The sequence below is a fragment of the Quercus robur genome, chromosome 11, assembly GCF_932294415.1.
Source record: "Quercus robur chromosome 11, dhQueRobu3.1, whole genome shotgun sequence".
In the NCBI taxonomy this organism is placed as follows: domain Eukaryota; kingdom Viridiplantae; phylum Streptophyta; class Magnoliopsida; order Fagales; family Fagaceae; genus Quercus; species Quercus robur.
Window position 1 is genome coordinate 26,767,684 of NC_065544.1, and position 137,681 is coordinate 26,905,364.

The 137,681-nt window shown below is 36.5% G+C and overlaps 5 protein-coding genes, 2 long non-coding RNA genes and 1 pseudogene across 15 annotated transcripts; 6 read left to right on the forward strand and 2 right to left on the reverse strand.

Annotated features, from left to right (window-relative positions):
- Positions 1–35,486: 35,486 nt before the first annotated feature.
- LOC126706457 (uncharacterized) lies at positions 35,487–39,888 on the forward strand. The gene is made up of 5 exons (XR_007648595.1): positions 35,487–36,035; positions 36,763–36,882; positions 38,132–38,180; positions 38,785–38,945; positions 39,268–39,888. It is a non-coding gene; the product is annotated as an uncharacterized LOC126706457 (long non-coding RNA).
- Positions 39,889–40,191: 303 nt separating this feature from the next.
- LOC126704889 (uncharacterized) lies at positions 40,192–61,703 on the forward strand. The gene is made up of 5 exons (XM_050403880.1): positions 40,192–40,346; positions 41,107–41,156; positions 42,163–42,326; positions 56,749–56,871; positions 60,669–61,703. The coding sequence occupies exons 1-5, from the start codon at positions 40,192–40,194 to the stop codon at positions 61,608–61,610; spliced, it is 1,434 nt and encodes a 477-aa protein (XP_050259837.1). The 3' UTR covers positions 61,611–61,703.
- A 6,557-nt stretch (positions 61,704–68,260) lies between these two features.
- LOC126706012 (oligopeptide transporter 4-like) lies at positions 68,261–74,723 on the forward strand. Its single transcript, XM_050405265.1, has 6 exons — positions 68,261–68,838; positions 69,518–69,615; positions 71,675–72,238; positions 72,559–72,811; positions 73,225–73,407; positions 73,934–74,723. Exons 1-6 carry the CDS (start codon positions 68,317–68,319, stop codon positions 74,546–74,548), a joined length of 2,235 nt encoding a protein of 744 aa, XP_050261222.1. The 5' UTR covers positions 68,261–68,316; the 3' UTR covers positions 74,549–74,723.
- A 7,298-nt stretch (positions 74,724–82,021) lies between these two features.
- Positions 82,022–85,731, forward strand: LOC126706858 (uncharacterized). The gene is made up of 2 exons (XM_050406429.1): positions 82,022–83,504; positions 83,646–85,731. Exons 1-2 carry the CDS (start codon positions 83,192–83,194, stop codon positions 84,332–84,334), a joined length of 1,002 nt encoding a protein of 333 aa, XP_050262386.1. The 5' UTR covers positions 82,022–83,191; the 3' UTR covers positions 84,335–85,731.
- A 463-nt stretch (positions 85,732–86,194) lies between these two features.
- On the forward strand, positions 86,195–96,856 carry LOC126706377 (uncharacterized). Of its 8 annotated transcripts, none has more exons than XR_007648566.1 (10): positions 86,195–86,571; positions 86,667–86,826; positions 87,418–87,597; positions 88,534–88,668; positions 88,926–89,008; positions 90,366–90,459; positions 90,579–90,678; positions 94,351–94,878; positions 94,989–95,141; positions 96,421–96,856. XR_007648566.1 is itself a non-coding variant. In XM_050405800.1 (8 exons), exons 1-7 carry the CDS (start codon positions 86,219–86,221, stop codon positions 90,666–90,668), a joined length of 1,095 nt encoding a protein of 364 aa, XP_050261757.1. In that variant the 5' UTR covers positions 86,195–86,218; the 3' UTR covers positions 90,669–90,678; positions 90,870–92,101. The 8 variants fall into 8 exon arrangements, 1 of the variants encoding a protein (XP_050261757.1); XR_007648567.1 differs by having other exon boundaries at positions 94,813–94,878; XR_007648571.1 differs by lacking the exons at positions 94,351–94,878; positions 94,989–95,141; positions 96,421–96,856 and adding exons at positions 90,870–91,017; positions 91,137–91,174; positions 91,288–92,101.
- Positions 93,148–99,416, reverse strand: LOC126706376 (oligopeptide transporter 4-like). Its single transcript, XM_050405799.1, has 6 exons — positions 98,717–99,416; positions 97,974–98,071; positions 95,629–96,192; positions 94,972–95,224; positions 94,373–94,555; positions 93,148–93,910 (listed from the first exon to the last, which is right to left on the reverse strand). The coding sequence occupies exons 1-6, from the start codon at positions 99,251–99,253 to the stop codon at positions 93,296–93,298; spliced, it is 2,250 nt and encodes a 749-aa protein (XP_050261756.1). The 5' UTR covers positions 99,254–99,416; the 3' UTR covers positions 93,148–93,295.
- A 7,022-nt stretch (positions 99,417–106,438) lies between these two features.
- LOC126706380 (uncharacterized) lies at positions 106,439–108,959 on the forward strand. 2 transcript variants are annotated; one of them, XR_007648573.1, is made up of 4 exons: positions 106,439–106,924; positions 107,039–107,144; positions 108,510–108,587; positions 108,699–108,959. It is a non-coding gene; the product is annotated as an uncharacterized LOC126706380 (long non-coding RNA). The 2 variants fall into 2 exon arrangements; XR_007648572.1 differs by having other exon boundaries at positions 108,510–108,959.
- Positions 108,960–114,929: 5,970 nt separating this feature from the next.
- LOC126706379 (oligopeptide transporter 4-like) lies at positions 114,930–126,485 on the reverse strand (annotated as a pseudogene).
- Positions 126,486–137,681: the final 11,196 nt, after the last annotated feature.

Consider the following 137,681-nt stretch of genomic DNA (forward strand, 5'->3'; position numbering starts at 1 on the left):
CCAGAGAATAAGAGTAAACTCCGGAAGGAATCTAAGGGTTTCAAATTTTGGTGGGAGTAAAGGGACTCATTTGTGAGAGAAACCACTCCTGTTTCTTCTCTATATATAGGAGACGAAGAAAAGAGTGCTTAATGAGTTCAGATCTCCAAGGAAATCTGCAAACATAAATACGTCCGTTTCATTCCCCCACGCCATCAAAAACCGTTGAACCTGGGAGGTCTCGTAAAGGGAAGATATTAAATACGCGCTTTAGATAACCAAACGGCATAAACGCATCGTACGCAAATCAAGGGGAATATCTTGTAGACCGGTACATTCCCTGGGCAGGTGAAGAGTCGCCAGCGTCAGTCAAGGGCTGAATTAAATGAGCTATAATAAAGGCTCGGTATTATCAAAACCCCCCTCTCCAACTAGGAAGTCGGACAGCAGGGTTTTGAGGGGCTATTATGGGGCCCAACGATTTATGGGCCGAGCCCATTTATTCATGGGGAGCCCTAAGGCCCAAGCTGAAGAGGGCTACAATCCAAACTCAATAGCATAAAGCCCAAAATGGCCCAGAGATGTTGCCGAGGACAGTTCAGTCCTCGGCAGACCCAAAATTCCACTAAGAAGAAGGGCAAAAACGGTATAGGAACAAGCCTGAAAGAAAATCCAAAATATCTAGGAAAAGCTGCCCTTCCCATGCAAGGCTCTGACCTAACAGAGTCGTATTCGTCAGTTTTATCAACCATCCCCAACGACTTTGGGTTTGGATTGACGGGACAAGTATCAGTCTTGGAAATGTCGACCCTACATGTGGACGAAGGAAAGTGAATGCAGACTAATATAAAAGAAAAAATAAGTAATCTAGAAAAGGGGGGCTGGGAAGACTGGCCAGAAAGGAAGGGCTTTCAGTCCACCTCCAAGAGAAAGACTCCAAGGGTGAAGGCACTTTAATCACATATGACACCACAAAAATCCACCGCTGGGTAACTAGGGCCTAGCCTTGCGAATCCACTCTCTACAAATGATATTGTTTGGGCCCATTCACGTGCGAACCCAACACTACTGCGGTTCATCGCGGAACGTGACCCTACAAGGTGCATGGAGCCATAAATTCACATGCTATAATTTAGTAATAAAATCATAATTGGTGCATAAATCAATTGTTATTTCTTAATTTTTTTTTGTAATATAACTAGATATTCGGCCAAAATTATTCATAATTCAAAACGAGTTTGAATTCAAAACAGATATAGGGGCCACACGGAAAAAAAAAAAAAATTACACGCATAGGCATTAATTGCCTTCATTTATGCCCCAAATTAAATAATTGTTATTAAATGCAAAACCCTTCCAAACGTATACTTGTGACAGTATTGAATAAATAAATAAATAATTTCAAAATGAGAAAATCGCTCATTACGCCACAAGGTAATTGTTATTAAATGCATAATGACTATTTTTTTTTTTTTTTCATTTTTTCAAAACAAGCTTTCCAAAAATATACCTTTGACAGTATGGAATAAAATCAATAAATAATACAAAAAAATTCGAAAATGAGAAAATCACTCATTAACCAATTAATTTTTTCAAAAATCTCTCTCTCTCTCTCTCTCTCTCTCTCTATATATATATATATATATATATATATTAACCCATTAATTTGGCCATTGTTTGCTATTCGTTTGGGAGATCATAAGGGAATGGAATGGATAGAATGATCATAAGGGAATGGAAATGAATGGAATGGAATAAAATGGAAAAGAATGGAATGGAATGGAATTAAGTAATCTTGATTGGATGTTTTAAAATAAAGGAATGAAAATGAATGGAATGTAAGTAATCTTGTTTGAGAGTAATATGGAGGGAATGGAATAGAATCATTTTATGACAATATTACTATTAGACCCTTATTTTAAAATAAATTGTTGAATATATAGGGGTATTTTGGGAGTTTTAGTAAAAATTTCATTAAATCTAATTTCATTCCCTCATATTCCTTCCAATTTCGAGAGGAATGAAAATTTGAGGTTTTAAGGGAATAGAGAGGAATGAGTGTTCCATTCTACCAGTTCTATTCTCTCCCACTTAAACTCTCAAACAAGGGAATGAATTTTTCATTCCCTCCATTAAAACTCTCAAACAAGGGAAGGGAAGAATATTCTAAAATTATTTTTTTCATTTCATTCCATTCCATTCTCTTCTCCCAAACGAGGCCTAAAATTATTATTTTCATTCATTTCATTCCCTCCTTCCAAACGGGGCCTAAGGCTCAGGTCCAATGTTTAGTGCATGTTTGAACATTGGTTTTTAGATTCTAAAATCGAATACGGTGAAAGCCCAAGTTTAATTCTTATGTGCAGACTTGAAAAATATCTTTGGACCCAAAACCAATTGGGGAAATAGCCAAAGTCCAACTCTTGAGGCCCGTGTAATCAAAGAATTCAAAAGAGTCAAAATGGCGTATGAAGTCTAACTATTTTTTTGAGAATCCGCCCCGAAAGATGGGGGGAGGAGAGTTCATTACACTAATTCAGAAGTGTACACAGAGAGGATGTCTGGAGGAACATCCTCCATCCAGACAATAAAAGGAGAAAAGTTACATGCACTTCTAGCTATCGCGTGAGCTACTTTGTTGCCTTGTCTGCGGGTGTGGCAAAAATTGATCTCACTGAAAGCAGCAGCAGCACACTTGATGTCACGGATTATATGCCCAAAGCTGGTGGAAGAGGCGCAAGACCTGTTAAGAGTTTTAATCACCACTTCCGAATCACCTTCGATAATTATCTTGTTGAACTGAAGCTCCCTAGCAAGACATATGGCATTGCGGGCTGCCAGCACTTCCACCGTCTCTACCGAAGTAGGCAGTGGAATGGTTTGTGCCGAGGCAGCCATAACTTGACCAAGGTCGTTTCTTATAATCACCCCCAACCCAGCAGAATCGGACTCCTTAAATAACGCCCCATCAAAGTTGACTTTCACCCAACTTACAGGAGGCAGAGACCATTTGACTGAACAGGGGGGAAGAGAAGGACCACACCGAGACAGAGATGCCTCCTGGAATTCTTGGAGCGAATCAAAAGCCACGGAATTGATCTTCTGCAACGGTAGGGGAGTTTCACCCACTCTTAATCTGTTCCGACGAGTCCAAATAAGAGAGGTTATGATTGCAAACATATCAAAGGACTCACTTCTTAAGCAGCACACTTGAACAATATCCAGAAAATTAGAACACCTCCTCGTTTGCCTGATTAGCCAAGCAAAGCGAAGAGACCAAACCTCCACTAAGGCCGGACAAGACCAAAGGGCATGAAAGGTTGATTCATCCTCCTGACCACAACTTGGACAGATCGGATCACATTTCACCATTCTTTTAACCAAATTTGTCCGAGAAGGCAAAGTATCCAGCCCCGCCCTCCACAGAAGGATTTTAACTCTGTTTGGCACTTTCAAATTCCAGATTGCTTTCCATATTTTCTTGGATTGGGAATTATCCGAAGAGCTTGGGTTTTTGCTAGCGCTCAAACTTGATAGAAGTCTATAACCAGACTTCACCGAGTACTCACCATCAGTAGACAAAGGCCAAAATATTTTATCATCGCACTCAACCAAGCTGATAGGAATAGACTTGATTAGTTTTGCTTCGTGAGGTAAGAAGAGGTTATCAACTGTCTCCTGTAACCAGCTCCTGCTAACATCATCCAACAAGACAGACACTCTAGCATCAATGCTAAGAAAATCAGGGGGAGATAAAACTCTACTAAGGTAAGGATCCGGGAGCCAATTGTCCTGGAAGATTCTGATCTCCGAGCCACTGCCCACCCTCCAGCGCATCCCTTTGCTGATAACTTCACGCCCTTTTAGGATGCTTTTCCAAGCAAAAGAGCCATTCCCAGCCTTTGCATCAAGTATGCTCCCATTCGGGAAGAATTTTGCTTTGAAGAATCTATGGAAAAGAGTATCTTCGCTGCCCATGAGACGCCATACTTGCTTAGCCAACATAGAGTCATTAAATTTTTGGAGGTCCTTGAAACCCAAACCACCCATACACTTGGGTTTACACAGGGACTGCCAACTTGTCCAGTGGATTTTCCGTTGATTACCACGCTGCCCCCACCAGAACTTCCTAATCAGAGATTCGATGTCGTTGCATAAAGAAATGGGGAGCTTGAAGCAGCTCATGGCATAAGCCGGAATGGCTTGGACAACGGCTTTTAGAAGGATTTCCCGGCCCGCTTGAGAGAGGAGCTGCTCTTTCCATCCTTGGAGCTTTGCCCAGACCCGCTCCTTAATAAAATTCAAGCTGGCTTTCTTAGTCTTGCCAACTAGAGCAGGGAGCCCGAGATACTTTTCACATAACTTGATGTCTTGAACCCCCAGGGAGTCTTTTATTTGAATTTGGATCTCATTTGGCGTGGATTTACTGAAGAACAATCCGGTTTTGCACCTATTAATATATATGATCATGCTTTGTCAAATTCACATAAAGTTTACAGTCATTTTTCCTTCAACTTTACGTATAGTTCATAGGTACACATATCCCCATCAAAAAATCAAAATTCAAACCTAGTAGTCAGAGGAATAGCCCAAGAATCCAGTCCACACCTTAGCCCTAACTCTACAAACCCACAAACCCAACATCTAAGTCCATTCCCTTTGTTTCTCCTAGCTTAGTCTAACCCCAACTAACCTACAAAATGTTAAGCCCATAACCCACTCCGTAAGCCCATCGTCCACCTTTAAACAATCAGCTTTGCTAGTCAGCCTGGATAATCAGACAATGATCTCTACCATTTTTTTTTTTAAGAGTTTCAACTCGATGATAGCTCTTTATCATTAGACTAAGACACCAATCAATTTTTTGGTATAGGCGGGGATTGAACCCCAGATCTTTTATTCAACTATTAGAGATTTTACCAGTTGAGCTAACTGGAACCCACATAATCTCTACCATCTAAAAGACTGCCTGATTCACCTAGATCTCAAGAAATGCCTCAGCATTAGTATATGAACCTAAATGAGAAAGAAGAAACCTCGATACCCAACAGTTACAGTTCTTCAAAGCCAATACGGTTCATTCGATCACGTTTATCTGCACAGCAGTCCTAAGCCATGAAGGAAGTTTGATGAGCTATATATGCCTTTGGACAAGGTTTTTAAACAACTCAAAGTCAAAAGGATATTGAGCCTATTAAAATCAAGACCCACACCAAACCCTTTGCCAAGAAACGTTAATCAATTTAGATGAATGGTCACAACACTGATAGATGCATCCACTTAAGATATGCCGTTTAAAATCTCGTGGACAAAAGCACTATCACTTCACCATTACTATGTCAATCTAGCTAATTCTACAAATACAAACTTTCTATTAATATGACAAATTTTTATTGGTTTTTAATTAGGCTTATCACTATCATCACTTTTTTATTTACCAAGAAACACCTATCATATCAGCTGTTTGTAAAATAGTTCGTAAGTTTAGTATTTTTCTTTAAGAAAATTAAGGATAAAGTGTTTGAATCATATTAGAAATTTGTATCTTCCTTTCTCTTATTTGCTTCCATTTTTCACAATTGATCAATAAAAGCTTTCTTAAGTTTTTATATGTATTGATGTTCTCAAATATAATACTCTAATTTCAGTAATTTGTGGAAACTTGTCCAATGAACAAACCGCTTTCTTTAAAATACAAACTTTTTATCAACAATTTTACAAAACTATTAATATGACAAATTTTTATTAGTTTTTAATTAGGCTTATCACTATCATCACTTTTTTATTTACCAAGAAACACCTATCATATCAGCTGTTTGTAAAATAGTTCGTAAGTTTAGTATTTTTCTTTAAGAAAATTAAGGATAAAGTGTTTGAATCATATTAGAAATTTGTATCTTCCTTTCTCTTATTTGCTTCCATTTTTCACAATTGATCAATAAAAGCTTTCTTAAGTTTTTATATGTATTGATGTTCTCAAATATAATACTCTAATTTTAGTAATTTGTGGAAACTTGCCCAATGAACAAACCGCTTTCTTTAAAATATGACCTCTTATCATAAAAATTGAAAATTAAAAGATTAAAAAAAAAAAAAAAAAGGCCGAATTCTGTTTTTTAATATATAGAACATATATATTTTTTAAAGAATAGAGAACACATATATAAATATATATATATATATATATATATATATATATATATATATATATATATGTAGGGACACGATTGTTTAACGGCCCAAGAACGACGTTGGGCTCGCACATGAAAGATCCCTCACAATATGATTTGTAGAGAGTGGGCTTAAAAGGCTGGCCTTTGATCACGGGGCGATGATCCGGACCTGATGTTAGGGGAAACTCATGTAAAAAAGGGGTTCAGCCTGGACCTCCAAGCCCTACAGCTTCGTAGCCTAAGGGATTGGACTCCTCAGACTTGTTCCGAGGAGCATTAAGGTCTTCCCCCGGTTACCCGGCGGTGGGTTTTTTGTGGTGTGCATATATCATTAAGGTGTTTTCACCCCTGGAGTCTTTCTCCTGGAGGTGGGATGGGAGGCTCCACTTTTTGGCCCTCCTTCCCCCTTTTTCTGATTACTTTACCTTTTCTTTTATACTAGCCTACGTTCGCTGTCTTTCGTCCACGTGTAGGGTCAACCTTTCCAAGATTGATATTTGTCCCGTCAGTCTAATCCTAGAATCGTTGGGGGTGGTTGATAAAGCCAAAGAATCCGGTTCTATTAGGTGCAGAGTCTTATTTGGGAGGGGTAGTAAGGGCAGCTTTCCCGAGATATTTTAGATCTTCTTTCAAGTTTGTTCCTATACCTTGTTTACCCCTCTTCTCAATGGAACTTTAGGTCTGCCGAGGACTGAACTGTCCTCGGCTGCATTTTCGGGCCATTTTGTGCTTTATATTTTTGAGCTTGGGCCATAGCCTTCTTCGGCTTGGGCCTTTGGACTCCTCTTGAGCAAGTGGGTCTGGCCCATAAATTATTGGGCCCCACAATAGCCCCTCAAAACCCTGCTGTCCGATCTCCTGGTTGGAGAGGGGGGTTTTGGTAATACCGAGCCTTTATTATGGCTCATTTAATTCAGCCTTTGATTGACGTTGGCGATTCTTCACCTGCCCAGGAAATGTACCGGTCTACGAGATGTTCCTCTTAATTTGTTCACGATGCACTCATGCCGTTTGGTTATCCGAAGCGTGTCTTTAATAGTTTCCCTTCACAAGACCTCTCAGATTTAATGGTTACTAATGGCGTGGGGGAGCGGAACGGGTATATTCTTATTGGCGGATTTCCTTGGAGATCTGAACACATTAAGTACCTTCCTCTTCGTCCCTCATATAAAGAGAAAAGATAAGAGTTGGTTCTCTCATACCTGAATCCCTTAGATTCCTCCCAGAGTTTACTTTTACCCTCTGGTTATACCTTAACCGGTAATAAGCAATGAAGATATAAGCAATGAAGAAGCCATTCCCCTCCCAAAAACACCATGTTCTAATAAAGCTCGAAATGGCTCGGTCAGGGCAAGGATGGCGGAGACTCAAGATTTGTCTCACCTTCCTTTCAGCCAAAATCCGAAGCAGGGACTCGTCACGTCTCACTTTCAGCGTGACTGAGTCGAGGACACCCATTATCAGTACCACCCGCTCTCTCATGAGCATATCTAACATGGCACCAGTGTGTTAGGAGTCAGGACTGGGGCAGGGACTAAATGCCCCTGCTTCTTCTTCTCTTCTTTCACTGGCGCCTCCTTTTGCCTCTCTTTCTTCTTCTTTCCACCACCAGATCCATCCTGGTGCTTTTCCTTCTCCCTCTTTTACTCCTTTTTCTTCCTTTTCATCTCTTCCCTCTTCTTCTCCTCTTCTTTTCATTCATCTCCTTCATCTTCCTCATTCATCTCCTCCATCTTCTTCTTCCATCTCCTCCATCTTTTTCTTCCATCTCCTTCATCTTTTTCTAAAGAAGGTTCTTCTCTCAATATGGGCGATACTGAGGCAGAGATTGGAGAGACTTTGAAGACGAGTTTAAAAGACACCTGACTGTTTACTTATCTGTATTGCTGATGTTATCGTTGCTTCAGCAGTTCACCTTTTGTATAGGCTTGTTTAAGCCCCTCTTTGTACGTTGTAATACATCTTTATATTAATGAAAATTGTTACCATTTTACTTCGCATGTTATATCTCTATGTTTCCAAAATGACAACGCAATGCATAGACATACAGTCTTGTAAATTCTTTTTATTTTTAAACCGTGACCGACGTCTAGGACCAAAGTTCCAGTTAATAAAAAGATCTTGCCCTGTGTTTATAAAAATAATCCTGCTCAATAATACTGAATCGAACAAATGATACTTAGGGCTAAAACTCCCATGAGGCAGAAACAGAAAGGATATTATGATGAGCTTACTGAATCGGCCGAGCACAATACTGCCGACCTTAGAGTACAATACTTGGGTCCTTAACCCCTTATCAAAGAGAAAGGCGTTTTTACGAATTTGTAAGTGCTGTTCGGCACAAAAATATAGCATTTGAATCAATGACAACTAGGGCCAAAATACTTGCTAAGAAATAGGTGTAACCATAACTTTAATAGAGTTGTTTGGCACAACAATGCCGACCTGTGAAGAACGATACTTACCCCAAAACTAGCCGAGATGAGAACTGAGTGCTCGATGCAGTGTAGGAAGTAACCATCCGAAGACATATCACCCGCAAAATGAACAGCCCCCTTAGGCTACTAAACAGTGGGGCGTTTCGCCATCTTCTTAACACTCTTACTAGCCTTAACCTTTTACAGTATCTAAGCCGAGAACTTTCCCCATCCACGTAGTTGGTTTCCCCATAGGCTTGAATCCGAGGACCATGCAAGGCCTTGGTTCTGTCCAAAACTTTTTTTTTTTTAAGTATTTGGTTTCCCCATAGGCTTGAGTCCGAGGACCATGCAAGGCCTTGGTTCTGTCCAGAATTTGTGTTTTTCTTTTGAGTACTTGGTTTCCCCATAGGCTTGAGTCCGAGGACCATGCAAGGCCTTGGTTCTGTCCAAAACTTGTGTTTTTTCTTTTGTGTACTTGGTTTCCCCATAGGCTTGAGTCCGAGGACCATGCAAGGCCTTGGTTCTGTCCAAAACTTGTGTTTTTTCTTTTGTGTACTTGGTTTCCCCATAGGCTTGAGTCTGAGGACCATGCAAGGCATTGGTTCTGTCCAAAACTTTTTTGAGTATTTGGTTTCCCCATAGGCTTGAGTCCGAGGACCATGCAAGGCCTTGGTTCTATCAAAAACTTTTTTGAGTACTTGGTTTCCTCATAGGCTTGAGTCCGAGGACCATGCAAGGCCTTGGTTCTGTCCAAAACTTTTTTGAGTACTTGGTTTCCCCATAGGCTTGAGTCCGAGGACCATGCAAGGCCTTGGTTCTGTCCAAAACTTGTGTTTTGTCTTGTGAGTACTTGGTTTCCCCATAGGCTTGAGTCCGAGGACCATGCATGGCCTTGGTTCTGTCCAAAACTTTTTTGAGTACTTGGTTTCCCCATAGGCTTGAATTCGAGGACCATGCAAGGCCTTAGTTCTGTCCAAAACTTGTGTTTTGTCTTGTGAGTACTTGGTTTCCCCATAGGCTTGAGTCCGAGGACCATGCAAGGCCTTGGTTCTGTCCAAAACTTTTTTGAGTACTTGGTTTCCCCATAGGCTTGAGTCCGAGGACCATGCAAGGCCTTGGTTCTGTCCAGAATTTGTGTTTTTCTTTTGAGTACTTGGTTTCCCCATAGGCTTGAGTCCGAGGACCATGCAAGGCCTTGATTCTGTCCAAAACTTGTGTTTTGTCTTGTGAGTACTTGGTTTCCCCATAGGCTTGAGTCCGAGGACCATGCAAGGCCTTGGTTTTGTCCAAAACTTTTTTGAGTACTTGGTTTCCCCATAGGCTTGAGTCCGAGGACCATGCAAGGCCTTGGTTCTGTCCAAAACTTGTGTTTTGTCTTGTGAGTACTTGGTTTCCCCATAGGCTTGAGTCCGAGGACCATGCAAGGTCTTGGTTCTGTCTAACACTTTTTTGAGTACTTGGTTTCCCCATAGGCTTGAGTCAGAGGACCATGCAAAGCCTTGGTTCTGTCCAAAACTTGTATTTGAGTACTTGGTTTCCCCATAGGCTTGAGTCCGAGGACCATGCAAGGCCTTGGTTCTGTCCAAAACTTTTTTGAGTACTTGGTTTCCCCATAGGCTTGAGTCCGAGGACCATGCAAAGCCTTGGTTCTGTCCAAAACTTTTTTGAGTACTTGGTTTCCCCATAGGCTTGAGTCCGAGGACCATGCAAGGCCTTGGTTTTGTCCAAAACTTTTTTGAGTACTTGGTTTCCCCATAGGCTTGAGTCCGAGGACCATGCAAGGCCTTGGTTCTATCCAAAACTTGTGTTTGAGTACTTGGTTTCCCCATAGACTTGAGTCCGAGGACCATGCAAGGCCTTGGTTCTGTCCAAAACTTTTTTGAGTACTTGGTTTCCCCATAGGCTTGAGTCCGAGGACCATGCAAAGCCTTGGTTCTGTCCAAAACTTTTTTGAGTACTTGGTTTCCCCATAGGCTTGAGTCCGAGGACCATGCAAGGTCTTGGTTCTGTCCAAAACTTGTGTTTTGTCTTGTGAGTACTTGGTTTCCCCATAGGCTTGAGTCTGAGGACCATGCAAGGCCTTGGTTCTGTCCAAAACTTGTGTTTTGTCTTGTGAGTACTTGGTTTCCCCATAGGCTTGAGTCCGAGGACCATGCAAGGCCTTGGTTCTGTCCAAAACTTTTTTGAGTACTTATTTGTTTTTTTCGCAGGTCAGCCCATTGACCATGGCGGGGGGAGTTGGCTTGAGGCCGGAAGCCCCTAGAGCTGCCCGTGCCATTGGCGCTGCAGGACGTAGCCCCTGGCAGAAGTTTATGTCGGAACAACAACTGCATGTCACCGGAGATGGGGGAAAACCCGCAAATCTCTGCTTGCTAGAGAGTTGACTCAAACGCCACCTGTGCCAACGCGGAAGCCTCCCCACAGACGGCGCCAATTGTAGGGACACGATTGTTTAACGGCCCAAGAACGACGTTGGGCTCGCACATGAAAGATCCCTCACAATATGATTTGTAGAGAGTGGGCTTAAAAGGCTAGCCTTTGATCACGGGGCGATGATCCGGACCTGATGTTAGGGGAAACTCATGTAAAAAAGGGGTTCAGCCTGGACCTCCAAGCCCTACAGCTTCGTAGCTTGAGGGATTGGACTCCTCGGACTTGTTCCGAGGAGCATTAAGGTCTTCCCCCGGTTACCTGGCGGTGGGTTTTTTGTGGTGTGCATATATCATTAAGGTGTTTTCACCCCTGGAGTCTTTCTCCTGGAGGTGGGATGGGAGGCTCCACTTTTTGGCCCTCCTTCCCCCTTTTTCTGATTACTTTACCTTTTCTTTTATACTAGCCTACGTTCGCTATCCTTCGTCCACGTGTAGGGTCAACCTTTCCAAGACTGATATTTATCCCGTCAGTCTAATCCCAGAATCGTTGGGGGTGGTTGATAAAGCTGAAGAATCCGGTTCTGTTAGGTGCAGAGTCTTATCTGGGAGGGGTAGTAAGGGCAGCTTTCTCGAGATATTTTAGATCTTCTTTCAAGTTTGTTCCTATACTTTTTTTACCCCTCTTCTCAATGGAACTTTGGGTCTGCCGAGGACTGAACTGTCCTCGGCTACATCTCCGGGCCATTTTGTGTTTTATATTTTTGAGCTTGGGCCATAGCCTTCTTCGGCTTGGGTCTTTGGACTCCCCTTGAGCAAGTGGGCCTGGCTCATAAATTATTAGGCCCCACAATATATATATATATATATATATATATATTAAAATAAAAAAAAAAGTGGGAAACAACTACCACATTACCTCATAATAATACAAACTAAATAAACATCTTATTATTCTCAGTCACTTTCTTTCCTTCCTTTTTTTTTTTTATCGTTAATGGGGTTGAAAGTTGACACTTTGCAATTTCCGATGAAATATAGAGAAACAGAAAGATCATGAGATGGTCATTCTTTACATTAGGATTTGTGTGTCTATTTCTTAATTAGCAAGTTCCGAAAACATCATTGAAACCATATATTAAATAAATAAATAAAGACTTTGATTTCATATTAGTCTTATTCGTACTCCAATTGCCATCATAAAACTTTTTTTAAATATCAAGGAGACAAGGACTTGGTATGAGATTGATTAAAGTCTTTATTTATACCTTCCATTCCTCCAAATTTAATTAAAAATTCTTCGTACTTAGCTTTACTCATTTAGTCATTTATACATACTAGCTTGTAACCTTATGCATATACATGTATACACTTTAAAATATACAATAAGATGCATAATATAATTTCTATATATATAATTTAAATAATATTGATAGTCATTTTTATATTTTATTAACTCTTTAAAAAAATTTGTAAGAATATTATTAGGTATAAAATGTAAATTGTCCATTTTTTATTATTATTATTGTGAAGTACTTTTTTTTTTTACAATTCATTTATTCTAAACTCTTTGATTTTTGTACTTAATAACTCATTTCGATGAATATTTATAATGTGGTCCCACATTTGATTCTAAAAATTAAGAAATAAAACTCTTTAAGAATAAATAATTTATGACACATAGCGCAAAATTAGAACTCTAATTTGGAATTCCAATTTGAATTTCTCTCAGTTTCACCTATTATATATATATATATATATATATATTGCAACAATATTTGATTAAAATGTAAATATATATATATATATATATATATTGTATAGATATCTATACTAGAGTTAATAATTTATGTTTATAAATTTTGAGTTTTGTTAGTATTAGAAATTAAAATTTTTATATATATATATATATATATATATATATTTACACAAAAATATATGTGGTTTAAGTTTTTCTTGACTAGAAATATATGAATAAACATATAATTATTATAGTTATTATGGATAAAACTTAGATAAAGTACCTTAGGTGTTGTTTCTTAGGTTTCCCTTTTAAGATTTAGCCATATGACTACTTAACTAAAAAATACATTTCTTTCCCATGAGAAAAAATCCACATGGCAGAATCTTAAGAGGGGAACCTAAGAAATAGCATCTAAGTACTGTACCTAAGTCTTACTCTATTATTATTATAAGGAGAATTCTAATCGAAAAACATTTAAAAGAAGAATTGAAAAAAGGGGGAAAAATTAATATTCTATTTTAAATGTTTTGAAGGAGAGATGAAAATTGGATATAAAAAAGTATTTGATATTATATTTCTAGTATATCCTTATATTGAATTATTTCAATAAATTTTGAAATGATAAAAAACTTAAAATCATTGGATTAAAATGATACGCCCAAATAAAAATAATAATCAACTCTCTCTTAGTCTTTTTTTTTTTTTTTTTCAATTCCTTCTATAGGGATAAGGGGCTCAAAAATATATGTTAGGCCTTAGGCCTTGTTCGAGGAGGCTCAGTGGTTCGAGGACAGATCAACAGTATGGAAGATTACGACTTAGAGTTTCACGAGCAAGTTATGACTGTGAAGGCTGGGGGAGGTAGGTCGAGGAGGATTATCTCCTCAACTAAACGAAGTAGAGGTCATAAAGTGTGTTCTGTCATCTAGAGTAATGTGCTAAGAAGTTCTATTGATAAGGATATACATTGTGAACATACAAGACAAATGGGAGCTAGAAAATATCTAGAATATGAGCTAGAAATTATTCTAATTAGAAGGTCAAATATTTTTTGGTCAAAGATGAGTTGACCAATGGGTTTTATCATTGGGGTGAAATTAGGACTTAATTTAGCCGTCAATCAACGAGTGCATTTTGACCTTAAACATGAAAAATTAGGTAATTTAATGTTGACTTGTACATCGCACAATAATTACATTAATATATATATATATATATATATGTTTTTTTTTTGGTGGGTCACCACATTTAAAACATGCATACAATAAGCAATAAACAATAAGCATATAGTACATGTTATAAGCTACATGGTTACTATTATTTTGGCAGAAACACTACGGATGTGTACTTTAAATTCAGACATCTAAGATTTTGTCCGCACGTCTTGATCTTGGTACGATGATAATTAAGTATCATAAAAATGTCCGCACTATACAAGACAAGACAAATGCTCCACGGCCTTTTTTTTTTTTTTTTTTTTTCCTCTGTACTTTAACGCACAGAGAGAAAGAGAAGATCATCATCTTCTTCTTCTTCTTCTTCACCAGTTGATATCTTGCTGAGAGTATGATCACACTCTTTCTCTTTATTTGAAGTGGTTGTTTGAGTTTTAAACTTTACTCTATATACTCTATTTGCTTGCTTTACAGTTTATATAAGAATGTGATTTGTGACAAAGTTTTCAATTTTACATATATTTGGCATTTCTACGCTTGGAATTTTCTGGATTGTTCTATATCAAAGGACAATAATAATGCCTTTTTCTTTTTTCCTATATGCTCTCACTAAATCGTTTTACTTTTTTGGTTTTTCAACAACTTTTACTGTTTTAAAGAGTTACGGTTAATCTAAAACTAATCTGCTTGGAAGCTTGCTATAATTAGTGGTTAGAGAATTCCTTTCTTTCTTGGGGCTTTGAATCCTCCAATTAACTATACATTACTGCACGGACTGTAATTGATCAAACATATATAGTGTGATTCTGAAATTTTTTTGTTTTACTCTTTTTCTTAGCTGATGCTCAATGCCCTAAATAATAAATTCACTTTCAGGTTAATTTTTGAAGTGGTCTTCTATTTGCTTACATGCTTTTAATAATGTGAACTGTAATTATTAAGACCCATGTTTTCAATTTTACTTGTTGCAAATGCTATTAGGATGTTAGCTATTTTTGCTTCTCATATATAACTCTGCTAAAATTTTCTTTAAATTGTTATTCTAGATCAGAATTACCAATGTTAGGTATTTAGTTTTTCTTTTTTGCTTGCTGTAATCTTTATTTAAAATGGTCTCACTGTAAAATCCTTATGCCATATTTGATACTCTTGTAGTACTGTTTGTGCAGGTATAGTTCTTTGTCTTGGTTTTTTATTTTTATGTAATCACTGTGATTGCATGCTGGATCAAAGGTGTCAAAATTTTTTCCTTACAACTATTAATCTACTTGGATGCCCCCTTCTGTATATGCTGTGGTACTGGCCTCTCAATCATGCTATGGCCTATGAGGTTAGTATTTCTTAATGTAGAGAAACAGAAGGATTTCTTGTAGGCTGTCTAAGTTGTAGAGAAAGAAGGATTTCAGTTCTTTCTTCATTGTTGGGGACGGAGATGCCATTTATTCTAAGGATTAGTGGCAATATTGCTTTGTCTTGATGCTGTTGTTTTTAATTTGATTTTCATTTAGTACAAAGTTCATCATTATCAACGTTTTCCATCTCTGTGAGTTCCTGTGTGCATCTCAGAGTTTTTGTGCACATGTGCCTTTGTATGTTTATGTATATTGCATATCTAGTGGTTTGAGCTGGGAACCATTTGTCATGTGGCGTGCAGTCTGTCAATTGAAGCATCTCAAAAATGATAGATTGTTGGAAGTTAAGGCCATTGATTGCTTGGATTGGTGTGAGGCAAGGTTTTTTTTTTTGTGTGATAACCAGTCTTTCCTTTTGGCATTTAATTGTATAGCAATAATGTATTGATGTTTGTGTTTAGTTTATTGTAATTTATCATTTTTAGTGAAGATTATCTTTGAAATTTCTTGAAATAAGAGGTTTTGTTTCTAGGAATTTTCAAATTATTTTATTATCAGGAAGATTCCTTTTAGTTCTGTAAACAGTAATTCAATTTCCAACGTATTGGTGTCTACTGATAATACTGTTTTGATTGTGGAAGAAATAGGATAGAGTAGTTTGGTTATCTTACTCAATCCAAGTAAGGAAAAAAAGGGAGATATTGTCTTGCAACTTGTCCATTAGTGTTCCAGGCCTTTTACAGAAAATAGGTGCTTTAAATACTCCTTACTTGATATTTTGGTAATTTTTTAGGTTTAGGGAGTATTTTGGTAATTTTTTAGATTTAGGGCATATTTTGGTAATTGTTAGGTTTTGGGGGTATTTTGGTCATTTTTTTTTGTTTTTGGGGTATTTTGGTCATTGTTTTAGGTCTTGGGGTATTTTAATCATTTTACAGGTTTCAGAGATATTTTGGTCATTTTTTAGGTTTCGGGGGTATTTTTGGTAATTTTAAGGTTTCAAAGGTATTTCGGTCATTTTTAAGGTTTAGGGGGTATTTTGGTCATTTTTAAGGTTTAGGAAGCATTTTGGTCATTTTTTGGGTTTTTAGGGTATTTTGGCAATTTTTGGGTTTTGGGGATATTTTGGACATTTTAGAGGTTTGGGGGGGGGGGGGGGTGTATTTTGCTCATGTTAGAGGTTTTGGAGGTATTTTTCTCATTTTGTGGGTTTTGGAGGTATTTTGGTCATTTTTTCGGTTTTGAGGGTATTTTGGTCAGTTTTTGGGTTTTGGGGATATTTTGGACATTTGAGAGGTTTTGGGGGGTATTTTGCTCATTTTAGAGATTTTGGAGGTATTTTGGTCATTTTGTGGGTTTTTAGGGTATTTTGGTCATTTTTTGGGTTTTGGAGGAATTTTGGTCATTTTTTGGGTTTCGAGGGTATTTTTGTCATTTTTTGGGTTTTGGAGGTATTTTGGTCATTTTTAGGTTTTAGGGGTATTTTGGTCATTTTTTAGGTTTTAGAGGTATTTTGGTCATTTTTTGGTTTCGGAGGTATTTTGGTCATTTTTTGGGTTTTGGTGGTATTTTAGTAATTTTTAGGTTTTAGGGGTATTTTAGTCATTTTTTTGGGTTTCAGAGGTATTTTGGTCATTTTTTGGATTTTGGGGGTATTTTGGTAATTTTTAGGTTTCGGGGGGTATTTTGGTCATTTGCTGGGTTTTGGGGGTATTTGGTCATTTTTTGGGTTTAGGGATTGTAGAGAGGGAAAATTCCCGACCTATCGCAAGCTGACACGTCACATTACCAAGTCCACAAAATACAGCCAATTACAGAGCACCATGTATTGTTGCTAGGTTTTGCTATCACTATTCAGAAGCCAACAGAAATTTGCCAAGTGTCATGCAAGAACCAATCACGCATCAGCGCACGTGTAAGCGATGACTCAAGCAGCCTCGCACGTGTAAGCGATGACTCAAGCAGCCTCGCACGTGTAAGCGATGACTCAAGCAGTCCAGCACGTGTAAGCGATGACACAAGCGGACCAATCAGGCTGTGACATGTGTCACCAATCAAGTTCCGCCATGTATCGCTCACCCACCCCAAAATTCCTATAAATGGAAGCCTTCCTGAGACATTTAGGGGGACCAGAATTCAGAAGTGAAAAAGCTCTGTGAAGATCAAGCCTCAAAGCCTTCAAGAACTTCAAGAACTTCAAACCCCAAAAATCGAAGAACATTCGAAGCAGAATCATCCAGATCATCTGCCTAGATCTTAAAGTTCACGGTAATCAAGCCAAAAGTGTCCGAAAACATCAACAAATCACAAATCATTGAAGCTCAACGGATTCAAGCCTCTAAAGCTCCGAAGAACTTCTACCACAAACTTTCGAAGACGAAGAACGCACGAAGAACACAAAGAACGCAAAGAACAAAGAATTTCTAAACAAGCTCATAGCCAGAGATTCATTGTAATTCCGTTTCAGTAATCTTCAATCCATCCCTCAACCAAATTGAAGGATATTTTGTGTTCAAGTCAAATCCACATTACCATAAATCTAATCAATAAGTTTTGCAAGGAGATCGAATCAGAGGATCACTCTTTTGTAATTCCAGAGAATTGTACCACACAATCATCAATACAAATTCGCATTTGTGAAACTATTTTACTTGTTTGATTTATTTCAAACGAGAAATTTAGTCGCTTACAAATTCTGGCACGCCCAGTGGGACCTCTCTGCCTCTCATCTCTTCCTCCTTCAAAAGAAAAGAAATTCGACATCGTTTTGTTACTAGCTTCAATGGCCTCTAGCAAGAATGTCCGAAAGTCAGTGGTTGATGATTCCAGTGCTGATGAGTATGTCGGCCCAATCACTCGCAGTCGGTCCAAAGCTCTTGATCGACTCCAACCTCAACCAACCCAAGAAAGCCAACCTCCTGTTGTCACCTCTCTGGACTTTCTTGCAAATAGGAAAGCTACCACTAAAGATTCATCTGCCTCAAAAGATTTGGAGACCAGTAATGAATCATCCCCAACAAAGACCTTTTCTATCAACTCTTCACCCGTGATGAGAAACTTAAGGAGTGAAGTACCATTGACTCATCCTGTTTCATCATTTTCCCCGTCATCTATAGAGGTCATGCCAGTAATGATGACTAATACCTCTACCATGGAAGAAAAGATGGCTGAAATGGAACAAAGGGTCATCCTTCTCACAAAGGCACTTGAAGAAAAGGATGTCAAAATTGCAACCCTAATGAATAAGCTAGAGGTACAAGATTCGGGTGAATCAAGTCTTGGCCCTGAGCAGCCACCTGGCTTTACCTTCAAAGGAGAAAACGCCAAGGATGATAAAGTAAAAGGAGGTGAAGGCACTTCTCAACATGGACATTCCACCTCAATGGCCTCAATATCTGTCCAGCAACTGCAGGATATGATTACAAATATCATTCGAGCACAATATGGAGGTTCTTCCACAAGTTCTCTCATATATTCCAAACCCTATACAAAGCGCATTGATAACATGAGAATGCCAAATGGGTATCAACCTCCCAAGTTCTTGCAATTTGATGGCAAAGGAAACCCTAAGCAACACATTGCTCACTTTGTGGAAACTTGAGAGAATGCAGGGACTCAAGGAGGCCTCTTTGTAAAGCAGTTTGTCCGTTCACTAAAAGGGAATGCCTTTGATTGGTATACAGACTTAGAGCCTGAATCAATCAATAGCTGGGAACAACTTGAAAGGGAGTTTCTCAACCGATTCTACAGCACACGACGCACAGTAAGCATGATGGAGCTTACCAATACTAAACAGTGGAAGGATGAGCCCGTCGTTGATTATATCAATCGGTGGCGTTCTTTAAGTCTAGACTGCAAGGATAGACTTACTGAAATATCTGCTATAGAGATGTGCATCCAAGGCATGCATTGGGGACTTCTTTACATCCTTCAAGGAGTAAAGCCTCGAACATTTGAAGAGTTGGCAACTCGTGCGCATGACATGGAATTAAGTATTTCCAGCCATGGAAATACGAAACCTCCCGTACCTGAAGAAAGGAAAGAAAGACGGGAAATAAGGAAAAATGACAGGAATGCAAAAAGTAATATCAAAGACTCAATGAATGTCAATCCTGCCCCAATCAAAATTTCAACAAAAAATGTGAAGGCCAATGAAAAGAGACCTGAAGGAGGTCAACAACGTGAGACACGTCGCTCATCACTTAAGGAATGGGAACAAAAGGTCTATCCTTTCCTAGACGCCGATATGCCTGAAATGCTAGAACAACTGCTCAAGTTGAAATTAATTGAATTGCCAGAATGCAAACGACCGAAAGAGATGAGAAAAGTTGATGACCCGAACTATTGTAGGTATCATCGCATCATAAGTCATCCAATCCAAAAATGCTTTGTTCTTAAAGAACTCATCATGAAGCTAGCCAAGGAAAGGAAAATCGACTTGGATTTTAATGATGTTGCTCAGTCAAACCTGGTCACGTTTTCTTGTAAGTTACCTAGTTCCCTGTCTCCAAATACTAAGCAAGGGACAAATACCACGCTCATCCATTTTGGTTCTTTAGAACCGGTTCAAGTTCAGCTCTCACAAAAAGCACCTCATTATAATTCAAACGATGATAAAAGGTCAACGACGGACGAGGAAGAGGGTTGGACAATGGTTGTTCGCAAGAGATGGAAGAAGAAACGAGCATTCCCTCTTCATTTGATCACCCAAGAGTCCAAAAGAGCACAAAACCAGATTCAGCCTTGGTCAAAAAGAATGAGTGATAAGAGGCAAAGGAGACTGGGAACAAAAGTATATGAAGATTCAGCACAAACCCAAAAATCTCGAAATCTCATCACATTGGAAGAATTCTTCCCCAGAAAATTCTTTCAAAATAACTCAGCCGAGGCCGTCCACACAGTTTCTCGTTGCGAAATCCAGGTCGAAAAGGAGGACGTTGACCATGATGATCCAAAAGAGACCTTATCATCTTTGGAGGAACTCCAATCTCAGGTCGATGAAGTTGAACCCTTGCAATCCTCCACATCACCAAAAGAAGTGCTCACCCGAGCTCTTGAGGAGCCAGAGATATACGCCCCTCATACCAATACGCTTCAACAAACACAGGGATGTTACGCATGCTCTCCAGATTTGACTTTCACTGATGAGGATCTATTGTTAGGCTCTAAGCCCCACAATCGCCCACTCTATGTCTCTGGTTATGCTCGTAAACAAAGGATCGAGCGTATCCTTGTTGATGGAGGTTCAGCAGTTAACATACTTCCAAAAATGACCATGAAACGACTGGATTTTACTATGGAAGAATTATCACACAGTCGTTTGGTCATCCAAGGTTTTAATCAAGAAGGACAACGTGCAATCGGACTAATCCACCTAGAATTATCCATTGGAGAATTGAAAAGCAACGTCTTGTTCCACGTCATTGACGCTAAGACGACCTACAACATGTTGTTAGGACGTCCTTGGATCCATGAAAATGGAATAGTGCCATCAACCTTTCATCAATGCTTCAAGTTTTTTCAAAATGGAATAAAAAAGGTCGATGCCGATTTAAAGCCTTTTGCAGAAACCGAAGCTCATTTTGCTGATGCAAAATTTTATGCAAAAGAAGACATTTCTAGCGAGGTTCTTCCAGTTGAGATCTCGTCTATGAAAGGTAAACAAGATGAAAAGGAGCATGTTAAATTCATCACCAAAAAGGACATCTCTTCCCCAAAGAAAGGTTCAGAACCATTCCTCCGATATATACCATTATCACATTGCAAGAATGGACAATCACCATTCGCGGAATGCATTCAACCTACAAAAGACATGTCGAGACCTGCAAAGCTCACGATGAAGGATGTAGCCATATTGAAAGAAAATCATGTCATGCCTTTAACTTCATCCACAAATCCTTTGCCCTCGAAGCCGTTAAATGGATTCGTGAGGTCTTCGCAAAGTCCGATAGAGCATGGTATTCTACCAAGTGAGCGGACGAAAGAATGGTTCGACCCAAAGGCATATAGGCTGTTAGCCAAAGCAGGCTACGATTTCTCAAAACAAGAAGACTTAGGGAAGCTAATTCCAGAAGCCACCGGAGAAAAGATGCATGGTCTTAGCAGAACACAAAGGAAAATGCGGCTTGAAGGGCATAAAATTCCTATCCCAAAGACCGGACTAGGTTATATTCCCGAACAACCAGCTCAGATATGGACCAAAAAAAGAAGCGATCCTTCGAGTTCTCAATACATAACGGTGGAGGTCGGCGAAAGTTCAAATCAAAGAAAAGACCATTCTTCACCCCATGTCTCAGTGTTTGATCGCATCGAGGCCTCGTCATCACGAATCACAGTGTTCGACAGGTTAAACACAGCTTGTTTGACACCAAATCGGGACACTCTTGCTTGTAAATCAGTCTTTGATCGACTGGGGGCAACGAAAAGGCCTATTGATAGTCATTCTCAGAGTTCAATAAACTTTGACGTTCAAGGGGAGAAGAAAGCCAATGATGAGATCCGCAGTAGCATTCCTTCACGCATGAAACGTAACTTTACCTTGGAGATCAACACTGAAGGATCGCTCAAAGTCAAAAGACGAACGATTGTACATACAAGCCAGTCACCCGTCCATGATGAGGAAATTGAAGAGGTATCATCCTCGTTTCATATTACAATAGAAGAGGGTACACTGTCAGATGCTGAAGCAACCAATGAAGAGGTCGATGAAGCTCCTCCAGCCTTGGAAGATGGAGGACAAGCTACAGTTGATGAACTTAAAGAGATCAATTTAGGAACTGTTGAAGAACCCCGGCCAACTTTCATCAGTGCGCTTCTTACCCCTGAAGAAGAAGAAGGATACCTCAAGCTCCTAGTAGAGTACAAAGATGTGTTCGCTTGGACTTACAAGGAAATGCCTGGCTCAATCCGAGTATTGCTCTACACCATTTGGCAGTAAAGAAAGGCGTGCGCCCAGTCAAACAAGCTCAAAGACGCTTTCGGCTAGAGCTTATCCCTCAGATAGAAACCGAGGTCAATAAGCTCATTGAAGCAGGCTTCATTCGTGAAGTGCAGTACCCGGAATGGATTGCTAACATCGTCCCTGTCAAGAAGAAGAATGGACAAATCCGAGTGTGCGTTGACTTCCGTGATTTGAACAATGCATGTCCCAAAGATGATTTTCCATTACCCATCACTGAGGTCATGGTCGATGCCACTACCAGTCATGAAGCTTTATCTTTCATGGATGGATCTTCGGGTTACAACCAAATTCGAATGAATCCTAAGGATGAGCAGCTTACAGCTTTCCGTACCCCTAAGGGAATTTACTGTTACAAAGTGATGCCTTTTGGACTAAAGAATGCTGGTGCTACTTATCAACGGGCCATGCAGAAGATCTTTGATAATGTACTTCATAAATACGTGGAGTGTTATGTCGATGATTTGGTGGTTAAAACAAAAAGGAGGGAAGACCATCTGGCAGATCTACGATCCGTGTTCACCCGCTTGAGAAAGTATCAGCTTAAGATGAACCCCCGCAAATGCGCTTTTGGCGTAACATCTGAAAAATTTCTTGGTTTCATTGTGAGGCACCGCGGTATTGAAATTGACCAGTCCAAAATTGAAGCAATCCAGAAAATGCCAGAGCCCAAGAATCTACGAGAACTTAGAGGCTTGCAGGGAAAACTGGCCTACATACGACGATTTATCTCGAATTTGGCTGGTCGATGTCAACCTTTCAATAGATTGATGAAAAAGGATGTGCACTTTGAATGGGATGAGGCTTGCAGCAATGCTTTTGCAAGCATCAAAAGATACTTACTTAATCCTCCAGTTTTAGGTGCTCCTATCCCAGGAAAGCCTTTGGTGCTGTATATTACGGCCCAAGAAAGGTCTCTAGGTGCTCTTATGGCACAAGAAAATAAAGAGGGGAAAGAAAGAGCCCTTTATTATCTAAGCCAAACTCTCAATGGGGCTGAATTAAATTATTCTCCTATTGAAAAGATGTGTCTCGCTCTTTTCTTTGCCATAGACAAACTGGAGCACTACATGCAAGCATATATGGTCCGCTTGATAGCAAAGGCAGACCCAATCAAATATGTCCTCTCCAAGCCAGTGATTTCGGGTCGAATAGCTCGATGGGCAGTCTTGCTTCAGCAATATGACCTTGCATACGTTCCACAAAAAGCTGTCAAAGGACAAGTATTGGCAGATTTCTTAGCTGATCACCCAGTTCCGTCTGATTGGGAGTTCTCTGATGATTTCCCAGATGAAGATGTGTTTTACATTGAACTAATGCCACCATGGGTGATGTTTTTCGATGGGGCTGCACGTCAAGAAGGAGCGGGGGCAGGTGTAGTGTTTGTTTCCCCACAACGGCATATACTTCTTTACTCATTCTCATTAAGCGAACTCTGCTCTAACAACGTGGCCGAATATCAAGCATTGATCATTGGTCTACAGATGGCTATTGAGATGGGCATATCGCAACTTGAGATATTGGGAGACTCCAAATTAGTTATCAACCAAATCTTGGAGCAATATGACGTCAAGAAAGAAGACCTCATCCCCTATTGCAAATATGCGAAGAAGTTGCTAGCAAATTTTGAAGCCATCACATTGGAGCATATACCGAGGAAGGAGAATAGACAGGCCGATGCTTTAGCTAATTTGGCTACTGCCTTAGCATTATCCCAAGAAAAGACAACCAAGGTCGCTATTTCCCAAAGGTGGGTGGTACCTCTCGTGGTTGAAGAAGAAGAAGAAGAGCAAGCCAACATCATTTCTGTATGCCTTGTCGAAAAAGAAGATTGGCGACAAGTGATCATTGAATACCTTCAACATGGAAGACTCCCGGATGATAAACGCCACAAGACTGAAATTCGACGGAGGGCTGCTCGATTCATTTACTATAAAGACACTCTCTTCCGCCGTTCATTTGATGAATTGTTTCTCCGTTGCTTAGGAGAGGAGGAGGCTAAACAAGCCTTAGAGGAGGCTCATTCTGGAATATGCGGCGCACATCAGTCAGGTCCTAAGTTACATTATAGGATCAAAAGAATGGGTTACTATTGGCCTACAATGGTGCAAGATTCTATGGAATGCGCTAAGAAGTACGAAGCTTGTCAGTATCACACAAACTTCATCCATCAACCGCCAGAACCTCTACACCCAACCGTAGCTTCTTGGCCTTTTGATGCATGGGGGCTTGATGCAATAGGGCCATTACCAAAGTCATCTGGTGGCCACTTGTACATCTTGGCCGCAACTGACTACTTCTCGAAATGGGCGGAAGCTGTACCCCTTAGGGAAGTGAAGAAAGAAACGGTGGTCAATTTCATTCGAACTCACTTGATCTATCGGTATGGTGTCCCTCGGTATATCATAACTGATAATGGAAAACCATTCTACAATAGGATGATGACAGAGCTATGTGAGAAGTTTGAATTTAAACAATACAACTCTTCCATGTACAATGCCCCGGCAAATGGACTAGCTGAAGCGTTTAACAAAACACTTGGCAGTTTGTTGAAAAAAGTGGTATCCAAGACAAAGCGAGACTGGCATGAAAGAATCGGAGAAGCATTATGGGCATATCGAACAACATTTCGAACGCCTACTCAAGCAACGCCATATTCTCTTGTCTACGGAGTTGAAGCCGTCCTTCCTTTAGAACGCCAAATCCCATCATTACGGATTGCCATTCAAGAAGGATTGACTGGAGAAGAAAATGCCAAGCTCAGGTTGCAAGAATTAGAGGCACTTGATGAAAAAAGGCTCGAGGCCCAACAACGCCTTGAATGCTATCAAGCTCGTCTTTCAAGCGCATTCAATAAAAGAGTTAAACCACGATCATTCCAAGTTGGTGACTTAGTCCTCGCCGTTCGAAGACCTATCATCACAACTCATCGTACAGGCAATAAGTTCACTTCAAAATGGGATGGACCTTATGTTGTGCAAGAAGTCTACACCAATGGAGCTTACAAGTTGATTGATAATGATGGTGTAAGGATCGGCCCCATCAATGGGAAGTTCCTCAAACGCTTCTATGCTTGAAAATCGAGGATTGCTCCTCGGTAAGAGCTTAAACTACTCACCATAACGCTGCAAGGGTACATGATGTTTTTCCATTACCTTTGAAAGCGTACAAATAAAGAAGAATTAATCCCCCTTTATGGCACCATTTGCGAGTGTGGCGTAGTGGTTGGATGCCTATGTCGCCCTTGAGGCCGAGGTCTCAGGTTCGATTAGTGGTGATACCCACTATGCGCAATTGGTACCCATGAAATATCGTGGGGCGTAGGGCGAGGATTACACACATGAGCCCTTTTTTTTTTTTTTTTGCCAAAGAAAACAAGATTGATCTAGACTTCAATGAAGTTGTCGGGTCAAACCATGTGACCGTTGCTTATGATGTACTTCCGACTCTTAAGCAGGGGGCAAACACTAACCAAGCTCACAAGTTGATTGATAATGATGGTACAATGATCGGCCCCATCAATGGGAAGTTCCTCAAATGCTTCTATACTTGAAAGTGTACCAATAAGGAGAAATTAATCCCATTCCATGTCAACAATTGCGAGTGTGGCGTAGCGGTTGGACACCCATTTCTCCCTTGAGGCCGAGGTCTCGGGTTCGATCAGCGGTGATACCCACTATTACACACTGCGCACCTTTTTTTTTGCAAAAAACAAAAAAAAAAACAAAAAAACAAAAATCTTTTGAACTACGTGATGACTTGATCCCTCTCAAGGGTACGTAGGCAACTTAGTATCCTTTGCTAAGTTCAGTCTCAAAAAAAAAAAAAAAAAGAAGAAAAAAAATGATGAAGGAATAGAAAATAAAGTCTTCTTTATTGATTAACGAAAGAAATATAGTACAAGTGGAAAGCATGTTGACATATATGAAGGAAATTAAAACAAAAGAAATTACGACATCCATTTCAAATCTTTCAAGCTAGAACGATTATCTTCCAGAAGAGCTTGTATCTTCTCTAAAGCCTCCATATCCTGGTCTTCAAGAGCGGGGGTAGATTTGACTTCTTCAAGTTGTTCTTCTAAGTCTTGCACAACATCGTCTTGTTCAACTTGATGAGTTTTAATTTGAGACAATAATTGCTCTAACTGGACAAGCTCAGTTTTCAAGTCAACCATCCTCAATCTAACAGCATCAAGTTCAGTCTTCAAAGACGCTTTCTTCTGCGATGCTTCAGAAAAGAGGGATTCAACTTCAGCCTGGCGTTGAGACAAGATGACAGGACTTGGTTGTTGGTTCAGAAATTCCTTCATCTTCAAATAGTCTGCAATACCCTCGCAATATTTGTCAACATTCTCGCGCAAGTGTTGAGGGTCCACTCCAAGACTTTCAACCCCACTATAAATCTCTTGTATTTCAGCTTTTGGGAGGATGGTGTCTACGGAAAGATTTGAAAGCCTGTTTAGAAGAACATCTCCTAGCATAGAAGCCCCTTTCCTACGCACAGAAGAAATATGCGCCTTGGCTTGAAACACAGAGACTTCCGGAGGTTTAGCTGGTTGCAGGGATGACAGAGGTGCCCTTTCTGTCTCAATCGGAAATTGGGATGACGTACCAACATCAGCAAATTCACACCTCTCGAGATCCGAACTCTTCGCAGATGGCTTTGAAATAGAAGACTCGCTATTTGAAAGAAGCTGTGCATGATTAATAGAAATCTCCACATCAACACCCTCCATTGGACTCTTCGATTGTTTCCAATTATAGCCCAGGTCGTTACCCACCTCCTCCTCAAAAATCTTACTGGCATCCTTAACTGGTACAACAAATAGACCTTTGGTACCTTGACTGCAGGTGACTTCGACATGTCGAGATGAGGCTTTTGAATGACTATCATCTTCAAGACGACGTCGTGCAAACTCTGACAAAGGCTGTGGAATGTATAGGTCTTGTAGTTCCCTCTTTCCCTTTTGAGGCTTGTTGGATGTTAGTGGCTTAACAGGGAAGGAGGCGATGTCAGCTAGGAGGTCTGTTCCTTTGGTAAAATCATTTCCGCAAACCCTTTCTCACCATTGTTTGTAGCTATGTCTGACTCGACTTCCAAAGTCTGTGGCAAAAGCTGGAATGAATATCTTAGAATCTGTGTTGCAGCAAGTGAAGGATTGATAGAATTGGTAGAGGTCTTTTAAAGAACCGGTATGAATTTCTTCCTTCAAATCACCTGGGATGTCTTGATGAAATCCAAAGCGCCGACTGAATCTGTGAGGACTGTATGCTTCTACAATATGTTGGTCTTCACATCGAAGTGACAAGTACCCCGAGCGAAGGCTTATGAAGTAGTCGAACTTCTGAATGGATAAATGATTATTGTCAATAAAAGTCTGGTCATAGTTTTTCTTGAAAGCAATTCGGTGCCAAAGAAAGTTGGTGGCGTTTCGTATATGCTTGCGTGCAGAGAATTCATTGAACGGAGAGACGTAGCCCACACCAGAATATTTAGTCATCAAAGCATCAGATGGTTTATCATGGGTGAGGCGATTGCTTCGGAAGAAATGACCTACCCAGGCATGAACATAATGGATGGCAAAGCTAGCTCCGGACTTGCTCGGGGTAGAAGAGGAAGAAATGGTATTAAGCCCACGATAAATGCTAGCCAATACTGGGGAAGCAAGGCCAAATGAACGACCATTAGCTATGGAACTAGCAATTTTGAAAGTACCAGGACGGATGCTGTTCTGATCCTTGATAGGGAAGACAAATATGCACAGCCAACAGGAAAGAAGCGCCGATAAATAAGTCTCCTCCTTTAAATCACCTTCAACTTGAAGATCCACAAAGACCCCGTGTTCTTTATCAAGCCATGGCCCATGCTCCTTTATCTCACCCGAGGGATTCTGACTATACTTGGGAATGGTTGCCCGTCTCGCTGGTTTTCTAGGAGCCGAATACTTGCTATTTCCTCTATACCAAAAAGTGATCCAGTCACGAACACTAACTTTCCCTTGTTTCTTCAGCCGATTTTGAAGATGATGATACGCCAGGAAGAGGTAGCGACAGCTGTACGGCAGATAGGGTCGTCCTTGGTCATTGATTCCATCTAGCTCTTGCGCATTGGGTACTACTTCATCATAAAATGCACCGGTACAAGGAAGTCCACCAAGAATGGAAAGATCCCATGGTGTGATGGAAATTTCCCCAACGGAGGTATGGAGGGTATTAGTGGACGGACTCCAACACTCACAAAATGGTTTCATGAGGTTTTCATCATAATCATATGTGAATAAGGAAGCAAAGACCGCACTGTAGAGGTGGGTCACATCAAGGAGCTGTTTACACCGGCTGAGCACATCTTCTAGCCAATCCCAATAAAGGAAGAAGTAAGAAGATCCTCCATTCACGTTAAAGGAAAAATCTCAATCCGCATGTTTGGCAATTATCTCCCGTCCCAAAGTGTTGTACGGCTTTGATTTAGCAACATTTTTGTGATGCGAGGCAAGAAGGATAGTTGTTTCCAAGTTAGAGCCGCCATTAGAAGGAACAACCTGTGACCATTTCGGCAAATTGAGAGGATAAGAGTTACGACCCCATTTCTCTGAAAATTTTCCAATGGTGGGCGGATGAACAATCAAGGTCGTAGGCTTCGCATCCTTGTCATCTTTCTTCTTATAAATAAACAAGGCTGGTTCTTCACCAATTTTCGAATCCTTAAAAAAGAGCATCATGATACCTGTGTACTAAAAAAAAAAAAAAAAATCAAATAATAGAAAATAAATTAATTAAAAAAAATAAATAAATAAAATAAAATAAAAAAAAGGGGGTGAGCATGGTTTCTCCATACAGAGTATTATGTTACTATAGAGTATTCTGTTATTAGAGATTACCTTTGTACGAGTTAGTACATGTCCTGAGTGGCTTTATATAGAGATCCATAGAAGCTAGCAGACAAAACAAAAAAAAAAAATACACCTGTAAAAAAGTTAAAAGTGCCATATTTTCAAAGGGTGACGTACTCGTTTGAAAAATCAAAAATGACAAAGCCCATAAATGTATCATGCTGTCAGAAAGAAAAAAAATTACACTAGACCTCGGAAATTATGACACTAGACTGTGAATGAAGTCCTAGACCGACGAAGGGAATCTTCTTGTTCTACTGTGTCACCGACTTCTTGAGAACAACAGAGATATTCAGTGGTTACTCTGGCACCACTCCCTGCCTAGATTGTCAAATGTTGTCAGAACGGCCACCATCAATGTAGACCAAGGTGCCAACAAGTTCAGCAATGCTTTCAGTCTCCCATCCTAAACCGACGAGGGAAAGCTTCTTGTTCTACTGTGTCACCGACTTCTTGAGAACAACAGAGATATTCAGTGGTTACTCTGGAACTACTTCCTGCCTGGATTGTCAAGCGTTGTCAGAATGGCCCCCGCCAAAGTAGACCAAGGTGGCAACAAATCCAACAATGTGTGCGGACTCCATTCCGAATTTCTAAAATTTCTGACAAGATTTCACAAAAAATCAACCCACAGAAATCTTCTAAAGACTTTAATGTATAAAACTTAGAAAAATCTGCAGCAACGGAGCCACCACGCACCGCCACGCCGCCACAGGCTAGCGACGATCTGCGGCCTAAACCTTCAAATCTGTGCAAATCTGCCCATGATTTTGGAAATATGACTATACCATCGTGTTCTACGGCCTCCGATCTGCAAAACCTGAAAATTTCAAGCCCAAACGTCAAGCCACGCGCCTCCAGCAACATTGGCGTTCGCGGCCTTCAATCCCACGCGCCGATTTGGACAGCCAGCGCTCGCACGTGCCACACGTGTCACACGTGCCACACATGCCGCACGTGCCACTCGTGCCACACGCACCCTCAGCACTGTGACGTCATGGATGACGTCATCCACTGCTGACCCGTTGGTCCAGATTAGACCCGGACCGACCCGGTTTGACCCAGATCCGAACCCCTGAAAAAAAAAAAAAAAGTGAGAGAAAATACCTTGACCAAGTAGACCTTTGACCATGACCAAAAAGTCAAAATTTTCAAAACGGACCTGTCCCACTCAATTTTTCGAGTACATTCCGATTTTGGGACCCATTTCTTCATCCGAGGCTCGAAAATTATGCAAACGTCCAATTTCCAAAAAATTTGACTTTTGTGCAAATGTTGACCAAACGTCAAATTTTTAAGATGGACCTGTCTTGCACAATTTTTCGTGTACATTCCGATTTTGGGGTCCATTTCATCATTTGAGACTCGAAAATTTCACAAATGGCCCAAATTCCAAGACAGCTGACTTTGATGTTGAAATCAACCTAAAGTCAAAATTTTCAAGTCACACTTGCCTTTCTCAATTTTTCGTGTACATTCCAAATTTGGGGTCTATTTCTTCATTTGAGAATCCAAAATTTCCCAAATAATGTGATCCTACAACTGTTGGCTTTGAAGTGAACTCTGACCAAGAATCAAGACATTCGAGCAACGTTTGTTCTATTTGTACTTTCACGGAGATTCTGATTTTGAAATCCACTTATTGGTTTTGGACTTGGTGATCACCAATCAAACCCAAATCTTTGAAGTATTGACAATGTCCGAAACTTAAACTCCTGAGATCAAAATTTGAGATTCATCCACTTAATTGGGATCTCCTCAGGGTTATTCTCCAGATTTCATCAAGACTTGCCTTTCAAAGTACAAATGAACTTTCACAAGTGTGTCTTGAAATTACACTAGGTCATTAGTTCAATCTGCTATTTCCGTTCGATGCCTACCAGTCTCCAACTTACCATTCCCATTCGGTGCCTACCATTCCCACCTACCGTTCCCACCTACCATTCTCACCAAAAATTCTCAACTACTATTCTTAACTACCTACCTACCATTCTTCATCTCTCTACTATAAATAGGAGGGCCGAGTTCATCAAAAACTCATCCAAAAAAAAAAACACTGAATCATGAAATGAAGATTTGCCTCTTTCAGATTTTCAAATCCTCCTTTTCACAACCATTTCTCACTATGGCCTCATCATTTTCAATACCTAGCAATCGATCTTGCTTCATAATCGGTTTGAGATCAACCCTCCCATGGGTCGGTCGAAACCCTATTTACAACATCATTGCAGTTTTGAGATCCAAACAAACTTTGTTTCTCCACTTAACAACCACCTTTGTCCATAAAATTACTCATAACAAGGTCTGCATCGCCCTCCCATGCTTCCGTGGACTTGGTTGGCCAGGAAATCCAAGTCCAGCGGACACACCTGTTCCTAACCTCAGGGCTCCTGTAGTCTCTTTCCAACTGCTTGGTCTTCCAGCAGCAGCAGTGGTTCGGAACAAACAGCAACTTGTTTGGTTTCCAAACCAGGTTCACAAGTTAGTTCCATCTTTCATTTTTTCTGTGCTTTTCCAACAAGTAGCAGTAGATGAAGATGGTAAAAAGTGTTGGGGTATCCTACAAATTGTTTTCCATCCAACACTTAAAACAACCTTCAAGGTGCCAGCTCATCAGAATTCAGCCTTTGGTGCTGGTAAATGGTCATCAAAACTTTATTCCATGTCCCCACTACTATGGGACCCAAAGGTCATCGTTGCTGGTACCTCAAAACTCATTTTCTGAAATTACTCCAACTTAAAATCAGCTTGAAGAATTTCAGAAGGTACTCTTCTGAAATTACTTCAACATAACGTCCGTCAGCATGGTCCCATTACACAGGCGCATTCGATTACTTGCTGTCGGACCCCATGCAACACACAGTCAGTCCCATATTAAAAGTTGTACTTCTCATAAACATCTACACCAGAAGGGTCCCAGCATACAGGGCCAGCACCATGGTGGTGTGTGCTTTGCTCATTTGCTTTGCTTCATCTCTATCTTCTTCGTTGCCACTACCAGCATACCCAGAATACATAAGCTTCTGAAATTACTTCAACTTAACTTGAGTGATACAATTATGCAGGCGCATTCAACCACTTTCCCACCTGTCCTCGTTGTAATCCAAAGCGTGATCTTCTGAAATAACTTCACCAGAAGTTCTTAAGAACACGAGGCTAGCTCTATGACCCTGCATGCTGTATCCAGCCACCATTCCCTCATCTTCCCCATCTTCAACATCTTGTGATCGCCGCCAACGATCCAAAATACTCTTTTGAAATTACTTCAACTTAATCTCTGCTAAGAAGGCTCCATCACTCAAGTACGTTCAAATACTTGCAGACCCCTTTTTCGGTCTCATCAAAGCCTTTCGTATGGGTGGGTCTACTCTTCGGAAATTATCTCATCCTTCTGAAAGCTCCACCACCTTCAACAGCTCCACCACCTTTGACTACTTCACTTAAAGATTCAAGTACCAAAAATTCTCTTTTTTTTTTTCTTTTCGAAACTCATTCCCACACCACACTCCAAGACTGTGTGCGTGAATGAGTCTCGAGGGGGCATTTGTAGAGAGGGAAAATTCCCGACCTATCGCAAGCTGACACATCACATTACCAAGTCCACAAAATACAGCCAATTACAGAGCACCATGTATTGTTGCTAGGTTTTGCTATCACTATTCAGAAGCCAACAGAAATTTGCCAAGTGTCATGCAAGAACCAATCACGCATCAGCGCACGTGTAAGCGATGACTCAAGCAGCCTCGCACGTGTAAGCGATGACTCAAGCAGCCTCGCACGTGTAAGCGATGACTCAAGCAGTCCAGCACATGTAAGCGATGACACAAGCGGACCAATCAGGCTGTGACATGTGTCACCAATCAAGTTCCGCCACGTATCGCTCACCCACCCCAAAATTCCTATAAATGGAAGCCTTCCTGAGACATTTAGGGGGACCAGAATTCAGAAGTGAAAAAGCTCTGTGAAGATCAAGCCTCAAAGCCTTCAAGAACTTCAAGAACTTCAAACCCCAAAAATCGAAGAACATTCGAAGCAGAATCATCCAGATCATCTGCCTAGATCTTAAAGTTCACGGGAATCAAGCCAAAAGTGTCCGAAAACATCAACAAATCACAAATCATTGAAGCTCAACGGATTCAAGCCTCTAAAGCTCCGAAGAACTTCTACCACAAACTTTCGAAGACGAAGAACGCACGAAGAACACGAAGAACGCAAAGAACAAAGAATTTCTAAACAAGCTCATAGCCAGAGATTCATTGTAATTCCGTTTCAGTAATCTTCAATCCATCCCTCAACCAAATTGAAGGATATTTTGTGTTCAAGTCAAATCCACATTACCATAAATCTAATCAATAAGTTTTGCAAGGAGATCGAATCAGAGGATCACTCTTTTGTAATTCCAGAGAATTGTACCACACAATCATCAATACAAATTCGCATTTGTGAAACTATTTTACTTGTTTGATTTATTTCAAACGAGAAATTTAGTCGCTTACAGGGATATTTTGGTCATTTTTTTTGGTTTTGGGGGTATTTTGGTAATTTTTAGGTTTTGGGGGGTATTTTGGTCATTTTTTAGGTTTCGGGGGTATTTTGGTCATTTTTTGGGTTTTGGAGGAATTTTGGTCATTTTTTGGGTTTCGAGGGTATTTTTGTCATTTTTTGGGTTTTGGAGGTATTTTGGTCATTTTTAGGTTTTAGGAGTATTTTGGTCATTTTTTAGGTTTTAGAGGTATTTTGGTCATTTTTTGGATTTTGGAGGTATTTTGGTCATTTTTAGGTTGCGGAGGTATTTTGGTCATTTTTTGGGTTTTGGTGGTATTTTAGTAAATTTTAGGTTTTAGGGGTATTTTAGTCATTTTTTTGGGTTTCAGAGGTATTTTGGTCATTTTTTGGATTTTGGGGGTATTTTGGTAATTTTTAGGTTTCGGGGGGTATTTTGGTCATTTGCTGGGTTTTGGGGGTATTTTGGTCATTTTTTGGGTTTAGGGATTGTAGAGAGGGAAAATTCCCGACCTATCGCAAGCTGACACGTCACATTACCAAGTCCACAAAATACAGCCAATTACAGAGCACCATGTATTGTTGCTAGGTTTTGCTATCACTATTCAGAAGCCAACAGAAATTTGCCAAGTGTCATGCAAGAACCAATCACGCATCAGCACACGTGTAAGCGATGACTCAAGCAGCCTCGCACGTGTAAGCGATGACTCAAGCAGTCCAGCACGTGTAAGCGATGACACAAGCGGACCAATCAGGCTGTGACATGTGTCACCAATCAAGTTCCGCCATGTATCGCTCACCCACCCCAAAATTCCTATAAATGGAAGCCTTCCTGAGACATTTAGGGGGACCAGAATTCAGAAGTGAAAAAGCTCTGTGAAGATCAAGCCTCAAAGCCTTCAAGAACTTCAAGAACTTCAAACCCCAAAAATCAAAGAACATTCGAAGCAGAATCATCCAGATCATCTGCCTAGATCTTAAAGTTCACGGGAATCAAGCCAAAAGTGTCCGAAAACATCAACAAATCACAAATCATTGAAGCTCAACGGATTCAAGCCTCTAAAGCTCCGAAGAACTTCTACCACAAACTTTCGAAGACGAAGAACGCACGAAGAACACGAAGAACGCAAAGAACAAAGAATTTCTAAACAAGCTCATAGCCAGAGATTCATTGTAATTCCGTTTCAGTAATCTTCAATCCATCCCTCAACCAAATTGAAGGATATTTTGTGTTCAAGTCAAATCCACATTACCATAAATCTAATCAATAAGTTTTGCAAGGAGATCGAATCAGAGGATCACTCTTTTGTAATTCCAGAGAATTGTACCACACAATCATCAATACAAATTCGCATTTGTGAAACTATTTTACTTGTTTGATTTATTTCAAACGAGAAATTTAGTCGCTTACAGGGATATTTTGGTCATTTTTTTTTGGTTTTGGGGGTATTTTGGTAATTTTTAGGTTTTGGGGGGTATTTTGGTCATTTTTTAGGTTTCGGGGGTATTTTGGTCATTTTTTGGGTTTTAGGGGTATTTTGGTCATTTGGTAGTATTTTGGTCATTTTTTAAGTTTCAGGGATATTTTAGTCATTTTCTAGAAATTTAGATTTTATGTTTTTTATTTAAATTTTAGATGGGTTTAGTGGGTATTAGTGGGATTATCCATTTAGATCCATCTAATTAAATAACCAAATGGGTCTTTACCCATTTAACCCAAATATTCAAATGGGTTGGGTTAAGACTTATCCAAATAAGGTGGGTAATGGGTGGGTTCATGGATATGGATAAAAATTGCCACCCCTACTTGAAGTTAGCAGCTGCATGGACTCCCTCCAATTGATTTTAAGGGGAGATGGCTCTCTTCTTATCCTTACCTTCAGATTCAAATTGGTATATGAAAACAAAAGTCTCATTCAAAATTTTGGGTACATATTTTGGTGGTTCATCATTCACTCTGTTGATTGTTAATACCTAATATTTTTTGGCTGTATTCATAGTGATTGCTTTTACTTTCTCGCTTTAAAGTGTTTTTGGGTTTGTTTGTTAGACTTCCCACCTTTCTACTTAGGCATAATAAAATGATATGCAAATATTCCTTGATGATTTTGCTTTGTGATACTAACTATTGTATTGAATTGCAGACTAATATCAATATTCCTGGTTTTTTACTGGGTATACTAAAGGTCAGTTTGATCGTCATTCATGGCCCTTGATACTAAAACTAAAAGATTGGCTTTCATCTACTCTATTTGAGGAAAAATTGCCACGTCATGGAGCTGAGTTTATCTATTGCTTGCCATTCAAGGAATATACACACCCACACATGGGTGTTTTAAACATTGCTGTCCATTTGCCCTACAAATCTCTCAAGACAGATATGGGTCCCAAGACTTATGTTGCATATGGAGTTGCTCAGGAGCTTGGCCATGGAGACTCTGTCTCTAAACTTCATTGCAACATGTCTGATTTGGTATGGTTGGTCATGTTGAAACTCCTGCTAATCACTTTGTTTTGTTTGTTAAAGGAAAACTTCTGTCTGATTAAGGTACAGCATGAAAATGTGTATTTGAGGCTGTATAGGTTAAAGGAAGTGTATGTGAGGGCCAGATTAGTTGAGTAAGGGTTGGCATTTGGTAATTGACCAAATTTATGTCGCCCATCTTTCACACTATGTTTGGTTGGGGTGATTATTGGGGGATGGAAAATGGGGGAGAGAAAAGTGGGGAGAAAAGAATTTTTTTGGTTGTTTTGTTGAAAGGGGAATGGGGTTGGATTTTAGTGGGGCTCGGATGTTTTATCCCTGGGCCCACCTAAACCCCCCCCCCCCCCCCAAATTGGGCAGAAAAAAGGGAGAAAGAGAGGTGTTAGTGTGAAATGACATTTTTACCCCCATTTGCTATTAATCCTGCATCCCTGCTGTGTGGTGCCTCTTTTTACTTGCTTTTGTCTTAATTTTTCATTCTCATTGTTTGTCTAAATAGTTGTTGCTGCCACTTGCTGGAATGTATAAGTATAAATAACACAGTTACTTAACGTTTTTTTTTTTTTTTTTTTGGTTCTTTTTAGTTGTTAGATTTTTTATTAAAAAAAGAAGAAGGCAGAACATACTTTGCTGCTTATATAAATATATATATATATATATTTGTTTCCCTATTCATATAAATAAAGTTAATATATTTTTTTTCTTTTCTATTCAGTCATGCATAAAGGTTGCACTCAATTTTGTTTCACCGGAAAATGTTGGTGTGTGCATTTGTTTGACGGAGGAATTACATACACTTCCCCAGAATCACAGGGCTAAGGTGGACAAGTTGGAGGTATTTAATTGAATCCATCTTGTTGATATGATCTTAAGGGTTTATAAGATTTTTTATTTCTTCCTGTTAGGAGCATGTTTCCACTTGTGCTTCTTGTACAATGGTGCAAGTGGTGAGCTTCTCATGAGTAATACTGTGAACAATGCTGCCATTCATCGTTAGCTTATTTGTTTCACCTTAGAACTTTTTATTCCTGCACCTCAGTGATTGCTGGTGACAATGTGAGCTTTCTTTGTAGTGGCATCATTATGGTTTTGTTTCTAGGAATTTTCAAATTATTTTATTATCAGGAAGATTGCTTTTAGTTCTGTAAACAGTAATTCAATTTCCAACATATTGGTGCCTTTGTATTCGAAAGAGTATCTGTAGTGATAGCATAGAAACAAATGTCACATTTGGTGTGCTAATGGGTGTTGAAAATTGCTTTGTTTCCAATTGCACAACATCAAGTGCCTTGAAGTTCAATTGGTTTTTCTTGTTTTATCTGGTGTGTGATATATAATTCTGTCTTAGCCATGCTTCTCATGAATTTGATCAATCTGGCACAATGCAGCTTCATATCGGTTTTTGTATTTTTGCTGCTCTTGCACCCCCAATCATCTTTCATGTGAAGTCATTGACTTGAGTTCTTGTTTCTTGAACTATTGAAGTGTCTGGTTGCCATTAATAAAGCTTACAAATATATTTGCTATGTAGTATGTTTTGAGAGAGCATTGAGTGAATAAGAAAATAATTCAAGCACTTTAGTTGTTGTCTCATACATGTTAGCGAACGGTGAAAATATGTGAATTTGTAGTCAAAAGGTATAATGGTATAATTTTGTTTAATGTTAAATAAGAAAAAGTAAATAAGTAGTCAACTTGTTCTTGCTGAGAAATGAGAATAAGATCCTTTACACTGACCATTAGGTAAGGCAAATAGTATGGGAACAGGATTCTGCTATGGCATTTTAAGGGTCTTGGTCATCTTTCTTTGTATAGGGAATTGGATTATTTTGTTGAAGTTGCTTTCATCAGATTATTGATTTATATAAAGCACGCTGAGACATCCTGGTGCTGTAGTGAACTGATTTCATTCATTAAGAAATTGTAACATCTAGAGTGTACAATGTTTTGTAACTTTTATGTAGTATCTTTCTAAATCAATTTAGGCTTTTTGATGAGCATAGGGTCTTGCAACAGTTGTTTCTGGCCTATATACATCACAATTTACCAATATAAATTTTTTAATTCTTATTTTCGTGATTCAGGGGAATCCTTGCAGCAATAGATGTCTTCTTTGACCATACCTTGGTTGGGGTAAGTTGTTTAATGTATTAATGGCATTATGGCTTTTGCTTTTTGCCACTGAAATTGCAGTCATGAAGATGTTCTTATGGTTTAGTAGGACGATAGTCAATGAATTGTTTGTGTATTCATTTACTCTATTCAGAAATATGATGTAGGAATAGAAGTTTTCTCTTTTGTTGAGGTCCATATTTTCAAGTGCTATGTAGTTTGAAAAGGGATATAATACGTCAGCCTTCCTTATATTTTATCGAAAGTACTGGGGCCTTGCTCTTATTTCTAAAAATTATTTAGATTTCCCTTATGTATCGTAAGTATTGCTATTATGAGAGCTCTGTAAACTTTTTCTCTAATTTTGACACACTCAGATTCGTACTCTCTGTCCCCTACATGCACCACACATTCTTTCCCCTCCCCCCAAAATGAACAATAATGCTAATATCCAACTTAACTTAATAAGTTAACCCACACACTCAACTCAACTCCAACCTGGAATATACTTGCTGCTAGGCTGTTAAAGCTTTGATCCTTTCCTTCATTTTACAATTCCAAATGGAACTTGTTCATGTAAATATTCAAATCATTGTGAAAAAATATTTGCGTGGTATGAAAACAGACTCAGCCATGCATTTGGAAGATGTTACGACCAAGGGAGGCAATTCCATACTGTACTAGCACCTGGATTGGTGCAGAAACAGGGCTGAAGCGTACCGCACTAGATACTGGAGTGTATTGGGTCTTTTCAATCATACCGGGATAAATTTAGGATTTTGGCTGGTAAATGCATACTGCACTGAAATTTTATTTTTGTTTGAAGAATGAAACATTAAATTTTATTTTTCTTGGTTCCTATTGTTTCATCCAGGACCTTGTTCATTAGAACTAAATTGGTCTGGGTAGGGAATCAAGAGGTCTCTACTTGTTGCAGCAACACACTCTTTCAACTAAACCTCATTTTGTTTTAGCTACTTCTTTTGATTCACACTCTTTCACAATTTTGATTCACACTCCTTCAAAAAAAGTTGAGTTTGTTGAATAATGTTGTACCTGATGAACATATTAATAAAACACAGTGTTGTTGATGATATTCTGCTTACAGGCAATGACCACAGTTGCATTGCTGAACTGAAGGAAGTTTTAGACAAGAAATTTGGTTTGAAAGATCTGGATTCTTTGAGGTACTTTCTAGGCCTTGAGGGGGAGTGTGAAGATTCAAGATAACCAAGAGCAAGGGACTGTGTCGTTTAACAAAAGAAAAGTGAAGTCAAAGATGAAGAAGAACAATGACAGCGTTTTGTTAATTGAAAAGAAGAAGAAATCAAAGGAAACGGTGTCATTCCATTTAAATCAAGAAGATACAAGACATGGGTTGGAGAGTTTAAACGAGTCCAAATCTTCTGTCCCACTTTTCCTACTCCACTCTATACTCCATCAATAAAAACTTGCCTCATGTTCACCTAATTAATTAAATACTATTATTAATTAATAATGGCAGTATTAATAAGTCAATAATGATAGTATTTAATTAATTAGGTGAACATGAGGCAAGTTTTTATTGGTGGAGTATAGAGTGGAGTAGGAAAAGTGGGACAAAAGATTTGAAGTCAGTTTAAACACGCGACTAGTTTGTTAGTCTGTTATTGCTTGTATAGATGTTAGTTGTGTGTTTAGAAATTATTTATTTTGTGTTGGCTCCAACTTAATGCTCTGGTAATTGTGTGTGTGTGTATATATATATATATATATATAGCAGAGCTTATTGTAATTATTTCTTACGCTTTGTAATTCATTTTCTCAGCAATAAAATCTTAAATTCATATATAACGTACAAAGGTCAAGTTCTAATAAATTGTAATTAAATAAAGCTAGAGACACAGAGAAATATAGAAAGTATTTGAAATTTTATTATAATTAATTATATATTCAAATACAATGCAATTAAATTAAGACATTCTTTGAACTAGCTAGATCACTAAACATCCAAGGGATCCCAGCCTACCCTACAAATGGGACAAGGAGTAGCATGGTTGCTTTGACTCAACCATATCTGGATGCACTCTGCATGGAATGCATGGCTGCATGCAGGAATCTCAACAACCCTGTCACCCTCCTCAAAGTCTCCAGGGCAGATAATGCACTCTGTGGTGATGAATCCAGCACCGGCATCAACATGGAAAGGTCATTGTGGGAGTTCCGGTGGAGGACCAAGCTCTAGGTTGCAGTTGGAGTTGGAGTTGTTGGCATGTTAATCAGATTGTGCGGGGTGGCACCACCTCCGGCAAAAGTGAATGATCCCAAGTGTTAGGAATATTGAATAATTGTATTGTATTTCTCAAATAATAGAATATATATAATTGCCTTTATATAGGAGGTAGAGTGTGCAATACAAGTAAACAAGGTGGGCCTAAAGCCCACATACCCTAATACACATTATCAGTTGATTTGTTGCGACGATAGCAAGTCTCAATATTGTGGCCAAAACGTTTGCAAGAATTGCAAAAACGGTTGCTGGATTGTCGGCGACGATTATTGCACAGTCTAAGTCTTCAAGACGCACTTTCACCATGTTCACAAATGACCTTAAAAATATCATTGCCAATGTCATTTGTATGGTTGGTAATGCATCTTATTCCTCTTCTCTCTCAGCTTTATCTGGTATGTCTCCTTCCTCTTGACTTATGGATTCTACTTGTTGCAATCACGTAACTCCTCACTTGTCCTTATTTTCTGAACTTAAACCTACATCACACCCTCTTAATATTCACACAGCAAATGGTTTCACAATGTCTGGTCATAATATAGGTTCCATTTCGACCTCCAATCTCTTGGTTCCTGGTGACTTTAATGTTCCTGACCTTTCTTACAATTTATTTTCTGTGGGACAATTAGTTGAGTTAGGTTATCGCATATCTTTTATTATTCTGGGTGTATTGTGCAGGATCCAAGGACGGGACAAGAGCTTGGGACCAGTCCCAGAGTTAGGCATATGTTTCTCGTGGACAACTTTCGTCTTCCACTTGTTGCTCCTGTTTCTGTTGTTGCAGCTGCTGCAGTTTCTTCTACTCCTTTCCTTGCACTTTGGCATGCTCGACTTGGTCACGTATCTTCCTCTCGGGTACAACAGTTGGTTTCTAGAGGTTTGTTAGGTTTAGTGTCTACAAAAAATTTTGATTGTGTTTCATGTCAATTAGGAAAACAACCAGCTTTACCTTTCAATACTAGTAAATCAATATCCAATGATATCTTTGACCTTATTCATTCTGATGTTTGGGAGCCTTCCTCTGTCTTTAGTATTGGTGGGTCTCGATATTTTGTTGTCTTTGTTGATGATTACTCTCGCTATAGCTGGATTTTTAATATAAAATATCGTTCTGAGTTATTGCAAGTATATTCTAATTTTGTAAAAATGGTTGAAACTCAATTTTCCAAACGTATCAAAATTTTTTGATCTAATAATGCTCTTGAGTATACTCAATATACTTTCCAAGCTGTTTTGCATTCCTATGGCACTGTTCATCAACTAACTTGTCCAGGCACCTCTTAGCAAAATGGTAAAACCGAACGAAAATTTCGTCATATTCTTGACACTGTTCGTGCACTTCTTCTCTCTGCCAAAGTTCCTGCTCCTTTTTGGGGCGAAACTACTCTTCATGCTGTTCATGCTATTAATCGCATTCCAAGTCCTGTTATTCAAAATCAAACTCCATATGAGCGCCTTTTTAGGTCCCCTCCAGACTATCACCACCTTCGCTTCTTTGGTTCTGCTTGTTTCATTCTTCTTCATCCACATGAGCATAACAAACTTGAGCCTCGGTCAAGGCTTTGTTGTTTTCTTGGCTATGGCGAAACTCAAAAGGGGTATCGGTGTCATGATCCTGTCTCTCATCATCTTCGTATCTCCCGCAATGTTGTCTTTTGGGAACATCGCTCCTTTGTTGAGCTCTCTCACTTCCGTGCCTCCCCATCTTCCTTCTCTGTTTTAGATCTTTTCCAGATGAGGCACATATTCCTACTGTAGCTGCTCTTGATTCTTCTGTAGCTGCTCCTAATCCTCCTATAGTTGCTCCTGATTCTCCTATAGACTTCTCCGTCCAACCACCAGATACCTTTGATCCCTTTTCTAGTTCACCCTTCAATGAACAGGTGGAAGATGCACAGGTTGAAGACAAGCTACCCAACCCTGAGCTTGGGTCCCCTGCTCCTACTCCGCCTGAAGATCTTGCACAAGACATTCCACCTCGTCACTTAACTCAGGTAAGATCCATTCCTACACATTTACTTGATTATCATTATTACATTGCCCTTGCTACACTGCATGAGCCTCACACCTATTGTGAGGTTTCCATTGACCCTTTATGGTAGATTGCAATGAAAGAGGAACTTGATGCATTATCTAAAAATCATACTTGGGATTTGGTGACTCTCCTCCCTGAGAAATCTGTGGTTGGTTATAAGTGGATCTACAAGATTAAGACTCGCTCTGATGGGTCTATTGAGCGCTACAAAGCTCGTCTTATTGCAAAAGGTTTTACATAGGAGTATGGGATTGATTATGAAGAGACCTTTACTCCGGTTGCTTGTATCTCATCTGTTCATGCTCTTTTAGCTGTTGCTGCTGCTAGTAAATGAGACCTTTTTCAGATGGATGTCAAAAATACATTCCTTAATGGGGATTTAAGTGAAGAAGTTTATATGCAACCTCCTCCTGGTCTCTCTGTTGAATCAAACAAAGTTTGTCACCTTCGGCGTGCACTTTATGGCCTTAAACAAGCTCCATGAGCTTGGTTTGCCAAATTCAGCTCTGATACCATGTTAGGAATACTGAATAATTGTATTGTATTTCTCAAGTAATAGAATATACATAATTGTCTTTATATAGGAGGCAAAGTGTACAGTACAAGTAAGTGTACTATACAAGTAAACGTGCTATACAAGTAAACAAGGTGGGCCTAAAGCCCATATACCCTAATACACATTAACACCAAGGAAGAGAATAACCCCAATAACAGCACCCACAGCCCCCACGACCTCATTGTCACCAGAGCTCCACGTTAACCCATGAGAGTGATTAGTTGCCATGGCTTGTCAGAATATGAGAGAGAGAGGGAAGGAGAGGAAGAGATAAGAGTCGGAAAATATGAAGAGAGAGAGAGAGGGATGAGAGGAAGCTATTGAGAAAATGAGTAAAAGATTGAGGGAGGGATGAGAGGATAAGAGATAGAGTTGTAAGTCATCTTCAAAGACGACCTTCGAATGTCGTCTTCGAAGGTCGCTTTCGAATATCGTCTTCGAATGGAAAGCGACGTTTGATTGGTACTGCCATTTTCGGTAATAAGCCGAAACAGTCATTTTTGGGGAAAAAAAATGAGAAGAAGAGGAAGAAGACCAGAACTGCAAATAAGAAGAAGAAAGCTAGCGGAAGAAGTTTTTCACTGTTTTAGTCTGCACAGTAAGAAGAAATTCAATTTAAAGCTTATTAGTTATTTTTGTTTTTCTTTTAATTCGGTGGCTAAGGATTTGCTGTGTACTCCTTCTCTTCTTATGAATGTGGTTATGTATCTCAATCATGTTGCCATATAAAGAACAAGATTGTTGTTAAAATCCTTAAGTTTTTTTTTTTTTTTTTTTTGATGAATTATTCATACGGTTCATCAAAAAGACGTAATTCTATCACTACAACAAAAAATGTTTATTACAACAAAAAAAATCGTTTCAATAACATTGAAGTCATTGCAATAGTTTATGTGAAGTGTTGCAACAAAATTTGAGGTAATAAGTTTGTGCTACAAAAAAATTTTGTTGCAATAAACCTTAAATATTTTAATGAAAATTTTGATGTAATAATATATTTGCAATTGCAATAAACAATTTATTACTTCGAATACTTGTAGCAATAGGCTATTATTTCATGAATTTTATTACAATAGATTGTAAAGAATTGACAAAAATAATTTGGGTTCAAATTATTGCAACGGTGTATTTATTGTAATGGTTAAATTTTTCATATTTTTTCTTACAATAGATTGTAAAATAATTTGAATTAGATTATTGTAATAATATATTCATTGCAGCTTCATGTTTGTTATTGCAATAGATTGTAAAATAATTGATATTTTAGTTATTGCAATGTTAAATTTGTTGCAATAAGCCATCTCTTTGAAATTTCGATCTATTATAATATATCGCAAAATATATAATCGGTATCAAGTTATTACAATGGTTTCTTCCATTTAAGTTATTAAAAAAAATTGATTTCTTCAATTTAAGTTATTAAAAAGAAAATTGATATATTCAATTTAAGTAATTGCAAAAAAATTTCTAAATTCAATTTAGTATTAAAATCTCTATTGCAACTGAAAATTATAAATTATTACAACTAATTATTATTAATGTAATAATTTACTATTTTTAAGTTACTATTGCAACGACTTTTAATTTTTAGATGTGATATTGTGTCTAATACCACTATACTAATTTTGTTGTATTAACACTTGATATAATAGGCTTATTTTGGTATAGTGTATCCTACTTAAAAATATTATAATAAATGCAAAGTTGATGATTCATTATGTCATCAAAACAAGTCACATGACTTTTAAATAGGTTAGGTGACTATATAAGTATATGTAGATAAAAAGTGAATGAAAAAGTGGATAGTTATTTGAACCACCATGTGGTGGATTAAAAGAAAGTTTTCCAAATTAGTTTTGAAGAAAACTCTATTCTTAGGGTAAATTACAGTTGTAGTTGCACTATTTCCTGGCCCAAACCCTTTTGATCAAGCCTTGGCCCAAGATGCAACACACAATAAATACTTGTAGAGGATGGGTCAAAGAACTTAGCCTCAGTGAACCTAGTCGGCCTAAGGTATGGAGAATGTTGTTGCAAGTATAAAAACACCAGAATGGATACTCCACAGAAAGTTCTATTTCCTGAGTGTTGAATACAGTTTTTTCCGTCCCCTTCTTTGAGGGACTCCTTTACATTATATAGCTCTCTCATTCTTATCTGAACCTTACACTTGTTGATCATCTGAGCCCCCACTTGAGCACCTGTCCTATCAGACACCTTTATCACTCCTTTGTGAGTTGCAGTGGCCAAGGTAGTACTGTTCAGGGGTCTTTTCCTCATTAATGCGGCCAAGAGAGTGGTTGTGGCACATTTAATGTGGTGGTAGCAGCTTTCCATGAGATATTTTGGGTTTTATTCTTTTTTATATACTCGGAGGACGAGCTGCAGTGGTTGGGGCGAGCTTTTTGATCTGGACTTCGTGGTGTCCGAGGAGGTGTTATTCCTCGGACAGGTTTATTTTACCGCAGTTGGGCTTGAATAATGTTTTGGTTATGAGTTCTCCTCGGAAATGATGCTCCTCGGATGGGCCTGTATTTAACTAGCCCATTATTTTGGGCCGGGCCCCACAACAGTAATCTCCTTAGAGGTTTTGGAAAATAACAAAGATATGCCTCCACACTTTGAAAATGTCACTCCACCCCCCTAAGTAATCATCAGCTAACATTATTAACAAAATAAATTAAAATATATATCTAAGAAAAAATATCTGAAGAATTTTTTTATTTTTTTATTATCCAAGTAGTCTTTGGTTAGTTCAGAGTTCTTAGTTATGCCGATTTGTATATAAAATTATAAATGAAAGAGTCTTCCAAAACACCAGAAGATATCCTTGAAGGCTTGAAGCATGGAGCAAGCTTACTTTTTCTGGTTGTTTCTTGCTCTCACTTCCTATCTCTACTTCTCCCTTTATTTATGTACCTTGGATAAGGAGTTCATGTTCATCTTGGGTTAAGGATTTGGAATTTTAATTTGGGTATTTTGAATTCAATCATATTTGACCGTGAGTGAGAGTGTTGATGATAAGTGAGTCATGTGAGAGTCATATGGAAGTTGATGTGGAAGTGCTGATGTGGAATGACTATTTATATTTTAATTTAATTTATGCCATGTGTGCATCCCGTCTGCCACCTCAGTAGTTTCTACTAGTCATCTAATGGTATGAACTAAATAGACTGTGACTTGAAAATAGCAAGGACAAAATCAACCGCTCCCAAAATGTAGGAATCAAAATGATGTTTAAATATATATATATATATATATATATATCAGTGAAAAATTAATCATGTCTCAAAAGCGTTATTTAAATAATTTTTTACTAGTAATAAACGCAATATTATAAAAAAAAAAAATAGGTGAAAATCTCACAATGAATAAGAATTTTTTCAAAAAAAAGTTATAAAATATTTTAGATGAACAACTCACAAATGAACAAGAAATTCATATTTAAAAAAAAAAAAACAAAACTAAAAAATTAAATTGTATCTAAATCAATTAGAAAAGTAGATGTTAGGTAAAAAAAAAAATCATTTAATTAAATTAAGTATATAAAAAACCCAAAATTATAGGCCCTAAAATCCCTTGAGCTGGCCCTTTGGGAGTTGTATCTTTGTAGGGGGAGTTTTATCTTCTTTGCTTAGGGGTAGTATAGCGTTTTGGGGGGAGATTTTTCTATTTGCTTTGAGTAGCCATCTATATTTTTGGTCTGTACTTCTGGGTTTCGTGCTTGTTCTTGACATCAATCTTGATTTAACGATTATATCTTTAATTGATATCTTTGGTTGGTTACACATTGCTATACTGATTGATCAAATATTTGCAAGTGTGTTCTTTGTTTTTTGTGAGCACGTCTTGAGTTGTAATTGACTATTACCGGTCATAATTTCCATATGATGTGCATGATGTGACTGCTTAGTGTTTTAGAAAAGACTCGTACGTAGAACTTATTAAGTCAGTTGTCTTAGTTCAATATTTGGCTATTGGGGACCATTTGAATTTGATAAGTTTATATTTTAATTGACCAATTGATCATATTGTAATCTTGTGTCATAATTTTTTCTTTTTCTTATTTGGTATTGGGTTTTGCCAATAATTGCCAAATGAAGAGGTTATTAGGTTCAATAGTTTAAGCGTTAGCAAATTAGGACAAATCGTGAGCCTTGTTATGTTCAAATGCCCTTATTCAAGTTTAAGATGATGACTCCATATTAGTTCAATAAAATAGGAGTTTCTTATTTCTCATCACATAGCTTGACACCTCCGAAGCACACATCTAGATAAATCGATAATCACACAACAAGATTCTCGAATCTCAATAGGCCCATTAAGTTGGTTATTTCAGTTCTAATTTATGCCCTATTTGTCATACTATATAAAAAAAAAAAATATATTAAGTCGACTAAAATGCATGAGAGAGAGAGAGAGAGCACTTTGTTGTTCATAAAAAGTCCAAATCCTAATTTTCTCTAGTTCGCCATCATGTGAGCAGATAAAAAAGGGGTTGAATCTTTAATTTGAATTAATTATTAAGCTTTTTGCAGCCAAGAGGGAATTAATTGAATATGCATCGTTATTAAATCTGAAATTCCTTTCCGAGTTAAACTGAATAGTTTAATTCAAATGTGCTTTGGATTTATTATGGATGATTTTCGATGCTTAATTAATCATTTAATCTTCCTTGACTTCAACCTTATTTAAATTCAAGCCTTAATTCTTTTAGGGAAAGATATTATCTTCATGAATGATTGCTTACTATAAGAATTCTATCCGATTAATTGAATATTAGTTAAAAGGTCATGTTAACGACTACCCTTAAGACGTTGGTGGCAGTAATAACCAAGGTTTTAAAACCCAAATCGAACCAGACGATCCGACCGGAAACCGGATTAAAATCCAGTTTTTTTATCATAGAGAACCGGACAAACCAGGATTCAATCGAAAAACCGGACGAACCATAGGCCAGTTCAACCGGTTATGGAATAGGGAGAAATTAAAGAAAAATGTGACTATCAGGATTCAAATCTGAGCTCTCACACCTTGTAACAGGGAAGTTTATACTGTACCGTACCGGCCAGTATTTACCATACCGGCACCTAAACCGGTACCCAAACATGGTTGTTTCTTACCACTCCAAATACCGGGGCATACCGGATTGTACCGGCCATAACAGGAAATATATCAAATTCCTACCGAAAAATAAAAATCGGCCGGTATTTAAAAAAAAAAAAAAACCCAAAATAAACGATGTCAGTGGATAAGAATAAAAAACCAGATAGCTCAGATCCTCACTGTCGCCATGATGTTCTGGTAGTGACTCTATTTTTCCGTTCATCCTCTCATCTAGTCATCCTAATCTTCTTCTTCTTTGCGCAGAGTCCCAAAAGCCTGACTTCTTCCCTCTTTTCTATTTCTTACTTTATCTTATGGACGATAGACTCAAGTAATAGCTTTTTTAAATTTTTTAACCCAAAAAAAAAAAAAAAAAAGCTTTTTAAATTTTATTTTTTTGGAGGACCTTTCATGGCCTTTAAACTTGAAGTTTGGGCAGCGTGACTTTGATAGGACACTAACCCACGTGAACTTGATAATTCAAAGTTGTAAAAACTTTTATTTTTTTAATTAAAATCTTTTTAAAACCTTAGAAGTTTCCAGCGGCAGGTAGAAAAAGACATTAATTTTATTATTATTATTATTATCAACTAAATAGTAAATAGTAAATACATCAATGTCCTAGTATTACTAATTAGTTCACACTTTAACTAAAATTTAATATATTAAGTGAATTTGTGGGTTCCAGTTAACTCAACTGTTAAAGTCTCTGATGATTGTATAAGAGATCTGGGGTTCAATCTCCGTCTACACCAAAAACTGATTGGTGTCTTGGTCTGATGATAAAGAGTTATTATCAAAAGCGGACGCCATAGATTGAAAATTTCTCTAAAAAAAAAAAAAAACATACTAAGTGAATTTTTTATTTCTAAATTTAAATTTCTTTTACAAATTATAGGGATTTAACTTAACATATATAAATATATCAAATTAGCGGTAATCCTGTAACGGTACACCAGTATTAACTGGTACCGAAATATTTTGTTTTCATGACCAAAACAAAACGTCATCTGGAACGGTATTGACTTCCTTGCCTTGTAAACAAGACTGAAGCCATGACCAACGGACCAAGTGCTCTTCTTAGGAGCTAATATGCAATATTATTAAATTTATAATAAATTTACATGATTTATAGTTTCTAAACTTCTATGTCATCTTTCTCAACATATTAAATATTACTTGTAGGCACACGATTTGCGTGGAGCCGCAGTTGGGTTGGGTTCGCACGTAAATGGGCCCATACAATATCATTTGTAGAGAGTGGGATCGAAAGGCTAAGTCATATTTGCCCGACTGTGGATTTCTTAAGATATTTATGCATGGTTCCAATTTCTTCTCCTTTGAAGCACCTCCACTTTTTCCGTAGGACTGGAGGCCCCTTGTTTAGGTTATATATTTTTTCTTTTATACTCGCATGCATTCAATTTCCTTCGTCCACGTGTAGGGTCGACCCTTTCAAGACTGATACTTGTCCCATCAGTTTTAGACCTGAGCTGTTGGGGAGTGGTTAAGTAGGCTAAAGGAACACGACTCTGTGAGAGGCAAAGCTCTGTCTAGGACAGGTAGTATGGGCAGCCTTTCCTAGATATTTTAGATTTCTTACAAAATTATCCCTATGCCACTTTTGCCCCTTTCCTTAGTGCGGTTCTGGGCCAGCCGAGGGCTATACCCTCCTCGGCGGCTTCTCTGGCACATGGATGCTTTGCGTTATTGGGCTTGGACTACTATCTTCTTCGGCTTGGGCCTTAAGTCTTCCTGTGAACAGGTGGATCTGGTCCATCCGTTGTCGGGCCCCACATTACTAAATTAACTTTTTATTTAAGAATAATACCTATGCAATTTATGAATTTATTTTAAAAGTCGTTTTTAGTTAATTGAAATGATTTCTCTTAAAGGATTATTATAAAATTTTCTTTTTATGCTTATTTATGTTGTACTATTTTTAATTAATCTTATAATGTACTATTTTATGTATTTTGTTTCAATTTTTAAGATATTTTTAGTAAATTTTGCTAATATTTACAAATTTAATATATTTATTTATATTTAAATAATTATTAAATTAATTATGACATCATCGCAGTTCGATCCCGGTTCAACCTCGATTCGACCTTAAAAACCTTGAACCTCTTCCTTTTACGGTTCAATGAACAATTCGAGTTTCAAAACCTTGGTAATAACTAGTAGTAGGGTGTGGATGTCTAATTCCATCGTCTTATGGTTTTCCTAAGTTTAATGTTTGCTTTGTCTCATCTGATCCTTGGATCTAAAAATGAAGTCATGTTAGGTATTAGTTGAAGTAGTCTGACAAGGAGAAGATGATTTCTAGCCTTCCAATTGAATCGTTAATTAGTTCCACCACCCTTCCATTAAAAATAATAAAATGTGCTAATTTGGCATGAGTTGTAACATTTTTGAAACTTTGATTTAACACGTAATAAATGGGGCTACTTTTTTGGGTAATTTATGCAACCAATTGAGTAGTACGTAGAAATGGAAGTTTCATACATCATAGGCTTTATTTAGTGGAACTTCTAGTTGAAATATATGACTTCTATAGTTTTACGGTTCTCTAAAGTCCAAAAACTTATATATTTCAACATTTGTTTTGTCAAGTGACACCATTGTGCCAACTTGTTCCTATAAATGTTTGTATGGTTACCATCGGATCGAACCCTCAATTTCGGAGGTCTTCGTCAACTTGCCTTACCAAATTTACATGACTAGTGCAAAATTTTTTATTTTGTAACTAGTAAACTAAGAGGTAGTCAATCAGTTTGGTGCCTAGCACTTAGTGGTTATATCAGCAAAACAATTGAAACCAACTTTACCTCCTTGAGTTACAAAGATGATTAATTACTTGTATTTTATCAAAATGTAGGCCATTTTCAAGCCCCCAAAAGCAATGCCGGGAGGGATACCAATTTGTTTTCCCCTAGGTACTTTTAGTCATTCTTGTTTACATGCACGATTTGAAAATTTCTTACTGATGCATCTAATTTTAATTCCTTTTAAGTTTGGAAACTGCGGATCACTTGAACAGCATTGATTTGCAAGGAACAAGATTTAGACAAGGAACAACATTGATTTGCAAGGAAACTGCGGATCACTTGAACAACATTGATTTGAAGCTGCTATCTTTGGGCTTTCTGGTTTTGACCCAGACAAACATATTCACATATGGTTTACATGCAGTATAAAGATTATAGGAGTTCAAAGATATGGAAGGTTGTTCCTTTGTGTAATATGGACAATTTGGTGGGAGCAAAATAGTAGAACGTTTGACGGTGTCAAATGCCCTAATCATGTTATTAAACAGTACATGTTGAGATGTTTGTATGAATATAGATGACTACCTTGGGTAGCATCCCTTCGTATTCTATCTTGTTTATGCTTTTTATATCTTTTGTGTTTGAGATCCTAATTCTTTTGGAGAAGTTTGATTCACAATCTTTAGTGTGAACAATCTCTTTTGAGTTTATATATATGTTAAAAAAATAAATTAAAAATAAATTAAAAAAAGATACCAAAATTCCTCCATATGAATTATAGGTAATGTTTTGGCACCTAAAAGGCTCACAAAATAGCTTACTCACATAAGGTAAAAATAAAGGAAACCTGCCATTGTTAGATAAAATAAAAGTCCAGTGTGCATGGATTTTGAAACTACAAATTGTGATTGCAACTTCATGGTTTAATTTGAAATCAACGTCAGGATTTTTTTTATCATCTAATTACTCCTTCAAAGAACTGCAACAAATTTTTCATCAAGATGGAGTTAAGAACGTAATTAGTAATTCAATATGGCTTGCATTTAGGGGTGTCAAATGGGTAGGTTTGGAATGGGCATAATTGGGTTAGGTACATAAAATACATTTATCCATTTATTGTCCATTTAACTAATTACCTCTAATCCAAACCTAACCCAACTTAATTATTATGGGTAAACCCTAACTCACCCAATTACCTAATAATTATTGTAGGGTCTCGTTTCGGGGTCCAGGCCCAACAATTATGTGGTTCCGGCCCAAGGAGCCCTAGACAATGAATTTGTAGAGGGTGGGTTACAGAACTGGGCCTTAATGAAGTGCGTGCTAGTTATCTTTAGGCCATACAACAACCGAAAATAGGAAAGTCTCCTTCAAGTCCATTGAATATACGGTCCGAGGAGACGTATGGGGAGCATCTCTGTCTCTAGTCCAGAGCTGTGTTTCTTCTCTCCTTCTTCCGTTCTAAGTTCCTCTTTTTTTTGGTCCCCTTCTTCATGGGGACTCCCTTCTCTTATATAGCCCCCTTGAAGTCATCAGAACCTTACATCTGTTGATCATCTAGACCTTCACTTGAGTGCCCGTCCCATCGGGCATCTCCTCCATCTTTCTGTGAGTTATAGTAGCCAAGGTAATACTGTTTATCAGTCCTCTCCACATTAATGCGGCCAGAAAAGTAGTTGTCATACATTTAATGCGGCAGCTGTAGTCTCTCCCTTGACATCCTATACTCTCTTCCTTCTCACGGGCTTGTGGGACTCATCCTTGCTACTAATACTCATTGGAGTGATTCTTTATTACTGGTAGGGTTCATGTTTGAGCCATACTTGGTACGTCTGAGAAGACATTTCTCCTCGGACTGCCTTTTAAACAAGTTTGGGCCCATAAGAATTGGGCCGGGAGCCCTTTTGGCGCCCACACCTTCTCCTCGGACGTGGTCGAATTCTATATGGGGCCCAAGGCCCATTGTTTGATTTGGGGACTTTACCCTTACAATATATATGGGGCCCAAGGCCCATTGTTTGATCTGGGGACTTTACCCCTACAATCATAATTACCAAAATGCCCCTAAAACTTGAAAATTACCAAAGTACTTTTAAAGTTCTTTAAAATTACCAAAATACCCCCAAAACCTTAAAAAGACCAAATATAATAATTATAAAAAAAAAACCACTGAAAGTTACTAAAATACCCTTGAAACTTAAAAAAAGACCAAAATACTCCTTAAAATGACTGAAATGCCCCCAAAACCTAAAAAATTACCAAAATACTCCCAAAACCTAAAAATTATCAAAATACCCCTAAACCTAAAAAATTATTGAAATACCTCTTAAATTTAGAAAATGACCAAAATACTCCTGAAACCTAAAAATTGACCAAAATACCCCTTAAACCTTAAAATGACCAAAATACCCCCCTAAACCTTAAAATTACCATAATACCCCCGAAACCTAAAAAATGACCAAAATACTCCTGAAACGTAAAAATTACCAAAATACCATCTAAACCTAAAAAATGACCGAAATATCCCCTAAAAATTACCAAAATATCCCTAAAACCTAAAAATTAACTGAAATACCACCTAAACCTAAAAATTGACCAAAATACCCCCTAAACCTGAAAATGACCAAAATACCCCCTAAAACCTAAAAAATGACCAAAATAACCTTAAACCTATAAAATGACCAAAATAAACCTAAACCTTTAAAATGACCCGAATACACCCAAAACCTCTAAAATGACCACAAATAACTTGAAACCTCAAAAATTACCAAAAATATCCTAAAACCTCTAAAACAAACAAAATAGCTCTAAACCTCTAAAACAACCAAAATACCCCTCAAAATATCTAAAATGACCAAAATACCACTAATCCTATAAAATGAACAAAATACACCCAAAACCTCTAAAATTACCAAATAGAGTTTTGGAATATTTAGGATGTTTCGAGGGTATTTTTTGTCAAATTAAAGTTTTTAAGAGTATTTTAGTCATTTTGTAGGTTTTGAGGGAATGTCACTAATTTTTTATGTTTTACAGGTGTTTTGTTAATTTTTAGATTTTGGGACTATTTTAGTAATTTTATAGGTTTTGGAGGTCTTTCAATCATTTTTTAGGTTTTGGGGATATTTCAGTCATGTTTTTTTTTAGGTTTTGGAGGTATTTTAGTCATTTTTTTAGGTTTAGGGGGTATTTTGGTCATTTTTTAGTTTTAGGGGGGATTTTGGTCATTTTTTAGGTTTAGGGGTTATTTTAGTCATTTTTAGGTTTTGGGGGTATTTCGGTTACTTTTTAGGTTTCAGGAAAATTTCAATTAATTTTTAGGTTTCGAGTGTATTTCTATCATTTTTAGATTTAAGCAAACATGGCAGAATGGGTCAAAATTTTCTAACCCAACTTGACCTGACCCAAAAAATACCTGACCCGAACCCGATTTTTTTAACCTGAAGCAAAAACGGGTTGACTCGTGACCTAACTCGTGTTTTTTGCAAGTCAACCCGACTCGACTTGAACCCGAACCATTTTTTAAAACTTTTTTTTTGGTAAAAAAAATAATAAAATTTAGACAATATTGGTTTAATTGTTTGTTGTGAGATTTAAGGAAACAATTGAGACATTTACATAACTGCATGCAAATTAATTGAAAGATGAATGGTAGAGCATTCTATAATGAGTAAAGATTTTTAGATATCAAATAGCAAAGTACATGCCAAGATAATCTTGTAACAGTAGAGTTAAAAATATAGATTTAAAATTGTTGACATGTGTGAGATCACAAGTGTGTAAATAGTGAAGCCAAAGTATCAAATTAGCATAAATTATGAATGCTTAGACCTATTTTTTAACAATTTATGTCCAAAATAAACTGCTTTCAAAATAAATTATGATATTTCCTAGAGTGTGTGTTGCTTAACAACAATTCATAAAAGAGACCATGTATAAATAAGTAAACAATCAAACTTTAATATATATCTCAAATTGAAATAGGTTGTTGTAGGGTCACGTTTTTCAGGCCAAGCCCAAAATGAATGGGACCTTAGACCTTGAGCCCCTTATAATGAATTTGTAGAGAATGGGCCAAAGAACTAGGCTTTAGCGTATGAACAACGATCATCATGGTGCTCTTTACGATCAGATTGAGGCAGATCGGATTTCTCAGAGAGGGTTGGTCCTCGCCACGGTCTAGGGAGCCTTCTTTGATGCCTCTGGTGTGTTGGGGGGTCTCTGCCCCGCCCTCTCTATCTCTCTTTACTCCCTTTTTATAGTAGTTTCCTTCTTCCTGAATAGGGCCCCTAGAGTAGGTATTTATCCCATCAACCCTTCCCTCCAGTTGTTGGGAGTGGTTGTAAGGACAGAGAAGTATGGCCGTGTCAGGCGCATGGCACTGAATGAGATAATGGCAGCCTTTCATTTAAACACTTTCGTTGTCATTTCCTGCTTTAGTACTCTTCCCGCTCCGTGGGATGATAGAGAGTGTCACTGCTGGTGGCAGGTCACTTCTCCCATCCTCGGCTACAATGTGCCGAGGAGGGCTCTCCCCGTGGCCGAGGAAGGGCTTTTCCTCCCCGCAACCAAGGAGGGATTTTTCCCTTGGGCTGGGCCTTTGGTCCAATATAAACATCGACATGGGCCTATTGGTCTTTTACCCCCCCCCCCCAATAGTTGCCAATCACAATTGATAATAAATTATAAAATTAATTTTCAAGATTGTAAATTTCTTATATGTTTTTATTCTTTGTCAAATAAGTTATCAAATAAGTCATTTGTAATTTTGTTTTATATTTTGGGATGTTGATATTGTGTAGAAATAAAACTTGTGCATTTGTTTTACTTATCTTTGTATTATTTTGTTTTAGATAGCAATGTTAGGATTTTTATAATTTTAAAATTATTGAATAAGTATTAAGAAGTTTAACTGAGTTCATGCTTGATATAAGTGGTGAATTCAAAGTAATGCACTTTACATCAAGTAATTTGTTGTATGACTTTCCAAATGGCAAATACATGTTGTTTTCTTTATTAAAAAAAAAAAAAATCATGGAGGAGATACCTTATGGCCAACTTTATTGATTAGTATTTTTCTTGAATGGTTGTGCTACCATCCTCACAGGTGGTCCATAATAATTTTGACTAATATATTTCTCTGTTGGTATCTTTAAACCTCACCCCCCCCCCCCCCTCCCAAAAAAAATATTAAACCTTGTATCTGTCATTCATCATGGAAATGGTGTCAATAGTTTTCATTCGGGATCAATTAGGCGCTAGGAGACTAGAGCACCCTATTGCATATGATCATTGATTGAGCCTCTCAAATCCATTCTCCTATCAAATTTGTGTGGATGGCCAATTAACATATTAATGATTATATATATATATATATATATATATAAATTGTGTTAGGCATTTGTGCTTAAGTTATGTGATTCAACCCACAATAGTAGTATAATAGTAGTACAATCCATTCTACAGTACAGTTCAGTCATTGCACACTCAGACGCACCCTCATGCAGGCACACACGCACCCTTCTACAGCAATATACGCACCACGTGTGCACACACACACGCACACTCCCCTGCACACCCTTACACACACAGATGTCACACCTACACACGCACACCCTTGCAGCAATATACGAACCACCTATGCACACCCTTACACCTACTTACAAATATCTACAAATATCAAGCCTACAATTGTCACAATGCCTATTTACAAATATCTACAAATATCCACCCATGCATATCTTTACAAATATCTGCAAATATCCACACTGTCACACTACAATACCTATCATTTAAATGTTTACTCATTTTCTTTATTGTGATCTATCTAATTTATTGCTATAATATTTTAGGTGATATTCCTATGGATTACAATTGATCATATTGATAATAGTGATGAAGATCATTCTTATGATGTGGAAAACGATGAATATGATGATGAGGAATTATATGATCTTGCTGTTGCTAGATGTCATGTTGTAGTGACATATTATATGAAATATATTGATAAACAACCTTGTAGAGATTCTGAACAAACTAGCTATATGTGGTTGATGGATTGTTTGACGAGTAATGAAACGAAATGTTTAGAATGAAGCCCCATGTTTTCCTTCAATTGTGTAATGTTTTACAACATACATATGGACTTCAGCACACAAGACATATTAGGCTTGAAGAGTCAGTAGGTATATGTTTAATGATACTTGGACAAGGAGCTTGTTATAGGATGGTTCAAGAAAGATTCTAACATTTTGGTGATACTATACATAGACATTTTCATAGTGTTTTGAAACGCCGTAATATAATGTCAATGGATATCTTGAAGCCTTCTGACCCTACATTTAGTGTAGTTCTAAGACATATATAGAAGAATCCATTGTGCATGCCACACTTTCAGGTATTCATTTCATACATTCTAATTTATTTATAATATTTGTTAGGATTATTTCCTAAGTATCTAAACTTTATATTCTATTTTAGGACTGCATTTGTGCCATTGATGGTACACATATCTAAGTTGTTGTTGGAGATGACAAGAAAGCTTCAAATTATAATAGAAAGGGCATGACATCTTTTAATGTGATGGCAGCATGCGATTTTGATTTACTTTTCACATTTGTTATGGCTAGATGGGAGGGTGCAGCACATGATACACGTATTTTCTTAAATGCTATCCGTCGACAATCTGTCAACTTTCCAAAACCACTACCAAGTATATAAAATTTTTATATATTAAATATGTATGAAGGATATTATTTATGTACATCTTACATTTTTTTTTTCTTTTACTAGGAAAATATTATTTAGTTGATGTTGGATACCCCTTAAGGAAAGGATATTTGTCACCTTATAAGGGACAGAGGTATCATCTTTCAGATTTTCGACGAGCTGGTTGAGGGAATCCCATAGAAGAGAGGTTTAATTATGTTCACTCATCACTTAAAAGTGCAATTGAGTGAACTTTTGGAGTGTGGAAGAATAAATGGAAAATTTTGAAGCAAATGCCACCTTATGACATTAAGCACCAAAGAAACATTATAGTTGCTACTTGTGTTTTGCATAATTTCATTAGAAAACATGATAGGGAAGATGAGGGATTCAATTGGGGTGAACATGGCTTGGACAGACCAAGAAACAATAATAGTGGAGAAGATAGTAGCAAACAGGCAAGCGTTGAAAATATACAAGATTAGGAGATGAAATTTGTTCATGACAAAATAGCTCGATCCATTTGCGGGTTGTAAACAATATTTTTATTATTTCTGTTTTGGTGTTTTGGTTTTTAATTTTTCGGATAAGAACTTTTTTATTATTATAATGGATTGTCTAGTATTGATATTGCTGGCAATTAACATTTTAATATAATTATTTTCCTAATCAGTTTAATATCTTTTTCTTGATGAGTTATTTTAATATTTTAAATTTGATAAACTTCTCTCCATGAATTTCAACAACGAAAACATCATTATTGTTGTTATTATTAATGTAATTGTTAAGCTTAATTACATATTTTCAATAATAATAAAAACACTTATCACAGGAAAACTGACAGTATACACTTTTTAAAACAGCTTCAAAAAATAGTTAAGTCTTTTTTTGGAATTTACACTCAAAACAATTATTTTTAAAACAACTTATCCATATGGTTTTAAAAATAGAAAATGCATATTTTCACATTTTTATCAAACACTTATTTGTGGTTTTTAAAATGGAGTTTTCAAAACGCACGTTTTAAAAAACTAGTTTTTAAAACGCACATTTTGAAACAGCTTATCCAAATAGACCCTATGTATTTCTCTATCTTCTCTTTCTTACATATTCCCCTTATCTTCCTTTTTCTCTTAAGTCCTATCTCTACCAAATCCCAATATTCCCACATCCCAAATCCCATCCCAACCATGTATTCAAAATTTTCTTTGAAGTTCTCTTCTTCTTTTTAGCTTTTACTAAACAGTCTAGACTTCTCTCTTCTTCCTGATGGCAATCTGCTACTGGTCTTTATCTTCCTCTCCTCTCTCGTTATAGTCAGCTCCAAAGAGTGCCTCTACTTGTGCAGAATTCTCTTCAAAAAATGCTTGAGCTAATCTCTTTTCTAGAAACTTTTAGAGACAAGGATAAAGCTAAAGGAGAGATAGTGACTTTGAGTTTAGAGTTTAGACCTAGCTAAAGGAGAAACAGTGTGGCTTTGGGTTTAAACCCAGCAAGAAGACAAAATAGGTAGGTTCAGTAAGGAAAAAGAAAGCCAAAATTCATACCGGCCGAAATTTGTATTTCGGCCGAAATTACCCAAAACAGACCGGAACACCCAAAACAAATCGGAATTGGCCAAAATTTCATCCGAGCTGGAACAGAAGGTGTTTCCATTCCGGTTTGTAATCCGATACGAGAAATTCCGGCCATTCCGGCTGGAACGGAACAGAATCGATAACATTGGTAAAAACACAAAATGCCACCACCGAAAGACATGTGTCATAACCCAGAGACCTTAAAAAAATCAAACTTATAGATACAGTACCCATGATCTTTCCCTAAAATAACGAATCTGCCACTCTCGCGCACGTGGAGTTAATAGCATACTAGTCTCTGGTTGTACCGTGTGGGCAAAATTCCTAGCCATCAACGGTAAAAAGGATTTTTTTTTTTTTTTTTTTTTTTTGACATCAACGGTAAAAAGGCATTAATCCAAAGATTAAAAAGAATATTGGCACATATTATAGATTTATTGCTTGCAAATAATAACCTCTGCCATAATATTAAATTAAATTCAAAGTTTATTAATTGCTTTCAAACACATTTGATTTTCTTCTTTATGGTGATTATTTCTGTTGTAATTAGGTTTATCTCTAGTTTTATAACTAGACTAGATTTATTTCATTTATTCCTTCTCAACAAAAAAAAAAAAAAATGTCCCTCAAAAAAAATACTTATGTCATTTTTTTGAGTATCATTTTTTTTTCTACAAATTTTATCTTTATATTTCTTGATACTATATATATATATATATATATATATATATAGACACACATATCAAATTTTAGGATGTCTACGTTTACTCAACACAAGGTTTTTTTTTTTTTTTTAGTTTCTCAAAAAAAAAAAAAAAAAGTCTCTTGTAACTTAAATTTTGATTTGGATTTTTTTAAATACAAGTTTTTTTTTTTTTTTGAAAACAATAAAAGTTTTTTTTATATAAACTTTTGAATACAAATTAAAACATTCATTGTAGCCTACATCTTTTAAAATAAATAAATGCAGATAATAAGAAATTAAGACTATATCAAAATCAAATTTAATAGATAATTCCATCCAAAAAAAAAATTTTAATAGATTTTTTTTTTAGTGTGGAGGTAATAAAGATAACTGAACTGACTCAACATGTTTTTTTTTTTTTTTTTTTGAGGGGAACTGACTCAACATGTTGATTTGCCGGAGCATCCTTGCAGTCCAATATATATCTCCACACTCTCTCCCTCACTGACACGATAGATACATTCCCATCTCGATCTCTCTCTCTCTCTCTCTCTCTCTCTCTCTACTGTAGAATGTTAGTGGTACCATACTTCTACTCCTCTATGTAACTTCCTTCTTCACGGTTCCAAATAGAAACTCGTATTGCATTTCTTTGTCTTTCGTTCCTTTTTCACAAATTCTCTCTTCTTTTTTTTTTTTTTTTTGTAAAGAAAATCATAAAGTTTCTTTTTTGTTTCTTGCTTATACCAAAAGTTTGAGCATTCCAACATTGAATCAAGGATCTTAGAGTGTAAGTCATTAGACCCACACGCAGATTCTGAGCCATTTTTGCTTATTGGTTGTCATTTGCACTGTTCTAAATTTGCAGAGGTTTTTGCAAAGCTTTTTGGGGTTTCTGGTTATGGACTGCGCTTCCTGTTTGACGTTTCTGAGTCAGGGAAATGGTTTTGGTTGTGGGTTTTTTGTGTTTGGGTATTTCTCACATGTTTTCAATTTTTTGGGGTTTTTCTTTATATTTGGTTTGTGTTTGAAGGTTTTACAATTTGGTTGGCATAGTAAGGGTTTGATGCAATTTTTGTGTGAATTCAGAGGGAAATCAAGTGGTTTTAGAAATGGGGTTCCTCTAAAAAATGGTGCGGGTGAAGAATCTGATTCAAAGATTATGCCTTGTGAGCGTGAATCATTGAAGTTGTTGGAGGATTCAAAGTCACAGAAACAGTTTGTGAATTCAAATGGTGATGCTTTGGAAGAGAATGATGAAGACAAAAAAGAATGCCATGGTGAAGATGAAGAATGTGATGTAATGGCATTGAGAAAATTGGTGAAGATAGAAAGGCAGCGAGCAAATGGCTCTTATGCAGAGCTTGAGAAGGAAAGAATGGCGGCTGCATCGGCAGCAGAGGAGGCAATGGCCATGATTTTGCGGCTTCAAAGAGAGAAAAGCTCAATAGAAATTCAAGCCAATCAATACCGCAGATTGGCTGAGCAGAAGCAGCAATATGACCAAGAAGTGATACAATCTTTGCGATGGATTGTGATGAAACACGAGTCTAATAGGAGTTTGTTGGAAGATCAATTGAGGTTTTGTAGGCAAAAGTTGAAGCTTTGTACTATGAAGGGAAATGAAGTGGATCATGGACCTGAAGGAGTTGATGCAAGTATGAGATTTTTGAATTCCAGTACAGAACATGGTTTTGATGATGTATTAATTAGTTCTCTTGACATGGATTCCTCAATGTTGTAAGTTTATTGAGCATATCTTGAATAATACGTTGATGTAGCCTTTCTTCCAATATATTTTTGTTTATAAATGTAAATTTAGCCTTCTTTTTGTTTTGCCTTTGATTCGGTAATTTAAATTTTAAAATTTTGACTAAGGGTGTGTTTGGATAGAACTTATTTTGCTGAAACTGAAAATTGAAAACTGAAAACACCGTAGCAAAATAATTTTTAAATGTGTGAATAGTACCGTGGAACCCATTTTTAATGAAAAAGTTGCTGAAAAGTGTAATTTGTGGGTCCATGAACAGTGCATAAATGCACTGTTCACGGACAAAAAGTCAACAAGTGCGGCTAAAAAAAAAAAAAAAAACTGAAACGCATGAAAAGCTAAACGTGGACGCAAAAGCTGAATACAAACACACACTAAGAGAGCGTTTGGATTGGGCTGAAAGTGGCTGAAAGTTTTGTTGCGTTTTCAAGCTTTTTTTTTTTTTTTTTGGTTCCAGCTGTATTATTTGACCAAGTCAACTGTGAACAGTGCATTCATGCATTGTTCACGGATCCACAAATTCCATTTTTTAGCAACTTTTTCATTAAAAAAGGGTCCCACGACACTATTTACACATTTAAAATTTATTTTGCTACAGTGTTTTCAGTTTCAGTTTTCAGTTTCAGCAAAAATAAGCTCAATCCAAACTGATCCTAAATGTTTAGGAATGTATTGATGATTGATTGATTTTTAAAAATTCTGTACAATTACTTTGTTATTTAATACTTAGTGAATACTGAAAATGAAAGTATATTACAACCTTGGAGATAGTCAGATAGATAGAATGCAGATAGGTAGAATGTCATTAATTAGGTCCAATGGTCATTTACAATTTTTTTTCTCCTTTTCTTTCAAATAAATTTGATATATTGATACCGTTTATTTACACAATTATAATTTTATCCTAAACAAATCTGAGGCCTTAGAAACATTGCTCTCTTTTCTTTTCTTTTTTGGTAAATTGCAAATCACACCCCTAATGTTTGGGGTTGCTTGAATTTCACACTCTAAAGTTTTAGAACTTGAATTTTACATTCTGAAGTTTGGTTCGGTTAGCAATTCATTCCATGCGGTTAGCTTCTGTTGTTAAGTGACACGTTATCATGCTGACATATTTTGTTTTTGCCAAATCAACCTCAGAACTACGCAATTTCAATGAAAAATAAAAACTGACCTGGCATACACAAAACTAAAAGCCTAAAACTACACCGTTTCAGCCTAACTTCTAAAATCCCAAACCAAAACTCACGAAGGCAGCTCCCTCCCACCTTGGAAGGCAAAGGCCCATCGTGAACACAGAGCAGAACAGCTCCACAGCAGCAGCCACAACGGCGGCCTCAGTGAGAACTCTTTCTCTCCTCTCCAGCTCTATTTCTCTTTCTTTGACAGATTTTTGAACCCACAACAATTATTTATTTCTTTTAAATGGAAGAATTGTTTTATTGGCTAAGGTTGAATCTGGAAAAAAGTTGTAGAAGCTAAAAATAGTGGAAACAGATTTGTTGGCGTCAAAGCACTAGCCAATTGCCAAAGCTTACTTATTTCTTAGTGGTTTACTTAGTGATAAACCGTAAACTCTTGCTTCTTTTAGAAGCATGGTAATTTTTGTATTATTATCATTCACTTTTCTTTTTATCAGACCTTCATACCCTTTAGTTCCCTTGACTTGATTATTCAAATCTAATGGCTTTCTCTGAAACCTGAACTGTTTTATTTGTAAATTTGTTGCAATGATACTCACTGTGGCTGCCGTTGCGGCTGTTGCTGTGACCACCACTGTGGCTGCTGCTGTGGAGCTGTTCACGATGGGTCTCTACCGTGCGTGGTGGGAGGGAGTTGCCTTCGTGAGTTTTGGTTTGGGATTTTAGAAATTAGGCTGCAACGGTGTAGTTTTAGGCTTTTATTTTGTGTATGTCAAGTCAGCTTTTACTTTTCATTGAAACTGGTAGTTTTGACTTTGAGGATGATTTGGCAAAATAAAACATGTTAGCACAATGATGCATCAGTTAAAAGTAAAAGCTAATTATGGGGAGTGAAAATGCTAACGGATCAAACTTTAAAGTATAAAATCCAAGTAACTTTAAACATTAGGGGTGTAATTTGTAATTTATTCTTTTTTTCTTTTTTCTTTTTTAATAGCTTATAAACCATGAACTGTTGATTTGAACAATGATTTCCTGAACTTTTCATTTGAACAATTAATTTCAAAGATACCAACCTAGTCACAAATCAAACATTTTGTTCATATTTCTAGTAAAGTCTAACGGATTTAACTTCATGATGTGCAATCTTTTTGTTTTGATAGATAGGGAGGGAGGGAGAGGCGGGGTTTAAACCCGATACATGGGACACCATCAAGCATGTCGTTACCATTACATTATCACTTAAACCCCCACATTAGTGCACACTTATTTTTACCTCACCATCAATAACTTCAAATACCATTATCACCAAGTCAAGATGAATACTCTTTTGTAGCGTTTGGAAATTCTTTGGGGGCTAAGGGTATGTTTGGATACCGTTGATTTTGCTAAAACTGAAAAATTATTGTTGAAAGTACTGTAGATAAAGGTAAAAGTTAATTAAAATAGTACAACAAAGCCCATGAATAGTAGCAAAAATAAGCTAAATAGTAGAATAATTTTCATTTTTCATTCTAACCCAAACACACACTAAATCAAGGTTTTCAAGAAAAGCATGTTATTCCAGTTTGATATTCTTCATCATGTTAATAATGATGAGTATCCTTGTGGAAAGAAGTAAAGCTCTACTAGTACATTAAACCTATATAAAGTTTTACCATGAGCATATTGTATTCATTGGGCAAATATAGGTTTGATCAAGATATGTTTCTCCACAGTACTAGAACCAGAACCAAGCAAGAGGGATCAACCCAAGAAAATTTGAGTTTAACTATTTTAACAGCTTTTCACTTTGTAAGAAGTTTGATATAGGAAATTAACCCTTCTTTGCTGAAAGTCATAAATCTTCTTTTTTTGGGACTGAAAGTGTACATATAACTCATTAATTAACTATTAGCTTTTAAAGGATAAAGAAAGAAAACGTGGAAACAAAACGAATATAATCATCAAAAAACAAAATGTTTGATTTGTGACAAATGGGTTAACTATTTAATCACTCTTATCATAGGACCACCATTAACATCACTCTTATCATGCATGGATTATAACTTCCCACCTTATTTAATTGTGGGTTAATAAAAAATTGATTACCTAGCTTCAAATAGATTGATCTAAAGTAGGATGCATCCTAAGAAACCATTATAAATAGAGACACCCCTAGCTCATTCAAATGAGATTTTCAAAAAAGCATTGAAGCTCTAACAAATTTAAGCATCAAAGTTCTAAAGTAGGAGTTTCAACACATTTGAAGAGCATTCATTTAAATCATTCTTTTGAGCCTCAAAGTTCTAGTGAAATCAAGTTCCAAAAGCCTCCAGAAATGTCAAAATACTTAAATTGTTAAAACTCTATCGGATCCAATTCTCCAAAGCCCTAAAAACTCCACCTATAAGCCTTCGAATATGAAGAAAATTCAAAAAACACAAAGAACAAGGAACCTCTGACAAATTTATAGCTAGAGATTCATCATACCTTCATTATAAGCTCTATCAGATTCATTCTCTAATCAAAGAGGAAAGGATTTTAATTTCAAATGGGATTTTGGAAAAAGATCGAAGCTCTAACTAATTGAAGCATCAAATTTCTAAAGAGTAGAAGGAGTTTCTACACATTTGAAGGGCATTCATTATAATATTCTTCTTAGCCTCAAAGTTCTAGTGGAATCAAGTTCCAAAAGCCTGTAGAAAACTTAAGGAGATGTTTGGTTTACTAAAAATCATCACTCATATCTCAATTTTCATAATTCTTTACTTAAAAATTGTGGACCACACTGGTACAACTTTTTTTCTTGGTTTGATTCTCATTACTCTATTTTCATCCCTCATTACTCAAAATATTGAGAATGAGTAGTGAGAATTGAAAACTTTTTGGTGTTTTCTGATACTTGAGTAATGAGTTAAATGATAATTTGGTAATAAAACACAACTAGTGGGACCTAATGGCAAGACTTGTCTCACTCAAACTAAAAGCCATGGCTAGCTCTTTCTTATTCCTTTTTCTTTCTTTTTCTTCTCTTTCTTTCTTTCTCTTCTTTCTTCTTTATTCTTCACACCTTTTTTCTCCAGCTTCTTCATCTTTCTTTCTTGGCCTATTTCTTCTCTCAACTTCTTCCTCTATTGATTTAAAACTTAAAATACAAATCCAAATTAAGTATCCAAACAATGGAATTTCAAATCCTTTATTGTATAAAAATACCCAAACAAATTTTAAAATCAATGAATTTAAAATCAAGGTATTTAAGATCAATTTATTTAAAATCTAAATTCAAATCCAAAATTTTTCGACCAAACACAACCTAAGAACATTCCTACTCCCGATAGAATTTCTCCGTACATGAGACAATTAAAGTGCCTATTCTAGTTTCTTCTCTCAAGTTCTTTTCAACACTTATTACCTTTTTAATTATCGGTCAAAATATATCATATAAATTACATTCTTCCATATATTTTCACACACCAAACTCTAATTTTCATATTACCTCAGTACTCAGATTTCTTGCCTTCTCTTATATCTGGCTTCTTCTTCATCTTCCTTTCAATCGATTCCATTGCTTTCACAAACTTCTAACGAATTCATGATCTGTTTCACATTTAGTTTAGGCAAACAAAACCCCTTTTCCCCCCCTAATAATGCTTGATCTTCAAGATAGTGATAAGCATCCAATCTCTTTTGTTTTTGACAAACGATCGAACCAAGAACAACCTTATAACTCTAATACTAATGGTAGAAATAACCTTTGGCGATCCTTAACAAACACAACTGAAGCAAATTTTTATATGAAATCAAAACACACAATGTGAAGGACCGTCACACAAAAAAAAAACGGATTTTTGACAATGAAAATCAATTATAAAACCCTAAGACTTTTTCTTTGTGGTGTGGAAGACTACACTCTCACATTCATAGTTCCCACACACAAAACCCTAATAAGATATCATATCTGTAGCCCAGATAGTAAGATAGTTACATTGTATAGTAAATTAATTAATTATTACTAAGTAACATTAATGGGACTCACTAACCAATAATTGGAATTTAATTATAGCAAATGACCTAATTAGCTTGGTTTAAACCCCTACAACTAGTTTTAATTTATTTGATTGAGATGTGGATGATGAATTCATAAATATAAATTAAATATGATGAAACGTAATCAAATATTTAAAATTGAATAATTCATTTTTTGAAAAGTCAAGCTTCATATGCATATCACTGTCACTGGTATCTTGGCATGTGGCAATCATACAATTACACTAGACCGTAATAAAACAAATTGCCCCAAACATTACATAAAACAAGCAATATAAATTTAAGTTAGGTATGATCAATCATATATATTCTAAAGTGTGAACTTGAAGAATTCTTTTTCTAAAAAGTCAAGATTCGTCAGTCACTGCTAATATGGTATATATCTCAGCATGCTAGCAATTGATTCAATAAAGAAAAAACAATGGTAGTACAAGTGTACAACAGCTATTCACACAACTTTTTTCATAACTCGTCACATAATAAGTTATGAGTGGTGTAGAAAAAATTGTAGGTTAATGTGAGTTCACACTTTCACCTTTCACAACTCGCCACGTGACCTTGAAGTATATGTATTCTAAAACGTGAACTTGAAGAATTCTTCTTCTAAAAAGTCAAGATTCGCCTGTCACTGTTAATATGGTATCTTGGCATGCTAGCAATTGATTCAATAAAGAAAAAACAATGGTAGTACAATAGCTATTCACACAACTTTTTTCATAACTCGTCACATGACAAGTTGTGAGTGGTGTAGAAAAAATTATGGGTTAATGTGAGTTCATACTTTCACCTTTCATAACTCGCCACGTGACAAATTGTTGTAAAAATTGTGTAAATATTATTGTAGGATCCTAGCAATTTTAGAAAGAAATTGACACTATAATTCACTATAATTCTGTTTTTCTAGTACTTAGACGTAAGAGTTAAGACAATCAATTTGAATAAAACCATCAATATATCAATGCTCATTGGACAACCTATGTCATAGCGATAGACCTTGGTAGCTATCCACTAATGTAAAAGCAAATTTTATGTATATATGTGTGTGTGTGTGTGTGAGAGAGAGAGAGAGAGAGAGAGAGAGAGAATGGAAGAAACCTATCTCAAAACCGTAGACAAGTTGGCTATCTTGAATATCAAATCCCCAAACCAAACCTTCCCCATTGCAAACCTTTCATGTGCCTTTGTCAATTCACCTTGGGAGAGACTATAAGATCATATTTCCCCCACCCCCACATTCTCCCAATACAATCTGTCTACTTTTCCTCACTAGTGACTAGTCCACTCTAGGATTCTCACTTTACACGTAACTGTCAGAGTGTCAAACACTTGAGACATTCCAAAAGGCTAATTATTGTTTAATAATTCATATTTTTATACCAGTTGTCTAATATTTCACGTGTGATGTGGGTCATATGATATAAAAAAGTGTGAAAATTGGATAAATATCAAGCCAAGGTTGCCTAACTCATTCCAAAACCAACATTTCCACCCAAACCTCTCCTTGACCCATGGCCGCCCTAGAGATACAAACAACATACCCTAACACCACCACCACCAAAGCTCCTAATGATGTCGACGAAGACGAGCTCTCGCCGATCGAACAAGTCAGGCTAACCGTGCCCAACACCGACGACCCGACCCTACCTGTATGGACCTTTCGAATGTGGACCTTAGGCTTACTCTCATGTGCAATCCTTTCCTTCCTAAACCAATTCTTCTCCTACAGGACTGAGCCCCTTCTTGTATCCCAAATCACTGTCTTAGTAGCCTCTCTCCCCATTGGCCGCTTCATGGCTGCCACTCTCCCCACAACCAAGTTCCGAATACCCGGGTTTGGATCCAGGTTGTTCTCTCTTAACCCGGGTCCGTTTAACATGAAAGAGCATGTACTCATCACCATCTTTGCTAATGCTGGTACTGCTTTCGGAAATGGACCAGCTTATGGTGTTTATATTATTGATATAATCAAAGCCTTTTATCACCGGAAAATTTCCTTTCTTGCTGGTTGGCTTCTTATTGTCACTACCCAGGTAATGTTCTCATTTTTTATGGCTTCTTTTTTCTTTTTTTACCAAGTATTTTACTTTTTTAAAAGCAAATTTTTTTTTTTTTTTTTTTTTTTTTTTTTGAGAAACTTTAGAAGCAAAAGTTGGTTTTTCATTTTAACTTTGAGAAGTGTAGCATGGTAAATTCTTTTCTTTATTTTTTGGGGTACTATTATAGTCTTTTGACTCTTTTCATTCCTTCTCACTATACTCTCAAACAGAAGAATAAATAAGACATTCCATAAAAATTTATATTTATTTTCCCCTTCTAATAAGCAAGATATATAGGTTATCATGAGCCAAGTGATATAAATTTCATGTATATCAGCTTTTGTTATAACAAAATGTGACGCCACTATGTCAAGACACTATAAATTGACTCATTAAGAACAAACATAATGACTAACTTGATAAGAAATAGTCTCTAGGATGACATGGAAATTCACCAAATTTTTGTAATTTGTCAAATCAATCTCCACACACATTACACATATACACGCGAAAACCTACATAAAATTATATTGTATTGTATATATATGTTTAAAAAAAATGTAAAGATCGTGACTACAAGACATCAAATTATTACTTATAAAAAATATAGTAATATTATTACTTTTATAATAAAAAAAAATTTAATATTATTTTTTAAGTTTGATTAATTCAGGTGTTAGGCTATGGTTGGGCTGGACTACTGAGGAAATACGTGGTGGAGCCAGCCCACATGTGGTGGCCATCAACTCTCGTTCAAGTCTCACTTTTTCGGTATGTAACCAATGAGCTTATAGCCAACTGGCATCTACCTCTCTCTATCTTTCGTGTCACGGGTTTGATCTGCCTCCTTCATCCACTCTTGGCATCTACCTCTCTCTATCTTTCGTGTCACGGGTTTGATCTGCCTCCTTCATCCACTCTCTTAACGTTATTAATTAACTGCTTAATTTATTTTTATATTATTTACGAGAGAGAGGGGGGGGGGGGGGGGGTGTGGGTCGACCCAAAATAGCACAGACTTGTGACAAGTCTAAGAATAATGGCTTGTTTAAATCCAAATAATTTTGACTCAAACCTAGTTACAACTTACTTACAACCCTATCTAGAATGGGTCAAACCAAAACTTGACCCATTACCAAGTTTATCTTTGACCTTTTGTTTGTTTTGGGCTTAGGAGATAGAAAAGATTTAATTTTTTTTCATGTGTATTTGGTTAAAAGAATGAAAAAATAGAGAGACGCATATCTTTTTTATTTGAATGAGAAAGAAAATAAGATAGTATAAAATGTAGTTTGTATAAATTTATTTTCATTCCCCTATTACATTAAAAAAAAAAATGTTTACAAGGAAAAAAATGCTACTATGTGCAGGTAAAAAAAAAAACTTACAGACACAAAGTTGAGGGAGATGGGGATGGATCAATAATTTCCCATCAAGCCCCCTTTCATTCCTTCATTTTCTCCCCAAATTAAGGGGATAAGAATTTGGTGGGCCAAGTCCCACCAAAATCCCCTCCCTTCCCCCAACCAAACAACTCCCCACTCAAACTCTCCCATATTTTTCTCTCCCCATTTTCCATCCTCCCAAATCACCTCAACCAATTGGGGTGTAACGGTGGTGGCAAGAAATGCCATCAGTCTTTTAATTACCATCTCAAGTGATAGTTTTATTAAAAAAAAAATTTTGGTCTCAAAAAAATATATAATTTTTTTTTGGGGGGAGGGGGGGATGATAGTTTTATTATTATTCAATTCTAATATCAACATGTATAATGGATAGAATAAAACTAAGTCAGTTCTCCAACCAAACTTTAAACCCCTCCCTGTATTGAGTGAGTTACCATGGCTAAAATGTTGGAAGCTCTGTTACAAAGCTTACTGGTGTCACTAAATATAACCTCTCAAAAGCCCAAAGCCATCTATCCATTGTCATCTACTATCAAACCTTTTTTTTATATATATATATATATATAATGGATCTACTATCAAACTTAACTCTATAAAACAAAGAGCGTCAGAATTAAGCATCATAATTAGAGTGCCTCATCCATTTTCTGCAATAATGTGTTGCAGACCAACTTTTAGACCAAACTGGCATTTTTTTTTTAATCCAAGATCTACCACAGTCTTCCCACCCTTTACCACGCTCCTAGCCTTATACCAGATTCTGGTTCAAATAGACTCTAGAAGTCCAATATTCTCTACATGAAAATTCATGTGAACTTCTTGATAAAAATTAAATAAATCCCATGAATATTAAAATGTGGAGTAATAATAATTAATTTTATTCTTGGTTTGATTTTAATTTTGAAATGACAAAAGAAATACTCTTGCAAAAATATATATTGAAACGCAATAAAAATCTAGATCACTCTTCATCCTTAAGCATGAAATAGGCTACTTCTTGTTTGGTAATTAATCCACATCCTTCATGTCATAGCATTTTAGTTTTTAACCACAGTGGTATTTTCTACAAAAAGAACTTAAACAGTGGTGGAATGACTAAAAACAAAATCCATTTATGCAAATCAACTTGAAAAAACCTCATTACTATCAATTGGTGTCACATACAAAGTCGTCCTGTCATCACACATTTTCCTGATGGCTCATAAAATTTTACTTCCATTGCTAACTAATATTTTAAATACTCATCACTCTCAACATTATTATCTCAAACTAACTCCATTTTTTAAAGTAATATTATGAGTCATCACTTCCAGGCAATCCAAAACTGGATCAACATAAACCAGCTACCGATGTCTCTATGTTCCATAAATGAATAACAATAAACTACTTAGTTTTAACATAAAATTTTGATATGAATTATGTAGGGCTTTGCATGAGAAAGAAGAGAAGCGGTTCTCACGGGCAAAGTTCTTCCTAATTGCACTAATTTGCAGTTTTACATGGTACACAATGCCAGGATACCTCTTTTCAACATTAACAAACATCTCATGGATCTGTTGGGCATTCTCTAAATCAGTCACTGCCCAACAAATTGGCTCAGGCATGCAAGGACTTGGACTAGGAGCAGTAACACTCGATTGGGCTGCAGTGTCATCCTTCCTATTTAGCCCCCTCGTTAGCCCCTTCTTCTCCATTATGAACGTTTTTGCAGGCTATGTATTGATAGTCTTCATTGCAACCCCTATAGCATATTGGGGATTTGACTTATACAATGCAAGTAGATTTCCCATTTTCTCTTCTCAGTTGTTTACATCCCAAGGTCAACAATACAACATATCATCCATTGTCAATAACAAGTTTGAGTTAGATCTAGCCAAGTATGAGGAGCAAGGACCAATTCATTTAAGCATGTTTTTCGCTCTCACTTATGGCTTTGGCTTTGCCACTATTGCTGCCACCATTTCACATGTGACACTCTTCTATGGAAGGTAATGTATTATCGAAATGCTTTTTATATGAGTTTTCAATGTGAATACTATAAAATAGATGAGCAAGAAACCCTACAAGTGAAACATGCAACAAAGAACAAATTTAGGTAAATATACTAAGATATGTTAAATGTGGTATGCTTTAGGTTTTTTTAATTGTTTTTTTGAAAATAATAATAATAATGTAAATGCTAAATTTGTGGTACATATATTTACTATCTCAAATTTCGTAAGCTTGAATGCTAATTTCCTGGTACTTATATCCTAAAACTCAAATTTATACCCAAACATTCACATTTTGACACAAATTTAATTCACAGAGAAATTTATGAGAGATTCCAAGCTTCTTACAAGGGCAGGGAGGATATTCATACAAAATTGATGAGGAAATACAAGGACATACCTTCGTGGTGGTTTTACTTATTGCTAGTTGTGACAATTGCAATTTCCTTTGTACTCTGTACCGTTTTGAATAATCAAGTCCAGATGCCGTGGTGGGGATTGCTCTTTGCATGTGTCATAGCTTTTTCTTTCACCCTTCCAATAAGTATCATAACTGCCACAACAAACCAGGTTATTGGGCTAAATTTCTCTCACCTCACCTTATTCTTGCAACAAAAGATTGATATAATAAAAAAATTTGAACTTGTTTTTCCTCTCATTGATTACAATATATTTTCTTAATTTGTTGGCTATAGATATATCAGTCACAACTTTTCATGTCCCACTGAAAATTCGAAAATATACAACACCAATAGTCTAATACATTTTAAAATGGCTATAAATAACAAGTTATATGTGATCAAACCAGCTCCCATTAAATTGAGTTATTTGATCACATTTTGTGAATTTTGATTGATGTTAGTTATTATTATAGTTTTGTCAAAGTACCTTAATAAGAATTTACATAGTTTACCTTGTCCACCATCAATGTAAACTATCTAGTACTTTTCCACCATTGTTGTGATACTCTATCTAATCTGCAGACACCAGGGCTAAACATAATAACGGAGTACATGATGGGTCTCATATATCCAGGAAGACCAATAGCCAATGTAAGTTTTAAAGTCTATGGCTATATGAGCATGGCTCAAGCTGTCTCTTTCCTCAATGACTTCAAGCTAGGACATTACATGAAGATTCCTCCAAGATCAATGTTCTTAGTTCAGGTAAACACTTCTTTACTTGCTCCCCCCTCATTCCCAACCTTTAAAAAAAAAAACACTTCTTTACTACAATCAATTTAACAACTGAAATTACCGTGAGTCAAAACATCAATTTATGATCATCCAGATTTTCGAGTCAAATAAAAAGAAATCAAGATACATATAAACAATAATCATCTTCTAAAAATAATAAATGCTCATAGCCAATGATATACCTCTAAGTTTTTAGCCTATGTGGTTTTCTGCTAATACTATTTTTTCGCTCTTCGAGCTATCACATTCATATTACATAGTAAGATGTACCTCCAACATCATGATACTAATGGAAACATCACACAAGAATTTTCGAATGTACTAAGTTTAGACTTATCACAAGAGCAACTATGTGATGCAAGTATTGATCTAATGTTATTAAAATGGAAACAGACATCATAAATTCATGACTCACGCACATATAGCTAGTTTTCACATATTTTGTACAATTACTCAATTATTATCTACTCTGCTGCTTTTGCATGTGTATGCTTAGTTCATAGGAACAATTCTTGCTGGAACCATCAACATTGGAGTGGCTTGGTGGTTGCTAAACTCAATTCAGAACATATGTCAACCAGAGCTCCTTCCTGTCAATAGTCCTTGGACATGCCCTAGCGATCGAGTTTTCTTTGATGCTTCTATTATTTGGGGTTTGGTGGGACCTAAACGGATCTTTGGAAGACTTGGAAGCTATGGGGCAATAAATTGGTTCTTCCTTGGAGGTGCAATAGGACCTATTATTGTTTGGCTGTTGCATAAGGCATTCCCAAAGCAAACTTGGATTCCACTCATTAACCTTCCAGTGCTCCTAGGAGCAACAGGAAATATGCCTCCAGCAACAGCCTTGAACTACAATGCCTGGGTTGTAGTTGGAACAATCTTTAATTATTTTGTATATCGGTACCGTAAAGAGTGGTGGCAGAGGTACAATTATGTTCTTTCAGGAGCACTGGATGCAGGGTTGGCTTTCATGGGAGTGCTATTGTACTTTTCAGTGGGTATGGAAGGGAAAGGTGTGAATTGGTGGGGTACAAAAGGTGAACACTGTGATTTAGCAGTTTGTCCAACAGCAAAGGGCATAGTGGTTGATGGTTGTCCAGTGAAGTAAGGCTGGTTTTATTTATTTATTTTTTTTTTCTTGTAATTAAAATAGCATAGCATTAGAAAGTTTATTTGACAGCATGATGTTCACAAATAAACACGTAAGTGGAGAAAGATGTTTCATACAGTTTATATTGATATCAAAAAACTCAACTTCAAATGGAAATGCACATTTCCCTAAATTCTGTATGCGTGATATGTAGGAAACTCTCATAATCGACATTGCAATATTTTTCATGCAGTACATATAATATGATACATATACTTAAATTAGGTGACCAATGTTGAGGAATAAGAGCTTCTTCAGAGCACCAATAAAAACATTTGTAAAGCATAATTTTGGTCGTCCAACTTTCATTAATGTTTTCTATATAACTGTTGATGAGTCCATAAAAATTATTAAGGTTGTCCATCTTAATGGACGGTCTTTGCGTCATTAGTTGGCCATCAAAGATAGATGAGTAACCACCCCACACATTCAATAACGATCATCAAAGGCTTTAAACCCTCTCATCAAGACAAAGAACGTTACAATTAGGGTAATAATCACCCTCATTTATGTCCAATAGCTACCTAAATCACCTATAAAAGGGACAATTTGTCCATTCGCTAAGGTATGTCAAAAAACTACTACAAAACACTGTCTATAGACACAATATATGGGTTGGTACTAACTTAAGCATCGGAGGCTCCCCCACCGGGCACAACCCGGTGGTCTCTTCGATCAGTCCCTCCTTTATTTTGCAGGTTCTACAAGATTGTCTAATGCTCCGGATTTGACAAGTGACCCAACTGACGATTTTGGCATCATCAGTTTGGCGCCGTCTGTGGGGAGGGCGATTAGTCATCTAGCTCTTCCTGTAACAAAGGGTTCACTTGGTTCAATCTAGAGTACCTCATGGGATGAGACTCAACGATCATCTCTTTACTCTGCCCATATCCAATCAACTAAAATTGGGTCGAGATGGGAAAGATAAAGAGATATTACCAAGGCACCATCGTCTTTAAAACACGAGTTGTCAGCCAAATGAATAGACGATGATGAGAGAGCCTAGATCCAAGGTCTCAAATCTGTTGGCCTCTAGCTTGAATGTCTGGTGGAAAGACACCTCCAATGATGTCGTTACCAATGAAAGTGTGACTCCCAGCCACAAGACATGATTGGGTTGGTTGACAGTGACATAAGAACTTCACAACCTGTGACCTTCTAGGCACGACACAGTACACACGACAACCACAGAAATTGAGCGACTTTGGTAGACCTCGCAGGAATGGCCCAGCTCCTAGGCCTTAAGGTAAGATGTGTCATTTCTCATCTTGTTATATGGTCTTACATCATCTTGTTAAAAGATCTAGAATACTAGAAGTCTAAAAACGAAATGATAACCTCGTCTAAAACTTTAGAAATATAACAAAGGATTTTATTCTATTAGATATCCTTTTGTTAAAAAATAAAAAGAAGTGATTGTAGGTGGTCATATAATTTTCAGCCACCCAAGTCAACTATGATGAAATTACTATGGGAGAACTTTCCTTTCTTAGTTTCACCGGCTCCCCATTGTTTTTAGTTTGCATGAAAGGTGGAACCAAACTTCAATAGAACATAATTACCTTACCAAAATTGTGATCTTAAATATAGGCATTTAAAAAAAAAAGGAAAGGTTATGAATACCTTGACTGTTATAAACTGCATCAGTCAAACCGGTCTCTTTGAGGTCCTTGCCATTAAAGCCAAATATAATTATATATTGTTTAGGATACAGCTGTAGTCACCAAGGATAGCAGCTAAGTCATTCGTAGCTAGTGTCACTGATGTATCACAGCTGTAGTATTCAAAATACAAATCTTGGATTGTGTTGAGATAGGATTAGGATAAGACGGAATTGAATTTAATTTTGTATCTAAGTGATAAGGGAGAAACATATCTGATTTGTATAGAAGAGTCAAGGCCGAATTGCATGGAGAAGCATATCTGATTGTGTATAGATGTGGTAAGGCCGAATTGTATTTTAAATTTTGAATATGTTACAAACTATGCTATATATGAAAATGCCTTGAACCGTGAATGGTAAGGCTAGGAAACAATTTCAATTAATTGTTTTTACATATATTATGGCGTAATTGACATCCTAATAATGGCTCCTGCTATAACTAAAACAAAAATAGAATGTTTGTGTCCCTTTATGGTATTAGAATAATGGTACACTAAAGAAGAAAAATAAATGGTACCCTGATAATATCTTAGTTGATATTCACGGGTAATAAAGCCACAAAATAAGGCCATCCCCCAAACTTATATGTGTATTTATTGGTGGCGAAAGTATAGTAGAAAATGCATAACATGGTTAGAATGCTCTACAATCGGTTATGCATGAGTTATTAGTCCGTCACTTGGTTAATGAAACTATGTTTTTCAAGGAACAATTCCAAAAAGATTTAAAAAGAAACCTTTAGGAATAAAATGCATGAATGACGTATTCAGCCTTGCACACAGAATAATTTTCAAAGTGAATGCAAGGTGGGACTGAGGTTGAAAGACCTAGAGAATTATAAAATTCAGTCCTTACAAGATTACAGCAATAGTTAAGCATAAATCATTTTCAAAATATTATGAAATTTTGTATCTTAAAATGTTCCACAATAGAATGAACAAAATTTACTATTCAAATTTTTCCATGTATAAATATATGTTGCTTTGACTTTGAGAATGGAGAATTTAAATGGTTCCATCTATACCTAATCATGCTTTGAGCATTCAAAGGGAAAAATGTGGGACTCTCACGGTGTCACAATCCACATGTATGATTCAATAAAAGCGGCTATACAAGTACAATGTTTTTTATTTTATGCTTGCACTAGTGACATCACCAGAGCAAGTACTTACTCACATATATGATATACAAGCATAGCTTACTGTCTCTAAATACTAAATAGTATCAAATTATTTCCACGTGATTCTATTAAACAGAATGACATGTACTCTTTGTTAAGCTCATCATTTGAGAACAATCGAGATTATTAATTTGTTAGTATTTTTTGGAGCAAAATGAGCCTGGTAAAGCTTGACAAAATGGATTAACCAAAGGCTCGACATAAGAAAAATCATCCGGCAGAAAAAGGTCATGGCATAGGCACAACTGTTGAGAATGTCGTACAAGTTTTCTTACCAGCAAATGTACCTTTCATGTTTGAACGGGGGCAAACCTTCTGGATATATCTACATCTTCAAATAGCTAGAACAAAATACAGCAATGATGGTGCCCAGTTCTTGGGCCTTAAGGTCAGATTTAAAATTTTCTTTTACTTTTAGCTCTCTAAGTATTTGCAACAATGTTTGAAGTCAAGTTTTAGGCATAATGACAAATATTATTATTGCCAAATAAAAACCAAGCTATAAATTTAAAATAAGATCATAACTGTTTACTATGATAAATATGATGATTGTTTATCATAATGGCAAATGTCATTAAACACACCGAATTCCAACACTCTTTAAAAAGTTTAAACACTTTGCCAAGTGTTATTTAGTTGCATGAGAATAGGTTATGAAAACGATTGTTGGAAAGGCAAATTGCTAAATTACAAGATTAGTACAAACATGTACAACTGACACAAAAGGCTAGATACTTTCTTGCTAAAGTTAAAAGGCTTGACTAGTAATATCTGCTCTAGCTAGTGTGACCTATTTTAAACTTTTGATCTCTAGCCGATCAAATGATCTTAAGTCCATCCATTTCTTTTATTATTCTACTATCACCAAAACCAAGAAAAAGGTGGAAATGGCTGAATTGCCTATAGAGCATGTGCTTCATGCATAAAATAAGACAATTCTATTCAATTGCATGGCATTAAGTGTGGATTTAATTCTCACTAAGTTTCTATACTCTTACATGAAATGATATTGTTTGGACATAAGCTATATCAATTCACCCAAAATTTTGTATAATATGTAAACCTATAAGAGGTTTGCTAGATTACTAGCTTCAGATATGCAAAAAACAGATGTTCCAAATTTTCTAAGGGGATTTCATAATTTGATGAAGAGAAACCCTTAAAAAGAAAATAGAAATATAGCTAAAAGTTGTGAAAATTTCATCTATATCACAAATGCCGAGTTTAACTCCTGTAAATTATGGGTTGTACAAATCCAACAAAGAAGAGCTCTATAAGTAAGAGTTCAATGACGAAGAGTTCGTCAAGAAGACTACAACAATGAAAAGACTGAGGTATGTACAAAATAGTATTCAGATTTAAGGTCTTCTATTGAGGTAACTCATTTCTTTCTTTCTTTTTTATCCATGAGATCATTTTATTGAAACTAAATAAATATCTAGCTTGCATGATTATTACAAATGTTTATGTAGAACATGTTGAAAATATTGCTATAAAATTGTTACAATTATCACAATCAATATGACTATATTTTTAGTAGCATATGTTTCATCGTCATGAATCTGAGAAGTTCAATTAAGTTTACTATACTTAAAATGCTAGATGATCGTGTTCACAATATGCTCATGAATTTAAGTTTCAATAAATTTCCGCTATCTCCATCAACTCACCAAAATCTTCTTAAATTGTTTTAAAAATCATATACAGTGCAAGCACCTAACAAAGACCAGTTTAAAGAAGCATATAGTCAAATAGCTTCAATTCTTATACTTCTCTATGATTCATATAGAATGCACTTCGTCTTGTATAGCATGCAATTGCACATTTGTACGTTGTCATTCAACTAGCACTATTGAAATGACTTAAGTGTACAATTAAAGAAGAAGGAAGAGGAAATTGCTATTACAAATGGCAATGACCATAGTCATCAAAGCATGCCAAAAAGAAGAAGAAGAGAGGTTCCAATAGTGAAAGACCATTCCCCTAGTTGTCAACAAACGAGAATTGTACTTTTCACGTTTGAGCGGGGGCAAAAACGTGGCCTAGTTTTTACATCTTCAAAAAATTGAAGCAAAAGAGATCTAGGCCTTAGACATGAAGTATCATGTTGAGCATAAAAAATCTTGAAAAGAGAAGAGCTCGTCATTTTAAAAATGGAAGAGCTTGTCGAGAAGATCCCAGCAATAAAAAGATTGAGGTTTGTGACAAAATAATGTCTTCATTTAAGGTAACACATTTATCTGTCTCTTTTATATTCGTCTATAAAAATTTACACCTAGTAAGGTTTCATGCAAAAATGTATGTACTACTAGATAGATCACAAAAGAGGTAAAACTCTAGGATTACAAGAAAATAAGAAAAAGGCCCACCTAGGCCATTGGTGACTTATTATTCATGTATGAATTGTTCTAAAATTCTTGTTTAACCAAGTCTTGGCAAGTGCATGTGCTACTTAATGCAGATATTAACATGACCTCAAGAAGGTCCAAAACGACATAGCATCAAGGAATCTTTCCAGCAAAAAGTGATGAGATTCCGCCAAGACGGATGTAAATCACTAACAAAGCCTAAGTGACAAGATTCCTTAAATGGATGTAAGTCACTAAGGAATGGCTAAGTAATAAGATTCCGCCAAGACGGATGTGAATCACTAACGAAGCATAAGTGACAAGATTCCTTAAATGGATGTAAGTTACCAAAGAATGGCTAAGTGATAAGATTCCGCCAAGACGGATGTAAATCACTGAAAAAGCCAAAGTGACAAGATTCCTTAAATGGATGTAAGTCACCAAAGAATGGCTAAGTGATAAGATTTCGCCAAGACGAATGTAAATCACTGACAAAGCCAAAGTGACAAGATTCCTTAAATGGATGTAAGTCACCAAAGAATGGTTAAGTGATAAGATTCTACCAAGACGGATGTAAATCACTGACGAAGCCTAAGTGATAAGATTCCTTAAATGGATGTAAGTTACTAAAGAATGGCTAAGTGATAAGACTCCGCCAAGACGGACGTAAATCACTAATGAAGCCTAAGTGACAAGATTCCTTAAATGGATGTAAGTCACCAAAGAATGGCTAAGTGATAAGATTCCGCCAAGACGGATGTAAATCACTGACGAAGCCTAAGTGACAAGATTCCTTAAATGGATGTAAGTAAAAAAAAAAAAAAAAAAAGGGAGAAGATTCCGCTAGGCCGATGTAAATCGCTGATGAAGTCTAAATGACAAAGCTCTGTAACTAGATGTAAGTCACCTAAAAGTGGCTAAGTGACTAAATACCCTTAGACGAGTGTAAGCAAACAAGGATTCTCACACAAACGCAAGTCACAAGCAAATCAAGAATATCAAACGTGACAACCAAAAAATGAATGAAAGAAGAAGCATTGAAGCGATAAAAAATGGTCATCCAAAGAAATCACCTCGCTCTTCAGCAGTGATAAAAAATGGTCGTCCAAAGAAATTACCTTACTCTCTAGCAGTGATAAAAAATGATAGTCCAAAGAAATTAGCTCACTTTCAGGATCAAGCTATAATCCCTCGAACGTCCAAGAAGACCTTTAAAAGGTAGATACTAAGAAGTCGTCGCAAAAATACTATTGCTCTTGAAGGAGAAAGTAGTTGAAGATAAAGAAGTCTGAATCTAAACAAGTCGAGAATATTCCCAAAGTCTGACTAGCACAAAGCAAAATCAGACTTGGGAATGGGGGGCAATTGATGAGTCCATAAAAATTATTAAGGTTGTCCATCTTAATGGACGGTCTTTGCGTCATTAGTTGGCCATCAAAGATAGATGAGTAACCACCCCACACATTCAATAACAATCATCAAAGGCTTTAAACCCTCTCATCAAGACAAAGAACATTACAATTAGGGTAATAATCACCCTCATTTATGTCCAACGGCTACCTAAATCACCTATAAAAGGGACAATTTGTCCATTCGCTAAGGTATGTCAAAAAACTACTACAAAACACTGTCTATAGACACAATATATGGGTTGGTACTAACTTAAGCATCGGAGGCTCCCCCACCGGGCATAACCCGGTGGTCTCTTCGATCAGTCCCTCCTTTATTTTGCAGGTCCTACAAGATTGTCTAATGCTCCGGATTTGACAAGTGACCCAACTAACGATTTTGGCATCATCAACTGTCATTCTTTAGTTAATTTCTTCAATATTACTCTTTTAACTATTTTAATGCTGTTTTGATATCATTGTTTTTCTGTGAATTGAGATAGGAGATATGTGAAGAATGAATTGACATGGCCCATTGCTCCCTTGAGTGTCTCTTCTCTTTCAAGTACCACCTCCTAGCTAGTCTTAGCCCCAACCTCTCTTTTTGCAAACCTTAATCCAAATCTAATGCTCAAGGCTTCAACCATGACCCACAACCATAGGCCATAGTTAATGCATCACTCTTTACGTGGACAAGGTGACAATGATGAGGTGGGAACAATGTAGGGCTGGAGGTGACCTTGGCGATTCATATGGTGGTATAGTGGCAACTTGTGGGGGTTAAGGTGGCGGAGAGAGAGAGAGAGAGAGAGAGAGAGAGAGAGAGAGAGAGAGAGAGAGAGAGAGAGAGAGAGAGAGAGAGAGGAAAGTATTGTTTTTGGTAGCAAAGCAAAAAAAAAAAAAATGGTTAATGACACTTTCCTCCTCACGAGATTGAGAAGCCCTTGAATTAAAAATTCCTAATCAACATGTTGGCATACCTTAAAGATTTTTTTTTTTTTTATATAATAGGCTTTAGTTAACTCAATTAGTAAAGTTAATTGTCGTTGAATAAGAGATCTGTGATTCGAATCTTGAAAATTGATTAGTGTCTTGGCTTGATAATAAATAGCAATTATCATAAACTGGACACCATAAGTTGAAATTCTATCATACTTCTAAAAAAATAGGTTTCTTTTATGTAATTTTCTAGTAATTCCAAAGTCTCATTGTTTTTGGTCCAAGACTCTAATGATTAATAAGTCTTGTGAGATTCCTAAGGTTTTGAATTTAAAATTCTTAATCAACATATTGAGATCACTCTAAATGATTCTTCCTTATAATTATGTATGTGTAGGATGAGATTTCACATATTTTGTCCTGCACACATCCAAATAATTAATAAAATACTTGAAGAGAAACTCCCACACACACAAAAAAGCCCTAAATACATTTTGGTCCTTAAAAATTACATTACATGCTTTTAGTTCATGAGATTTATTTATTTACTTAAATTCAGTCTATGTAGTTTCAAATAAGCATTAGTAATCCCTAAAGTTTAAAAAATGAGCACCAGCAATCCCTTTTGTCCACTTCTATTTAGTTTCTTATCTATGTATCTTATACAGTGTAATGATGTGACTTTTTTTTAACGACAACATGACATGTCAACTTTAAAAAATAAAATAAAATAACACCCTTAGTGTGATAGTCACTCAAGTGTTAAGGTTCAAGTGTCTAGAAGGAAGACTCAAGTGTCAGGGTTCAATGGCGCCTCTCAAGGCACTGGGTCCTGATGGAATGCCACCATTATTCTTTCAGAACTACTAGGATTTGGTTAAAGGTGATATCACAACCACTGTTTTGAATTATTTAAATTCTAGTTCGTTGTCCTCAACTCTAAACCATACCTTTGTTACTTTGATCCCTAAAATAAAAAACCCAGAAAAAGTCACAGAATTTAGACCTATTAGTCTTTGCAATGTGCTTTACAAGATTTTTTCAAAAGTCCTTGTTAATAGACTGAAAAAAGTTTTACCTCTTATGATTTCGGAACATCAAAGTGCATTCCTCAAGGGTAGATTGATTACAGATAACATCTTGGTTGCATTTGAAACCTTACATTATATGAAAAATCATAATTCAGGATCCACAGGGTTCATGGCTCTTAAGCTTGATATGAGTAAAGTTTATGACCGGGTGGAATGGTCTTTCCTGAAAGATGTTATGAGACAGATGGGTTTCAATGAAAAATGGGTTGCTCTTGTTTTGGCTTGTATCACTTCTGTTTCCTATTCCTTGTTAATAAATGGTGAACCACAGGGACACATTGTACCTACCAGGAATATCCGTCAAGGTGACCCCCTTTTCCCATACCTCTTTCTATTGTGTTTAGAGGGCCTTCACAGGCTGATCCAAACTACTGCCAATAATGGGGAAATTAAAGGGGTATCCATATGTAGAAATGGTCTGAAACTAACGCACTTACTTTTTGCAGATGATAGCCTCCTTTTCTGTAGGGCTACTAGAAGTGAGTGTCAAAAGGTTCTTGAAATTTTATCAACATATGAAAACCTCTCAAGCCAAAAGTTAAACAAGGAGAAGGCAACACTCTTTTTTAGCAAGTCCACCCCTTTGGACGTGCAATCCGAGATCATGGTAGAACCTGGAGTAACCGAATTGAAGCAATATGAAGCCTATTTGGGCCTATCGGCTTTGGTTGGGAGAAATAAGAGAGCAAGCTTTGATCAGTTAAAACAAAGAGTGTGGAAGAGGCTACAAGGTTGGGAAGGGAAGTTGTTATCACAAGCAGGGAGGGAGGTCCTTATTAAATCAGTTATTCAGGCCATACCCACGTATGCTATAAGTTCTTTCAAATTGCCGATCATTTTGTGCCATGAGATTGAAACCTTTGTCCGAAAGTTTTGGTGGGGGCAAAGGGGTGAACAAAGGAAAGTTCATTGGGTGAAATGGGAAGAGATGTGTAAGCACAAAGATCGGGGGGGATGGGTTTCAAGGATCTTACCATGTTCAATGATGCAATGTTGGCAAAACTCTCATGGAGATTGCTCCATGATGATAACTCTCTTTTCTTTAGAGTATTTAAGGCAAGATTTTTCCCCAATGGCACAATATTGGATGCAAAAGACTCTGCTTTTGCCTCATATGCTTGGAAGAGCATTCTAAGAGGAAGAGAGCTGATTTTGAAAGGGGCTTTATGGAGAGTGGGAGATGGGAAACAAATAAGAATTTGGGAAGATAATTGGTTGCCAACAAGAAATAAGCCAAAAGTCACTTCCCCAATGATATTTGGACAACAAAATTCAGCTGTGGAAGTCCTGATTAATCAATCCACTTAAAGATGGAGGGAAGAAGTTATTGATCACTGCTTTAATGAAACCGAGGCAAAAATCATAAAAACATTCCTTTGAGCTCCTATACCCAATGTGATACACTGGTGTGGCCTTTCACACCTAATGGACAGTACACTGTGAACTTAAGCTACAGGTTCCTCTTTGAAGAGAATAGCACAAGCCAACCCACTCAACAATCCTCATCGCACCCCTCTGGTTGCTGGAAAAAAATTGTGGAAGATGGATATCCCTAACAAGATCAAAAACTTTGTCTGGCGCTCCTATAGAGAAGCACTCCCAACCAAAGCAAACTTACACTATAGAAAAATCACAGCTGATGAAGTGTGTGATCAGTGCAAGGCGCAAGCGGAGGACTGCTCACATGCTTTATTTTTTTGTTCTGATGTGCAGGGTGTTTGGGTAGCAGATCAACAATGGCATTGGCTGTCAACGATGCAAGGGAAGACGGCAATGGAGATTTTCAGTCATGCATTGGAGGAAGACGAAGACCCTTCATTGCTAGCCTACACGGCATGGACGCTATGGAATTGCAGAAATAAGGCCCGCGTAAATGAGACTCAGTGCCCACTAAACTAGGTTCTGCAACTTGCAAGGGAACGAAAGAGGGAGTTCCAAACAGCCCAACTAGTTTTTCTGAAGCAGTTGCACTGGAAACACCAGATGGAAGCCACCTGACGTTGGAAGTTTCAAAGTCAACTATGATGGAGCAATTTTCAAAGAACAAGGCAGGGTTGGAATTGGCGTGGTCATACGTAACTCAGAAGGAGCAGTGTTGGCCTCCCTTTTGCAGCAAATACCTCTGCCAAACACAGTTGCACAAGTGGAAGCTTTGGCAGCACGAAGAGCAGCTGAATTCGCCTTGGAGATTGGCATTAATCAAGTCGTCATTGAGGGAGATTCCGAAGTCATTTACAAGGACCTAATCAACCCAGGACCTTCTCTTGCTCTACACGGACACCTGATTTTTGATGTATTGCAACTAGCGAATGTTTTTTCGCATGTTAGTTTTACTCATATTTGTCGAACAGGAAATAATGTAGCCCATAGTTTGGTTAGAAAGGGCTATTTCGACACCCGATGTAAATATCTAGATGGAGGAAGTACCACCAGATATTCTCCAGTTTGTACAAGCTGATTTAACAGCTTTGTTTTAATTGAATTCGAAGTTTTCTTTCTCCAAAAAAAATATATATATATACGCTTAAATTAGGTTAGAGTAAAATTTCTATTTTGTATCAAACAAAACTAAGATCCGAATCTATCCCAAAAAAACGAAGACCCGAACCCCTTCTTATTGGATTTTTTTTTTTAAATAACTATAAATCCAAAACAATATTATTAGTTGGGCAACTTTCCAAACTATTTTCATTTCTAACAATTCAAGTCTAATAGACTCGATTTTGTCATTTAAAAATGCACTTGAAAATCGAGTGTGAGAAACTTGAGTGTCTCATACTCGATTTCCAAGTGTATTTTCAAATGGCAAAATCGAGTCTAACAGACTTGAATTGCTAGAAACAAAAATAGTTTAAAGCGTTGCCTTACTAATAAAATAGTTTGAAGAATTTAGTTATTTTTAAAAAAAATCCCTTCTTATTTGGATCTTTGCCCAAAACCCATGCTACTTTACATGGGCTGGGCTTAAAAACTATTTAAAAGTACTGAGCAATTGTGGACTGGACTAGTGTGTTAATCAATGGCTCTCACGCTTTTGCTCCGAAGTCCGAACAATCTCTCTCCGTTGGGAGCCGTAGTTCGGAGGAGCTTCCGCTCAGGTGCGGCGTTGGAAGCCATAGCAAAAGCTTCGGAACAAAAAATCCCAAACGTAATTCTCTACAACTACCCATCCTTCTCTGGAGCTTTCTCCGCTCTCTTCGCTCACCTCTTCCACTCTACCCTCAATCTCCCTTCTCTCATTCTCCCCTTCTCTTCAATTCACCCTCTCAAACCCGAAGACTTTGACATCCATGGCGTTTCGAAATGCTATCTGCTTGACCTAATTGGACCTAAAGGTTTTGCTCTCAAACTCGCTCAGCGCTCATCGTTCGAGTAAGTAGAAGCCAATTTGATTTTTTTGTTTGTTTTTGATTGAATTCTTTCTCAAATGTGTAAACTTGGTTTTGGTATTTGTTATGTCAAATTAGGGTTATAGCATTTGATCATCGAAAATCAGTGCTTGCACAGATTCCTTGTGAAGAAGATTGTCCTCGTAACCTCAAATTTCATGTTGATGTTGAAAAAAGTAGCTCTAGTGCTGTGTATGATTACTTTTGTGATCAACTTGCACATTTCGGATTTCCTAAGGTATGTATAGAGATTAGATCATTTAAATACAAAAACATTTTCACAACAAATCCTAGTTACTAAGTTCCGCTGCTTGGGAACTAGGTCCACAACATTTTCACAACAAATCCTATATGCAAATTGCTATGCACGGTTGATAGTAGGCAAAAAAGTAATTTTGTGGTAGACTCAGTTTAAAACCAATGCTTGACAAAAAAGATTTGTTGTGGAAATGTTGTGAGCTTAGTATTACTCTAAAGTTTAACCAATGAGCTATTTTTAGTCCTAAAGTTTATAGTGATCTCTTTTAGTAACTAAAAACTGATAGGTCATCACTCCATAAAGACTAAAAACGATTACTTTAATATCGTCGGGGGATAAAAACTATCACTTTAAGTATTTTAGAGACTAAAAAATGATCAATTTAAATTTTATAGAGACTAAAAGTGATCATTTTAAAGTTCAGGGGGGCTAAAATCGCTTATGAGCTAAAGTTTAACGATGTATTTTGGCCGAATTAGATATTAGTGACCTTTGTGCTTGAATGAGTTTCTACTTCCTAGCACCTTGTGTTCAGATAGCTGAAATTAATTGCATTATTTTTTAAATAAGGGGATGGTTTCAAGTTTGTTAGACCCAAAAGACCGAGATCGTGTTGAAATGGTTCTTAAGTATATTGAAGACAGTGATCTTCGCCGATGGAGCTTTCCGGATATTAGGGCGTTTAATATTGGAATTGATCAATGGCGCTCAAAGTTGAACTGCATCACTAATCCATACATGTATGAACAGGTTTGGCAGTTCTAAATCTGATGCCTATTTCTTTTCTTTTTTCCCTAAATATATATTTCTGGATAATTTTTTACAATCATTATTGTAGGTTAATTTTACGGTTTGGTACTTCTGTTTGCTATTGGTTGAATGCTAACTTGGCCTTCAGATTGAAAATGGAGAAAGTGTTGGGGTTTAATTATTTTCTTTTAAAGGAGAAGAATAAAAGAAAATTAGATTTGAATGCTACAGACTCAGATGTTGGCATTTGAAGGATGTGCATTTCAAGTGTAACTAAGCCCAATGGATTGGGCATATATTGCTAATTCTTGGCTCCCATATAATTTAAGACTTTTAGTATCAAAATTTAAAAAATAGCAATTATTAAATCATTATCTCATCAGAAGACAAGCTCAAGGGTTTGTAATTTTACATTTTCAATTTTCTGTGACACTTATAAAAAATTAAAAAAAAAATTCTGTGACTGCTTGAAATCATGCCAGCTTTTTTTTTTTTTTTTGGTTTTTGTTTTTGTTTTTTCCAGGATTTTTCTTTTTTAAAGGTGACCTGATAGATATTCAAATGAACATCTATTTGAAATACATCTTGTCTTGATGCATTATCTCTAGAAGCATTATTGCAGTTAAAGCATTTATGTTCTTTTTATTCAGTATTCCATAGTTTTGATGTTTATATTGAGAAGAAGTTAAATCAATTATTGAGACAAACAAGCAAAAACACGTATTGATTTAAAATAAAAATGTGTTTAGTTTAAACTGACTTTCTCCAAATTTGGGCTTTAAATTCCCTATTATTTGAGCCTATTTTATTACTACAGGGTTTTGTGTCTCTTGAAGTTGGACTCTATTCCTGTTCCCCCCCCCCCCCCCCCCCCTGTTTCTGGTTTTGTTTTGTGGATGAAGTTTCTTAACCTGGTATGGATCATTTCTGTTGCAGTTACTGGAGTTAAGTTCTGTGGATTTAATTTCTAAGGGAAACGCTCATATCTCCTCTCGCCAGAATGCTGCAGATAAATTTCTAAATAAGGTTTTCAAAGTTCGCTTGGGCAGAGGATTTTATGGGGAGTGTCTGGTAATAATAACTCACTACATTTTGGATTTTTATGCTATAATATAAATCCTACTTTACTTAATCAGCTGCATGTGCAATATGGATGGCTTTGTTTCTGATCTGGCTTTTCAAGACCTTTTTTCCATCCATATCAGTCTCCTAACATGGAACTATTCAATGCCTTTGAATTATTATGATTTACATAAAACACTTAAAATGTGACACCTTTTCTACAATGCATTTTAAGCAAATTTTTATTCCCTCATTGTTATTTTTAGGGAGTTAGAGTGGACGGGAATTCCAATTTAAGTGATGAAATTGGCAAGCAACTTGGTGTAAAGAGTGCTGCAGCAGGTCTAAGGTAATATGATTGAAGTGCACATGGAGGCATATTTATATATATAATAGTAATAATAATTATGTAAGGATATGTGAAGTGGGTAAGATTTTCATGAGAAATATATGCTAACAGTCCATATATATTTGAAATGTTTTAGGGATTCTTAACATATTTCAGCATTTATTCATTATATTCTGGAATTATTTGGAACTATCAAAGATGTGCAATAAATTCAATTTTCTATCATCTGATGAAAATATCAGAACATATTGGAGAACCTTGAGTTTCCTATGGCTTAAGATCTATTTGGAAGGGTAGTTTGAGTTGCCTGGGTCTCAACTGAAGTGGATAATCATACGCTCTTCTGCCTTGGTAGTGGTTGCCTGGGGTGAAGCCTTGCCTCATGCTAGTATAAAAACTATTTATTCAGGGATTTCAAAACTAGATATTTTTCAGGTTTTTTAGTGTGTACAATAGTTTGAGATGAAAGGCAAGCACTGCATAAGAATTATTATCTGGACACTTTTTCATATGTAGACTAGTAACATGCATGGTTTAAGCATATAATACCACTTTGATGCTTGGGTGGAATGCCATTAAAAAAGCTTCCTCTTGATTTTTTGGTTGCCAATGAGCTGTAAAAGCAGAGTGACAAGACCTACTGGATGCATGTGTGACTTACTAGTAAAAAATGATGTTTTAGTTGTTTCCTTCCATTTACCATCAATTAAATCATCTCTTTTAAACTACGATGTTTTATCAATTGTGGTATTAGCATAATGATGTCAGTGGTATTCGATTATAATTTATAGTTTAAGCATATCTTTTTTGAGAACAAGTGAAAGAATTTATATTCGCTTAGGTTTTTCCTTGGCAATGCTTTGGTTTGGAAGCTTGATCAGGAATGTATAAACTATGACACTTGGAGAAAATGGGAAAGAATCGCACTTTAATGCTTGGGTGAAATGCCATTAAAAACACGTCCTCTATTTACTTTTATGGTTGTCAATGAGCTTTATCTGAGATGACACATCCTCCCCTTGTAAAATAAGGTAGAGGGTGAGATCATGGTATAACTTATACCAATATTAAAAGGAAAAAAATAAAAGATATGTTTCTGGTTTTTTCAGTTCATTTACCATTAACTAAATCATCTCTTCTAAACTACAATGTTTTGTCCATTTTGGTGTTAGGATCTTGATTTCATTGGTGCCAAGAGTTTTGTGGCTCATTGGCATTGCTTGGTCCCCCCCCCCCCCCCCCCCCACAAAAACCGAGTTCAAATCTCCCCTTCCCAACTTTTTGTCAGCCAAAAAAAATAATGTAATTGGTATTTGATTATACATTTGTTGTTGTCTTTCTCTATTGGTGGTGTCAGGCCTATAGGAGCTGTTGTATACATGCAACGAAATAATCTTAAAATGTGCTTGAGAAGTATTGACAGTGCCACTGATACCTCTGAAGTTGCAAAGGTTTGCATCAGTATCCATTAAACCATGGCTCATTTCTTTTTATTTTTTTTTATTTTTTTATTTTTTCATAATGGAATAATTTAGACTAAATTATTGGGTCCACATCTTGGAACATGAAGGCATATGGTGGAGGAGGTTCCCCAAGTTCTAGTTCCTTCATCATAAGGATGGATGAGTATAACCAGTGGCTTTCAGGGAATTCATCATGAGCATGTCAAGGTGTGAAACACTATCCTTCAATATTTTATGCCATTGGACATTGTTAAATTACCATGCCTTCTTCTTTATAATATTTCTCTTTATGACATATTAAGACCATGCAAAAGTTTTCTGACTCCAATTTTTGGTATTAGCATTGGATAATTGCCAACATCGTCATACAATACATAAAACTTTTACCTTTGAAGCAGGCTTATATCTGAATTCTTCATATTAGCATTCAATAATTTCCCCAAAGTCTGAAGGCAGCGAATTGAGCATTTTTCCATGGCTGCATCACAGTCTCTTCTTCCCTCTCTCAAACTGTTGCTTACTTCTGTAGAAACAAAAGCAAAGAAGGTGCTTCATTGGTTCTTGTCTTCCTTTTCTGACTCCAATTTTTGGTATTAGCATTTAATTAACTAAGAGTGGAAAGTTTAAAGCCCCTTCTAACTACGATACTCTTAAAGGATCCGAAGGAGTTCAATTTCCATGGAGGTGCATATGGAGTGTTAAGGTACCTCGTAAGATCATTATCTTAGCTTACACAGTAGCATTAGGTAAATACTAACGGTGGGTAATCTTGGGAAATATCACATTATGAATTTGGATTGGTGTTGCATGTGAAAGAGCAATGGAGCGATTGTAGATCATCTTGGTATTGTCCACCACAGGATTGGGAGGAAGTCTGTTTTGATCGGTTTATGGCCATTGTTTACTCTAGGAAAGTGCGGGGGGGTTGGCCCTGATAAGGTTTGTTGGAAGCAGCAAGGAGTAGAGGTTTTGAGGTTAGAAGTTTCTTTCTTTCTAACCCTACTATCTCCTTCCCTTGGAGGTTGGTGTGACAATCGAAGGTCCCTCAAGGGTGGCTTTCTTTTCATGGTCAGCCTCTTTAGGTAGGATTCTTACAACTGATAACCTTCGCAAAAGGAGTATTATTGTTCTTGATTGGTGCTACATGTGTAAGAGGTGTGGGGAGTCGGAGGATCATCTTCTACTTCATTGCCCCCATAGCTTTTGAGTTGTGGTCTTTGGTGTTTTGTTTGTTTGGACTCCATTGGGTTATGCCACTTAAGGTACTTGAGGTGTTTGAGTCTTGGCAAGGTAAATTCGGACAACATCGTGATATAATTTTTTGGAGACTTGTGCCCCATTGCTTGATGTGGTGTATTTGGAGAGAGAGAGGAATGCTAGATGCTTTGACGGATGTGAGTGCTCCTTACTAGAGATCAAGTCTTTCTTCTTGCATACTCTACTTGTTTGGAGTGTGGCTTTGTTGCATTGTTCTTGTTTTTCTCTTCCTGCTTTACTTGATCATTGTAATTTTGGTTCTTGATTTTTGCCCCTACTGTACATCCCCAATGTACTCGGATTGGCTATTTTTTTCTTAATAAAATTTTTTCATTACCTATCAAAAAAGAAAAAAAGATCATCTTGTTTTGCATTGCTCAGTGGCAAGTAACCTGTGGTCATTTGTATTTACTCTCTTTAGGGTTTCTTGAGTCATGCCAAAGAGGTTCAGTTTTTTTTTTTTTTTTTTTTTTAATTAATTAATTTTTGCTCCAGTTGTACACATCTAGTGTAACCTGGTATTGTTCTTTTCTATTTTTTATCAATAAATTTTACTTCCAAAAAAAAAAAAAAAAAAAAGAGTTATGCCAAAGGCAAGATTCAGATATTGGATTGTTGGCAAGGAAATTTGAATCATTGTAGGCATTTGAAGAGTCAGAAGGCTTCTCCCCTTGTGTATGTTATAGATCATTTGGCAAGAGAAGAATAGTAGAACTTTTGATTGTGTTGATCGATCTAATTAAGTAATCAAGCAAATCATGTTGCAATCCTTATTTGAGCGGATGACTATATTGCACAGCATCCCCTTGTCTTCTTGAATACACCATCAAACAACTAACTCTGATTCATTCAACGTAATTAATTAGAATCTCTAATATCTAATTTCTTTACTTATAAAAGAAAATATAGCTTCAAATATTTGTGCATTACATTCCATCCATAAAAAGCAAAGGAAACATGAGGGATCAACTTTCCCAACCGATCAATTTTCCTGAGCTGGAAATGACTGCTCCAGCTGGATGCAGCTAGCATCTCATAAAAAATTGTATAATGTGGTGTGCTCAACACAACACGTCCCCCATCTTTGTCTTGTGGTGTGCTTCAAATATTTTTGCATTACATTCCATCCATAAAAAGCAAAGGAAACATGAGGGATCAACTTTCCCAACTAATCAAGTTTTCCTGAGCTGGAAATGACTGCTCTAGCTGGATGGAGATAGCATCTCATAAACAATTGTGTAATGTGGTGTGTGCTCAACACAACCCATCCCCATACTTGGGCTTGCCCCATTTTGTGCGTTTTAAAAAGAAATTTAAGTTATTTTGCTCATAGTAATATTGTAATATTAATGATTTGGATTCCCTATATAGAGATCCTAATGAGTTGTTTATTTATGGAAAGATCTTTGCAACAATATATACTCAAATGTAAAGGATAATTTGTATAAAATACTACAATCCATATAATGCATGAAATGCCTACCATTTCAAATCCTACCATAATAGTAATTGCTACCATTATGTTGTTTGACATTAGAAGTGAAATCATGACTGAAGCATACAGGCATCAGTTCAATGGACAACCATCAACCACTATGCCCTTGGCTGTTGGACATTGTGCTAATGGACAATGTTCACCATCGGTACCCCACCAAGTCAAACTTTTCCCTTCCATGCCCACTGAAAAATACAATAGCACTCCCATGAAAGCCACTCCAGCATCCAGTGCTGCTGAAAGAATGTAATTGTACCTCTGCCACCATTGCTTTCGGTAACGAAAGATGAAAAAATTGAAAATTGTTCCGACAATAATCCATGCATTGTAGTTCACTGGTGTTGCTGGCGGCATCATTGCTGTTGCTCCCAGAAGGACTGGAAGGTTGATCAGGGGAATCCAAGATTGCTTGGGGAATGATTTATGCAATAGCCAAACAATCACTGGCCCTATTGCACCTCCAAGGAAGAACCAATTCATTGCCTCATAGTTTCCAAGAGGTCCAAAGATACGTCTCGGTCCTACTAGACCCCAAATAACAGATGCATCAAAGAAGACTCGGTCTCCAGGGCATGTCCAGGGACTGCCAGTGGGAAGAAGTTCATCCTGGCATATATTCGTAATAGAGGTCAACAACCACCATGCCACTGCAAGATTAATAGTTCCAGCCAGAATTGTTCCGATGAACTAGACAAACACATGGGCCAATGCAGCAGCAGAGTAGAAAATGTTAGTAATTATGCAGCTGGAAGTGTTCAAAAATAGTTTATAGATATTGGATGGTTAAGGATCATTAAATTGTGATTCTAATGTAATGAAGTTTTGTGAAAACTCATCACACACATCTAGTCAGCTTTGCTTCTTTTCAATAGCAAGTTTATAATGATGTAGTGTCAAATATTCAACTTACTTGCCATTATCCCCCCCACAACAAACAAAAAAAAGGGGATAAAGAATGGCATAGCTTGAAGGTTGATAGACTTTGATTCCTGATCCTGAATTTGGCTATTAATTACTATGTTATAGAAGTCATATTACTAAATTTTTTCCAGATATAAAAAAGATCTCATATCTGAATAATTGTAAGCTGATGTATTAACTTATTTTCCTTAAATTTTGATTTATAGATAGTAGAAAATAAATTTGTACCTGAACTAGGAACATTGATCTTGGGGGAATCTTCATGTAATGTCCTAGCTTGAAATCACTGAGGAAGGAGACAGCTTGAGCCATGCTCATATAACCAAAGGTTTTGAAGCACACATTGGCTATTGGTCTTCCTGGGTATATCAAACCCATTGCATACTCTGTGATAATGTTTAGCCCTGGTGTCTGTATTTAGAACATTATACAATTAATGAGATAATAACAAATTATATGTAGATCATGGAATTGAATTAAATTCTTATTTTAATGCCTGAGTTAAAGAAATCTAAAATAAAACAACCGTAAACTATAGATTCTGGAAATGTGATCTTGTAGCTCCATCCAAGTGGAAATGGTTTAATTTAAAATAGCTAGTTGTTTGGTGCTACGTGAAATTATAGAAGAATGTCATTAAACTTGGTATGGTATCTTGAATTATATAGGACATATGGAAAAGTATGTCTGAAATGACACAGCTTGCATGACCAGGGCCAACTAATTGAGATCAGGTATTACTAATGATTTTTAGTATATAAATTCAATGTTTTACCTCTGTTTCTGCAAGAAAAAAAAAAAGCTGGAAAAAGTATTTTCTCAATAACCTGGTTTGTTGTGGCAGTTATAATGCTGATTGGAAGAGTAAAAGTAAAGGCCATAGCTGCAGCAAAGAGAAGTCCCCACCATGGCATCTGAACTTGTTTATTTAAAAATATGCAGAGTGCAAGGGAAACTGCCATTGTCACAACAAGCAACAAGTAAAACCACCAGGAAGGTATGTCCTTGTATCTCTTCATCAATTTGGTATGGATATCCTCCTTGCCCTTATAAGAAGCACGATACCTCTCATAGATTTCCCTGCCCATATAAGTGTATATGAAACTTGACTTTACTAAATAACTTCAGAAAATATCAAAACCTTAAGAACTTGATAATAGAGAAGGGTAGTTTTGTTCATTGATTACTTTAAAAGAGGTTTGTATTGTTTAACATTTTGCATCTCACTACGAAAAGAAATTATTGGTCTTAAATTCTAAAGCCATTTTTGCATTCGAAAGCTCATGCCATTTTTTGTTATGTGGAAAAAAATCCAGGGCACGCTAAATACTTTTTGACTGTCTTGGTAAATTAATGATTCTGGCTGTGTAAATAGTTCTCACAGAATTATTTTGCTAACTTAAACAAATAGCTTTCTTACCATATTTGAAAACAATCAAAGAACTGTGAACATCAAACCATCTGAGAATCAATTGGTAATATACCTGCCGTAGAATAGGGCCACATGTGTGAGCGTGGCTGCAATTGTGGCAAATCCAAAGCCATAGGTGAGAGAAAAAAGCATGCTTAAATGAATCCGTCCTTGCTCCTCATAGTTGGATAGATTTAACTCAAACTTGTCATTTACAATAGCTGATATGTTGTAGGCTTGACCTTGGGCTGTAAACAAGTGTGATGAAAAAATAGGAAATCTCCTTGCACCGTACAAGTCAAACCCCCAGTATCCTATAGGGATTGCAATATAGACTATCAAAAAGTAGCCAGCAAAAACGTTGACAATAGAAAAGAAAGGGCTGATGAGGGGGCTAAATAAGAAAGATGCCACAGCCGACCAGTCAAGTGTTAGGGCTCCCAGTCCAAGGCCTCTCATGCCTGAACCTATCTGCTGGGCTGTGACTGACTTGGAGAATACCCAGCAGACCCATGATATGCTTGTGAGTGTTGTGAAGAGGTACCCTGGGACCAGATACCATGAGAAACTGCAAGTTAGTGCAATTAGGAAGAACTTTGCTCGTGACATGCGCCGCATTTCATTTTCATGCAAAGCCCTGCATAATAAATCACAATTTTATATCAATGAAGGTTTTTTTTTTTGGGTGCATCATTATAAACAGTTTATAACAAGATGAGGCGCTTTTCGTTTTAATGGCATGAAGCTTGTAACAACACTGCTTCAGTGTGACGTTCATTCTTAATTTCCTGAATTTGCAAATTCTTTGTTATTCTACTCTACTAAACATCAATGAAGTATTGATACACTACTCTTTTTGTGACAGTGATTGTGCTGTATTCGTGTCATGGAACAAAAACTCAGGTTTATTACTGATATTATTACAGTCGGTGACTTGGTGTAAAAACTAAATACTGGTAAGAGGATTGGCTGTCTCACATGCATGCATGATGCATGGTGGCCTGATTGTGTGGTGAAGAGCATCAAGGCATGATAAGGAGACACATAAAGAAAGATATCACTCAGTATCCATGTAGTAGCCTTTACACTATTTTAATTGATCAATTGCGACTTTGACGGTACCGCAGTTCGTTCCACATGATCCATTTAATTTAGAACTGTTAAAATGCCCACTTGCTCTCTCTTTTTGGATCAGATTTTACTTTTTTTTTTTTTTGATAAGTTGGTACAATTTTAGATCGATTTTGAGACGACTATATTGAATTTATGAATATTGAAATTGTAAATCAATAATTGTTTTATCCTTATGGGTCACATGCAACTCCCTTGCAAACTGACAATAAATTCTCTCTCTCTCTCTCTCTCTCTCTCTCTCTCTCTCTCTTATAAAGTTGGTCAAATATTTGGGCCAAAATGTGGCCCAAAAACTCCCATAACTGTGTCTTGTTATATTCAAAACAAGGTACGCCTAGATGTAAAGTACTACTTTCCAAAGTCAGCTTGGTGGATTCATTTGAATCTTGTAACCTGGAAACAGCTGGACTTGTCCGCCTATTTCTTTTAATATTTAATTCTGTCCTTTCGGATAAGTATTTTCATATTTTGTGGACTCCAAATTTTGTTTCATGTTGAAGTCAGTTCACACAGACCTACAATTTCCACCTTGCGTGCGTTTAGATTCCACGATTCAGTGTGCGTTTGGCTTTTGAAGTGTTATTTACACTTTTAAAAATTGCTATAGTATTTTATTATTGTATTTTTAGTAATAAATTTTTAATTTTTAACCAATAAACGATATCCAAACAGATTCCTAATAAATGTTATGGAACTATGATATTTTTGAAAATCATAATCAATTATTAAGATTCATTCTCTTAATAATCAATAAGATAAGATTATTCTTAAAAAAACAAAAAAAGGATTAGAGTAGGTCCTGTTTTCGAATATTCTTAATGCGTATTCATTAGGCATGCTATCGTGGGCAAGATTTTGAATTCTAAGGCCTTATCTTGTCTTCTTCCCCCACTAGTCGGTAAAAGAAGACAAATAAAACGAAGAAAAAATAATGTTAGTACCATCACAAAATTTATAATTTTTCATAATTTGCTCACGTTAAATAATGAGTTTATTTTACCGCTTGCTTACAACTAGTGGACAAATTTTGGGATCTATTGCGGTAATAGCAATATTCAAATCAGGAAAGGGATTTTTTTTTTTTTTTTTTTTGGGAGAAATGGAAAGGGAAAATTCATGATAAGCTAATATAATAAACCCAATAATGCATATGCAACTAAATTATAAATAAAATCTTGGGAAAGGTTTGTCTGCTTTTGAATAAAGTATCTTTATTAGGCCAAAAAAATAAAAACAAAAATCCAATAACAAAACGACAAGTTGAGGATGAATGAGAGAGCGTACCGGAAGAGTGAAACTTGAACAAGAGTAGCTGGCCACCACATATGTGCCGGCTCCACCACGTACTTCCGTAATAGTCCAGCCCAACCATATCCTAATACCTGCAAATTAATGCAATCCACCGTGCACTGCCCGTTATCTCTAAATACATGTTCATATAAATCACCCTTTCAAACATGTTTAAAATATGAGAGTAAAAAAATTAAAAAGTTAAAAATTAAAAAATGAAAATGATAAAAATTAACGTGAGTGGTTGTGGTACAATTGCACCAGGTGCAACTACCTCGATACTTTGCACCGGATCCAAATCCTGTTCTCCCAATAGCAAACTATGATATTGAAATATAACTAAGAACATCACTATTGCAAATTGCAGAATGATGGGACGGGATACCAAAAACAAAAGGTATTGCCCCAGCTACCTTGTCCTATTATTTGCTTTTACTTTTACCTACTGCTTTTTTTTTTCTTGCTTCAATTCAATTTCCAAATCAGCAAGAAAAGTGTCCCCTAAAAACACAACTCCTACCTCAAGATTCTGACAGTACTAGATCAAAAAAAGAGATTCTGATACTAACATAAAAAAATAATTTTTCATATATATATATATATATATATGTATGTAGTGATAGCAATAATCAAAATACTTCTCGAAAGTACAACAAAAACTATTACAGCCAATAAAAACACTTTTTTAAGAAAAGGGTATCACATTCACAGACAGTTAATACTACAATAGAAATTACCTGAGTAGTGATAATAAGAAGCCAAGCAGCAAAAAACGAGATATTCCTGTGGTAGAAGGCTTTGATAATATTGACAATACCAACAGCATATGCTGCGCCAGATCCGAATGCACTCCCAGCATTAGCAAAGATGGAAATGAGTACGTGCTCCTTCATGTTAAACGGACCAGGGTTCAACGAGAAGCTCCTGGATCCAAACCCAGGTATCTGAAACTTGGTCTTGGGAAGAACAGAAGCCATGAAGCGACCTATAGGGAGGGTGGCGACTTGAACAGTGATTTGGGTAATGACAAGAGGCTCAGTACGGTAGGCAAAGAACTGGTTGAGGAAGGAAAGAAGAGCACATGAGATTAGACCCAAGAACCACATCCTGAAAGTCCATATGGGAAGAGTAGGGTCGTCTGTGTTGGCCACTGTTAGCCTGACTTCTTCAATGGGACAGAGCTCCTCATCTTCCTCAATGGTGGAGATGTCTTTTTCTGGGTCTGTGGGTTTGTTGGTGTTGGGGTATGGTGTTTGTGTGTTTAGTGTATCCATGGCTGCTGCTGGTGCTGCAAGTTGGATTTTGGTAGGAACTATAGGAAGGAGGTTTGGTCTTTTATTGCATGAGGATGGAAGGATGAGAGTGCTTTTGGTTTGACCATAGACTTTAGTGCGTTTTTTGTTGAGTGAGAGAGACTTCGTTGGTGGGAATGTGAGAATAATTATAGGACCGCCCACTGCGAAGTAAAGCTACGACCATATATTGGCGGCATTGGCCTACCACCTTTAATCCAAAACTCACCATTTGTCGTATAAGCAAGTTGCGATAGAAATTAAGCAAGTTGTGATAGAAATTATGATTCTAATATTTTTGTTCACATTATTTTTGTCACAACTGTACTACATGGTTGATTGTAAGTGATGATAAAACAATTGTAAGTTAATGTGAAAACAACAAATTACTAATCAAAATCTATCACATAAGACGGTTGTGATAAAGGGTGTGTGAGAGTTTGTGGTCTTAGAATAATACAAACATGTCTAGCAATTGTACTAAGTAAAAAAAGTTTGCTTTTGATCCTTAAAATTTTGAATGTAGTCTATTTTCATTAGTAATCTAATCATTTAGTATCCATTTTATATATATATATGTTTATGAAAAATTAGTTTTATCGTGGAATATAAGAATAATATTATTATAAGTAGAAAAATATATTATGGACCGATTAGATTACTAACGGAAAAAGATAGTAGAGTATGTATAAAAGCAAAATCAAATTTGAATAGTAAAAAAAAATTGAAATGTAAAGGGTTAAAATGAAAAGTCCAAAAGTGTTAGGCTACTCTTGTTTCAATGTAAAATATTTTCTTCGAAGTTTTTGGTGTGACTTAAAATATCTCTCTCAACCGCAATTTTGACTACGTTTAACAATATGTAAAATATTTTCCAAGTGTAAAATATTTTCAAGTTGAAAATATTTTTCAGAAAGAAAAACATTTTTAGATGTTTGGTTGCATTCCAAAAAATGCTTTGGAAAATATTTTCTGGTGTTTAGTTTGTGTTCTTAAAAATACTATACAAACACATTTTTATCAGATTTCTCACATTTTCCCAAGATCCAAACAAATATTATTATAGAAAATCTCAATATATAAACACAAAAAGAAACAAAAATCAAAACAAAAGAATCAAAATCACATGAGAGAGAGAGAGAGAGAGAGAGAGAGAGAGAGGAGAACACTTACAATGAAGCACGGAGAGAGCAAGAGCCACCGGAAAAAGGATCGGACCACCGTGTCGACCTAGTGAATAACTCACCCCAGAGCCAATCAGACCACCGTGAGCAGTGCAATGTTGGTAAGTTGTACAGGTAGTGAGGAGTGCAATGATTGTGTTTTGGATGGTGATTTGGGACGCCCTACTAGTTACAGGACACTAGAGGGAAACAGGATACCTGTACGGGGACAGGGATAGGAAAGCTCCATTGGGGTTGAAGGAATAGACACGTCCTAGAACCTCAGAGAGCGACCTAAACCTTCTCTTTCTTGTAACTTGTAAGTTTTGTCCAAATTCAAATGAGTAGGACCTACCTTGACAGACAAATTCAAGAGATATTTAAAAATGTTGTAATGTAATACTTATTCTAAATCAGTTGACTAGGCTTAATTTTTTTTTTAGTTTTACTAGTTATTTTTGTTGTTGGGCTAAATTTTTTGGGCTTGTGTATTTTGTTTTAGATTTTACATCTATACATTTTTTATGGTCTTTAAAATTAGGAAATTACTTGAGCTACAAACTTTTTTACAAATTGCTAATGTAATGAATGATTATTGGTAAGTAAAAAAAATTATGTAAGTGGTGGGTCTAAATGTGAACTAATAAGAATTTGTTACTTCAACAATTTATAAAAATGTTATAGAAAAGTTTGTGATTATAGTATTACTCTTAAAAGAATCAATTATATTGATAAGGGGAGTAAAGTGTTATTTTATAGAAAACAATTGTTAAAATTAATACCCACATATAATAATATTAAAAAAATAAAAATAAAATAACTTGAGGGGACCACTGCCCCCAAGTTCCACAGTGGGGGCAATGGTCCCCTTAAGTTTTTAAGCTACCGAGCAAACTTGGTAAACCTACAAAATGAAGGAAAAATTAAATTAAACAAACTAGTACTAGCAGAAACAGACTTAGGATTTTAAGCTAATGGGGGCCGAAGTATAATAAATAAATAAATAACTCTAAATAGGCATCCATATAGTATTAAAAAATTATAAATACACAAAATTGTTGTTTCTAAATACATTAAGATGCAAGCATTTACCAACAAAGACAAAACAAAAACAAAATAATGTTTTTTTTTAATACTAGGTTGGCTAGGATTTTTTTTTTTTTTTTGGTTGAAGTTAGAGCATTACAGTAGTGGTGCTAAAAATTTTAGCTTTTAGCACATTAAAAAGTTACTTTATCTATTTTACCACCTCACTTTATAATACACCCGATATCAAATGTTCTATTTTTTTATCACTTCATTTAAAATAATATAAAAAAACTCATTAAAATAATAAAGAAAGAGAGAGAATTTGAGTTTTTTAATTAAAGGAAGAGATATAACCTTAATAAAATATTGTATTTTATTTTTAACAATTTGTTATAATCAACTGGTAGTTTACTGTAGTTGTAAAAAATTTAGCTTTAACTTCTCCAATAATACATGATTTTTTGGTTCTTTGGTGGTAAAATAGTTTTTTTTTTTTTGCTAGAATACACCATTGTAAATGTTTTTATTATTTTTGTTAAGTTTTTGGGTTGGATAGTTGCTATTTGGGTGAAACTAGTTAGGCTTATTGAGGAGAAGGGGGACTAAGGTTTTGAAAGGGGGCCAACTACAAAAATTAAATATATAATAACTAAAAAAAAAAAAAAAAAATTGGACCCAAGGGGGACTCGGGCCCCCTGGGCCTCACCTAGGTCCATCCTTGAGTACTAGTGATGCAGGTTCCAATTAGCTTAGTTAATAAAAAATTGTGTCATTATCATAAGCTCAAATCATACTATATTTATGTAGATTAAAAATATATATCTATACTAATGGCAAGTGATGACCTCATATTCTATTGGTATTCTCATCATATTCCAATGGTATTCCTATCAATGTATCAATGGAAGGAGAAAATTTATTTGAGGTGTAGTTAACCTTAATCTTATAATCTTATATAGAAATGAAACATGTATATATCTATTATAAATTGAATTCAATTATTTTATATTTAAAAAAAGTATAAATATTACAAAACTACAAGTTTAAGGAAGCAAAATTGTAAATCATTATCATTTATATATAAAATAATTTGAAGAATATTATATGTAAAAGAATATTTTATGTTTTTATTTTTATTTTATATAAGAAAAATACAAATATGGAAATTAGAGATGGCACTGCATAGGAGCTGCATTACATGCAGAGATGCTTGCCAGGATTGCACTACCTGCATTGTTGACTAGCCAAAGAGGCGTGACAATAGACTCCAAATCATTGTAACAAACCTTGTATTATAGTCGTAGTCAATAAGAGTCCAACACTTGTAAAAGGAACCAACCCCCTACCTTCATAAAGCCAGAACAACTTATAAGAGAGCTTGTTAGCTTGTATCATTTTAAAGCAATATAGTGCCTCGAAGTAGAGTTCATTTCTCTCTAAGGGTTAAAAAACCAATGGTTTTTCAACCCTTATCCCTTCCAAAGGATCACCAATTGGTTTTTCAAGTTACAGGCCTTGATTTCGGTGAAAATTTTGGGAACTTGACGTTTTTCATGAGTTTTAGGTGCTGCAAAAAATGTCCCTAACCCACTCCATAGCACACATGACTTGGGCTCAAATATGATGTAAAAAGGTCAACTCAGACCCTTTAAACCACATTCCTTCAAATTTTCTTATGTCACATGAGCTGAAACCATGCTTAAAAGATTAAAATAAATAGTAATACATAAATTGGCTGACAAGAAGGGCTGAATTGTACTTATAAAAAACATGTTACAAAACCAACCATGAACAAAGTCACATGATGATTTACTTGGACTACTGTATCATAAGTGAGCGGACAAGTCAAAAAAAATATCATTAATTCCACCTATTTATGGAATTTGTCATCTGGAATAAGTTTTTGCCCAAGACAAGTCTTGCAGGTGAGATTTCATATCGCTGATTGCTCTTGTTTTTTTTTTTTTTTTTTTTTTTTTTTTTTTTTCGTAAAACACGAAAGTTCCATCTTGATTGAGGAAGCTGTTAAAGACTTCGTTAATTACTTTGATTGGGATCGTAGACTTTATTACCACTATCGTGTTCTTAAAGTTTGTAATCCCTTGTCTCTATATATTACTCAAGTCAATACCATGTAAAGTCGAATTTTGGAAAAACTCCGAAAAAGATGGAGTTGATAGGAACAACTCATAAAATTTGAACAAATACAAATTTTCTATTTCACGTTTTGTGTTCCTTGTCTCTATATATTAGTCAAGTCAATACCATGTAAAGTCGAATTTTGGAAAAACTCCGAAAAAGATGGAGTTGATAGGAACAACTTATAAAATTTGAACAAATACAAATTTTCTATTTCACGTTTTGTGTTCCATTTTATACTTAACTAATCATAATTTATCATATATTTATTTTATTTTACTTATAAAATAATCAAATTTTAAATAAATAAAATTAAACACATGACAAATTGTGAATAATTGAACATAAAGTGAAAAAGTAGAGTACAGAATTTGTATTTAGTAGCTTATAAATTAATTTATTCTACCTTGTCTCTGTTTATATAATTTATTGGTCAGTTTATTTTTTAAGTTAGTTTTTGACTCATTTTTTAATTAGGGTTGTCAAGGACAAGTTTTTAATACTTTATGTACATAAGTTCAAGTGATTTTTAATCAAATTAATTAAATTAATAATTAGATTAGACCAAATAATTTATGTAACAAAAAGGTCTCAAAAACACTCATGTTAAGAGAGAGGAGTTTCTCAAAAAAAAAAAAAAAAAAATTTAAAGAGAGGGTAATAAAATTGCTCACTATTTAACTAAATTAGCAATTAATTTTTTGAACAATATAATATAAATGGAAGATGTTTCACCATAAAGTTCCTCTTTTGTTAAGCTGATTTGTCCATCGTTTTAGAATTAAAAAATTCAATGTCTTCTTTCTAAAGAAAAAAATTTTATGTAACATGACATGTTGCGGTGGCAGAATCACTAGACCATTAATGGTGTGGGTAAAAATGTTCTTTTACCTAAAAGGTCCTGGGCCCATCTGACCATCCACGTGGCATGATATCATCAGTTCATGTGTCTCACAAATACCATGAGATCACAAGGGTGAAACCGTCAAAGTAATAAGTGTAGACCAAGTTGAAGGCATGACTAGGAACAACACAAAAGAAGGCCAAGTACAACGTACCTAACAGAAAATGGCATAGACAAACAAAAATGTTAAGCATCGACCAACATGAGAAATCAAGTAGCTATTTAGTAATATTGTTTGTATTTTTTAAAAATACGTGTAAATAAAAAAAATGTATAAAAATAAATATAATGTTGTTTAAAAACTAAAAATTGATACTTCAATTATAATGGAGAAGTCATTCAGGTATGGGCTAAACTTTATGAGTTGTGCTCTCCCTTACAAGCTGAGGTTGCAACTATTCTATGGGTTTTTCAAATTGCTCTTGAGAAAAAATTGGGTAGAATTATTGTGGAAAGGGATGCAAAAATTCATAGCCACTCTCTAGCGCCTATGAGTTCAAAGGAAAAGCAGGTACACTGGTCCATCTCCACCTTCATTAGAATTAGTTTAGAAATTAGTAAGAGTTTTTTGAGTTGTAATTTTTGTTGGATTAGTAGAGACTGTAGTGGTGTAGCTCATGTTTCTGCTAAGTTAGCTAGTAGTCTTAGAAAGTCTTTTTCTTGTAATTGTCCAACCTCCCTGCTATTATTGTTGATATTTGCAGGGCTGATTGTTCTTCTGTTGTTCCTTAGTTTTTGTTCCTTTAATGAAAGTCCTGATTATCAAAAAAAAAAAAAAAATCCTATAAGCTGCATTGGTACAATACAAACAAGTTTGTATTTTGTTAGTAATGCTTTTGGTTTATTTCTACTGTCACTGCTCATTGGTAATGCTTTTGATTTAAATTTTTATTTTGTTAATTGTGAGTTTTGCTTGGTTAACTTAGAAGCTAGCTCATTCTGCTGTTAGATTTTCTGTTGCTTTTAAAACTAGCCTTTCTATTTTGTTGCTCTTAAAGCTAGTTTTTCTTGTATAATTGCAATCTGCTTTTTGCTGTTTTAGAAGGACGCAGGTGCGATGTCGTACTGCTTTTTAATTCTTATTGAAATTGCATTTTATAATATATATATATTCTCTAATCACACGTCCTGTATTTAATGATTTACATATGAACATTATTTGAATCCTTTTTTTTTTTTAATAATTTACTAATAGTACAAATGACCAAGATTTGTGATTAAATCAACTATAAATCCCTAATATGTGAGGAAAAAAAAGTAAAATAAGAAAGGAGTCAAGGCTTGGGAGGATCATGAATTAATTTGTTTGAATATTGGAAGCGTTGATTGCGCGCTAATTTGTTATACTACCCATACAAACAACATTAAATAATTAATGGGTTGGTGGCTATTAGCTAACAAAGGATGGCCAGGTGTAAGAAACTAATTAATTAAGCATGCAAGACATGTTGATTTACGTAGAAAAGCCTTTGGAAGAGATAAGGGTTGAAAACAAGGTTATCAATTCTGTACCGGACCGGCTGTACCGGTCGGAATATACCATACCGATCAGTAATTCGGTACACTCAACCCTCTTGTTTCGTACCGGAAAAAATGCCGGCCGTACCAGCCTCGTACCGGCCAATTTCGAGCAATACCGGCCGGTACCGGGCGTACCAGCCAGTACAGAAAAAAGTTTTTTTTTTTTTTTTTTTTTTTAAGTTTTGTAATTTTTGAATTTTTGTTACGACAGAATGGTAACTTATTTGTATTAATTTATTAGTATTATTTGTTTTCTTAGTATGCAATGGTAACTTTTAAGCTTTTTATTTTATTTTTTTATTTTTTTCCCTTTTAATCAATATATATATATATATATATATAAAACCGAAACCTCTGAAGCTCCTACAATTTTCCACATCAGCATTTAATTTTTATTTTTCTTTTATTTTTTAAATTTCAATTTTTTTTTCCAATCTTATGCGACTACTCTCTCTAACCTATACCGTCCCTAGAGACGTAGAGCTATATAAAGTGGCAAAGAACCATAGAGACTCATGGTAGTACCGTCCATCGTTATATCAAACTCTTCTAGAATTCTAATTAGCCAAAAAAAAAAAAAAAAAAAAAAAAAGCAAAAAAACCTCTTTAGTTATAGGTTCTTTGGCTATACGCATTCTTAAAACCCAAAACCCTAACCTTTGAGCTCTTTCTCTCTGCTTTCTCTCTTTATTCCTCAAACCAATTTTTTTTTTTTAAAATTACATGAAGAAGAGAGCTTCTCTTCAGTTTTGGGGCTACGTACAGGTTAAGGACTTTGGAAATTAATATGGTATTCCAAATAAATAGCTTTGTGTTGCAGAGTTCCATGATAGCAACAAACTAAGACCTTCAACATATTTCTTCAATATATGCAGATTCTTGCCAGGATTGTAACAGGTTAGTGCAGTACTGAATTTATTAGAGTTATAGCTGTTGAATTATCGTGATAATTGGAAATTAATATGGTATTCCAAATAAATAGCTTTGTGTTGCTTTCGATTCCAAACACAGCAGTAAAAGTTATTCATAGCAGAGTTCCATGATAGCTATGAGCAACAAACTAAGACCTTCAACATATTTCTTCAATATATGCAGATTCTTGCCAGGATTGTAACAGGTTAGTGCAGTATTGAATTTACAATATGGAATTTATGTTGGTTGAAACTTGGATTCTTATTGTTGTTAATTGTTCTGCTAACAGGGAGCATTTTAATTTTCTTGGTAGGATTGCAAAAATGTCTTTCAATCATGATATTCCATCGGCTAATAATGGTATGGGGTAGAGGCTTTTATCAACATTTTTTAGCACTGCTCAACAAGTGAAATGGAGAAATTCTTATGCATTTGTTGGGCAATCTGGAAAAACAAAAATAGTTGGGTACATGTGGGGTGTGGGGAAATGCCAGATTAGGTGAAATCTTCAGTTGAGTTATCATTCAATAACTTAGTTCCAAATTAGGCTCAGCAGGTAGAGGTACAATCTCGGCCTGGTGTAGGTTGGGTTCCACCATCTTTTGGGGTAGTATAAACTGAAAGTGGAATTGGGATAGCTATTTGCGACTGTGAGGGTAATCTTATGGCAGCTATGCGTGATAGAATAGATGACATATTTTAGGTGGAAGGGATTGAAGCTATGGCAATGGAAGTAGGTGGAAGGGATTGAAGCTATGGCAATGGAAGTGAGGCTATAGTCATGACATTTAGGTTTTGTTATTTTGGGTTAATTTTTTTAATTTAGTTATTTGGGTTATTGGTTTTAATTAAGGTTGAATGAAAGGTTGAATGATGAGAAAAGCAGAGCATGATAGAAGACATCTACAACACTAAGAAGCAAAAAAGGTGGAGATATAATTGAAAGGGTTTTTTGGTGTTGGTTTGATAGTCTCCCTCAAATGTGTGGGACTCTTTGATGGTGAGCATGCTTAGATTGGAGGATTTTGTGTTGATAAAGGAATTTGGGTTAGGGAATGGTGGCAAACCTATGTGTTTTAGTTTTTTTTTTTTAATGGTTTTTGCTTTGTTTCTTAGATTTAGATGGTTTATCCTTGATCACCATTCTGTATTTGAAGCTAGAATGTTGTAGTGTAGTCATTTGACAAATGCAAATTAATTGTTGTTTAATTTTGTTGCTTTAAATTTAAAGGTGTTAAAATCTGTTGAATAAGTTTTAATGATCATTGCAATAGAATAAATGCTTTCTAAATCAAACGACTACAAGATTGTGCTTTATGTTAAATGCAGGTTGGTACTGAAGACATATAGAAACAAAGGAAAATTGAAAATCTACATACTGATGCTTTTGTAATTACTCATTTGAAATTCAAACCGGTTTCAAAAATATAGTTCTGGTTTAGAGCATTTTCTGTCTTCACTAATTGTGTTTTGTTTCCATGTACCTGTTTTTAAAATTTGGTTTGTTTCCATGTACCTGTTTTTAAAATACATGTAAATTTGGTCAAATATTAATTTTTACGCCTCACAGGGCTTTGAGGAGTACACAAATTTGATTTTGGAAGATGTTGGAAAAGTCAACATCAAGAGGGAGAGCAAAAAACTTTAGGTGGGTTCATTTTCTTATTTTCCTTTATTTTTAATCTCAGAAATGTGCATACTCTAAATGTGGTACATCTATTTTGTTATTTGTCGATTACATATCAAAAAAAATGTACAGGGTAGATTCTTCTTAAGAGATGCAACACAACAGCCATCCCTCTTTCTTTCTCTCTCTCTCTCTCTCAATAGTGGAAATAATGATTTCAGAAATCATGTAAATTGGCATTATGTTGCCTTTTCAATCCCATTGAGGTCTAGCATCTTTGTTTACTGGCAATGTTAGAATTTAGATACATCTTGGACATAAAAAAAGATTAATGTAATTTATGAAAGATATTTGATTGAATGAGTATGGAATTAACTATATTTGTGTAATTAATTGTATTGGAGTGTACTTATATCAGTTATATATTTTCTAAATATGATCTTATGATATCTCATTGTATGTTATAGATTTTATTGGTTTGATGTATAATTTATACCATGATATCAATTTTTTTTTTTTTTTTTTTCATATTAGGGAAGTTATTAATAGCTTTCCCGTGCATCGCACGGGTTAGCGACTAGTTGATACTAAAGTCTAAAACCATGAATAATTAGTTCTGAATTGAGGAAATGTTTTATGGTAAACTTTTATATTTATTATAATATATATATACACAAACACATACATACATATATATATATATTTATATTTATAAATATAAAAAATAGCGGTAAACCCGAAACGGTACACCGGTATTGACCGGTATCCGAAATATATCGTACCGGTGGCCAAATCGGTACGGCCTCCGGTACGGTATTGACATCCTTGCCTGTAACTCTTGCTGAATATGGCTAAAGTTTCAAACAAACTATTTTTAGGTCATTGAAATTAAGCTAATTCCACGGCTGACTTTTGATGCATTCTACCACATAGAGAAGCTCTCTTGGGATTGCTAGGAATGTGTACCCAATCACATTTGGTCAATCATTTCCTAAATTATGAACAAAAACAGCTCATTCATATTTACCCAAAAAAATGTTTTTTTTTTTTTTTTTTTTTTTTTTTTTTTTTTTTTTTTTTGTTGAGAATGTAAACAGATGTAATCTAAGACTTCCCACTTGTTTGATAATATGGGGATCTCCCCTCAAAAAAAAAAAAAATAATAATAAAAAATAGGGATCAATAGTTTCACTCCTTATACTGAGACTGTCCCAAGCTTAATTTAAAATTCCCCAATCAGCTAAAACACATCCAATTTTTCTTCTTCCTTTGAAACCCTAACTTTAGAACAAAAGCCCATATGGAAGAGCAACACAATTTTGAGGCATAGGAGTGAAAATAGTGGTACCTATGAGTCTTCTCTCCCTCCCTCACCACCTTTCTCAAATTCCTCTTCCTAATGTATGTGCAAAACAGTTCCAAACTGAATGCATGCATATTTTCCATCTCTTTTTTATTTTGCACTTTGATTTCGTTCTAATGATAACCCACCTCTATTCATTGAATATTGGAATTTTGGACTTGAATCTCTCTAGTTACTAATCACACTTTAAAAAACTTGAGGGGAGTTTAGGGCTTAATCTATCATTTTTTACCATTGTCGCAAAAAAGTCCCTGACAAAATTAAATTAATATATATATATATATATATATATATATATATATATATATATATATATATAATAAGGTAAAGCTTAGAGAAAGTTCAATTAGAATTTCAATTTAGAGTCAAATTTATGCCATGTATCGTAAATTATTTATTTTTAGAGAAAGTTTTATTTCATAATTTTAGAATCAAACGTGGAACCACATTATAAATATTTATCCAAATAAGTTGTTTAATACAAAAACCAAAGAGTTTAGAATAAATGAATTGTAAAAATAAAAAAATTATAAAAAAAAAAAGTTCTTCACAACAACAAAAATTAAGAAGTAATAAATAAATGAAAATAAATAAATAAACATCGACAGTTTACATTTTATACCTAATAATATTCTTACAAGACTTTTTAAAGAGTTAACAAAATATAAAAATGGCTATCAATAATATTTAAATTTATATATATATATATATATAAGAATTATACTATACATCTTATTGTATATCTTTAAGTATATCCATGCATATGCATGAGGTTATAAGCTAGTTGTATACTAATAGCTTAATCCAAAGTTCCACCAAATAAAACTTTTTTCTCTAACCAAACATTTTCAAATATACATTGTTTTATTATACATTGTTTTATTATATGTAAACCATATGATTTTTTATTAATAATTTGATAATTACAACAATGAGGGAGGAGGGGAGAGTCTCTCTCTCTCTCTCTCTCTCTCTCTCTCTCTCTCTCTCTCTCTCTCTCTATATATATATATATATATATATTTCCGTATTTTACGAATGTTGCAATCAATTTATAGGCTTATGGCACTTATTCAATACTAACGAAAATTACTACCCATGAATTCATATAAATACTATTTGGGGGGGGGGGGGGGTAAAAGACCGGGAAGCCCATATCAATATCTACATTGGGCCAAGGGCTCATTCCAAGGAAGAACCCCTCCTCGAACATGGGAAGAACCCTCCTCGGCCAGGGATGTAGCCGAGGACAAAGGGAGCAGCCTATTACTGGTAGTGACACTCCAGGTCATTCCACAGAATAGGGTAAGTACTAAGACAAAAAAAGACAACGGGAAGAATGAAAATATCTAAGAGAAAGATGCCATAATTACGGTGCTCCGTACCTGACATAGCCATGCCTCTCTGCTTTTACAACCACTCCCAACAACTTTAGGGATGGGCAGATGGGACAAGGAGCAACGCAATGAACCGAAAAAGTTAGAGGAGGAAAGATGGGTATAAAAAGGATGGAAATGGAGGCAAATGGGGGACTACGAAATCGCTACCACTCAATGCGAAATGGAGAAGGCTCCTCGAATTGTGCCGAGGACCAATCTTCCTTGATAAACTCAGTTCATCTCAGCTTGATCGTAACAAACACCATATTAACTGTTATACATGTACTAAAGCCTAACTTTTCGACCCACTCTCTACAAATTTATTGTACTGAGTTCACTGGTCCAAGATGCCATACATCTTGGGCTTGGATTGAAAAACGAGACCCTACAAATACTATGGCCATTGTTGTCTTTATGGGAGTTCCAGAATCAATTGGGAGAGTGCAAGTCACTAACTTTCATTAAGAAATTAAACTTCTACACTTTTTTCCCCATTTACCAACCCATTTCCATCCACATAAATATCAGAGTAATAAGAAAATTAACTATTTATTAATTAATTAATAATAAAATTACACCAACAATCTCCCACTCATTTTAATATTAATATTGTACGGCACCGAGATCCTAGGCCCATACAGGCCCTGGGCCCAGTCCCATACAGGCCCTGGGCTCAGTCCCATACCGGCCTTGGGCACAGGCCCAGCAGAAAGGTCCAGTTATCCTACACCCTTCTTGAAACTGCCTTAACGTGAAAACACGTTTTGGGGTCTAAGTCCCAACAGACGATCAGTTTAACTTCCCCGGGCAAGTGAATTGGTCGTGTCCGGGAAAGTCATGACATGCGCGGGAAACTCCTGATGTGCACGGGTGACTGAGTTGCCGAACATATCCATCAAGGAAGAACCAAGTTCCAAGGTCATAAATGCTGCACCGCCCTCTCACCTAAAACATCCACTTTGACCGGATAATATTGGACCCTTAGTAGCACTAACGGTGGCTGTAATCATGATCTCCCCACTAACCTTGGCTATAAATAGAAGAAATTGGGGAGAAGAAGGGATGGAGAAAAATTGAGAGAAAACAGTCAAGGAGAGAGTATCAACTGAGTGTTGCTTTGAGTTTCTCTGCCGAGAACGACCCATTGTAGGAAATCCTTAAGCCCACTACAAATAAATTGTGAGCCCAAGTGACCTAAGGCCCAGAAGTCTTGTACTTGGTTCCTACAAATATAATAAAGTGTATTAGACAAAAATGGATCATTATGTCTCATTAAAGTGTGCTTTGAATTGAACTCCACTTAGTGAAACAATAATCTCTATTCCAAAGTCAATAATAGACTCAGACTTGAACTGTGATTGTCAAAAAAACAAAATTTATTGCTCACACATAAAAATTTGAGTGTAGTCATGAGCTTTTTTAAGCCAACACATTTTAACTTTGTGCCTAATCAGTCTCATGAGTGCTCTATATTACAAAATGAATTTTTAGTAACGAATTTTAGTGAAGAAATTTTTTTCATCACGAAAAAGTTAACATATAGCGACAAAATATAACTTTCATCTCCAATTAGGAGTATTTTAAAATAAAATATTATTGAGTTCAAAAATGTCGCTCAAGCAAGATTCATAATTTTGTAATGTGCAAGGAACTAAGACATGGATTACAGTGTACTTAAAGTATGGACTACGAATTATGAAATAGACTTTTAATCAACAATTAATATAGCCCAAAAAAAAATATGGACACATAAGAATACTTATTTAAATTAACCTAAATCCAATACAAATAATATCGCAATACTCCTCAATTGCTCAGTAATTACTCCTTAATTGCTCAGTAATTAAGTTACTCTACTCTTAAAAAGATTCAACTTTAAGGACTCCACTCAGCCCAGCCAATGTAAAGAGGAAGATTATCAAAAAGGAAGTTTACTGAGATCAAGGAGGGAAAAGTTACAGATGAGAGGTCACTTTAAGGGTTACAAAGTAGTGCAATGATTTCTTTTGGTTTGGTTAAAGATCCAAATAAAAATGGGCTCAGGTCTTAGTTGCATATGTGTTAAGTTGTTATAACTTTTTTTTTTTTTTTTTTGAGAATCAAGTTGTTATAACTTAGAGCATCTCCAACAGTCAATATAAAGCTATTTTTGGACCACCAAATGCTACTGTTCACGTTCCAGCCGCCTCTGTAAACACACAAATTCTCTAAAAAAAATTTTGGAGTTGCTACAATAATTCTCTTAATTTAGAGAATAATGCAGCAACTCCAAAACATTATTTTATCTTAAAAAAATACCTGGTTGAATAAAAAAATATTCTTTCTCTTTCCTCCTCTCTTCCTTGTTCATCTGTCTCTCTCTCAAACGGTAAAACAATCAAAACACAAACACAATAACAGATCAAGAACAGGGAAAAATACAAATTTAATTAGAAGAAAAATATAAAATCAAAACAAAAACAACAGATCAAGGGCATGAAAGCCTATCTAAGCTCCATTGTAACAACAAAGTGAATCAGAACAAGATAAAAATTAAAATTAAAAAAAAAAAAAAAAAAAGATAGACGAAGGCCATGTCGGCTGTGTGTGTGTGTGTGTGTGTGTGTGTGTGAAGTAGAAATAGAAAAAGTAAAAAAAGAGAGAAAGAGAGAGCTGAAGAAATGATCCGGAATGAACTAGAAGAGAAAGAAAAAGAAGGTAGATAAAGGAAAGGAGTGGGATACGTGGATGGTGGAGAAAAAACCAAGAGAAAAAAAAAAAAAAAAAAAAAAAAAAAGAAGAAATGTGTCTAGATGGTGTGAAGGGAAAAATAATATAAAAAATAAGAAATTGCAATTAAGAAATGCTACCACAATATTTTCATAATAAATTTTAAGTAACAGATTGTTATTATATAATATTGGCAAGTAAAAAAAATAATTTCAGTAGTGAGTTCAAATTAGAACTAATAACAACTTTCCACATAAATTTTGTTGTGAAATTATTGCGTAAAATGTTGTGAATATAACACTTCTCATTGAAAAATATAATTGTTAAAAAAAAAATAAATGATGATTAAAAAAAAGAATAAACAATGAATGAAGAAATAATATTTAAATGAGATAAAGAATGTGATAGAGAATCTGTTGAAAAGTGTATTAGAAAAAGTGGATAGGTAAAAACTAAATATCACTGTTCATTCTTCAAACAGTACAAAAAATTTGAAGAAGTTGCTGGAGATGCTCTTATACCGTTAAAAAAGTCATCATTGCACTAAATTTGTTTTAGCGGAGAATCATTGCACTATTAGATACTCCATAAATAAATAAATAAAACTAACAAAAGTGGATGGAGGATCAATATCCATTCTTTTAAAACTTTGGATGATTAATTATTTGAAACTTCATGGACTAAATTATTTCAAAAAAAAAAAAAAACTCAAGACTTTATGAGGAAAATGTGCACTTCCATTGAAGTTGAATTTTTAGATATTAATATAAACCATATGAAACATTTTCTCCACTTGTGTGTTTATTTGTGAATACCATACTGTCGATAAAAACTTGCTAATGCTATGTGTTCCATGTAGTTCCCAAAGTGATATGTTTTAGGACAAAAAAAGAAAAGAAAAGAAAACAAACCTTACTTCACTGGACAACCATCAACAACTATTCCCTTCGCTGTTGGACAAAATGCTAAATCACAATGCTCACCTTCTGTACCCCTCCAATTCACACTTTTCCCCTCCATACCCACTGAAAAATACAGTAGCACTCCCATGAAAGCCAACCCTGCATCCAATGCTCCTGAAAGAACATAACTGTACCTTTGCCACCACTCTTTACGTACCGATATACAAAATAATTAAAGATTGTTCCAACTGCAATCCAAACATTATAGTTCAAGGGTGTTGCTGGAGGCATCATTCCTGTTGCTCCTAGGAGCACTGGAAGGTTAATGAGTGGAATCCAAGTTTGCTTTGAAAATGACTTATATGCAATAGCCAAACAATAACTGGTCCTATTGCACCTCCAAGGAAGAACCAATTCATTGCCTCATAGCTTCCAAGACTTCCAAAGATCCGATTAGGCCCCACCAAACCCCATATAACAGATGCATCAAAGAAAACTCGATCGCTAGGGCATGTCCAAGGACTGTTGACAGGAAGGAGTTCTGGTTGGCATATGTTTTGAATTGAGTTTGGCAACCACCATGCCACTCCAATGTTGATGGTTCCAGCAAGAATTGTTCCTATGAACTATGCATACACATGTAAATATAGCAGAGTAGATAATAATTGAGTAATTGTACAAAATATGTTAAAACATAAAACTAGCTTCTTCTTCTTTTTTAATATACATACAGAAAATTAAGATCATGTAACGTGTTACTTGAAGGTCATAAATTTCCATGAAAACTCATCCTCGTAGGATGGATTGAGATAACACTGTTGCTTATTTATAACATGAACTCGTAATTCTATATTGTCCAAATGTATTATTGTTAAAAGTTTTGATGTTCTTAGTTATAAATTTATAGTGGTGAATTGCGTGATTTGCCAACACTTGCATATTGATAGTAGTAAAGAAGTTTTTTTTTTGGGAAAAAGTATTTACCAGTACTAAGAACATTGATCTTGGAGGAATCTTCATGTAATGTCCTAACTTGAAGTCATTGAGGAAAGAGACAGCTTGATTCATGCTCATATAGCCATAGACTTTAAAACTTACATTGACAGACAGATATAATAATAGTAGTGGAGAAGTATTAAATATTTTACATTGATAGTGAAAAGGAAAACTATGTAAATGATTATTAAGGTACTCTGACAAACTTAAAATAATAACTAGCATCAATCAAAATTCACAAAAATGTGATCAAATCACTCCATGTAATGGGAGCTGGCTTGATTACATATTACCAGTTGATTGCAGACATTTAAAATAATATTGGACTATAGTATTGGTGTTGTATATTTCGGGTTAGTAGGATGGGAAAGTTTTGACTGATATGGCTATAACCAACTAGTTAAGATAAGATATTGTAATTAATGAGAGATGAAATGAGCTTTTTGCACAATAAGGTGAAATGAGCAAAAGTTAAACCAATAACCTGGTTCGTTGTGGCAGTTATGATACTAATTGTAAGGGTGAAAGAATAGGCTATGGCAGAGGCAAAAAGGAGCCCCCACCATGGCAGCTGGACTTGATCATTCAAAACAGTACAGAGAACAAGTGAAACAGCGAGTGTCACAATGAGTAACAAGTAAAACCACCACGAATGTATGTCTTTGTATCTCCTCATCAATTTTGTATGAATATCCTCCTTGCCCTTGTAAGAAGCTTGAAATCTCTCATAAATCTCTCTGTGAATTGAATTTGTATCAAAATGTGAATGTTTGGGTATAAACTTTGAGTATCAAGATATAAGCACAATGAAATTAGCATTCAAGCTTATGAAATTGGAGATAGCATATAATTTATAGTATTCGAATTGAAAACCCACATATATAAAAAGCATTTCAATGGTACATTACCTTCCATAGAAGAGTGTCACATGTGTAAGGGTGGCAACAATAGTGGCAAAGCCAAAGCCATAAGTGAGAGCGAAAAACATGCTTAAATGAATTGGTCCTTGCTTCTCATACTCGACTAGATCTAACTCAAACTTGTTATTGACAATAGCTAATATGTTGTACTGTTGACCTTGGGATGTAAACAACTAAGAAGAGAAAATGGGAAATCTACTAGCATTGTACAAGTCAAATCCCCAATATGCTATAGGAATTGCAATGTAGACCACCAATACATAGCTTGCAAAAACGTTCATAATGGAGAAGAAGGGGCTGATAAGGGGGCTAAATAGGAAGGATGACACTGCAGCCCAATCAAGTTCCACTGCTCCTAGTCCGAGTCCTTCAATGCCTGAGCCAATCTGGTGAGCCGTGACTGATTTGGAGAATGCCCAGCAGACCCATGAGATGTTTGTTAGTGTTGAGAAGAGGTACCCTGGCACTGTGTACCATGTAAAACTGCAAATGAGGGCAATTAGGAAGAACTTTGCCCATGAGAACCGTTTCTCTTCTTTCTCATGCAAAGCCCTGCATAATTCATATCAACATTTTATGTTAAATGGAAGTAATTTAATTTTATTCATTTATGGGACATAGAGACATTGGTAGCCATCTATGCTGAGAGTGATGAGTATTCAAAAAATGGTGGTAAAATTGTATGGGCTACTAGGAAAGTGTGTGGCTAAAATATTTCTAGAGGTTGCAACAAAATATATGATGACAGAATGATTTTGTATGCAACACCAGTTAATAGGAATTGGATTATCTCAAGTTGAGTTGCATATTGGATTTGTTTCTAGCTGTTCCACCATTGTTTAAGTCTTTGTGTAGAAAATACCACTATGGGTAAAACTAAAATGCTATGATATGAAGGACGTGGATTACCCTAGTCTATATCATGCTCAGAGATGAAGAGCAATCTGCATTTGTAAGAGTATTTCTTTTGTCATTTCAAAATTAAAATCAAACCAAGAATAAAATTAAATATTGTTACACTATGCACTAATATTTGATGTGCACGAAATATATTAAATAAATTACTCTATTTGCAAATTTAGTCATACTTTTATGTTAATTTGTGACTAATTATATAAAAAATTTAATTGTTTTATAGATAATAAAGGTCTTACATGCTAATGAAAATTAGTGGAAGACAACAACCAAAAAAAAAAAAAAAAAACTATCCTCATAGTTTAAGTTAATGTGAACCGTTAGATGCTACAAGGTAAGGCAATGCCAATTGTCAAGCCAACTTAAATCTAGCCTTAGGGGTATTACATACACCAGATGCATGGTAAATCTTTTCAATCCAGCCCATGTGTGAATTAAAGAGAAGAATAAAAACAAAGAAGAAATGAGGAGTTAAGGCCAAGAGTCAATCTAACGTGGAGATGAGAACTACACATGGGCTTGAGAGTCCTAATTGCTTATCGAATAAAACCTATTACATACTTGTGTGCATCCACACAAGTGTTAAATAACACTGAAATCGTGAGTCTAACTCACATTTTCAATTTTAAAATTGCGGGGTAAACTCAAGATTTCAATGCTATTATACACTTGTGTTCAATATGCACACAAGCGGTGCAATAAACACTACCCTTGCTTATTTGTTAACTCAGGCTTCTCTATTGTTTCACAGAAATACAAATTAGAGTTGTTAGAGAGACAATTGGACCACATGTGGAGTTTCTTTGTGGCTTTTCTCATTAATCTATTTTTGTTTTATTTGTTTAGTTTAATGTTTAGTATTTGCTTATTTTTGTTTTATTTCAATGACCATGAATAGCCAAATTTTCAATTAAAGTTGAGGAAGAAACATTGTTAACGATTATCAATATTTATTTATGAGATTTGATTTTTCCCACATTGACTGTTCTTTAATAATTTAATTGTTCTACTTCATATCAATTGTTGAAGATAGGATTCAAATCAAATATGAGTTCAATCATATTTTTATCATGATTTAGGGTGATATTAATCAATTGAATACTTGGCTTTATTATTGTTTGATTTTAAAGTTGAATATCTCTTATGATTTATTTGTCAACAGATAGAATTTTGATGATTTGATTTTATATTTAGGAAGAGAAGAAAAGCATGTTTTAGATTTTAGAATATAGTGATTTTAGTGAGAATATTTTCCATGATAACAAGATTGAATTCTAGAGCGGATTCAAAATCCTTAATTTTTTTTCTCTTGATTGTTTTACATCTTTTTATTGCCTTTTATTATTTTTATTTAAATTAATTGTTTGTCTAGTTTTATTTAATTATAAAATAATCTGTTTTTATTGTACTATAGATTAGTAGTATTTATTTAATTGAGGTTTGTTTATTTTTCCTACATAAACACAAGTCCCTATGAACTCGAGCTCATGCTTGCCAAACTATACTTTAGTGCTAGTCGTGCACTTACAAATATTTTAAAATTTCACAACAATATTTATGGAATTTGTTTAATTTTTATTAAAAAGTTCACATTAATTTATTAGAGAATATTGGACTTCCAAAGTCTATTTGAACCAAAATTTGGTATAAGGCTTGGAGCATGGACCGTAAAGGGTGGGATGGCCATGGTAGATCTTGGATTAAATATAGGGTCATGCTAACGAGTGCCCTTAGGGCAATAGTTAACAATCTATTTTAGAAAAGTTTTGACAACACTTTTATGAAAAATGAAAAAAGCTGTCAAAACATTAATTGTTTTTTTTTCCTATAAAAACTTTCTTTAAATGGATTGTTAACCATTACCCTAAGGACATCGGTTAGTATTTCCTTTAAATATAAATGCATTTGTTTAATATAATTATTGATCCACTCTAAGTCTCTAATTGGGTATGTGATTCCCTCCTCACACGTTACAACTCTTAGATGTCTAGATTGGAGTAGAAGTTTATCTCTTGCAGCTTCTTTGCAAGTGAAAACCTCTCTTCTATATACTATACAATTTCATGTAAAATTCTATAAAAAAACCATAAACAAAACATATTCCCTATAATAGGTGGTATATCACAAATTTTTTACAACTTACAACCATTCAAGTCAAATAACTTGAGTCTCTCAACAAAAAAAAAAAAAAAAAAAAAAAAAAAAAAGTCAAATAACTTAAATAAATTAATACCAAAATGAGATGATGGTTTTTTTAAATATTCACATTAAAAAAATTGATAAATGATTTTTTTTTTTTTATAAGTTTTGGACAAACTTATGTTTTGGACCTTTTGGTATGTTTGGCTGTCGGATAATGCGTTAAACCAATGCCCACTTGTTCTCCATGGATTGGATTTTAGGTTGACCAAGTTTTGCACAGGTTAGAATCTTTTACCCATACCCACTTTTTTCTTTTGAGTTTGAATCCAATTGTTTTTTGGTCTAGTAAGAAGTTCAAGAGCTTACACCTAGTAGGTATAATGGTGTAAAATTAAAAACAATCAATTTTTTTGACATTTAACTTGAGTTTGCAAAGGAACATTTTTTTTTTAAGGTCACAAGTAATAGGGATTTTTTTTTTCAAACTCGTGACACAGAAAGCAGGAGAGGTAGATGCCAACCAGCTACAAGCTCATTAGTGATAAGGAAAAGTTACATACTGAGAAAGTGAGACTTGAACGAGAGTTGCTAGCCACCACATATGGGCTGGCTCCACCACATATTTCCTCAGTAGTCCAGCCCAACGATAGCCTAATACCCGAAACCCAATCAAACATAAGAAATAATGTTACTAATTTGTAATTTGATGTCTTGTAATCACTATCCTTACATTTTTTTAGGGTAAATTGTAAATTATGCCCTTGAAATTTTGGGAAGTTTGGATTTTACACTTCAAAGTTATTTTACACCCTGAAGTTTGCTTCCCTTAGTAATTAATCCCACGATTAGTTTTTACTGTTAAGTGACATATGTGCACGCTAAAATATTGGCAAAAATGCAAAATTGACCCTTTAACTTTCATCTTTTTTCATTTCAGTCCTCTAACTTCAATTTTATCAATTCAGTCCTCTAACTTTCAATTTTTGTCAATTCAAGGCTCCGTTACAAATCTGTTACTGCTGCCGTTACACACACCAAAATGACAAAAAAAAAAAAAGTTAAACACCTCATTGAATCAAAACGACGTCCCTTGAATCAAAACAAAACAAAAGGATTCCAATCCCTAACTTTGAGAGAGAGAGAGAGAGAGGGAGAGTGAGCCGGTTTGAGAGAGAGAGAGAGAGAGAGAGAGAGAGAGAGAGAGAGAGACTGAGTTCACTGGCGACTGAGTTCGCCGCCCCTGCTCGCCGTGTAAACCACCTTGCTGCTCTGCCTTGACTGAATCGGTGATGGGTGTGCTTTGCCTTGCCTTACCGTAGCTCTTCCTCGCCTGTCCTTGGGTCGGCTCGTGGTGCCTGACGTGTGCAAGAAGAGTGCCACGTCGGACGGATCGTTCACGAGTTCCTTAATAGACTCGAAGTTGGAATCGGTGGAAACAAAGTTTCCGATACTGATACTCGACGGGCCGTCTAAGAGCACGGTGGTCACGTGAGGGAGTCTTAGCTTGGAAGTGGTGGATTGAGCCAATTGAAGTCCTTCTTTCGGTGTAATCAAAAGCTTCGACTCGAAGTCGAAAAGGTAAAACTCAAACTCCTCCGCTGTGTAAGCTTGGTTCAACGACGCCACGATGGCTCGGCATTGAATCACTGCCAAGAACATCACCACAAACTGCACAAAACCAAAAATAAAAAAGTTAAAAGTTAAAATTTTAAATTTTGTTTATTGTGTTTGGTTAGCGAGAAAATGAAGGAAAATAAGAAAGAAAGAAAATTAAGTGTTTACCTCAATAGTGTTGGGAAAAGAGAGAGTGACAACATCGCCAAGATGGACACTGGAGGCGAGTAAGAGAGAGGCGGCGTGATCGATGAGGTGTTGTAATTTTTCTTATTTTCTTTTAATTCCAAATTTAAAAATAATAAATAAATAAATAAATAAAACCAAATGCAAAACGGCGTCGTTTTGGTGGGTGTAACAGCAGTAGTAACAAATTTGTAACGGAACCTTGAATTGACAAAAATTGAAAGTTAGAGGACTGAATTGACAAAACTGAAAGTTAGAAGGCTGAAATGAAAAAATGTGAAAGTTAAAGGGTCAGTTTTACATTTTTGCCTAAAATGTTTTATTTTTACCGAATCAACCTCAAACGGTACCGATTAAGCGAAGATGAAGTGCAAACCTGGCCCAAAGCTAAAACGGACTACAAGTCCCAATTCGCAAGCCTATCCAACGAAACCACTCCTCCATCCTCCGTACTCACACAAACTTTCTGAAATTCCAATTGCAAACCACTCACAATCTCAATCTCACTCCTCATCACCATTCTTCCTTTGTTTAACCTCACAAAATGCCTGTCTTCCTTCACCAACATCTTGTTCACGTCTTCACTTCTGGCGACCGATACGGAAGGGCATCACAGGAACATGAACCGGTTAAACGACGTCGGACTGGTGAAGAGAATTCATTCTCCAATATTGGAATCGTTCGAAGTCTCCGTCGATTCTTAGATTGGTGGAGAGCGAAACCAGAGGCGTAACTGAGTGCCGGAGCAATGAATTCCAAGGAATTGACAGAAGAGAATTGAGAAATTAGGGATTGAAAAACGTCTTCAAATTCGAATTGGGAACGGAGTGAACTACATGTTGTTTTTTTGAGTCTTCGGCATCGGAAAACACGGAACTTGTGAACTTGGAATTGTCGTTTGGAAAAGAGTAAGAGGGGATTGGGATTGGTGTGAGGTTGAGTTGAGGCAGCGAGAGTCATCGTTGTTATTGCTGTGAGTGTTACTGTTGGCTTGGTTTGAGGGATTTTATTTTTTCCATTAGTTTTCTCAAATTATCTACTTGATTCCATTTACTCATAAAAAGAGACGAATTATCAAAAACATAACTCATGGATTGAGAATTATATAAAATAAAAATAAATAAAAATTAGTCATTCTCCAGGCCTCCATTGTAAAAATTACTCATGGATGAGAGCATATGAATCATATTAAATATACGTTTGGATACTGCTTATTTTACTTAAAACAATAAAAAAAAAATTTAGTTATTGTTCATTTTTTAAATTATTGTTGATTTGCCTTAATGCACTGTTCATGAACAGTGCAAGGGGCACTGGTAAAAAAAAGAGAGTGAAAAAAAAAAAAAAAAAAAAAAAACCAAACGTAGACGTGTGAATCCAAAACGCAAACCAAACGGACACTAAAACTAGAGGGTTTATGTTTTAATTTTTGGCTGAAATGGCGCCCTTTTAAAATGCCATTGAAATGGTATTGTTTGAGGTTGATTTGGCAAAAAATAAAAAATAAAACATGTCAGTATGCACGTGTCACTTAACAGCAAAAACTAACCTTGGGGTGAATTATTAATGGAACCAAACTTCAGGGTGTAAAATCAAAGTTCTGGAACTTTGGGGTGTAAAATTCAAACAACCCCAAACTTCGGGGGTGTAATTTGTAATTTACCCTTTTTATAATATATATATATATATATATATATATATATATATGGAGAGAGAGAGAGAGAGAGAGAGAGAGAGAGAGAGAATATTTTATGTATGTGTACATGTATATATGGGTGTGTGGAGATTCATTTGGAAAATTACCAAAAAAAAAAAAAAAAAAAAAAAAAGTGAATTTCAATTTTATCCATAAAAAGTATTTCTTATCAATTTAGACTTGGTCATAAATTATTTTTCTAACGAGTCAATTTATAGTCTCTTTACATTGTGGCGACACATCTTGTTGAGTATAAAAGTTGATGTATACCAAATTTATATTACTTCATGATAAACTATACATCTTGCGTATTAAAGGGGTAAAATGAATATAAATAAATAAATGGAATGCAAAGAATTTTTAAGGAATATTATATTTATTCTTCACTTTGAAAGTATAGTGGGAAGGAATGAAAGTATCGTATCATATCTAATACACAAATACATTAGACATAAGTTGTATCCATTCAAGATAGAGTAATGCAACATATTACTTTTCATAATTTTTGAATAGATAAGTTGTTATTAATTCTAATATGAGCATATAATTGACACTACTTTATTATTTAATATTAATAATTTATTATCAGTAGCTATGAAAAAGTGTGTAAGAAAAGTTGCAACTCTAGGCTTATTGTTACAAACTTACAAGAATGCTAATTCTATTTTATTCCCACGTAGGTATTCATTTCACTTACAAGAATGTTGATTCTACTTTATTCTCACACTCATTCTTTTTATTAAATGGAAGCAAACATTCTTTTTTAAAAATACATAAGAAGTGAATGATATACTAGTAAATTATATAATTATAAATAACAAATCAGCAATCCCCTCCTCATATTTTCAAGAATTGACTGACTTTAAGCAAGAATTTTATGTTTTTCTATGTGCAACATCATAGGAAAATGTTTACCATCTATCCATTTCATCACATAAGATAAGATTACACAACAGGCCGTATTAAATTGGCTATTAGAAACTTACTTGAGATGGAATATTTTTATCCTATAGTACAATCCATTAAGCAACCTGTCTGGTGAAATGGAAGTTTTTATGTAATACGTATGACCGTTTCTAAAATCCTGGCCAAAAGTCATCATGCTAGTTAGCGATTATAACAATCTCACTAACCAATCAATAGTATACGATATGTTGTAAACGAGTTGAGCCGGGCCGAGCCGAGCCGAGCCGAGTATTAAAAGTTCAAACTTATTTATTTAATATTCTTTTGTACATGAGCCGAGCTCAAGCTTATTATCAAACAAATATACATGTTCAAACTTACTTTATTTACTTATCTAGCAAGCTTGAGCTTGTTCATGAGCTTTTGATTAACTTATTTTTTTCCTATATATAATAAAACCATGACTAAAATGTTTTACCCCTTCATAAATTTATAAATTTTTACTACAAATAAATTATTCATGTTATGAATAAACTACAAATAATAATTTTATATCATATAAACTAATTTACAAACTTATACAACTCAATTTCAAGTTTATATAAATATATTTTTAGACAAGTATACAAATAACTATATAGTATTATATATAGTTAATTTGAGCTCTCATTTTTATGACCTTGTTCACAAACTATTTATTATATTTGAGCTTGGCTCGTTTATTAATTGGGTTTGAACTTGACTTATTTACTAAACAAACACACATAAACAATATTTTTCTTAAGCCGAGCTCAAACTGGGTTCATATACAGCCCTAAATTCAAGTTACCTTGCTTACCTTAAAAAATAAAATTTACCAAGCTACAATCTTTTAATAATAATTGTAGATTTTCTGGTATGCAAGGGAATGAAGACCAGATGGTGACTATCATATTGGATGAAGACAAGTGGAGAGCCGCTGTCTTTATTCTTGGTAAGGTGAATGCAAAGGATTGGGAAATGTGTGGAAGGCCTGCAATTAATTTGGACCCCAAAATAGTTGTTGTTATGTTTTGGTTTAGGTTGTGATGTAGATGATTTTTCGGTAAAAATTGCCTTTACTTTCACCTACTGATTTTTTTTTTCTTGCTTCAATTCAATTTCCAAATCAGCAAGAAAAGTGTCCCCTAAAACACGGAGTTGTCCCCAAGATTCTGACACTACTAGATCAAAAAAAGAGATTCTGATACTAAAATAAAAAAATAATTTTTCAGATATATGTAGTGATAACAATAATCCAAATAAATCTCGAAAAGTGTACAACAAAAACTGTTACAGCCAATAGAAACACTTTTTTTAAGAAAAGGGTATCATATTCACAGACAGTTGATACTATAATGGAAATTACCTGAGTAGTTCAGTCAAAAAAAGAAATTACCTGAGTAGTGATAATAAGAAGCCAAGCAGCAAAAAACGAGATATTCCTGTGGTAGAAGGCTTTGATAATAGTGACAATACCAACAGCATATGCTGAGCCAGATCCGAATGCACTCCCAGCATTAGCAAAGATGGAAATGAGTACGTGCTCCTTCATGTTAAACGGACCAGGGTTCAACGAGAAGCTCCTGCACCCAAACCCAGGTATCTGAAACTTGGTCTTGGGAAGAACAGAAGCCATGAAGCGACCTATAGGGAGGGTGGCGACTTGAACAGTGATTTGGGTAATGACAAGAGGCTCCGTACGGTAGGAAAAGAACTGGTTGAGGAAGGAAAGAAGAGCACATGAGATTAGACCCAAGAACCACATCCTGAAAGTCCATATGGGGAGAGTAGGGTCGTCTGTGTTGGCCACTGTTAGCCTGACTTCTTCAATGGGACAGAGCTCCTCATCTTTGTCGATGGTGGAGATGTCTTTTTCTGGATCTGTGGGTTTGGTGGAGTTGGAGTTGGGGTATGGTGTCTGTATGTTTAGTGTATCCATGGCTGCTGCTGGTGCTGCAAGTTGGATTTTGGTTAATAGTAGGAACTATAGGAAGGAGGTTTGGTCTTTTATTGCATGAGGATGGAAGGATGAGAGTGCTGTTGGGTTTTGACCATAGACTTTAGTGCGTTTTTTGTTGAGTGAGAGAGAGAGAGACTTCGTTGGTGGGGATGTGAGAATAATTATAGGAGTACCGCCCACGGCGAAGTAAAGCTACGACCATATATTGGCCTTCCACTTTTAATCCAAAACTCACCATTTATCATATATAAGCAAGTTCTTATAGAAGTTGTGATCCTCACATTTTTGTTCGTACTATATGGTTGATTGTAAGTGATGAAGAAAAAATTATAAGTTAATATGAAAATAATAAATTACTAATCATAATCTATCACATAAGACAGTTGCGATAAATGGTGTGTGAGAGCTTATGGTCGTAGAATAATTTGAACATGCCTAGCAATTGTACTAAGTAAAAAAAGTGTACTTTTGATCCTTAAAAATTGGAATGTAGTCTATTTTCATTAGTAAGCTAATCATTTAGTATCCATTATATTTTTTTTTTATGAAAAATTAGTTTTAAAATGTCGTGGAATATAAGTATAATATTATTATAAGTAGAAAAACATGTTATGGACAATTAGATTACTAACGAAAAAAGATAGTAGAGTCTATATAAAAGCATAATCAAATTTGAATAGTAAAAAAAAAATTGAAATGTAAAGGGTTAAAATGGAAAGTCCAAAAGTGTTAGGCTACTCTTGTTTCAATGTAAAATATTTTCTTCAAATTCAAGTGTTTGGCTTGACTTAAAATATCTCTCTCAACCTTAATTTAGACTGTGTTTGGCAATATGTAAAATATTTTCAGGGTGAAAATATTTTTCAAAAATGAAAACATTTTCAAATATTTGGTTGCATTCCAAAAAATGCTTTGGAAAATATTTTCTGGTGTTTAATTGTGTTCTTGAAAATGCTCTAGAAACACATTTTTATCAGATTTCACACATTTTCCCAAGATCCAAACAAATATTATTATAGAAAATCTCAATATATAAACATAAAAAGAAACAAAAATCAAAACAAAAGAATCAAAATCACATGAGAGAGAGAGAGAGAGAGAGAGAGAGAGAGAGAGAGAGAGAGAGAGAGTGAGAGAGAGAGAGAGAGAGAGAGATTGGTTCATGGGTGACTTGGTGGTGGTGGCAGTAGTGGCAACATGAACACGATGGGTCAATCTAAGAGTGACAGCTTGATCTAGGCGTGGGTCGCCCACAGTGGTTAGATCTAGGAGTGGGTCGTTCACACGGTGGTCAAATCAACTTAAGAGTGGGTTGCTCACAGTGGTTCGATTGGCTCTGGGGTGGGTCGTTCATTAGGTTGACACGATGGTCCGAACCTTTTTTTGGTGGCTCCTGCTCTCTCTGTGCTTCATTGTAAGTGTTCTCTCTCTCTCTGTGCTTCATTGTAAGTGTTCTCTCTCTCTCTCTCTCTCTCTCTCTCTCTCTCTCTCTCTCTCTCTCTCTCTCTCTCTCTCTCTCTCTCTCTCTCTCTCTCACCTTCGTTTTGCAACCACCACCACCCCTAACCAATTTGTGTTTTGTGACTACCACCACCCCAATATTGACCTCCATTGAACTCTTAAGATTTTTTTTTCTAAGGGTGTCAATAATGACAAAGCCAGGAATTTGTGGATGGTGGTAAGTAAGTAAAAAATAAGATGATTATTTTATATATATATATATACACACAAATGCCACATTATATACAATACAATTATATTGTATAATAGTCTAAAAAATTATTAATAGTTTAAAAATCATAAAGATTGGTTGTGGAGCTTCCCATATTAGAGACTAAATTCATATAATAACTCCTTTTTTTGTAGAGCCAAACAAGTGAAAATATTTTTCAAGGTGTATTTTTAGGTTGCAAACAAAAAACTAAAAATATGAATTATCCTAAAAATATTTTCCTTTGAACATTTTCCCATCGAAAGTAATCTGCACGCTAGTGGTACTATATTAAGGGTCAATTTGGATACAACTTATTTTTACTGAAACTGAAAACTGAAAACATTGTAGCACAATAATTTTTAAATATGTGAATAGTACCGTGGGACCCATTTTTAATATTTTTTAACCCATGAACAGTGCTAAAAAATGTATGAACAGTGCGTAAACAATGCTCTTGTCCCCTAAAGCAGAAACGTGTGCAGGAAAAAAAAAATTAAAACGCAAAACGTGGCTTTCATCCGATTAACTGGGTTGATTTGTTTTTGTTGCTTAATGAAAAATGCTTTTGAGTAGTCTCGTTGTTTATTCTTTTTTTTTTTCTTTCTTTTTTTTTAAATCTTGTAAATTAAATTCTAAACTGTGTAGCTGCGATTTTTTTATTTTCAGTTTTCTCATGTGAGAAGTGAATGCCAATGCCACTGGGGGTTTGTGCTTTCATGTAGTACTTGTACATTTATGATATTGTCTCGTTTTGTTAATTTTTTTTCTTGATATTATTTTAGCCAACCTCTGTTGCTTTTCATGCCCATTTTGGATTTGCTACTTATTGCCCTTCTACAGGAAGCAATATTTTTTGTGTTTCTTTGCAATGGAGCCTGATTTGGCAATAAACTCTTTTTTCCTAACATATTTTTCTCTCTTACAATCATAAGAATTTTATAGATAGTTTTTTAGGCCTAGACATCAGTGTCAATGGGACACATTTGCGCTCATGATCTAGGCAACCAAAGAACATCTCCTTATATGTTGGATTTTCCATCAAAAATATGTAGGCCTCAATCTTTGATATTGGATCTAAGTCCAATACGCCAAAAGCTGGTGAACTTCTGCCCATATGACTTTGAAAAACACTTTTCCATAACCTCAGTCGCCCTATCAATTGTCATTGACACATTATCAAATGACTGGGAAATTACATTTCTGAGTTCATCATCTTCTACCAGTCACCTTTTCTGATAGGCCAAGAATATATTAACCCCTTGTGATGAATTAACAAATTAATTAGTCAAGTTAATTAATTAATTCAATTAGCATGCAATACGCGTGGTAACATAAACAAATCACCAATTAACTAAATGCAGCGAAAATTAAATTGACACGGTTATTTGTTTATGAATGGGGAAAACCTATACAGCAAGTTTGAGAATTCACTATTATCACAACAAACGGTTACAAGTAAAGGAATCCTAATACTTTATACCAACATAAGGTTGAACCATTACCCTAATACCCTATTGGACTTGTTTTGTAGTAACAATATCTCATTTTCAATGCACGACTCCCAGTACGTAACTAACCAATTCAATGTGCGGATCCTAGTACACGACTTACTCACCAACTTGAGAAAGATGTTGACTGCAAAGTTCTTCAGTTCATCACATGATGAAGATCACGAAACTCCTTGGTTACAAAACCCTACGGTATACAAACACAGCAACTTCTTCAAAAGAAAGATGAACTAGGACAAATTCTGTCTTCAGTCACAATTTGCATGAACACAACTTTGCTTCACACTCGCGCAACCTTTGATAGCCCTTAAAATAATCCTTATATATGTTTAGGATTGTGAGAAAAGAAAACCCAAACATATACCCACGGATTGGATAAAAATTAGAGCTGAAAATATGTTTTTCATAAACCTCAATAAATAGTTTATCTATCGAGAAGCTATCGAGCATCGGGCTTCAACAGCTTTTTAGATCTCAATAAATACTAGCTGTCGAGTTTTAAAATCTAGCACTTCGTCACTTGTTTCTTAGACAAACTTGCATGGTTTTAATACTTAATCTTGAAACTTTGTTTCTTGAAATATTAAACACATCCTAGATCTACCCAATTACAAGTAAAGTGCATTTTGTCAAAGGATTAGCCAATTTTATATTGACATATGTTCCTAATATTAAATCACATATGTCCTAGCATTTTTTTGCTTTTGGAAGACATTGCATCTTGTGATGACACTTGAGAATGTGCAACATTAATTTCTAGTGACCTCTAATCATCTTCCACTTCAAAGTTCTCCAAAGAAATTTCATTTTGAGATATCAAATTATCAATCTCATCAATAGTGGTCGATGCAACATACCTAGCACATTTCTCCTTTGCAGTTTTAGCATGATCACCTTTTGCTCTATCTTTAGCCCAAAGTTATGTCATCTTAGAGTAGTTAGGCATAGGTGTTGTCATCCACTTTTTGACTGCAGTTTTAGACTGTTACAAACAAAGAAAAATGGTTAAACAACAGATATAATTATGTAATACAAAATTAAACTTACAAAAAATTGTAATTTACTGCTATGAGTAGCTCCCAAACTTCTAGTTCAGCTGTCCATATATTTAAAGAATCATTCCATCCAAAACTACTCAATTCATCTTTAAATATGTCATAGCACTCATGAAAACTCTTCTTTAGTGTCTTTTGTCGATTTTTCACCTTATCCTTGTTAATATCCATGTGAAATTTTTCAACCAACTCTATCACTATGTCATCATATGCCTTAGAGGTAAAAGTTTCATTAACTCTACCACCAATGATCACTTGATGTAAAAAAGCATCCACTAAAGCATCATCCATAACACTACTCCATTGTACTTCTTTGCTTGAATCTCTACCATTCTTCTTTGATATCTTACCCATGCTATAATTAATAAGACAAAAAACACATATAAAATATTGTGTAAATATTAATGTAAGAACCAAGTACAAGAATTCTGGGCCTTAGATCACTTGGGCTCACAATTTATTTGTAGTGGGTTTAAGGATTTCCTACAATGGGTCGTTCTCGGCAGAGAGACTCAAGGCAACACTCAGTTGATACTCTCTCCTTGACTATTTTCTCTCAATTTTTCTGAACCCCTTCTTCTCCCAACTTTCTTCTATTTATAGCCAAGGTTAGTGGGGAGATCATGATTACAGTCACCGTTAGTGCTATTGAAGGTCCAGTATTATCTGGTTAAAGTGGTTGTTTAGGTGAAAGGGCGGTGCAGCATTTATGATCTTGGAACTTGGTTCCATTTTCACCGATTATGTTCGGCAACTCACGTTCCCGTGCATATCATGACCTTCCCGGATATGACTCATGCGCTCTACCGGGAAAGATTAACCGGTCAACCCCGGGAACTTAATACCCAAAACTTGTTTTTGCTCTAAGGCAGTTTCAAGAAGGGCATAAGGTAACTGGAACTTTCTGCTGGGCCTGCGCCCAAGGCCGGTATGGGCTTGGGCCCGGGGCCTAGATGGGTCTGGGCCCAAGGCCAGTATGGGCTTTGGGAGCTCGATGCCGTACAATAGCCCCCCCTTTGATTCATACTCGGTCGCCGAGGAGAATCAAGGAGCTGCCTGGGCCTTTTGACCTCGGGAATCTTCTAGTCTGGGACTTCTGGCTGTCACTTCTCATTAATAGTCATCTCAAAAGACGCGCCGTTTCGCGGCGCCAGGCGCAGTCGTCATTATTGCCTGACGGTTCGTGAACCGAAGCGGCGCGCAAATCGGTTACGCTTGGCATTTGTTGGGTCGCTCGTAGGCTGTGCCCATTTATTGCTTGATTAAGCGTTTCTTCTGGACGGCAAGCCATTGCCATCGACGGCCTCTGTTCGGATGTGGGATAAGGGCGAGGGCGGCCGTATTGCCCAAACCTTGGCCGGAGCTCTCCAACTTCCCGAGGACGTGCACGCCTTTGATGATGGGTCCGAGGAGTCCGTGGGGCGCCGGTTAGAGTGGCACGCCATTGCGGTAATTCTTTTGTCTATTTGCTCCATGTAGATTTCCTTTTGTCACTTTGCTAACCTTCGTGCTTGCTAGGCCGCTCAATTGGCTCACATTGTGGCTGCCCGGGCACGGGAGCTTGATGAGGAAAATGAGCGCGAGAAGGGGGCGCGGGAGTCAGCAGTAAAAACGGCTAAGGAAAAGGCAAAGATTGCTGAGGCTGCCGAGAAGAAGGCTGCTGCCGCGAAGAAGTTCTGAGCATCGGCTGAAAAGAGGTGTGCAGACCTCCTGGCCAGGCAAAATGAGACGGAACTCAAACTAGCCGAAGCCCTCAGCCTCAACACTTCCCATGCCGACGAGATGGCTGATCTCAGGGCAGGCTTGGCGGCCGCGGAGCAAAAGTGGTATGACGTAGGCTTTGCCGACGCCGAGAACTCCGCAGAGCCGGTGGTGGCTCGGGCTCGGCATATGGGTTTCGAGGCAGGGTGGTTTGCTGCTCTTCAGGCAATGGGCGTTCCTGAAGACTCGCCGCTGAGAGACCCCGGCCAGATTCCATTCCCGAACCCTGTACCTGCCGTCCAGAACGCCCCGGCTGCTTTTGATGAGGAGGAGACGGCCAGTATGAGAGAGTTGGTTGAGCAAATCGACTCTCATGCCGAGCCCGAGGATATGGAGGCCACGAGCATACCTACCGTGCAGGAGCTTCTTGGTGAGGGCCAGCCTTTTCCTCTGACCGTCCAGCAGGAAGTGCCAACACCGACTCAACCTCCCAGCTGATTTTATTTTTACTTGTTAGCTTTTTTTTTTTTTTTTTATTTGCCTATGTCACCGGGATGTGGTGATTGAACAATTGCTTTAGTTTGTCGGTTTTATTTGCCCATGTCACCGGGATGTGGTGATTGAACAATTGCTTTTACCTGTTTAATTAGTAGTCCGTTTTCTGCTTCCGTTCCAATTTGTTGAATGAAATTATCTTTGTTTTGTGTTTTGCTTGAATTATACCAGTGCTATAGCCGCTTAATAGAATGGTACCCCCGAAATCCTGTTGTGCGGCGCTGTGGGAAATTTGAGAGCGCTATTGGACTTAGTTTTTGAAAAAAGGGTTAGGTTTTTATCAGGATTTGGTTTAACCGAGGATTGTGCTTTCATCCTTATAGATTTGATTGTAAGGTTCTCACCTGTTCGGCGATATTGATCGAGCCGAGGATCAGTTTTCTGTCCTTAAGATTTACTCGTAAGGTTTTCACCTGCTCGGTGGCATTGATCGAGCCGAGGGTCAGGTTTCTGTCCTTAGGTTTTATTCGTAAGGTTTTCACCTGCTCGACGATGTTGATCGAGCCGAGGGTCAGGCTTCTGTCCTTAGGATTTATTCGTAAGGTTTTCACCTGCTCGGCGATATTGATCGAGCCGAGGGTCAGGTTTCTGTCCTTAGGATTTATTTGTAAGGTTTTCACCTGCTCGGCGATATTGATCGAGCCGAGGGTCAGGTTTCTGTCCTTAGGATTTATTTGTAAGGTTTTCACCTGCTCGGCGATATTGATCGAGCCGAGGGTCAGGTTTCTGTTCTTAGGATTTATTTGTAAGGTTTTCACCTGCTCGGCGATATTGATCGAGCCGAGGGTCAGGTTTCTGTCCTTAAGATTTATTCGTAAGGTTTTCACCTGTTCGGCGATGTTGATCGAGCCGAGGGTCAGGTTTCTGTCCTTAGGCTTTATTCGTAAGGTTTTCACCTGCTCGGCGATGTTAATCGAGCCGAGGGTCAGGTTTCTGTCCTTAGGCTTTATTCGTAAGGTTTTCACCTGCTCGGCGATGTTGATAGAGCCGAGGGTCAGGTTTCTGTCCTTAGGCTTTATTGGCGATTCTCTTGGTGTGGTTACAGGGTCAAAAAACAGCACAGACAAAAAAGTTCATCATGCTCTTAATCTTAATAGAATACAAGTTTTGGCTTACATCGATGGTTACGCATAGAATTTCTTCAGGTTGTTGGCGTTCCATGGTCGGGGGAGCGGCCTCTCGTCCAGGTCCTCCAAGTGGTAGGCCCCTGCACCTGCGACGGCTGTGACTCTGTATGGTCCCTCCCAACTCTGAGCAAGCTTCCCTGCAGCCATGTCCCGCATGTGCCCCACTACCCTTCTTAACACTAATTCCCCGGCACTGAATTCCCTGGTCTTTACATTTCGGTTGTACCTTTGCGCCAGCTTCTGCTGATACTCGGCAAGACGTACGGTCGCGGCCTCCCTGCACTCTTCTAGCCAATCCAAATGCTCCATCATAAGGTCGGCGTTCTGTACGGGGTCAAACCCGGCGACCCGTGCACTGCATAAGCTCACCTCGGTTGGTATCACTGCTTCTGCTCCGTATGCCAGAGAAAATGGGGTTTCCCCCGTGGATCTCCTGGGGGTCGTGCGGTAGGCCCATAAAACACTGGGTAGTTCTTCTGCCCAACTTCCTTTCACTCCATCCAACCTTCTCTTGAGCCCGTTCAAAATAGTCTTGTTTACTGCTTCAGCTTGGCCGTTGCTCTGGGGGTATGCCGGGGTTGAATACTTGTTCTTGATGCCGAGCTCGCTGCAAAAAGTCCGAAAAGCGTTGCTGTCGAATTGTAGCCCGTTGTCTGTCACTAGTGAATTCGGCACCCCAAACCTTGTAACTATGTTTTTCCACAAATTTTTTCACGTCAGTATCCCGGATATTGGCCAAGGCTTCAGCTTCAGCCCACTTTGTGAAGTAATCCACAGCCACCAGTACAAAACAGCGGTTCCCCGTTGCTCGGCATCGACCAAGGTCTTGCTCACGTAATACACCGGCATTTGCACTCCCCGATCCCTTAGTAACACAGCACTTACGGCATGATTGGTGACTGCAAGGTACATAAACAGATCCTCCCCGGGCTCCGGGGCCGTCAACCTCGGCGCCTTTGCCAAATATTCCTTTAGTTCTCGAAAAGCTTTATCGCAGCTCTCGTCCCACTGAAACCCCTTCCACTTCTTCAGAAGTTGATAGAATGGCCGGCAGCGATCGGCAAACTTGGAGATGAATCGGTTCAGGGCGGCCAACATCCCGGTGAGCACTTGCACCTCCTTAGGATTGCTCGGTGGTTTGAGGCGATTGACAGCCTCTATTTGGTCGGGGTTAGCCTCTATTCCCCGAGTGGAGATCAGATAACCCAGGAACTTGCCAGCCCCCACTCCGAAAGTGCACTTTTCGGCATTGAGGCGCAGCCTGTGTCGTCGTAGTATCTCGAATACTCCCCGAAGGTCTTCAGTATGCAGCGACTCTTTTCTGCTTTTTACTACCATGTCGTCGATATAAACTTCAACCGTGCACCCAATTTTTTCCCGGAACATCCTTGTCATCATACGCTGGTAGGTGGCCCCAACATTCTTCAATCCAAACGGCATGACCTCGTAGTGATAGTTTGCGTTCGGGGATATGAATGCTGTCTTCTCTCGGTCCTCGGGCGCCAAGGCAATCTGGTGGTAGCCTTGGAAAGCGTCGAGGAAACTCATTCTCGGGTGCCCGTACGTGGCATCCACTAGCTGATCAATCTTGGGCATCGGGAATGGATCCTTGGGACACGCTCTGTTTAGATCGGTGAAGTCCACGCAAACTCTCCATTTCCCGCTCTTCTTCTTCACTACGACAGTGTTTGCTAGCCATCTCGGGAAGAATATTTCTTTTATGACCCCGGCTTCTTTGCCGAGATCTCCCCGTAAAAGGGGCTTTCCCCCTGCTTTGCAACCGGTCATCCTCCAGGCGTTTGTACTCCTCTATGCGTCTCATCAGTTGCCTCATATCCTCCGGGGGTCTTCTTGTCAGCGACTCCCGCAGTTCAGAATCCTCGGGGAGCCCCATCCTGAAGGTGCTAGCCGCAATTTTCTCGTTTCTCCCACCAATCTCATTGTAGAGTTCCCAATATCGGCTGGCATAACTCCGAAGGGTTTCCCCGACCCTCATTTTCATGGAAAGCAACGCGTCGACTGGTTGTTGCACTCGGCTGCATGTTACGAACCTGCTGCCGAACTCTTGAATCAGCTCGGCGAAGCTGTGTATAGAACTTTTCCACAACCCATTGAACCATCTCAGCGCGGTAGAGCCGAGACTAGAGGGGAATACTTTACACATCAATGCATCGTTGTGCGCATGCAACGACATCATGTGGATGTAATGACTGACATGCTCCACGGGGTCTGTCCTCCCCTCATAGGAATTGAATGGTGGACGCGTGAATCTGCTCGGCATGGGTGCCCGTTCAATCTCATCAGAGAATGGAGACCGGGCTGCCATCCGCAAGGCCATGCTCATAGCGTCCATCGCGGCGTTGTGGTGTCGCCGCTCCTCTAGCGACTCTGACCCTTGGTTATCATATCCATGCGACCGGGAACGGTCCCGTCTACGACGCGTCTCCCGGGAGTGACGACGTGACTCTTGAGAACGTGATCGGTCTCGGTGTTGTTGTGTAACAGATCGGCTGGAACCTTCCTCGCCACGGTTCCTCCTGGGTTGGGGGTTGTGGTTCCTTTCGTGGCGCCGACCCCTTGCTTCCAGCTCCAAGTCCATTACCAATCTGCGCAATCGCTCCAGCTCCCGGTCTCTATCATCATGTTGCCGATGTGCTGAGACGTTTGAAATCGTCCGGTGTGTCTGGGCCGATCCTTCTCCCAATCTGGACCTTTCCTCTCCTCTTGGATGCTCCCTATCCTCCAGCCGCTTCTGCCTTCTCTCCCTCCACGTCGATCCCCGAGAAGATCCTGCGGAATTGCTCGGAACGTGCCCTCCCGAACGCTCCTCAGACATCTTCTTTGCTTGAGTCTCACTCGAACCACAGCTTCGTAGGAGGGCCCCACGGTGGGCGCCAATTGTAAGAACCAAGTACAAGAATTCTGGGCCTTAGATCACTTGGGCTCACAATTTATTTGTAGTGGGTTTAAGGATTTCCTACAATGGGTCGTTCTCGGCAGAGAGACTCAAGGCAACACTCAGTTGATACTCTCTCCTTGACTATTTTCTCTCAATTTTTCTGAACCCCTTCTTCTCCCAACTTTCTTCTATTTATAGCCAAGGTTAGTGGGGAGATCATGATTACAGTCACCGTTAGTGCTATTGAAGGTCCAGTATTATCTGGTTAAAGTGGTTGTTTAGGTGAAAGGGCGGTGCAGCATTTATGATCTTGGAACTTGGTTCCATTTTCACCGATTATGTTCGGCAACTCACGTTCCCGTGCATATCATGACCTTCCCGGATATGACTCATGCGCTCTACCGGGAAAGATTAACCGGTCAACCCCGGGAACTTAATACCCAAAACTTGTTTTTGCTCTAAGGCAGTTTCAAGAAGGGCATAAGGTAACTGGAACTTTCTGCTGGGCCTGCGCCCAAGGCCGGTATGGGCTTGGGCCCGGGGCCTAGATGGGTCTGGGACCAAGGCCAGTATGGGCTTTGGGAGCTCGGTGCCGTACAATTAATATTAATTATCAAAAGATAACGAGCAATATCAAAATGAAAAGAGAAATTTGTATAACATTTAGGTCTAAGTAATTGAAACACAACATAGTCTTAAATAACATGATAACAATAAACACAAAAACTATCACATTTGGACATAATTTTGCCACATGGCTAATGCTATAAAATCTCTTATATTATCTCCTTGCCTAGCATCCTCATCATCTTCTCTTGGAGTAGGGGCTGCATGTTCAACAATAAAA

Bases quoted from the DNA above. Each gene is read 5' to 3' on its own strand.
- LOC126706376 (XM_050405799.1), bottom strand. From the start codon at position 99,253: ATGGATACACTAAACACACAAACACCATACCCCAACACCAACAAACCC. The intron at 96,193-97,973 runs GTACGCTCTCTC...TTTATTATGCAG, and splicing joins GTTCAAGTTTCACTCTTCCG to GGCTTTGCATGAAAATGAAA. The intron at 93,911-94,372 runs GTACAAATTTAT...GTGTTTGTCTAG, and splicing joins GATCAATGTTCCTAGTTCAG to TTCATCGGAACAATTCTGGC.
- LOC126706377 (XM_050405800.1), top strand. From the start codon at position 86,219: ATGGCTCTCACGCTTTTGCTCCGAAGTCCGAACAATCTCTCTCCGTTG. The intron at 86,827-87,417 runs GTATGTATAGAG...TTTTTAAATAAG, and splicing joins CACATTTCGGATTTCCTAAG to GGGATGGTTTCAAGTTTGTT. The intron at 90,460-90,578 runs GTTTGCATCAGT...TGGAACATGAAG, and splicing joins ATACCTCTGAAGTTGCAAAG to GCATATGGTGGAGGAGGTTC.
- LOC126706012 (XM_050405265.1), top strand. From the start codon at position 68,317: ATGGCCGCCCTAGAGATACAAACAACATACCCTAACACCACCACCACC. The intron at 72,239-72,558 runs GTAATGTATTAT...TTTAATTCACAG, and splicing joins GTGACACTCTTCTATGGAAG to AGAAATTTATGAGAGATTCC. The intron at 73,408-73,933 runs GTAAACACTTCT...GTGTATGCTTAG, and splicing joins GATCAATGTTCTTAGTTCAG to TTCATAGGAACAATTCTTGC.
- LOC126704889 (XM_050403880.1), top strand. From the start codon at position 40,192: ATGGTTGCTTTGACTCAACCATATCTGGATGCACTCTGCATGGAATGC. The intron at 40,347-41,106 runs GTCATTGTGGGA...TGTATTGTGCAG, and splicing joins ACCGGCATCAACATGGAAAG to GATCCAAGGACGGGACAAGA. The intron at 41,157-42,162 runs GTTTCTCGTGGA...GATCTTTTCCAG, and splicing joins AGTCCCAGAGTTAGGCATAT to ATGAGGCACATATTCCTACT.
- LOC126706858 (XM_050406429.1), top strand. From the start codon at position 83,192: ATGATTTCGGAACATCAAAGTGCATTCCTCAAGGGTAGATTGATTACA. The intron at 83,505-83,645 runs GTGACCCCCTTT...TACTTTTTGCAG, and splicing joins TACCAGGAATATCCGTCAAG to ATGATAGCCTCCTTTTCTGT.